Genomic DNA, 115,780 nt, shown 5'->3' with positions numbered 1-115,780 from the left:
AAAGACAGATAACAGCACTGCTATCAAGCAGTCGGGGGTTCAAACTGAACACGTTAACTATTAACCCTTTGAAACCTGACAACATTGGCTCGATTTCTCTCAAAAACATGGAAAGAATGCCTTCTCACGGGCAACGAAAGAAGAAATGACCCAGAATTAGCAAGAAATTATTACAATTACCAACAAATTACCTGGAAATAAGCTTATAATAATAATAATAATAATAATAAACCAAAAAAAAGAAAAAAAAGGAAATTACATGGGAAAAAATTCCCTTCTTTTTTAAAAATTATTTTCCAAATATACAAATGTTTTTGTCATTTGTGCAACATGCCTTACCAAGTTGCCCATAGCCTTTTTTCCATGTTTTTGAAAGAAAATAAAACCACTGTGCTCAGGTTTCTAAGGGTTAAATACTTGTGAAGTGTCTGAAAGTTGCACAAGGAAAGTGATGTCTCCACATTTCAAAGGGCTTATTAAAAAATCGATATGGTATTGATGCTCAAAAACACAGAATCACAATACATAAAATCACAATACTTAACAGTATCAACAGTTCACGCTGCTACTTTGCTGTGGCCACGTGTGCAACAGCAGGAAATGCATGTTGTTAAGATTAGTCTTCATTTGCTTGTCTGTTGTCTGTTCTTGAAAACACATTAGTTCAGTCTACATAGTTCCTAGTTGGTGCATGTCTAGAAACTGTGATAGTCCTGCCGTCATGAAGTGAATGGTAAAAATGCAAAGTGATCTGGCTTTATTCACCAATGATGTGTTGGACCACATATATTTTGAAGAACAAGCTGAGGGCCATTTCAAATAGGTCAGAGGGCCCCCGGGCTGGACTTTGGACATGCATGATTGATGTAGTGCGGCAGGCAAATTGTTTATATAAACACTTTTAGGATTAAATCATGTACGGCAAGAACCCCTGCAAGGTAAAACACTACAGGAATATGTTGGTGTGGTACAAAGCTTGAGAGTTGAATTCTATAAAAAGCCTGTGACAGTTTTTTTTTCAAGAGCCCGATAGGTGGGTTCACTGGTTTTATTCTCTGCTCATCCAGCAAAGTCGTGCACACCGTGTTGCACACATTTGCATGTATCAGTCTGTTTGAGACCAGAATTCTTGTTTATTGTGGTGATACTATTAACATATATATGCTATATTTTGAATTCTAATACTATGGTTGGATTTAAATTTGGGTTCAGTTACAGAAGACATACTGTACTTTGCCTGATTGGCAGAAACCCAAGTCCCCGATCGCTCCTCATGTTCACACATGTGCTTCCCTCATGGAGCCAAAGTAGGTGGGTGTGTCGGATCCAAATGTTAACACAGCCCACTATCTGACTCTATAACCTAGAAGTGTCAGTCGCATTAAAAGTCATGGCCACATACAGCCCAATTTGATTTCAAGTGGGTCAGAGCAGTAAAACAATTATATAATAACCTATAAATACGTACACATCCAAATGTTTCCCTTTCTTTAACTGTACATAAGTACACTGTGAAAATGTTCATCCATTTATAACAGATGATGAACAGCTTGAGATATCTTTAAAACTGAGCGTTTTTCCACAATATGTCTCATTTTCTCCACGTTCAGTCTACAGTCTAATCACTGTCATTACATGTGCATTTTTCATACATTTCCACTAATGGTGCATCGTCACACCAAACTAAAGAGGAAGCTGTTGAGAAAGCATGTTAAGTTTTCCCTTGCCTTACAAACCAGCAAATCTTTGGCAGTGCCTTAGTAAAAGGATTCATCCAACATTATTTTGAGATGTAAGTCTGATAAAGATTCTTCTGTACTGAAGCTGAGTATTTTGCACACTGTTAAATATGTGTAAATCTGTTTAAATATGACCACAATAAGTATTCATTGTTTTCTCAGAGAACTGTATTCTGGTGAGTGTGGAAAAGCCTCTGAAGCTGCGTTTTACATGGAGAAGGCTCATCACTAACTTGCTTCTAAAACCTGACACGTCTTGGCCTTTATTAGTATGTAAATATTAGGTGTGCAAAGTCATCCAGTGGGCCAGACTGAGCCCTTTGGTGGGCTGGTTGGACACCTCTTAATAACAAGTAGCTATCTTTTTTCTTTTTTCCCTACCTTTTTAAAAAATCCTAAATCTACTAATTGAAATTTTGCACCAATTTGCTCACCAAGGTTTTAATACTTGAAAGGCATCTGAAAACAACACAAGAAAAGTGATGTTGCTCCAGGTTTCAAAGGGTTAATCCCTCTGGGAAAATTAAATCTAGTTGTGGTGCCATTTAGTAATTTAACTGAACTATTTCAGCCTTCATTTATTGTTTGGATTGCATGTTTAAAGTAACAACAGACTCCAAATGATATTACCAGCACAAGGGCGTGTCCTATTATCCATAAGGGGTCCACTGCGTTAAATGTCATTAACAGGTGACAGCTGAATTTGACTTAAATGCAACACTGCAGTTGTAATGCATTTCATTACTTTATTCAATTCATGCACTACTCCACATGTTTTACAACAGGGTATGGCTTTAACCAACACCATGTATGTCCATTAGTTTGAAAAAAAAAAAAAAATACAGTACATCATGCCGATAACACAGCCAAAAATCAGTATTGTAAAACAAATACTTTAAGTCAACATTTACACATTACCAAAGGTGTCATGTAACATCTTTGTCATCTTTGGACAACATGTGCTCTACGTACTGTAAGACTGAAACCATTAACATGATGGTGAGTGTATTAAGACGTTTGGATCACAGCTGTATGTAACCTGACTCTCTTAGGCACACAATGTTCATGAGTATTCACATATATTTGCTACACACTGCACTAAACTGAACCAGAATATACACGGATTAAACTGTCTAAAGATAGTTCACAGTTTTGAATAAAAAGAAAGCACATTTAAGTCCTTGTTCCTTTTCTTTTGCAGTGAAACAATTCTCCTTACAAGAAAATACATGCTTTGACTATATACCCATTGCTAGTAGGCTACATGTATTTATATTTTTTAGATTATGGTTTTAATGATTGTATAGGTTTCTCATATTATCAAGGTGACATTTAACAAACCCAGAGCAGACATGTTCAAAGGAAATGTTGCTTTAAAGTCTGGAAATATTTTTCTTAAAACATTATGACATGTTAAAAAGATGAATAACTTTTGACTCTGAAAGGAAAATAAGCGTGTAACATAAGTAAAGGATGAGTATAGACTGCTTTCAGGACAGGAACTGTGAGATAAACAGCATTGGGACTGATGATGGGAAATGTGTGAAAAGGAAAAAAAAGGGTGATGTTATAATCACATAGTCTATGTGATTTTCTGACTAATTTTCTTATTGTGAATTTAATAAACATGATGTATTTTAGTTGTGCCACGCTAACTTAAAGGTCTAGTGTGTAGGATTTAGTCAGTGTTTGATTTGTCTGTTCTGGGCTACTGTAGAAACAACACTGCGAACCCATGGAATAGGATCCACGCTTTGTTGATATGAACTGCTCATGTAAAGGGAACAAAAACACAACAGTGCTTATTTTCAGGCAAATATAAGCTAACGAAAATATACTTACATTCAATTTCTGCCAATATATCTCCCTAAATCCTACACCCTGGACCTCTGAGATCCTAATTAACTTTAGCTTGGAAATGAAGGCTCAGTGTGAGTTCACTTGCTCAACTTTTAACAGCATGTTTACTGGATTTTGTTATTGAAATAAAAACATACAACTGGAAGCTAAAAGGCAAATTTCTGGTTAATTTAACATTGTGATTTAGTTGAAACTGCAGTTGTATGCCTTTTCTCATATGGCAAACTTAAAGTTAAGTTGTCAGCACAGTTGGCAGCAAAGGTTAATGCAGTTGAGGCTTGTAAGAGTTAATATACAACAACTGCTACATGCATTATCACCTACTGGTGAGTTGGCTTTTTTCTATAGGGCATTTATTTTGTACATTTATACACGTAGATGCACATAATAATCACTCACACAAACACACATACACAGTGTTCAGTACATCCAATTTCAGTATGAATTAAAAAGTTGAATAAAAATATATATATATTAATTTCCAGATGGGTTTCTAAGCACCCTGCTTCATTATGTAGTGCACAGGAGGATAAAGACACTACAGTATAAACACAAAACGAACCAAGGACAAAGACGAAAAGCAAGTCTTCTGTTAGACTTTCTTGATCGATTAGAGCACAACATGAGGCAAAGTGCAACATCCAGTAACATCAAGTGTTTCTGTCCCGACTTACGCATCTTTCACATCTGGCACCTCGTCCTGCTTTCGGTCAGTCATCCGCGCACATCGTGGGCAAGTTGTGGAGTTGTCATAGTAACAATCTCTAAAAAGAAATAACAAACACCAATAGGTCATATTAGTGGTTTCCATTTGGGTCATTTGTTTTTCATTTTAAAGAAGTAGTTCAGTGTTTGGGTAAGGGGACTCTCTTAAAACTTCACCAACATGTAAATGGTTTTGTAAGACGCGACTGGGCTCAGTGAGCTCTGTAACTGCTTCAGCCCATGTCTGCATGTTTCTGCTTTATATGATAACTTGTATGAACCTTTGTTAGAAAGAAGAACAAACATTTTTTTTGGTATAATGGAAATGTGAAGTTGGACTGAGTGGCAAAGTATAGGCTAGCTTTATTTCTAAAGCTTGGAAAATTAGACTGAATAAAATGCTTTGCAAGTATGAAGGTATACAGCATTATATCATAAAGGTTTTCCCTGCATTTGTACATTTGATCCCACACCAGTATACACTGAAAGTTAAACACTGCCTTGTAAGTCCATTTAGGCATCTACTGATGAAAGATAATATATTGACATTAGAATACAAAACCCTGTCTGTCTGTTTAGTTGTAGGCTAAAGATTTCTAAGAACAACATTATGATGGACAATTTGAGAATTTTGCTGGAAAGTCTAGTCGGTGTCTAGTCGCAGCGGCGCCAGCAATACAAGGAGCAAAAATCTAAGTGTATCTTCATAAATCAATGACCACAAAAAAATCACCTCTGTTTGAAGTTACAGTCAGGCAGTGGGATACCATTTTACTAGTTTACCCAAAAAGATGACAAGACGACCCAGCTCCAGCTGACGAAAACCAACATCATGCACATAATACTCTGATGCAAGGCACTGCCTCCATGTAACATTTTTTAGAGTTTTTAGAGAGTCCAGTTCAGGGTATCTGTATTGTAATGGTAGTTCTACAGTAAATTGAATGGGAACCTAATTCATGCTTTTATTATTTCTCTGTGTACAGCTGGATTGTATTTTAATAAATAATATAATAGACTAGATATAGTCCAACAACTGGATGTCTCTGGGATCAATCCAAAAGTAGGGATTGAAACATTTTTTCAGTGCTGAGCCTTTAATATATTTAGTACCTACATTTTAAATTCCTAACAATCACAGAATTTGCCGCATTTTTCAGTCTGATGGGTTGGTGGTGACTAACCTGTGGAAGACAGCAGAACAGTCATGGCAGACTGAGGTGTGACTGTCAAAAGGGAACAGTATGTCTCCTTCCTTACACAGCTCACACACAAATCCTTTGGCCTGACAACGCTACATATACACACAGTGCACACACAAAATGCAACAGAAAGTCAGAGGTCAGGAAGGTCATATGTTTTCTACTCCTTTAGCAAATAATACAATTGTCAGTAAGTCTGACTTATAGAGGAAACTTCAAGATTAAGATATATACAATGCATTCAAAAGCAATCAGATTACTAAAAACGAGAAGTGAATAGAATTGTTCTTGTTCTGTATGTATGTGCTCACCTCACAGTCTAGTTTGATGTGCTTAGCAAATGTGGTGTGGATCTCAGTGAGGGAACAGCTGAGTCTGCCGCTGGAGATGTCAATTAAATCCTGTAGTGAGTACATGTCATCATTCTCCACAAAGTGCTGCCGATCTTGTAACTGGGGAACACAAATACGAAAAATAACAAGAATTTATGAAAATGTGTTTATTGTCGACTGGAAAACCTTTAAAAATGTCACGGATATTTATGCAAAGGCTGCCAAGTTCTGAAATACTAGGAGGAATATTTATAGAACAAATTTGAGTTGATACTAAACAGAACAGACAAGTCAAGTTTAAAGTATCTGCACAGACTAACATCACATGCATTGTGCCAGTTTTTCAATAGGAATCTTAAGCGATACAACTCAAACTCTCCACTTTCACCACACGGTGGTGCTGTTGTAACATATTACTCATTGGTCACATCAAATCATGCCAGTGTACATATTGTAACAACTGCACCATGCACAGTCACTTTAGTAAAGAGATGCTGACCTGTAGTAATAGCCGAGCCTCCATGGCCTCCTTACAGGTGATAAAATAGGGTTTCATCAACAGAATATCTTGACGTAGTTTCTGTGAAGGTAAACACACACAATACAGTTCATTTCCTATCTCACTGAATGTGCTAGCAGTTTCAGCCGCAAAAACCCTGAGGTTGTTTGAACATTTTTTTCGATATATTTGTGTATTTATTCTCTGTACATGTATTGTGGATCCCTCCCTCTCTCCTCTGCTCTGCTGTGGTGCCTGAATGTGATAAGCTGCAGGTGAGCTTGGCTGATTTGGCCGAGTGGATAACTGATCAAGTGAATCTGTGGGTTGTTCCAGGGAGCTGACTACTTCCGGTCTCAAGGCTTGCGGTGTAAAAGCTGGCTTTGCCCCGATGCTACGAGAACACAGGTGTGAAGATATTTTGAAAAGTGGATTTTGTTTTTTGTCTACACTGAAAACATCTTCAAACTCAACAGATTTCTGTGGGGTCTTTAATCTGCCTGAGGATTTCAGGCAGGCAAATTCAGTATCTTCTTTGAAATCTCTTCTTAAAACTCACTTTTGTCATTTAGCTTTTACGTTACTGTGGGCTTTTAATTGTTTTATGATGTATGGGGATCGCTTTTAATTATTCATTTTATTCAGTTGATTGTACTAATTGTCATTTTTATTTTTATTATTTTAAACTATACAGCACTTTGTTACTTGTTTTTGAAAAGTGCTATATAAATAAAGTTTTATTATTAGTATTATTTACTAGCGCTCATGATGACCCAACTGACGATTAGTTTCCCATTTACAACTGGAATCTAATGATGATGGTTTAGCGATGGCGTACTCCAGGGTTCCTGTTGTCACTTGATATGTTCATGTAATCATGTATCGTGGTTTTGTTTTTTTTCAGTTTGTGTGCCTACATTTGTGTGTGCTGTCATTTCTCTGGGGGACAATAGAGCTGAAAAAGTGAAGCTACCCACCCTGATCTCCACCAGTTCCTCCACAAAGTTGAATAGCAGCGGGTTGATTTCTTTTAGCTTCAGCACAGGTCGTGACATCATCAGGGCCAGGTAGCGCATTGAGGAGCGACAAACCTGAAAAGAGACGCGCTGTCAGAACGCTCACTGGCTGAATAAGGCTACTTGACCATACTACCATTCCTGTCATACCAACACACAGGTATTAAACCTGTATCTGATTCTGCAACCCTCCAGCTGACCTGGGATAAACTTTAAAGTGGGTCAGATGCTGACTGGCAGGCATTCCTATTAGAAATGTAAATGTAAGTTGCTGTTATTAATGTGAAAACAACATCAAGCCAATGCCCTTGAGTAATTCTTCTTGACTTGACAATACCAGAAAAGACATAGTGAGACTGTTTTATCAGGCTGCGCAGCATTCCTTGTAACTCGCAAATTGACTTTGACATGTAAAATTGATGGAGTGCCCCCTTAAGTTTATTTGATGCTTCTGTAATAAAATTCTGTGTAATTCATGTGTTTAGAAGTAACATTTAACAGAGTACAGCTGCAGATTTGGGTCTCTTTCAACACTGACAGACAGAAAATAACATACAGTATGTAACTAAAACATCTTAAAAAGACCCACGTCATACACTCATCACCTGTCTGAAGGAGGTATGACCTAGAGTAAGTTATTCTTTAATAGATTCATACACTGAAATATAAAAGAAGGGATACTTTTACATGTGGAGTGTATTTTGTTGTGGCTGGTATGGGTACCTTGCGTGATTCAAACTCCCAGTTATGGATGACACGAGCTGGGACGATGGCGGTGTCATTCCAGTGGCATGTGCTGCAGTAATACTGTCCAGTGTAGTCACACTGTCTGGCTTCAGTTGGCACACCCCCTACAAGATATTGATATTACACAGTGCAGTCAAACTATGACAAAAGAAAACAAGCTATACTCAAATATTTTTAAAGCACCTTGATTAAATATGTTGCATTCATATATGTAAAAGAGAGTAAAGATTTCCTTAAAATTATGTTCCATGTTAAATCCATTTTTGCAGCTCAGTAATTTCTAGTCAGCAATTACTTGATAGCTATAAAATAACCTTGTTTACAACTGTACGCACATGTCTATCAAGCAATTTTAAGTTGCATTATCCAACATATTGCTTTCAGATCCTCTGTTTAACTTTAGCAAAATATAAATCAACACAGTCAATTTGTACTCACTCAGTGAAATAGGAGTGCGACATTCTGCACAGCGGTAGTCTTGTCGGTCTAGTCCTATCTCAGGGCAAATGCTGAGCTCATACTCAGACTGGTGGCTGACCTTTGACCTGACACAGGGCTTGGTGATCAGGTTCATACACTTACTATGGCAACGATAATAGCAACCTGAAACAAGACGGGATAATCACATGACATGTACAGACATTACCACTATACCTGATGTGTTTAGTATGAATGGCTGGTTAACAAATTTAAAGAGCTGTACGAAAATGCTCCCACTGAATCCACCATTCATGAAATAAATTCTGAGAAAATGAAATAGAAACCTGACAATATAGAATGAAAATGTAAAAATATTTAATAAAGCTAAGAAAAAAATCAGTCTCAGAATTTGTTTTCTACTGGCAATCTTAGGACAGTCCTTTAAAATGACTTTCCCTATCTCTGATTGGTTGAGATAGTAGCACATTTCAGTATGACAGTACGCATGTCGAGCCTTGAGAGAACACATGAGACAGTGAGATGAGACATACATTTTTGAGGAAATACCATACTGGAAGACCAGAATCTTTGAGAAAATAAATACAAATTATATTCAGAGAGAGCTAGTATGATCTTGCATGGAGTTTTCGATGATCTGTGTGCCCTTAAAACATCCTGCTCCATGCTACATCAGACTGATGCACTGATGTGTCTCACCTGTGCAGGTATACCAAGTTTGGATAAGGCCCCAGATGATAGTGCTACACTTGTCACAGGTCTGTTTCACACTCTTGCTCTTTTCCTTGGAAAAGCGATGCTCCAGTAGGACTCTTAGATTAGGCTCATCCTCCTCAGGGTCCTTCAGCAAACAAAGTGCAAAAACAAACTTCAACACGACCACTGATACAGCAGAACACAGTCAATGTAAGGTTGTAAAAGACAATCGTTACTGCAAAATATGTGAGACATCACTGATATCGTTCAAACAGTGCAGCCTATTTCAACTAATGAAAATGTTCGATTATATTCACAGTAATCAGCCCGCAACATTACCAGCATGCAACCTTGACAGTTTTATCAGTGTACTAGAGGTTAAGGAGTGGAGAAGTGCTCCTGAAAATAAATTGCTCCACGATAGGGCTACAATATAAATCTATATATGATGGAAATCTCTATATGGCCCAATAAATATCGAGGTCACAGGAGCTGCAATTTTTTGATAAAAGTAAAATGTGTCACAACACACCGTCATAAATGAGGCACTGTTGTGCTACAGAGACACCCTCGCTGATGAACCATATTCCAGGTATAAGGGAACACAGTTGTTTGGTACAGACCCCACCAAAAACAACATCATCATCATCATCATCATAAAAACTGCTAAGGCTGGGCCTCGCTTTTGAAAGTATAAATACACAAAAACACAGCTACAACAAGACACAGATGATCATTAGCATTCTCTGATAAAATGCACACAAAATCTAACTGGACTAGTATATGACTGATTTGTTTATCTGAGTGTTGAAACTCAGATAAACTGTGCCACTGACACATGAGAAGTTTTTGCGGGAAGTTGTTGATCTCCACAAACTTGTTTTTCACCTTATCAGTCTCCAAGAATCTCTGCAATGTTTGCTCTCTTTTATCTCATATAGGGCCATGGTTAAAAGGCCAAAATTGACACAAGGAAAGTCAAAGAAAGCCTTTATTTGTTATGTGCCAAACAGGATTTCTTCTGATCTTCCTGTTAAACACTCTGATACTGGTCTCATCCCACAAGCATGAGCTACAGGAAAACCAAAATCCAATTTTTCAAATTCACTTGAAAGCAGAACTAGTTTCTGGAAATGCCTCTCCAGAAATGCAAAAGCTAAATAATACACTTCTACATTTGTGTACACACGTGCCAATGCTCTGAGCAAGAATCAACAATAACAATATTATGTTATCAACTTCTCTATTCATTCCTACATAGCCGTAGGCTACAACCTACATGCAACACAGAATTATAAATCGGCCTTTAGTTCCAACCTTAAGTTCCTGCAGTTTGAGACGAAGGTGGATAAGTTTCACAACAGTGTCTTTCTGTCTCTCCGAGTGTTCTGGCAGCTCCAAGATCAGCTTTTTACACTCCTCTATGGCCATTTTAAGCTGTTCAATATCCGACGCCACAAACGAACCCTAAAACGGCAAAAGCATGTCCAGTAAATACAAAAGGTAGCTCTGTTTATAATATGTTTATAACGTGAAACAGTTTTATTTAGTGCCATACACTATTTGGGGTTGAGGCAGATTGCAAGAACAATACTTTACTTACCATTGGCCTTGAGAAGTGGTCTTCAGCTAGACCAAGGTCCATGGTTCGGTCTGAACTGTGTGTCCTGGTCCCAGAGAACAGCTCAGGCCTTGCTTCTAAAAAAGCAGAGTGGCATAAAGGACTTTTCTTCTCGTCAGCAAACACACTACGGTCTAGTAAGAGCACTCAGTCATGCATTCTAATTTCACGCACATGACTGCAGCGCCACTCAAGACAATCCCCACACTCTGACTCACTACTCAAGAAGTCTAGGAGACGAACAGAAGCTCAAAGTGGACAAATGAAGGAATCCCACATCCTGTAACTGTCTTATCAGTACTGCTAATGTGTAACCAAACAAGGTGACGGGATGGACTCCTCCCGCGTCATTAAAGCTGGATGTACTCTGAAGTGATCCGATTTGCATCTACATGTTTCCAATTACTTTGTTCCATAATCATTCATATGGTGTGTTTTTAAATCATTAAAGTGCTAACATTGTCCTAATACGGCTGCTATCATTGGTATGCCTGAATGTATGTTTTGTGTATCAGTCTGTCAAAGACAAATATGAAATTAGTCTGATGGTTATCAGTCACATGACTTAAACAGCTAAGTGAAAAGACAACATTTCACTAACTGTATTATACATCATTGCTTACATGCAATTTCTTTGCAATGTCTGTAAGTTAAGAGTTAAACTTTCATAATATGAAAGAGTGGCTGCCAAATAACAGTGAGCTCATGCTCTCAGATGTCTGTGACCACATGAGCTGCTTAGAGCTGCATTACTGCATTTTGGCCACTTGGGGACAGCAGAACAACCTGAAACACAACATCTAACTCATGCCTGTGTAAAGTTATTGAGGCAAACTTCTTAACAGACCTACTGACACATGAAGCAGACAAGGAGCAAAATTAATTTAAAATTAATTTAGAGATATGTTTCTCTACCAGTCCAAGTCCTGTATTCATTCTTTTGGCTCTGTTTTCTGGTCTTCATTAACTCCTGAGAAAGATATCTGGCTCTTGAGCTGCTAATCGCTGCAATATGATAAGCAACGGTTTGATAACTTTGTCCATCAGCAGTTTTTTACTAAACAGGCCACATGAATTTATTATCTATTGTAAAAAAAAGCCCTAAAGCCCTGAAGTTCAAGTGATGGAAAAAAATAAAGCTATAATCTAGTAACACATTTCACATAATTTGATCAGCCTCAATCCTTTACTTAATTTGAAATGTAATTCTTGGCAAGTGTGTTTTTGGAGGCTTTGTTTGTCTCCATGAAAATGTGAAAAGGGAAAAATGAGAAAACAAAATGACACAATATATGGTACATGGTCAACCCAAGTCTGTATGTCAAATAAAATCTGTGCAAAATCATCATTGTAAGTGCTGAAATTTTTTTAATTATGATGACTGGCATTTTGTTTTTCAAAAAAAAAAAAAAACAACAACAAACAAACACAAAAATCCCACAAAATCACTATTTTGCTCATCATAAATTCTAACAAATTTACACAAAAAGTGCAAACAAATGCTGTTGTTACCTGCATACACCTCAGAACAAAACATGTTGGGTGAATTCAGTATCTCAGGAACGCAAAGTTAGAGGATAATAAAGCAGAAAAACACGGACGACACCTGTGAAATCAGCTCAGTGTGTTAGGCTTGCCTGTCAAAATTACTGTACTCGAACAAAGACGTCTTTCATTCCCAAATCCTAAAATACAGGAAGCGTTACTAAAATACTGCTTACACTTATGCTTTGGTTTCCTCTGGTTCAGCCAGTGTACATCTCACTTCCTTTCACATAAGCTTTGAGTTACTCAAAACAGTCCAGTGTGTTTATTTTTTAATGTGTGAGGATCTACTTTTAACTAGATGAAAAGTGTTAATGTTGTTAATGTTAATTGTGTTAATATTAGTGGCGAATCATTTGTCAAAATTGATTCACAAGGGAGTCACTGCTCCATACAGATGACACGATTTAAGCTCATAGTAGCCTCACTTTATTTTGCACTGTAAAGGGAGAAAATCTACTTTTGTAATTATGACATTTAGGAAAGCAGAAGCTATGATCTCAGAACATGCCTCCCTCCGCAGCGCCTCCTCAGTTCAGACCACAGGCAGGGAACTTTTGTTTTTGTTTTTTTTACACAATGGCTGATAAGACACCAAATTTATTGCTTCTTTTCACATTCTACCAAGTTAGTCATATTATAAAAGAACAGAACATTGAAAAGACGACTGAATGTCTGCCAAAGTAGAAAAGACATACACACCCTCTGGCCGAAGTCAAAAATCACTGAGAAAAGAGTTGGAAGGGATTCATTTCAAATCTTATCAACAGCTGTCTTTGTGACCAGAGAAAATAAATAAATCCATAAGGTGCAGTGCATTGCAGTATCAGTTAATTCACCAGAATAAAGGTTGTTTTCATTTTTCCATGTGGATCAGAGTAGCGCTAATGACGCAGGATGTCAATCACCAAAACTGTGCCATGAGTGAGGTCCAATAAATGAAGTCCATATCACTACATGTTTACGCCTCTGGTTCATTAGTAATATGTTAGAGTGTACACGCAAACTTGAACCTAAAAAGCTTTTCTTTTTTTTTTCTTGAACTGCACTGCAAACATTAAAGTGACCTTAATGTGAGTTCGTACTCTACACTTGAGATAACTGTGTAATGATTTGCCAGTGATGACCTTTACCGTGCAGTGGGGGCGTCTTGGCTCCTTGGGGACCATTTTCCTCCTCTCGGCGATCAAAGGGATTGAGGCGGGTTTGGCGGAAAAGTGCAAGTCTCTCATCATACTCCATTTCATTGGCTACATCTTAGACAGAAAATACATTACAGTCAAACTGAGAGGTTGGTTAATTTGGGCATGGCTGTCATCATCAGGGTACCTCAGACTTTGTAAAGTCACACCAGAGCCACCGAAGACAATATACAACAGTTTTCACAGGATCAGTGTACCCTTTGATGAGTAAAGTTACTCTTTAGACACTGGTCTACAGCTCTTTTAAAAACAACAATATCATGACGAGGACACTACCCATGGTACCCGTAACTTCAACAAGAAATAGGAGCCTCTTAAAGTGCTATCAATACGTATCAGTCTGCAGTAGATCTGAGGTGGATAAAAGGCAACAGAAAACCTCGAACCTGAAGTGAATATCTCGATGGAGGAATGAACCTAACAAAACCAAAAATAAATAAATGTGTCAATAAATAAATGAAAACTCCACAAATGACAATATTTATTTAATTTCACATTTCATTTTCCATTTTATTAATAAGTTTATTCATTTTCATATTCACCTACTTACTTATTTGTGTATTATTTCCCACTTGGTATATATATTCCCCTATCTATTTAATTTCCCATTCTATTTTCCATTTTACATATTTATTTATTCATTTTTTATTTATTTACTTACTTTTGTACTTATTTATGCATTTATTTATGTATTATTTTCCCTATTTGCCTCCCCTCCATTTATTTCCTCAAACGTATTTACCTCTCTTGTACCTTCTCCACCTGCGGGGGCGAAAAGCTGACACCCCCATGGCACATAGGCCAGCCCCCCTCAGTTGTGTAAGGAGATGGAAATGCATGTGGAGATGTAGATGGAAAAGGAAAAAGGGAGGTAAATATGTTTAAGGAAATAAATGGAGCGGGAGGCAAATAGGGAAAATAATGCATTAATAATTAAATAAATACATTTAAACACGAATAAATAAATGTGGAAAATGGAAAATAAAAGTGGGAAATTAAACAAATTTCTACGCAAAGTGGGAAATAATACGTAAATAAATAAGCAAGTAAATATGAAAATGAATAAAATGGAAAATTAAATGGGAAATTAAATAAATATTGGCATTTTCATTTATTTAATTTTTATCTTGACAGTTTCAGTCCTCCATATATCTCACCATTAACTTTTTCCTGATCCTGTTTCCTGTTCTTTAACCCCAGAAAGCTTTGGTATGTGAAATTAAACAGTATGCTCGTGTTTTGAGGATGCGTGATAATAACAGTGGCATAAAATTAAAATCTCGGTACTGCTATGAAAATCCATGTGCTCTGGACAAACAATAACAACACTGTCACTTACAGGCTGCAGGCAGGAAGTAATTTCTACATAATGACCAATCATTTAATTCACTATGAATAATTTATTTCTATAGTAAATTTTATAATCGAGGTCAGTACATGCGGCCGAAAAAAGAAAGCACTGGAAAGCCTGGGAAACGTTACAGTTTGAAGCCTCAACTCACCGACTGTAACCAATTAGAGCTGTTGCTGACAGTCCTCTCCGATAAAGAGTTAACCTTTTATGAATATTAAGTGTTCAACATGTGGGATATATAACAGAATCAATCAAATCCTGCTACCAACATAAAAATGGTACATAAACATCACTGCACAAATGTCAACACACAGCTAACGTTAGCTAGCTAACTAGCTTTAAAAACAAAACAGCTTGGATGCTAATGCTACCTAATTTAACGGATCGGTCCGGTCAGAAGCTTACCCCGTTGTCGACCTTGTTTATCATTAAGGACTCGACAGCTGTAAAATGTATTAAATAGTCGACGCTTTTGTTTGAAATGAACGGTTCTCCCCGTGTTATTTTGTCACCAGCAACATCACATCACAAGGCTATCAAGCGTCAAGACATATAACGTCAATTTCCGGTTAATATTGTCAAAATAAAAATCTTACTATCTACCACTCGGTAGCATTGTGTGATTGATACACGGAATATATGAATACTTTTAGTCAGTTATCTCTATTTAATAAAACACACGCACACACGCGCACACACAATTCTCTGTCTCTCGTTTAAATGTAGCGTATTAAGCTACGTGGTCTTAAGCTTTTACTTTGAAATAAGACCCATTTCCTTTTCTATGAAATATTGGAGAACTTCCAAGTCATTTCCTCAGAGATGAAAAAGCATCATCTTCAATAAGATACACGTCATGTTGGGCTTTTCTTTTCTTTTAAATCCATTGTAGCTAGCCCCCCGAACAACAAATAATAACATCTGATTTAGGTAAGGTTAGATCAGAGATTGTACTGATGATAAAAATCAAAATTTAACATCATAGTCTACTATCAGGGTACTCAGAGGGTGTTACTCTATCACATTTTCAGACACGCCTTAACAAGAAAATCAATTAAAGAGATGATTTTGTGAGACTTTTGCAAATACTTAACCCTCGTGTTGCCCTTGGGGTCATTCTGACCCCAAATGAAATCCTTTGCTGTCAAAATATACTTGTTAATACTTATGTGGTAAACAAGGTCTGTTGGCCCTTATTTCCAAAAAGAAGGGGAAAGTGTGCGGCAATGAATGTGTGGACTGAAGTAAGACTAAAGGTGTAACACAGAATTGATTGACAATTTATACAATATGCTTTAAATAACAGTCAACCAGGCGGGGTCATTTTGACCCCAGAGGACAAAAGGTGTATGGCAACCGGGAGGATATCGGAGGCCTAAATGCTTGTGAAAACTACACTTCTGTGAATTAAAATCAAATAGTAGCAGACTATACACAAATGTGACTTTTAAAAAAGGTATAGAAGCATCAGTTCCAAACTGGTTCTTGTAAACTGTGAAGTTTCCTGCTGGTTCTTGTAAACTGGAGTTTCCTGCTAGGCACAGACAAGACAGGTTTGACACATGAAAACATGACCCAATAGGAATTATGATTACTAGGGCCTATATTATTGCAAGAATTATCAAAATACTACTGCAGATTACTCCTGTATATTATAATCCACTCCAAAAATTTCAAAGCATAGTTGCTGTACATTCTGCGTATCCCAAGGACTCTATGACATGATAATATAATGCCATGGCCTATTGAATGTCCTCGTAGTGATCAAAAAAGAAAAAGAAAAGAAAAGAAGGCCCTCAAGGAGGTAGGTGTAACTGCACAACTGCATCAAATAGGATGACGTCCCTGACCTAAACACCTAAACATTTATACCAGCTGAATACAGAAAATACAGTATGGTTTGTCCATACATTTACACCAGTCTGTCAATTTGTCTGCCATGCTGTATCTTCAATACAAACACACAGTAAATGACCCCTTGAAATAAACTGAAAATTGTGGTACATAATGGCCTCCATAATTTTATATCCATCCCAGAGTGTCCATCCCTGAGGTCATGGAGACATGCTTTTTGGTCATATGGATGATTTTGATCATCATAGCTTGAGGTCAAGATTCCTCTCTGCTGTGAACAGAGCTGCTTTGTGCAGCTACATAAAGTCATAACCCCACTGTAAACACGCTGCTCTCTGTAGATAATACACTCTTTGGTCATCCTTCAGGATAATTAGCTCAATCCTAATTATAATGTATTGGCCCTTCTATTTCTGTTTCCTCGTGTTTTTTATTTATGCCATTTATTTATTTATTCTGTTATTTTATTCACTTACAGTGAGAGTGTTTGTAATAGATTTCATTATGGTGTAGTTCATGTAACATAAAATAAATGCCTTATACTCAAGGTTCTGTGTTGGGCACTTTTATGATAGAATCAGAGGTTTGTTCAAAGCGGCGTCAGAGAGTGATGGCACTGACAGTGTCCATCATGCATCAAGCAGATCAAATCACAAAACATGTCTGACTTTGGCTTTAACTTTGAACTAACAGTTACTTGTCTTTCCCTGATAATCACCCAGGGTGTCATGGGATCAATTTTTAATTACATAATTAACTAAAAATAGTCAATGTGAGAATAAAATATGTATTCAGTAATTAAAATTTAAAGCTAAACTGCACATAAAGAAAAATGTGCAAAGTATTCATTAAATACTTATAGAGTACTTTCTGCTTCATTTGGAATTCTAATAGTTAATTTAAAATGTATTTATGAATCTCGTTCAATATTACTTTACAATATTTAGGTCTGCTTTGGTGACTTTGGCAAGTCAGCACAATTCTCAAGTACATGGACTGGATCTTTTACATTTTCTTAATTAAATATCTATCATATATTTATCGCAAATACAAGTAATTTTACCCTAACAATACAAAAAAGATCACACCCACATTAACATTAGAAAAGTAGTACTGTTAAGTGATTTTTTAAAAAACAAATTATTGTATCATGTTTTATTTTGTAAAAGATCAAAGGTATTGTGTTACTTGTGTAAATCGTGTGTAGTATTTTGACAAAATGAGTCTTGTTCTTAAAACCGTACTTAAACAGTCTTGAAAAACTATAAACAGCTAGAGAGAACTGGGCACTGGCTCCATCACTGAGAGCTGAACAAGCATCGCAATATTTTTCCTGCAGCCTGACTCATAAGATTATGTCGTATCCTTATGTGCACAAAATTAAATATTTGACTGTCCATCATAAATCATAACCAATTACACGATGCCAAATGGCACGTGCAGTCCTATCGGAGTCTGTAATTTCATTCATTCATTCATTCATTCATTCATTCATTCTGTGTACATTATCCGGTTATGCAGCCATGTTAACCGGGTGTTTTTGGAGCAGCAGCTGGAGCCGAGCCAGACAGCGCCGGTCAGGTCAAAATAGAAACTATTCACCCAAATTAAGGTCACTGCTAACTGCAGCACGGAAGAGGACAGCCTCTGTAGGCTTTCATGCTGCGCCACCGCTCTAGTTTTACGCACAGGGTAGTTTGGTTTTACGCGCAAACGGAGCTGTAAACGGAGCTCAGTATTGTGGTTGCAGCTGGAAACGTGTGATACACAAACACCAACAGTGAAACAAAATTGTCCTAAAGGATTTGATAGGTCTCGTCCTGAGGGCGACTGCTTTATTCCAAAAGATTTGTTTGGATAAACTTGGAATCTCTGTGTTAAGTTTATCTGTCTGGTGTGCGGACAAGTACAGAATAACGCCAGGAGAACCTGATCTGTTATTTCGCCTCGACACGACAATTAATAATCATAAACAAAGTTGCAGCTCAGCATTCTGAATTTGGAGATGCTCGCATATCCTGCTGCTGCTTGATGCTGACGATATTTAATTAGCTTATATATCTTAGAATTTACATTCAGACTTCACAAAATAGTTACTATGGGCCAATTTCAAATCATGATCACCAATTACTCCGCCTTTGTATGTGACTGTTTTTAATAGTGTTCGGCCTGTTTTTGTTTGTTCTTTGTGTTTTCTGTGCTCTCGACATCATTGAAAATGAGGGATTGTCCTCAATGATTTCTCGAGATTTAATGAAAATTGATGAATTAGTGAAAACTAATTCTATAAAAAAAAACAAAAACAAAAAAAAACAGGTATGGAACAAACTCCATGCAGAGGTATTACTGGGTAAAATCAGTGTAGCTGTTTTTTTTTCCTTCTCGTCTCTTTTTTTCAGGTTAATGCCCTTCATAATCCTATAAAATAATAATAATAATAAAATGCTGTAAGAAAAAGCTTTGCTTGCAAGTAAATTATTGTAAGACAAACAAAAAACAAAACACAAACCATCAGTACAAACATTACAATGAAAAGGAGATTGAGTGAAAAAAAAAAGTAAATGAATTTTGAAAAATGCAGAACTTTTTCGGCCCCAAAATACGCAGACATACTTTTTAATGACAATTTTTAATTTCTTGCTCATTCTTACCTAAAAATGCTAAAACTATGAAATGAAATGTGACCCAATTTTTCTCATGTGGCGAAACTATATATGGAACGATTCAAAACAGTTAAGATTTTTAATTTCTTGCTTGAGGTCCGGATGAGGATGGTGATTTATATTTGTTCTACTTGGAAATCCCCTCCTCTACAATGATGCTATTTATTGCACAGCAACTGAACTTGATCATGAGTTTAAAAAGAGCATTTCAAAAAGTTTTCTGTAGTGTTTTTTTTTTTCTTTCTATCAATGACCCTTCTGTTAGCTGAAAGCAAATATTATATTACAGGGCTTTTTTCCCATGAAGCAAAAAAAGTGTTTATGTTGCTATTGTATGTTTAAGTTCAATGGTGTGTTCAGTTCACACCCTGTCTTTGCTTAACATCTGCTGAAATTAAAGACACACTTTCAAAGGTGTAATGAATTGAGAAACATGAAAAGCAGTCATTGTCACCTTGTTTGGCAACTCTGGCACATCCTGTTGTGCAAACTGCACAGTCAGCTCCTATAAACATACAGTATATTCTTATCTTGTTAGCATGCACAATGAAGCCTTTGGTATGAATATTTAGTCTCTTTGTGATAAGAGCAAAAATCCATGACAATAAGTAGGGGGGATGAACAATAATAATGTTGCTGTTTTAATTTATTTACCAAAGCTTATGTTGTTTTGGCCTCTTTATTTGAGACAAATTGATAACATGTCAACAGTTTGAGGGATTATATAACACATACTCCTTCTGTACAACATAGTCATGTTTAACTGAGTTTCAAGTTCATATGATAGACATTCTCCATGTTTTTGTTACACACCTACAGCATTTATAATGTGTTTTGAATCAGGTTAACTTCAGAGCATATAGGCTGCTGAAGCACTCTGGTGCAACCTGTCTCATTACATTTACAGAGATCTTTAAAGGTGAATACAGCAGTTACGAGACAGCCTGTACATTCACTATCTTCTGTAACAACATACACATCAAGAGAAGAATACCACCAATAATGCTTGAAAAAAAAAGTAAAATTAAAAGTAAACTGAGTTCAAAATCAACTAAACAACGCACTGGATTCAGTGGTAACCAGGATTGTACAGCAGCAAATAATCTGGCATGTCTTATTCAAATAATACAATGACTACAATGTATGGTCTCTATTATTGTCAATATTAACATGCACATTTCACACAGCATGGTAATCGACATCTAATAAGTGAAACTGAAAATAAGTATCAATTATTCTGGCATGTCAGGCAGCCTAATTGCCTGAGCCTTTCATGGAAACAACATTGCCAAATCACCCCAGCACTGTACAGGAAGATTCTACACAGTTTTTATAGAGTCTAAAATGTAGGTCTTATTTACAGCAAATCCTTAGGATCAATAATAAACAGGATATTATAAGTTAAAAGAAAGAATTAAAATATTCACACTTGATGGTAAACTTCTTAATTTTCAGAGCAATATGTTTTTACCTCAAAGTAGTTTCATCCCAACTTAATCTACTGACATGTTTTACATCTGCGCTGTCTTTAGCGGTTTCATACATGTGCTGGACTTAAACATCTGCCTCAGTTACATGGACAAAAATTTGACTTAATCAAATGAGATTGTTTTATTAAATTTGTTTTAATTCCCTGTGGCGCCAGGCCCAAAGTCCCACTTATGTGACCTGCATAGCCAGAAATGAGGCTCCAAATGGTTTGGAAGTTGGAAAACCACAAACACTTCCAGAGATAAAACTTTGATGTGCTTCATCCATAAATCCTGTCATGGGCCTCAGGCCACCGCTAAACGAGGCCGTTCATGTGATTTCGCTTATTATTATTTTTAAATTCAGTCATCCTTATACTTTTTTTGACGGGGGCATTTAATGTCACACAGCGCAGCCAATTAGAGTGCAATGAGCGTTTTTAATATGCTTCAAGACATTTAAAGGCTAACAACAACCCTTTTCTCTTTGGCGGTATTTCATCTGTTTTATTGCCCTTTTTGTAGCACGCTTGGACAAATTATCTGGGTCAGTTAATTTTAACATGAAGCACATTATTTGGTTTAACTAGAGTAAACACTATTCTTTCTGGTATAAAGCGCTTCTCTCTTTCGGATGATAGGCAAAGATGGTAATTACAGCAGAAAGAGGCGGCGTTGAAATGCCTGTCCATGAGCAGCAGCGTCAAACACCAGACCTCACATGGGATTTGTTTCTTTACAACACATCAAACCATCTTTGAAGCTTTGCGTGTGAAAGGTTCTTCAAAGTTAAGTTGACTTGAACAATGAACTCCCTGTAAAACAGACCCAACTTCTGCCATCATGCAGAGACATTTGTTCAGGTTTTTTTTTTTTTTTTTGGAAAAAAATAGCCCATTAATAGGAGCCGCAGTTATGTACATAATATGCCTGGTAGCCATAAAATGTCCGCTACAATACGTTACACTACACTAACACACAGTTTTATTTCAATGGAAAAAGAAATTAAGCTCAGAGATGAATTGTAACATATTTCCAGTGCGGGTTTTCACTTTTTTCCTTGATTTCTTAAAAAGCGTCAGAGTAGATACAGATCACATATTTTGGTAAACCAAGACAGGCACTTAATACAAGAAAATCCAAGATGATTCAGAGAGAAAAAAGACTTGTTTCAACAAAACTCCAGTGCTTGACAGTTACTATAATTTAGTCCAGTGTCTTAACTAAGAGAGTCATTATTGGATCAGATGGTTCACAGTGTGGGGCCCAGTGCACCTGAAAAATAACCATGACATCCATGATGAGATGTCAAGAAGTATTTATCTGTAGCGCACCAGCATCGCCTGCCACCATGCATTACGGCTTACTTCGGCTTCTGACACAAAGTTCATTCAAGAAGATGAGGTAACCGACATTGCCGATAACTTGGTGCTCGTGCTCTTAAATGTGCACGCTGACACTCACACGCCGAAGCAAAATGAACACAGCACGAGCTCCTGCAGGGTTTTACGCAGCTCCTGGCTCCGGTAGGCGTAGATGAGCGGGTCGATGAGTGAGTTGCAGATGATAAGGATGAGGAAAAGGTTAAAGTTTCTGAAGAAACAGTTGCAGAAAGGACTGGTGGGGCAGGTGAGGATGAGGATGAGGTGAAGGAAGAAGGGGCCCCAGCATATAATGAAGACCCCAAGCAGTATGGTGAGGGTAATCGCTCCTTTCATGCTCGTGGATTGACGTCTGCTTTTGTGGAAAGCCACGATGCGCCGCGAGTGCAGGTGAGCCAGGAGGAACATGTGCAGGTACAGCACGGCGTTAAACACCAGAGTGGTGCAGAAGAAGGTAACGAGACACACAATGACGGCGTTGTCGGTGTGGTAAACGATGAAGAGGATGCTGGAGGTGATGCTGGCCAGCCACACCACGGCGATGATGTTGACGGCGCGCTGCGTGGTCATGATGCTGTGGTAGCGCAGCGCGTAAAAGATGGTGATGTAGCGATCCGCGGCGATGGTGCACAGGAAGGAGAGCGAGGACACCACGGAGCTGCAGATCATCACGTCGATGACATTGTCCAGGTGGCGCAGCATACCAGGGTGCATGCCCATCAAGCCATTGTCGTTTAGAAGCAAGAATATGGTCTCCATTACGTTGCTGACGCTGACCAGCATGTCGGACACCGCCAGGCAGCAGATGAAGTAGTACATGGGCGAGTGCAGGTTGCGGTTCTTGTAGATTGCCAGAACCACCAGGATGTTCTCCACCAGACTGATGAGCCCCAGCGCCAGGAAGAGCTCCTGGGGGACGTGGACCTGGACGCATCCAAACGAGTTTCGCTCTCCCATGGTTGAGTTGGTTTCATTCTCCAACATGAAGTCACTTAGCGGGCTGAAGTCCGCGTGGAGGATGGAGGGGTTATGATAGGACCTGTTGGTCGTTTCCGTGTCGGACATGACTTCAATACGATGACTTGGGCAGCAAGTTTCACCAGTTTTCTCTGTGGTTTGGAGAGTGCTTCAGCATCAGCTGTAGCACCACAGTTGGTAAAAATCAAGCGAGATTTTCAGGTGTTGAACTCATTAAACATCCATAAAGCGCCTACCTAAACCCTAATAACAAAACGAATTGATATAACTGTTTATTCCAACTTGGCTGCAGGGGAAAAGTCGCATTAACGCACCGCAGCAGTCCGCAGTTTGCGCGTTCTGGAGAAAGTTGTCTTCTGTCTTATGGGTGCAACTTATTCGACACGAAGATCCATAGGATGTGCGTCTCCATAAAAAAATAAATAAAAAGCGCTCACAATTCAAAGTTTAGTTTCACAGGAAGGCCAGGCATCTGCAAAACTCGTTTAATCCGCTCATACTGCTCCGACATGGTGAGAATGGAGTGTCTTCGATATCACGGGAATTGGAGGATGAGACTTGCTGGAACTTTTCTCACAATGATGCTGGATACTGAAGAACCACAGGCGCCTCCTCCTGCTCTCACGCAAACGTCAGCTGGGCTGTGGTCCTGTATCAGATACTATTGCAACAGTTTGGGGAAAATGGGGAGTAGAGCAGGGTGGTGATGAAAATTGTTTAGAGTGTTATTCAAAACATTTATCCCATATGTTTGAATATATGCTGCTCTATCAGCATGTTAGGAATGTGGTTTAATAATGACAGTAACAGATTTTCACAAAGAACACCTATGTGCACACCAAACACCACTTAACCAGTCAGGCCCCTTCTTGAGCCTTTCTTGTCTGCACTGTAAACTTTTTTATCTGTGCATACAAACTTTAAGGTGCACTTCTCCAAAGCTCTTGAATCTGCAGTTTGCCTATTATAATGGTTAAGTTACGATTAAAGGAGATTTTCACACATTTTCAGGTGTTTCTGACTCTCTTACTGCCCTTACACTTACACTGACATTGTTTTAAGATGGAGTCTCTTTGTGGCCTGTATTAACAGCAGAAAAAATTAAAGCAAACAAAAAATACTTAACTGTGAATATAGGGATGCCAGTATTGTTGTGAAACAGACATGATAAAATATAAATCTGTGCACTGTAAAATCTGACAAGATGATTCTACTTTTAAAAAAATCTAGGAAACCAATTGCCTTGAAAAATGTAAGTAAAAACAACTATTAATCTAAGTATTCGCTACTTTAATTTTTAAAATTAGATAAAATTTGGTTATATTTCCTCAATTTTGTAGAGTTGTTGAAATTTAAAAATTTAATTAAATCAATCTTTTTAAGTTTTTAGCAATTTCAGTAACTCAAGTTTACTGTGATCTCCCAACTTTGGCAAATTCCTTTTTGTCAAGAACGAGGTAAGTCTGAATAAGTTGATTTACTGAAGTTGTTAACACTTAGAAAGAAGGTAATTTCACTTGTCATTTTAAGTGAAACAACTTCACAAAATTAAGTAAATACTGCTAAATTTCAAGTAAACTTAACACTTTGGGAGAAAATTAGCATAAATTAAGATTTTTAGATTAATTTAAAAATTCCACTCATTTGTTGTCCAGTCAGGGTTATATTTAACTTTTGAAGTGTGTTGTGTCATAAAAACTGTAAATAACTGAGCATTTCATCATTGTTGACAAGGATCCTGCGAGCAGAGGAACTCTTCTTCCTCTGTCAATATAGCGTGCACTGAGGAATTTATTGCTTCAATTAACTGTTTGCCATCAACACTGATTGTGCATCCACATAATTACACACAAGGGGACTTACATACACTAACATGAGCAGCAGCACAGTCTACCATTTTAAAGAACAGAGAGGCTCGGATTACACAACGACAGACACACAGAGGGAGTGTGACTCCTTTCTCCGCTCAGGACGCCATTACACCAGTATTTCTTTACATGGAGGTCTAACTGTCAATGAAGCAGTGGTGGCAGTCACATTAGGCAGTCGCTGCTCCACACACACACATTGCTCCCTATGAAGAACTGATATGAAAACCTTTCTATACTGCCCACGATCACATGCAAAGTTTACACAACCTCAAACATAGCTCCAGGTGGACTAGGAACAATGACATCATTTGACAATTAAGCACAGTCACGCCGTGCTATCATGTGGCTTTCGGAGTTACAAAGTTAGTGTATGAACAGCTACTGTACTTGCAGAGGGGCATTTGTTCCATGTCTCTTTGTGACATTGAGGGCTTTAGCATGACTCTAACTTTATGTTATCTATCTTTAATTTAATTCTGCTGTAATCATTTTGGCTAAGAGATGCATACAAATACGAGCTCCAACTGGTGTGCTTATGTGACATATTTTGTCTATAAGAGGTTTGACGGGAAGACAAGATAAATATGTTGTTATGAGACAGATTCTTTCCCCTGCAAGATGAAAACCATGTGAGGGCGGTGCAGGCTGTCAGGCCGAGAGATCTCAGCATTTTACTGCAGTTTAAATTATGATGAAAACCAGGAACAGAGGATTGAAGCCCTGGGGAAATGGTGAAACATAAGTAATGTAGGACAGAAATGCTGAATATTTTGTTGGCGTGCTACCAGAAGTACAGTTATAGCCTCAGGTCTTAACTGCAGTGACTCAGCCAACATGAGTGAGGTCGTGAGTATTCTACTGAGCATGCAAAGGAAGTATTTAAATCAATTTACACATTTATAAAATATCTGCCATACTCATGCACTGAAAATAACTTGATGGACAACAGCAGACTGCTGGAAAAGTTAGGGCCTATCTCTGTGTTGTTTCATTGGGTGGAGGAAGCCACAAGTATCAAATACTGGTAAGTCGACTCAAACTAAAACGTAAGCATCTGTCCCAAACGGAGTGGGACTGAGGGGGCAGAACAGAGCAGGAAAACAGCAGACATCCTGTGGTAATAAGAAGTTGTAGACAAGAATAATAAAAAGGCTAAAAGCCCACGAAAATGTGATGAGATTGTCAGACTGCTGTTTTCTAGTGGAGGGGAGGATGTGTTAAATGATCAGCGGGTACAGCTTCAGAGAAAGCGGCTCTCCTCCACAATTTGAATGTGTCTGACTTCCAAGGAGGCTGATTTTTAGGGCTGTTTTAAAATCTTTTAAATTAATTAAAAAAGAAAAGAAATGTAGGCCCATTCTCCTGGGGATAAATGTTGTACTTTTTAAAAATTTATATTAAATATATACTTTTTCAAAAATCTCGTGCGGTCAGGGAACAGTGAGGACATGAACACAGAGCCTTCACTCTCTGCTAAACAACATTGTCTTGCGTATGAAAAGATGGCCAAACAATTTTGGAATTTCTCAAAAAAGAAGCTTTTAAAGAATATGTGATTGTAGGTATATAATAAAATCCTAAAAAATTCAACAAATATCAGGAAAATTAATCTCTGATGCAAAATTTACAGTTAACAACCTGCTTAATATTCAATATAATTGTTAACCTAACAGAAACTTCCTGCATTATGCATTTGGGTTAGTTGTACAGTTTACCAGTTTTTCTCCACTGTTATTGTTCCAATTTTATTATAATATGAAATATCCCTAAACTATGTCTTCAGTTTACTCAATGATAGTAAAGAAGTCCCTGAAGAAAAAAGGTTGGGAAATACTGTATACACTCCAGCCATATACTAGGTTTTAACCTAGTCTTGTTGATATCTTTGTTTCTTCCTTTTTCGGAGACCTTTGCCATTGCTGAGACAGAAAGACAATCTTCTAAGACCTTTCCCTGTCATCTAAAATAGCTACCATTAGCTAGCCAAGCTAAATAGTCATCTGCAGCTCAGTGCAGCCCTGACTTTAGTTTAAGTCCTGGTCCTGACAACAACCACAGCTATTTTTGGGGATTGTTATCTTACCTTTGCACAACTAAAGACTGACGTTAATTCGACAGCAGGCTGGACTCAGTGAGATGGACGAGTTTAGTCAAGTTCAGTCGAAACACCTGTCCCAGGGTGATCAAGGTGACACCAATTCTCTTGTCCCAAAGACCATACAATGTAAGACCAGGACAATGATGCCACTATTCTTTGGTCCAGAAGTGAAGAGATCCATCCACATGTGGTTCAGCATCTGAACAAAACCTAAAACCCAATGATAAATGATTCCATCCTTCTAAGAGCCTTGGGTCCAAGTTAGGAACATTAAGTCCCGCCGTGGGAAACACCACTTCCAAACCCTTTTCCAGGAGTTTCCCTATCTTGGGAATTAAGTTCAATTTCTGGAAAATCTGACCTCTCTACCCACTGCAGTTCATCCTGATCTGACTGGCTGTCCTCCCTCACCATCGGCTGCTCCCTCTGACCTGCCAGCAAACGGATTTGACATCCTGGACAAGAAAGATTTCCGTCTCGATGACTAGTCCATCCTATCCAAAAGTGAAGCACTCCCCATCAGCTTTTGCCAACCTCCCTAGATCCTGCGAGCAAACCTCGCCCTCACGTCATGGCTTGCTGAAGGGGACTGTGGAGAGACTCCCTGCCAACTCTGAACTGGCAAACAGTAACATCCTTCCTGGTGCTGTGTCTTCTGCAGTGGGTAGGGACCCAAGCTGCCAGTGCATGGTCGTCTAAGTGCTTTTCTACTGGTCACACTCCACAAAAAAATAGTCGTTACTGTGGAACTAATGAGGGACAAATCATTAGTTAATGGTCAGTTTCTGAGTAACTCCTAATCAAACGTCATATAGTAACTAATCACTACTGAACAGGGAGCTAATGAGGAGCGAATGAGGAACCAACCAAAAGAAGGGACACCAAAAAATGTTTCGCTACACAAATGTCATGCACGACTAATCATTAGTTAATCCATTAATCACTAATGACTAAGAGTACTGATTAGGAACGAATAAGGAACTAACTGTTCCTGCATTTCAATTTAATACTTTATCTATGGGAAAAACAACTTATTATTATTAGGTTTAGCCGTGACCAAAGGTGTCTTTGATTTGAACATGATTGTGATATTCGTGATTTAAAATATTTGACAAATGAGTAACATATATAAGATGTGCAAAGAGATTTATTTTAAATTTTGGGTTTTTATTTTGATAACCTCCGGTTAGATGATCCTTTCGGTATAAAGCGAGGGTAGCCATTTTGTTTGTTGCTGAGGGCAGATGAGGTTTGCAGTCCTCAATCATCCTTTCCGTGAATGGACAAGACCATCTCTGCATCCATCTCTGTATCTGAGGAAATGCTGACGTGGACACAGAAGGACTAAACACTGGCTCTTCTACTCTCGGGACACTGGGATCCCGAACAGTATCACTGCCCCTCTCCAACCATGCATATATTGTTGAAATGTTGTGTTTTTGTCACTCTAAACATGAGTGGTACTATTTCTCAACCGAGTAGCACGTCCGAGTGCTAGTAAATAAACTGCAATAATAATATTAGCTCCACATAGACAAGTTTAGCAGGTTTTTTTTTTTTTGATTAAGAAAAACTAAATGAAAAAGAATTTTGCACAGATAGGCCATTATCTCAATTTATATGTTAGATGATAAATAAAACAGTGGCACTGATATTGAAATCCTACATAGGCCTACTATTTTCCACTCTGAAGATTCATCGGAAATCAATAAGAGATTAGAGCCAATAAGCAGAATCAACAATGGCACTGGCATCAACAAAATCTAATCAGTTCTTATCCTTAATGCTTATACTTCCAAACATCTGGACATTAATTAAAGTGTGCTTTCAGGGGGTTTATGGCCTAAATTGACTCTAACCTTCTTAAAACCTATTTGTATAAAGAAGTAATTTCTTAACTTTTAGCTTATTGATTGCTGCAATTATTTTGTCTTGTTTTATTTCACTAATTTTACTTTTTCTTACGTGTCTCCTTTTTTCTCAACGTTGTTTCACTTTTTTTAAAAAATGTTTTTATCATGTTTTTTTCCCCTTTTTTGTCTTATAAAGTATCTTAAAAATTTGTAAAGTGCTATATAAATAAAATGTATCATTATTATCATTATTACTCTTTATTATTAAGATTTTAGCAATTTATTTGGTAGGAAAGCACAGTGCTCAGGGTAAATAGTTTTTTATAACAAGAGCTTCACAAATTTGCTTTACTTAACATATATACATATATATGTATGTATGTGTGTGTATTTTTTTTTTTTTACATCTGAGTAAATCTGTACAAGATGATTATGGTTACAGCATCCCTTCAACTATTAAATGTAGTTTTTTCAAATTGCTTTTATGGGCGTCAATAATCAAATATTAGTCTGTTTCTTTTATATGAAGATGGTTAAAGATCTAAAAGGACGAGTATGACTTAATGAATATTTGCTATTACCAACACAAAATCCCAGAACAAAAGATTTAATATTTAATTTGTAAAAACAGGCTGAACTGATCTAAAATGCTCGTCTGGTTCAAACAAACATAAAATACGTCCATGTTCAAGTAAAGCAACACTTGTGTTCTATAGGCCTTCAGTTCTGCATTATAGATCACTCTGACCTAAGTCATCGAGAATAAAAACGTTCCTTCTGATGCTGTGGCAAAAAATAAATGTTCGAGCGCCGCAATTTGTATTTGTGAAGCAGAACTTCCATTGAACATAAAAAACAGCTTCAACTTTGCTCTTATTTCATTAATCAGTCCACGGTTTGTAAACATGAATAACTCTTTGAGAGCCAGGAAGCAGAGAAAGAAGAGTAGTGCTCTTTCTGTCTTAGTGCTGCTCACTAACAATGATCGGACATGTTGGAACTGCTAAATGTTTATTACAAATAATACTATCAACTTAAGTGACATGTCAAGTCCAATTAATCGATCTGTTTTCTGAATCTGGAAAAACACGTTCATAATCGAGTTAATTTTTTAAATCAATGCCAGTAAAGCAGAGTAGTGGACAGACTTGTTACACCAAGTCATCTCTTAATTTCATTTCATCACCTTAAAATTGTGATAATTCAAAAAAAAAACTATTTAGTTGAGCCACTCCATCTCTCATTATTTCTTATTAACCCCGTTATTTTTTTTCTAATTGGCATGTTTTTTTTCCACCTGTCTCCTTCCTCCTCTCTCAGTCCCACTCCTCCTCATCTCTGTAGGGGTTGTCCTCTCTCGGTGGCTCTTGAAACCGGATATTTGCCAGCATGTCCCTCATTGCCACCATTAAACGATTCACCTCCTGGTTCAGCTCCTGACCAGCTCTGGCCACTTCCATGTCGTCCTCCTGCCTCGGTCCTCCCTAGTTAAGAAAGGAGGGTTCGGTTAATATACAAATATCTAAAATCAAAGCACTTTTTACGTTAGCATTTAGCCTTTTGAAACTGATGAACGGCATCGCGTTCTGATCTCTGTGGAATTCACCGCTGCCACAGCTATCCAATGCAAGACATTAACCGACACGTTTGATCATTTTCTTGTATTTTATGATTTGTTAAGTGTATTTTAAGAAAACTGTTTAATTGTTACCCAGGTTAAACAGTCTCACCTCACTGGAGGCACTTGATATTGCTGAATAAGGGTATCAGACAATGAGGATTTGTCCTACTTTAAAAAATAAAAAAAATAAGTTTTTGATACTAAATGATACCATTTGAATACACAAATAAACACAGAGTAGCAACCGGTGTTCAAAATTAACCTTTGGATTTAACAGCCTAGAGGTATGGTAGCTTAAACATATGCTTGCGGTGGATGTTTTCACCAGACAAATTAATTAATTGGCCTTTTGGGGCCACATATATATTAGTTTCAGCACATTTAATTGAGATAATAAGGTATTATGTTAAATACAAACTTAAAGAGGTCAGGGAAAAATGTGAAGCAAATTGTTTTAATATATTGATCAATTTAAGCCTGAATACAGTTCAACAAGTTTTGAACATTTTACTGAGGTATTTGCAATTAAATATTTAAGGATCAAACATAAAGCTATATTTGAAGGTTTTGTAAAAATTGGGGGATTAATCATTTCACTTTAAATTCAACCTCCTCTTCAGACTCTCATTTTCTACAGCTAGCACAGGTCATGAAATCTGGCCTTCTGCTGCTGATTGGCAGCGAGTGATAGTTTAGCAGAGTAGCTCGCGGTCTTGAGCGGTTAAAAGTGTATTTAGACTGGTGTCTAAACAAACTTAGAAAAAGACAGCCAGCAGAGGAAAGACAAAGCAAGCCTGCTAATTATACCAAAACACAGTGAGGACTTTCAGAATCGATTTTTAAATGATTTCCCGATCTGCCACCTCTGGAGTAAAGGTATGTTTATGTTTTTGAAACTAAACCTATTTGATTAAGGCGGAGGGAAAGATCATTTTCATGGCTGACAGAACATTCACTGTTGGTAGAGGATTAAATGTAAAATAAAGTCTTCTGTCTTGAAGTCACACACTTGATAAACCACAGTGGTCATCCTTCAACAACCAATCTGCCCGCTGTGGTTTTGTAATTCCACATCTCAGTGTCCTGCTCGACAGTAAAATGCGTTTGTCACCATATGGTAAGCCATATGGAACAAGGGATAAGCAAATATTGTATAGAGTGTATGAGCAGAAAGAGCAAACACTCATTTGTTGCTGAGGACAAAAACAGGGGCTAATGGTGACTCAAGAATTGCGGCAGTTTAAGTTGTGTAATACCATTCAAATTAAATTGATCAGTATATTGCTATTTAAAATAATATAAAATCTAATAATAAGACATGTTAACAGAGTGAATTTCAACAATCAAAAATAAAAGATGCCTTTTTAGTCCAATGGACTGAAATGGACAAAGTCACATTCTCTTTGACAAAAACATATGAAATAATACTGTATACTTTCTTTCAAACATGCAGTCTCAAACACAAAGTGCCCAACATGAGCCCCCAAGGTTAGCCATTAGCAAATGGTTAATTGGTGTGAATATTTCTAAAGTTATTTTAACAAGTTCCCATTTCTGCTTACAGTTCAACATCAAAAGATCTCGTTCCTATAAGAAAATGTCCCAAAATAATTAGGGTCAAGTAAATTTGACTTGGCTCTCTAACCTGTCTCTTTGAATTATGTTAAATAAATATATATACACTCGTCTTACTTCATTATTAAAAAAGAGACAGCAAAGCCATGGCCACAAACAACTTTGCACTTCATGAATGTTGTTATTGTTTTGCTCTTAGTGACACTAGAAAATGGTGAATTAACTGTAACAAGGTCATATGCCTTCTTTGACATTTAGCAATTGTCATCCCCTGAGGGTAACTATGATTTAAGAGGGTCATTAAAGATTTCAGCAATTGTCACACTTGAAAATAGTCAGTTCACAAAGAACTACTCCTTCACTGTGGGCTTACAAGAGGGTGAATTCAGTTTAAAGATGTTTTTGCCCTTTTTGTTACTCATGGAAGACAACAGCATTGTGTGTTTGTGACAGCGCGAATAAGACTCTCCCCTGCACCATGCAACCCCTAATCTATTCATTTTCCAGACCTATTTCCAACCAGAGCTATCTTGCCTGATCCATGCAACTCACCTGAAGGTTGAAGTTTGGCAGCAAAGACCGGAAAAACAGCGACAGTGTACTCTCATTGGTTGCACCACTGTGCTGCCTATACGCAGGGACACAAACATACAGAAATCTCATCACAGTGTAAAAGCAAATTGAGAATAGAAAGCCAGTTGGTTTTTAAACACAATGTGTGTCTTCTTTGACTGAACAATAGAATTTCATGTGCACAGATGTACGTTCCTTAATTACCTCTCTGGTCGGGTGTATGACATCACCGAGTCGAGTGGAGGCAGGGGGTCGAAGCCCATCACAGGCTGACTGGTCACCTCCTGAGGGTATCAAACAAATACACCAGTTTAGAAGCACTTCCTCTATGATGTCTGACTGCAGCGACGAATCAATACAAAAGGGCTAATCAGTATTCTATTAATACGATTGTACCAACTTAAAGCCAGGTGAGGAACCAAGTTTCTTTTTTTTTTAATATTTTATTTTTATGGAAATGCCCAAATATACAACAGAACATGTTGAAGCAGTCAGTTGGTCACCTACACATTCATTCTGTTACAGCACTAATGGAAATACATGTCAGATATCATACAATAACAGCTCAGACATCAGCTTGTGAGGTCAAAAACACAATCCATTTTTTCCAGTATTGCAAAAATTTATCCACCCGGAGATTTAGCGAGAAAGTCATTCTCTCCATATTCTGTATAGTATTCACAGTATCTATCCAGTCAGTCACTGCTGGAGGAACTGCCTGCAGCCACTTTCGTGTTACAGCTTTCTTGCTGGCCGCTAGTAGTATCTTTAACAGATACCTGTCTTGCACTAATGGATAAGCTGCAATATTTCCCAGATAGATTGCAGGAAAGGAGAAGTCAATTCCAACACCAAAAATCTTCTGTATCACCCGTGTCACCCCCCGCCAGTATGACTGAATGACTGGGCACCCCCAAAATATATGGAAATGGCATACCAGCTGTTCTCCGTAGTTCCTCCAGCACAGACCCTGGAACCAAGTTTCACCATCTTTGCTGTGCCAACAATCATATTAAATACCCTCATGGGAGACTTTGGGAGAATCTTGTGTATAACAAAGATTATATGATTGTCTGAAGACCTGTGAGTCAGTTTCAGCCATCTTTATGTACATGAAACTTCCTCTTGGTTCCCTTTTTAGTGTTTTCCTTGTATAACAATTATATTTTAGAGATAAAACAATCTTTGTAAAAATAATTCAATATTTGTTGGATATTTCAAATCTTCTAAATTATCTTTAGCTGAGACTTACCTTCTCCAAACTGTTAGTCAGCAGATGCACTATTGACAGAGGGATGGATGACTTTGACTAGTCTCAGGTCAGACGAATCCCACAAGTTAGTCACACTACAAGAAATGTCAAACCTTTCTCCTTAGAAATAAAAAGGCAAGAGTGGCCACAGAGTGGTGTCTCGGATCTCTAACTGGAGTTTTCGAGGCTGATCTGTGGATGGTTACAGTTAAGAAATATATATCTATAAAATACTGACAACTAATATACAAAATCAAGAAAAAAAGCACTTATGAGAGACTATATTTGTGAATGTGCACTATGTATAATGTCCTTTCAAATTTGATCCATATTTCCCAGTTTTAGCACGAAATCTGATTAAAATCAGGAGGCATTGGAGCACGCACTCATGTACACTGTCAATATCAGACAATCTCTGTTTGGGATTTCAGAGAAGACACATGTTTTTGTGCAATCATTAATTTATTTAACTCCCTAACACTGCCTTGTGAGAATACCTGGAAAACCTGCATAAGAAAATATATATGTGATATTAATCCTTCTGAGACCCATAACACCTCTAGCGTCTATTGAGTGGACTGAGAACATTGTGGTTAAGGTGAATTGTGTGAAAGTGTGGTTGCTGATTGTTTCTTACAAAAGGCAGACTTGAGGTGGCTTCTTTGATCTCAGAGAGGAGGACGTGACGATGGATGTTTCTCGGTGCACTCTGGTACCTCTGCTTTCTCCTGAAACAGAGTGGTGAAGTTAATGCTAATGTATGGAGCATATCTGCACAAAAATGTGGCAACAAAGCAGCTCATTGAGATCTTACTTATTCTGGCAGTCCTCCACCAGAGGGTCTTTGGCATCAACCCGACGCAGCACCTCTTTCACAGACTCTTCCAACCACAGCATCACTGCTGCCTCCCTCCATAGGCTGTGAGTCCTACCCACATACAGAGCCATCAGTTCAGCCAGGGCTGGGGGCTGCCTGGAGACAGAGAGGGTAGGATGAGCTTTTAAAGCATAATAGCTATAGCATGAGAATAAAATAATAGCCATTTGTAGCAATAATAAAGTGAATTTGTTATAGTTATAGGCTATTAAGTATTAAATAATGTTGGGGATCTCTAGGGACACACAATTTTAATGAAGTCCAGAGGGCTACTGTGTGATTATATGCAAGTGTTATATATGTTTTTTTTCTCCCTGTGCAGCCTGGCCTCAACCCAGACTGTCTAAATACACTGTTTGTCCCCACCATCACTACAGTGACGCTGGGGGCACCTTTTAACATGTGAGACACATCAAGCTTTCCAACAAATCCAGTGTAAACCCCATACATCATCATTATTTGATGCTCAGTGCAATGGACACAGTTTAAAGAGTGTGAAAGTCAGCTCAGGTTGGGCAGGATGGGAGGTTGGTTAGGTGCAACAAACAATAGATTTTGACCCAGGACAACGGTGTCGAAGAGCAACAATCAATAACATTGGTTGTTTTTCTTGTGACACACACAGCTGTCTTTTAACCACATTTGTCTCAATCAAAGTCAGGTGTTTGAAGTGACGTCTGTGCTCTCTTGCTAACCCGAACCAAGTCGTTTTATTGCCTAAACCTGACAGCTGATCTCCTCTTACCGCTGACCCCTTCTCCAACAAAACACAATGCAAAAGACTGCCCCTAGTGTCATCTTAGTAATGCCCCGGGCTTCTGCTCAAGCTACAAAATATGCTGGGTAAGGATGAGATCACGTTGCACCGTGTGACCATTTGGTACTTTTAAAACATAGCATAGTTAAAATAAATAGATGAATTTACTTCCATTATCTTTTTTTCCTTCAGATCACACTACAACTGGCTTCCTTTCCTTCAACTCTAGATGGAGATGTGAAAAATGGCTTCTCATGTTTGTTGTGCTCCCAAAAATATTTTAGTTCAGTTAGACACAAGTTGCATACAGTGTAGCTTTTGTCCAGGTCCTCTTTCCCTTCAACTCCATAGATGCCAAAATGTTTTTAAGACAGTGGTGGAGCAAGTCAAATTGTATCCATCGTGCTCACACTTTGCCATCCTCAGCGAAACTCAGTAGCCTTGCTTACAACATAAACGCAACGCACACGTTTACATCTGTTTCACCACCAATTGGCTGAGCTGTGAGACAAGCACAGCTCGGTCAGAAAAACTGTTAAAGGCAATCATAACACAGAGAATTGGATTTAGATTTCAGATTGATTTTACAGCACTGTGACACAATCTCTTAAAAAATAATTATCATCTACGAATCAATTTTCCCCACCACCCCTGATATCAAAAGATTAACTGTACCATGCAACATTCATATCATGAGGTTACATGTCATGGAAAAAAATGTGAAACAAAGGGAGAATACATTACCCTATCTGGCTTTTTGGGCCAAAGAAGGCATGTGAGGCGACTACGGCATCTGGCTGCACGGTACACAGATCCAGTAGAGGAATCAAGACTGCGGAAAACACATTTACAGCAACGTAAGACAGTGAAAGGACACATTTACAACTTCCTTGATTTTAATGGCAAGTAATACCCACAACTTTATCGAGATACTTTTAGTCATGCTGTAAACAATGTGAAGAAGTATTAATCATGTGTAAATCTTAGTGATTAATTTAACCTCCCGGGAACATCATGAGAGCGTTCTGCAGCATCTGGTCAGCTTTGTGTCTTTCTTTGTTGCTTTCTTCAGAATCCACATCTTCCTGCTGACTGAGATGGAAATGGGTAAGTGCAGTCGAGAACGCAAAGTTTGGCAGCTGGGACAGATTTCGGTGCTCCTGAAATACCAAAAAAAAAACCCATCTGTATCTGACTGAAACATTAATGCATACACACACACACATATATACACGTACATGCACACATCTGCATGTTACAGCACACTTTACCTCCCAGTCTTGATGTAACTGGAGGAGAGACTGGTATTCTCTAGAGCGCAGAGTCAGGTAATCGATGAGCAGGAGCATGCAAAGTGGGTCAGAGTCTGGATCCAAACTGGAAAGAGTGAGAAACAAATGATTATGGCAGCCACTTGACCTAACATCTGAATCCAGCACAATTACTCCAGGGTGGAACATTAAAAACAGCATGTGGAACACACTGTTCTATCCTGAAAGGCGCCGCTGGTTATGGCTGTCATTGAGCTTAATTTTGAATGGTTGCAAATCAGTGTGAAATACATTAGATGCCAGACACCAGATAGCATCAACAAACCCACAGCTATTTGCTTTTAGGGTGCAATTTTCAATCTTGAGCTGCAGACCAACTTCAGTAACCAAGGAGTGGCTCTGCTACACACATATTGCTACTGACAATTACAGTAAAAAAAAAACAACAACTGGTTTTCTGTTTCTTTCCTTCAAAATCCACCACATTACTTTAATACTATCTGAGCTGGCATTATGTCAGATAAAATAGTTTTTGTTTGAATAACTGGGGTGTAAATATAAAAGTATTGCTTCTTTTCTCTAAAACACAGTAATGGCCGTGTTAATCACATCGTGTATGTCAAACCATCCTTCAAACTGGTTCTGTTACTAATCATGTAGTCGTTTAAGGCTGACGGTGATTTATTTACTGCTGGTTAGAGAGGGACAGCTGTCAGCTTTTATTTCCGCACTGCTGCTTTACAAAAACACCAGAACATAGCTGTCATTAAGTAAGGAAGCCAGAGTTTGATAAAGTCATAGATAAGCACTGACCGTTGTATGGTGGGCTAATGGCCGCAGCGCCTGGAAAAGCCCTCTTCATACACAATAACGACGGCATGTATGAAGCCTAATGGACAGTAAGTGCCATTTGTACCAGCATGATAGCGGAGGGTCTATATTCTGTAATGCAATTGCATTGTTTTGGGGTTTTATATCATATAGACGTTTGTAACTTTGTAAAGTATATCATCTTGGTCAAACATCATACATTAGCATACATTGCACATTTTACGATTTGGAAGGTAACACATTCAGGTGTTTTCCACCATAACTCTGACCCATTGATCAGTAGCCACACTTGTCACAGAATGAAACAGAAAACCACCTATATTACTTTTTAGCCATTTTCCTACTGCACAAAAAACGTACTAACACCTGCTCTCACATTTGGCTTTTTTGTTTAATGGGAAAGGTTACAATCAACATTTATTCCAGGACAAACTAATCTGCAGTAGCCGTGGACATTTATTGGCTCCAGCTCTGGTCAGCTTCCATCGGCAGATTGAAAGACGTGCACATAAATCACCCTGGTACTAAAAATCCAGACTGGATTCATGAATGCCGTGGCAATATTTATGTGCATTCCTTGTTTACACAAGCACTATGAAAACTTCTTTCTGCACTCAATTTAGATAGAAGATATAATTGAAGAGAAGATATAAAAAAGTGACCACTGTAACATTTTCATTGGCCTCCATGCTGCTTTCTACAGTCTACCAACCTGTTTTAAAGCCTGTCCGTGTCAAACCAGTATAAAACAACAAACGCACGCACGCACACATACACATACATACACGCACGCACACATACACACACACACACACACACACTTGTCAGCTGTAGAGGTGTGTACAGATCTCTAGTCTAGTGGCATTGGAAAAGCAGTCAAACGCGAGAGAAAAGAGCTTCTAAACTTCCAATCTCCCTCTTAATGTTGGAATAGAGTGGTAGTCAGAGATAATGGGAACAGAGTAGATGAGGCAGTTATACAGAAACCGGGGAAGTTATGACTGTAAACAAGGTAAAAGCTTGGTTACTGATCACCCTATAGCTGGAGAAGTGTTTATTGTGACATTTACTGCCTTCGGTTATCTCTTAAGCTCGTCTTTCATAGTGCTACATTTATTTCCTTTGTACCTTAGGATCAGTTTGCAGTACTCTAAAGCCGTCCGTGGGCATCCTCTCTTCTCCAGGAACATCATGTGCTTGTAAAGAGCCAAATAAAATGCCCTGCAAACAGAGATGATTGAATCATTGAATTGCTGAGTCCTTCAAATTCAATTTTAGTTACAAATGATAATCTAGAGTACAACAGATGACTCACAATATCAAAACAAAAAAAAAAGTGGAAAAAGAAACAACAAACCTGTTCTCTGGTCGCAAATAATCAAGTCTGCTGCTACCTGAAGTCAGACTGAATAAAGGGTGAAAGGCGCACTCAAAGCTGTACAAGGCCCTCTCTGAAAAAAAAAACAAAATTAAAAAAATTAATTAAAAATCAATTATATCCACAACAAAAAAATAACATTTCTCAGAGGCATCAGCAAGCTGGGTATGACACAATGTACAGAAAGCAGAATTGAACACATACAACGATGCAGGTGCCGAGCTGTGTCAGTTATGCTCTTCTCACAGATAATCACCTCACCAGCAGAGTTTTGCCCCCAAAGACGAGAAGTTATACCTCTAGTCTTTTATATTACGTGGAAAATTTTAGCTTTGAAATTAAGGAGAGGGCCCGTGAAGTATTGTGCTTTGCCTAGAGCTTTCACTTTGTAATGATCATTGTTTTGTGGGTTTACATCTTAAAAAAGCACACTGATGCTGGGCACTAAATTTATCACAATTATTTAATTTGACAATCTCAAAAAATTAGGAATTATCAGGGATTTGACTAAAGCACTTGCATCAACCTGAGAATGCATCTTAAATGAACATATTCACTCATTTTAATGAGTGAATACTGTGCTCTAAAGAGATGGGTACTGTTAAGATTTTAATGGTATGACTACTCTTGCTGGTACTGCTTATCAAAAAGATACTTTAAATGTACTCTTTTACTATTTGTAATAGGAAAAAATGAAACAAATGAGAAAAAGAATTACAATTGCTTTATTTTCTCTGTATGTATGGAGTATATTTTCATTCTTCAACAGGATTGTTTTGAACAAATCACTGTTATAGACTCTATAATGTGATGATGGAAATGTAAAACGAATTAAATAAACAGCTATTTACTGAAACAACAAAAAATACAACACTAGGGCAACACACGTGGTTCGTGCAGGTGGGCTGCAAAGGATGTAACAGTTGTTAGCAGTTCCTCTGGAGAAAAATCCACACATTTGCTATCTTCAGCAGGTATCGGGATGTCTCCTGGCTTATAGTGATCTCTGCAGTAGAAGACACCTTAACGCTCCTTGTAGATATGAAAAAACAAGAGATAGACTACAAGCATTTATCTGCCTTCGTGTGATGCATGTTTCTGCGCTTACATACAAAAGACTCGTAGCACTTGTGGCAACAAGCATTGTCAAAACAACTCTAGTAAACTGTCACCCGACTAAAAGCAGGATTTATCTGTGTGTGTGTGAGTGTGTGACAGAGAGAGAGAGAGAGAGGCAGAACTGGCTCTGCCCTCCTCCTCGCATGTACAGCAGGCTCTGACACAAAGATCTCTTTTCTGGATATGGAATAGTAAAAACGCATCAGAGACAAATATTTCACTCTAGTTGTATATTACAAAGAGAGTTGGTGAGATAAATAGGAGCAAAGATTACCTTTATGTAGCCTAAATAAAAAGAAAATTGTACTTTCTCCAATACCAACACGAGAACCAATAACATAGAAGTACAATTGTCTTTACATTTTAGGCCTGGGGCCCATTTAATTCTTGGCTTTGGTGCTCAACCCTAGCTAGCAATACACTGATGAAACTAATGCACTACAGTGCAGGGTCTACAGCACCAAATATAAGGTGATTAATTAATATTCACAAATACACAGTATTATACATAGTACAGTGCTGAAAAAAACATTCTTGAAAAGCCAAATAATGCCTGAACAGAGGGACTGTGTCACTTATTGCCTATGCCAAAATATTCACTCTATAAAGGCATATTTTGGACAAAAGGAGCTATTCTTGAGCAAAAAAACAACTCTTTAGGTGAAATGTTTTATAATAGCTTAAGAAATCAGAGCGTCAATTTGCCTTTAAACCACATCAATCAATTGATTTTTTTTAACAGTTTCTGCTTAAAAGTCTTTGGTATGGAATGAATGTGATTTACATAAAGAGACAATGATCCTCACCGATGAGGTCCCTGGCCATCTCCTGATCCTCCTGTATACGGCAGACATCAGAGAGCTGCAGCAGAGAATCAATGTGGTAGGGGTTGAGCTGTAGCAAAGCCTGGAGAGAAGAAAGAAAATAGACAATGGTGAAACTGAAAGAGATGGACATTAAGTCAGAACACAGAAAAGGTTTTCTACAGGATTACGAGGCATGGGTTAAAATTGAATAAAGTGCATATAGCTATCTCTATAGTTTTGTCAGTATGTTTACGTGCACAAACATGCACACTGCCATTGCCCTGCAGAATAACCATAAAGCTCAACATCTAAACTTAAACTCATTAGAGATACAGGCAGCATACATTTAAGCTCAGTGAAATGATGTCTGTTTTGTGTTTTTAATCACTGGTACTAGACGATGCTGAAGTCTCTCCTTAGGTTTTAGGTTTTCAGTCTTATGTGACTTAGAAGTATGTTATTCAAGTTACAGTTGTCCACTGATGACAATGATGGTGATTCAACAGAATCGTTTCATGTTGACTCAAGTGTTGAAAAGGCTGGAATAAAAATACATTGTCAGTCAGTGTTATGTGACTGTTCTTGCCCCCTCATATTACTGATTATTTTATGAACAACAGTCTCACTGCCTCACTAAAAACACCAATGCATCATCATTAAACTGACTGCCACCAAAGTGCACAGAAGAGACAAACTTCTTTACCACGATGTTGTTGGGATCCATGGACTCGACGGCATCCAAGAACTTGAACTGTACTTGTTGGTAGTCCCGACTGTGCTCAAAGGTGAAGTACTGAATGCCGTCCTTTGACTGCAGTAAGGTCATTGAGATTCCTGTAGAGACATTGAATCTGATAAGCAACAGTATGTGACAGATGAGCCCTTGCAAATGATATCAATGCGTATAAATGTCTCATCGTTCCAGCTGTCGCTATAAAAGCAAAAGAATAAAAATGACTAATTAAAGCTAACTGTAGCTGATGACTTACATATAGTGAGTCTGTCTATGCTGCTTCACAACCATTGTGTTACCTGCAGTTTAACAATACTCTTAAAAAGAAGATTATTGCTCAGTTATTATTTATAAAAAACTTTTTGATTGTGCTAAAATAATTCTAATAATGGCATCTGATGGTCAAATGAGAATTCTCACAGAGCTTTAAAGCAAGCTGCAAGACATCCTAGATTTTTGTGGTGATAGAACAATGTTATAGCATTATGGAGCTGTTGGATGTCACAGTCTGAATCTCTGATCATGCTGTTGCTGCTGGGCAATTCTGGTAATGTATTTTGATCTTGATTATAAGGCCATGTTGGTCATACTTTTATATTCATGGGGATCACAAGATAGTCATCATGTATTATTCTTATTGCTGCTCACTGAGTCTGTGATAATCTGGCTAATGTTATTTCATGTTTGGTCTTCATGTTGCACTCTGTATTGCAAAATGCATTGCTTTTCAGGGACAAATAAAGTTGAAAGTTGAAGTTGAAGGTTGAGAGAGTCAGCAACTATACTGAACAAAGTACTAGTGTACTGATAAGTCTTGGTTTTTCACTTTAATTGCTATCAAAGTATACATTTGTGGGAAAAAGGAATGACTTACAGATTTCATAATGCATCAATAATGACTTTCAGTGTAACAAGGAAACATTCACCCTGTACTTTACACTTTACGCCTCCCATTCATTTGAACGTCGGAAATTTGCTAGGCTGCAGCTGTGGTGCTGCAGGCGGAGGTAAAAAAAATTTAAATTAATGTAGTGGCCTGTGGGGCGAAGTTAAAACTGATTCAAGAAACGAAATCTGACGTCACTGCTGCGGTCTGATTGCTGGTTACATCAGCAATCAGACCGGAAAGGCGCATGCAGTCCACTGGAACAAGTTATAGTCTCTTTCTATTTTAAAAAATGATTATGAGTAACAGAAATTAAGTCTGCTTTAACATATTCTGTGCATCCTCCTATGAAGGAGGTCACGGAGGTGTAATTTAGATGACAGTAAAGAAAAGTCTACCTGGGCGGCTGAAGCGAGGCCAGCTTTCCTTAGGACTGGTCATCCAGGTGCTACGGTGAAACTGTCTGTTTCTCTGTCGAGGTCTTTCAGAAAATAAATAAATTTTTTTAAAAAAGCACAAAAATATACAGTGTAAGTGCAGATATTAAAATCGAAACAATCCAACAAACTTTTTCACTTTTCTTTTTACCTTTGATCTCCCTGAACAGCTCGAGCCCCAAAATATCTCTTCAGCTCTGTCTCTGGGTTGAGGTTCCTAATGAATTGACACAAGAAATGACGTTAAGATCTTGACAGGCTGAAAGGCAATGTGTGCCAGCCGATGAAACACATTCCAAGGAAAACACAGGGGATATCTGATTTGATATTTTCAACATGTTTGCTTTAGACTACTCTACCACATAAATGCAAAAACCCACAATCAAAAACAACAAACAAACAAAGAACAACATAATTCTGATATAATTTTTCTGTGATTTTCAAGCTCTAACATTTACAAGTTGACTGGTAACCATACCGGAGAAATAGTTTACATATGGAAGACGAGATTAAATAAGTAATCACTGGGACACCTAATCCAAGTCTCATAGTTGGTAATAGTGTGTCACTGTACAGAAATGTTTTGAAGTTAGCAGCAAAGCCAACTCTTAAACAAAAACGTCTCATGTAATATATGACAGACACTCCATCAATGACATAATGGCCGTGCAGAGGTTGCACATTTAATTTTGGGCAGCAGCTCATGAAATCACATGTAAACATCTAATTAAAATGGTGAGCTCTGATGTCACTGGTTGTGTGGCCAGATGTTCAACACATCTAAACAATATTCACAATATGATTGATATGAGCTGTGTGTCACTTGGCTGTTTGTTGTACTTTATTTTTGATTGTTGGTGATGTTGTTGCGGAGCACTTTGTCGTGATGTCTGTCTGCTGTTGTAATGCCTTTTTGTTGTGGCTGTATTTTTCTGACAGTTGCCACGGACACAGAGAGTTTCTGAGAGGATAAATGAACTAAGTAACATGTTTTAAACCTTTTGCAATTCTGTGTTGAGTCAGTGCAGTGCATCCTCTGAGCTAGACAGTCTGCAAATCATGTCATTTTTTTGAGTGAGCCAAGCACCATCACATGGTGACAATTAGGAATCACAGAAATATATATTCCTCAATAATAAGTGAGACTACTCAAGTCAACTTAGCTGTGCACTGCAAAAGTGTTATTTTTGTATTACTACTCTAATAAACATCCATGTATGTGTCAGCTTTAGTGTATCGAACACAACAACTACTGGGAGTAATACAGTACACTGGAAACCAGAGTGTTGTGTGCGTGTAAATGTACAGATTAATATTTGTGTCACAAGCCAAGGCGAGCCTGGGAGGTGTAGAAAAAAAGATATCTGATCTGAGTCTATCTACTTTGTCTACATGAGAGATGTTGGTCTCATCACCTGTGCTCCACGTGTAGCACAGATCTTCTGTCGCAGCCTCCACAATCTTCATTTTGCAAACTCACACCATTGGAGTTCTCCAGGTTCTCCAGCAATAAATCAATGTTATCTTCTGGTGCAGCCTCCTAAAATTCATTTTAAAAAAGACAATGTTTACTTGTTGTTCCCTTGCCAAAATAAGCTAGTTTTGTATGGTGTGACTGTATTTTCTGGTTCTGAAGAATTATTGAAAGACAGTGTTATAATCAGCAAAATACTTTAAATTCCAGGTAATGAAAGCTGACGAAAACATAAATAAACTGGTCATTAAATATGTTATAATTTATTGTAATTCTTCTAAAACACATTTACCTGTACATTTTCTGATGTCACTTTTGTCTTTTTCTTTTTCTTCTTCTTTTTAACTTTATCTCCAGACAAAGACTGTTAAAAAAGAGAGATGACAGTTTAATCTACAAAAGATGTACATTTAAATCAGAAGACTATCTAAGTCAAATCAGAGGATCACAGACAGTCATGGTTACCATGTTGCTTCATCTTTACCTTTGTAGACACTTCCTCTTGTAGTTTCTCATCATCTCTGTTCTTATCCTTTTCTGTGCTACTTGTTTTATTTCCATCTGGTTTCTCCGCCTCTTCATCGGGTGAGATGTGCTCTGCCTCATTGTCTGCATCACCTATCTAATAAGATGTAATATTGGCAAGAGGCATGTTAGGTAAAGCAGCGCTATAAGTGCTATAAAAATGCATAGTTAGATGGAACATTGCAAAAAGATTTGACCAATGTTGAGACAACAAAACCACCAGTCATGGATTGGATTTGTGGTTTGTGGCGTGAATAAATAGTAATTTAAAATTCAGTTTAAAGGTCTTTTAACTGGCTGGTGTGAACAGCTCACACATTTTGCTGTGACAAAAAACAAACTTAAAGGCTAGTGGCATTTTGTCATACATTCAGGATCAGCCTTATTGGCAAAGTTTTTGAGCACATAAAAAGGAATCTGACTCTGTTTTTTGTTGCTCTGAATGTACATACACATCTTAAAACAAGTACAACAAATCTGAATAAGGTAAGCACAAATGTTTGACTACTAGCTCCAGGTAGAGTGCAAAAGGTGCTGGAAAATACAATGACAAATGTACCATTACTACCATATCCGCAACTGAAAAAAAATGAACACAAAGTTTTAAAAGTCATGCATTAATTTAGTAAGTCATGCTTTATGATTCTGACAAGGGATACAGTTGCTGCAAAGTAGGTGTGAGCTTAATATAATAATGTAATGTCTGAGTTACAGTGATCCTTTGCTTTATAAAATCAAATGTCTAAATATGTGTTTAGAGCTAAACATTTTGGAAACCTTGCCCTCACTAATCTTGACATGTTTAAAGCCATAAATCAGTCTCTACAGATGACTGATGCCATCATAATTATATTTAGCCCCTGAGTCCAATATGTTTCGCATCTGTCCCCATTTGTACTTTGAAACTTTTAATCTTGGTGCCCATCTTGTACTCTTTAGCATAAGAGAAATTTTATTGCTATGTGACCTTCTAGGTTAAATAAATAATAAATAAATAATAAATAAACTATATACATATTTCATCAAGTTTCTATGTACTTTTTTTTTATATCATCGTTATCTCAGGTAAGGCCTGTACGTATGCATCAACTTGACTTTTTTAGTTTGAACATTCACATCTGTCCAAAATTTGATTACAAATTAATAGATACTTGTCTCTTTACCTCAAAACCGGAGAGGGGCAAGTCGCTTGCGGGGAAGATTTTATTTAACTATAGTTGTGTCTTTATTTTGTGTCATTTTGAGTACAGTTTGAAGCTCGTAAACGTGCGCTTGTACACAGTATTGGACATTTTTTTGTCAGTGTTTTCTTATGTTTGTGTCTGTGCACTTCTTCCCAGTGATCTTCTACAATGACAGTCTGCTAGACAACTTTGCAGTCAAGTATCAGAGTTTAACAGGTTGGCTAGACAAGATGGGAAAAGAGCTAACGTTCACGCCACAAAGCTAGCTTGATTTAGCAAAGTTTACCAACAGAGAGCTCGCTGTAAAACACCAGAAACACGTGACAACGTTGTGTTTAAAGCAGCATGTAGCTGGTTAGGGAGTTACACTATCACCTTACCAATTCATAAATGTTGCTGACGTTTTTCTGCGCCTTGTTTTTCTTTGCCTTTCGGCTGCTAGCTTTGCTATCAGACGGTGGAGAAACATTAGCCGTGTCCAGCTGCTCCTCCGGGCTGTCACCCAAAGTTAGATCCCCGAGGTCCAGGGCCTCCTGACCCCGCTGTTTCCCTCGGAGCCTCCGCAGAGCCCGGGTAGACATTGTCTACTGTTCATGGGACACATACACGTCAATATTCTCGATTAAGTCGTTTCTGTGTTGATGACAGGCAAAGCAAACCAATGCAATGAGGGTCAATTGCATTGGTTTCTTCTTCTTCGTCTTCCTGTGAAGCTTCTGGGCCCGTTACTGCCCTCCACTGGATAAAATTAGAGAAATTTTATTGCTATGTGACCTTCTAGGTTAAATAAATAATAAATAAATAATAAATAAACTATATACATATTTCATCAAGTTTCTATGTACTTTTTTTTATATCATCGTTATCTCAGGTAAGGCCTGTACGTATGCATCAACTTGACTTTTTTAGTTTGAACATTCACATCTGTCCAAAATTTGATTACAAATTAATAGATACTTGTCTCTTTACCTCAAAACCGAGGGGGGGGCAGGCGCTTGCGGGGGAGATTTTTATTTAACTATAGTTGTGTCTTTATTTTGTGTCATTTTGAGTACAGTTTGAAGCTCGTGAACGTGCGCTTGTACACAGTATTGGACATTTTTTTGTCAGTGTTTTCTTATGTTTGTGTCTGTGCACTTCTTCCCAGTGATCTTCTACAATGACAGTCTGCTAGACAACTTTGCAGTCAAGTATCAGAGTTTAACAGCTGGCTAGACAAGATGGGAAAAGAGCTAACGTTCACGCCACAAAGCTAGCTTGATTTAGCAAAGTTTACCAACAGAGAGCTCGCTGTAAACACACCAGAAACACGTGACAACGTTGTGTTTAAAGCAGCATGTAGCTGGTTAGGGAGTTACACTATCACCTTACCAATTCATAAATGTTGCTGACGTTTTTCTGCGCCTTGTTTTTCTTTGCCTTTCGGCTGCTAGCTTTGCTATCAGACGGTGGAGAAACATTAGCCGTGTCCAGCTGCTCCTCCGGGCTGTCACCCAAAGTTAGATCCCCGAGGTCCAGGGCCTCCTGACCCCGCTGTTTCCCTCGGAGCCTCCGCAGAGCCCGGGTAGACATTGTCCACTGTTCATGGGACACATACACGTCAATATTCTCGATTAAAGTCGTTTCTGTGTTGATGACAGGCAAAGCAAACCAATGCAATGAGGGTCAATTGCATTGGTTTCTTCTTCTTCGTCTTCCTGTGAAGCTTCTGGGTCCGTTACTGCCCTCCACTGGATAAAATTTATATGTTTGGACTATTACATAGTCCAAACATGTCAACCAGCATTCAACGTAAATGTGCCAGTATTAGACAAATATATAATTTTCAATCATTTTCTTTTGAATTCGCCATAAATAAAAAGTCATTAGGCAGAGCAGCTAAGTAGAAACACAGGATCAAAACCAGAATCAGAAATACTTTATTAATCCCTGTGGGGAAACTGTGGTTTAGAATAATATAGAATAGGAGACCTTCATTGTCATTGTATTGTGCACACCGAAATTAGGAATGTGACTCCTGGTTGCTGCATAAGGGTTAAAAAAACAAACAAAAAAATAATAAATAATAAATAATACTGTACTGTAATAAATACATAAACACATTGCAACACATAGTTATATGCTACAATATTTACACTAGCATGTAGAATATTTAGAACTATAAATATGTATAATATGCTGGGTATGTGAAGTGTAAAAAATATTAAAATGTGTCCTATGCTACAATAGAATCTATAAACTAGTAGACAGTTAGACATAAAGTATGTGTATGATGCTACAATGTACAACACAATAACTAATAAATAGGAATAAGAATATAGCTTAAACAATATAATATATGTGCAATATATGTTAACTATACATTCAAGGGTGGGAAGAAAATTGCACAGTTGAACAATTGTACCAATTCTAGTTCAGTTAAGTGTGTTATGAATATTGTAAGTTTAAGTCTTTATTGCATAGATGACATGTAATAAAAATATTATAGTAATAACTAAAGATGAGTAAATAAAGTCCAAATACAATGAAGAGCTGTAGAGTGTGGCAAACAACATGCATAGTAGAAAATGCACAATGCAAGCAAGGACTATATGATGTAAATAATTGGTGGAAGACAGCAGTATTTGTACTCACGGTCCTGGCATATATGAAGTTCATTTGCCTGTCAGATGGTGATTCTCAATCATTTAAGTTCTGATAATGTTATAATGTCCCTTTTCTTTGTATTGTTTAGTACTTCTAAATATAGGGACTAAAAATAGGCTATTTCTGTATTGTACTTTGTTTTGTATCTTGTGGAAATTAACATTCAATTAAATTGTATGTCTTTAAAGTTAAACCTTTAAGTGCTTTGAAACAGCTCCAGTGTACGGTGCTGTATAAATCAACTTCTTTGGCTCACTTTGCCTAAAACTCTAATGCAGTTCATACTGCTCCAGATCAACACAATCTGTTTTTAGTTCTCTCATGCAGCAGGAAGTGGCAGTATTAAAACTGCCTGAACAAGAACGGCAAGATTTAAAAAAACAAAAAAAAACAAATCAAACATCCTTTCTTGTCATGAGGTCAGCACTAAAAGCTGGAAAATAAATAAAATTTAGAAAACTACACATTATTATATGAATTCTTGATTACAAAACTAGACTAAACTAAACTAAACAAACACTATGGAAATCTTACTTATTAGAATGAATAAGATAAATCAAAATAATAATTCTGTATATGTAGAGTACTGTACAAAGGTGACTTGGCGGATGTTACAACCCCACAGACTAAAATGAGGAAGTATCATTTAACCCCTGTGGTATCACAACTACAGCTGCTTAACAGGTCAGCTGTGACCAACAAAAGGAAAACTTAGAGACATTGCAATAGAAATGATAATAGCACGCAGAACTTGTCTGACAGCCAGGCATATGTGTAAATCACACATTGTCTCATAATCATAAGCCAACAAAGCACAGAAACATAACAAACAATGAGAGAAAATAAACACTTGAGATGAGAAAGGGAAATTCTAGAGTATTGAAATCCAGTGTGTTTGCGAAAGGGGGAAGTTGCAAATGTCATTACTTAAAATAATCATCCAAAGGAAACTTGTAAAATAAGATGTATGAAAGCCAAACTCAGGAGAGACAATGATTTGGGTGCAAATAGGGATTTATTTACAAGATATCAAAGCACAGACACAAAATAACATTAAGTGCCCAATACTCTGACACAGCCAAAATCCAATACATTGAAATAATCCTAGCAAATAATGCTATGAAATTGTACAGCGCTGTGATGAGTTGACCTCAAGAAATCCAAAAGTATACGGGGTAAAGACAGAGTGTAGGTACGTATTGAATTACATTATAGGATCTGTGCATGGCAACATAAAAAAGTGGGTGAAACACACCATGAAATACACAGTAAGGTTGCTAGCACAGAAAACAGGTATTGGTTTATACTTTTTATAAAAATACCTACATCACCTAGTCTTTTGACAACTTTTGTAGTTGGTTGCCACTTAGCAGTTAGATTTCATTATTTTCAAGCTATTTCTCTGAAAGGTTGAGGTATGAAGGTGTGGACCCAACATGTAGTAACAACCAGTCACAAGCCTCACTAAACTTTTCATTTGCCCAGAATCACAGAATCCGGGGACGTCCCACTGTGACTGGTTTTGAAGGGTTTCATTGTACCAAGATCTCAGGCAGGCAGGGGGATGGATACAGAGAATGGGGCACTGGACTGGTTACTCGCCAACAGGAATGGGGTTGTCATAGGCTGCTCCCTCCAGGTCGTCTACTCGTTTCCTGCGCATGTCAGGAGGAGGTCTTGGTGGTGGATTCTGAGGAGGTTCCTTGATGCTGTCAGGTGGCTTTCGGCTGATGTCCTTCCTTGGGAGAATGGGCTCCCAGTGTTCACCTCGGATGGCTGCCTAGAAAGCAAGATAATACAAGTCAGTAATGGCTGGCAAATTTAAGATCAAGTTAACTCTTTTGAAAACATGAGAAAAAAACAAGCAGCTTAGCCACGGGTTCATTGCTAGTCTGGCAAATTGCAAAAAAAAAAAAAAAAAAAAAAAATAGTATAAGGTGACAAGAAAATGCTGTGAAAATTACCACGGTGAGATGATTAGATATAATTAATCAAAGAGGGAAAATTTTCCAGAAATATATGTTTATAATTTGTATAATTGTATATATTTATAATTCTGTTTATTTTATTTTTAGCACTTTCTGCACGTCATATACTCGTTTCTTTTTATTGTCATCATTATCTATTTATTTGCTTATTTAGAGGTAATTTTCTTGTAACTTTTCATTACTTTCTTGCTCATTTTTTGGGCCATTTCTTGTTTAGTTCCTCATTGCTTTCTTCTAATGTTTTTGAAAGAAATCAAGCCAATTTGCTCAGGTTTCAAATGGTTAAGCATGCCTAAAACCCATGGATGGATTACTGAATGGGTCTACTTGACAAATGCCAAGGGGCCGGGTCAGGGGTGGGAATTTGCAAATCCTTGGAGGGCGAAAGAATGGCCCGTCTTTCTCTGCCTCTGATTGGCCTACCCTGACATTCTGTAACCCTAGCCAGTCCCAGTCGTCTTGCCTAAACCTAACCAATTCAACTAACAAAGGCAACGAGTACTAGCCACTCATAGGGAGAATAGAGCCGGACGTTCTTTTGCTATCCTAGGATTCACAAATTTGTGTCAGAAGGGCTTTATCTGCAAAATGCCACTCAAATCATCAACTACGAGGAGACTCTAAAGTATCACAAACTCACAAAAAGACCAAAAGGAGATGTAAAATAACTGCAAAGCAAAACAAAATAACTACAAAGAGACACAAGACTACAAAGAGACATGAAATGACCCCAAAAATTACCTCAAAGATACAAAACCACACAAACCTGCATAGTAACCATAGAAAGATGAAAAACAAAATAAAAAGAGGCAAACCGCCATAAAATCTGTGTGTTTTGTTCCTGTGTGAGAGAGGTGAGGGGGCCTTTTACATACTGGCGCCCAGGGGCCAATTGCTTAATGATCAGCCCATGCTAAAACCTATTTTTCAAATACCAATTACAGTCATGGGAGGGTATCCTGTACACTCATAGCTGTAAACATAATTGTAAGTGGATAAACTGTGCAGCCTTGAAAGCTTTATAACTTTGGTTTCCACATCTTGTACTGTTCAGTTCAGGGTCACCTCTGACTGGTCAGATTTCATAACAGCAGGGCCATGTCTCAACAGAGGTACCAGTAACGAAACAATCGCTTCCTTGTAGCCATTTCCTTGTTTATGTCACATCCACCACTTCCTGCCTCATTTATCATCTTTATCAAAGTTGACCATATTTAACTTGTGATAACTGGAGATTTGTGTGACAAAAAAGGTACCAACTCACTGCAAGGTAAATGAGGCTGGCAATGCCCAGGCAGACACATCCAAGGACAGTAGCAAGCATAAAACCTCCAGGTACACAGATTCTGCAAAAGAGGGATGAGATATAAAAGACAAATCCTTTGTCCTTTGTTGGAGAGACCGACGGTGAATGAGAGGAATGCTGTCAAGCAAAGGAAAGCGTCAGATAGAATGAACTCACCCAGCATGTAAAAATGCTCTGACATAGTAGTTCCTTGTCAGTGGCCCAAAGGATTTTACACACACGGTCAAGCAGTACTGGCCCCTGAGGGAAAACAAGACAAAAGAATGAGCCTACATTTTGCAAAAATAAAAATAACAATTGCATGAAAATGCCGTGCACTTACGTTCTTGCCACACTTGTACCCTTGGCCCTCTTGCTTCTGGGATACTCAAGTAGACAAACAAACACGCCAGCAGCACTTGCTATCTGTCAAGGCTGATTCATCTTACAGACTTCACCAATAATAAGTCACATAGTAACACTGATGGGACATTGAGGCAATTTTAAATAAATATCTGTGACTGTGAGCAGGTTCAGTAGGTATTGAAAATGATGGATGGACCAATTGTTTCTGATATAAAGGGAATACATACAAAATATTGCAAGAATGTCAGATAACAGGATAACTACTTACTAGTATTTTGTGCTTTCACTGTAGAAAACAATAATGATTCATATATGCAAATAGAAATGCACCAGACTGATTGATTCAAGCTTAAAAATGGCAGAATATAAGACCAGGCTTTAATGTTAACTCGGAAAAAGTAAATATATTTACTTGGGTCACTTAATCACATCTGAACTTTAGGGCTTCTGACTTTTAGGTTATCATATAAAGGCTGAACATGAGCAACAAACAATTTTCTCCGGCACAAACTTTAGTTTTGATAGCATGTACTTAAAATGGGACTTTGGAAAAACGATACGGAACATTTTCAGTCATTTTCATTTAAACAAGAGAGAACTCGGAAATTTCTGGTTTATGCAAAGTATAAAGGATACATCGCATAGGCAGCAAACTGCCAGCCTCTGAACTGTCCAGCCACCCCCACAATGCCTCCTGTGAGCAGAACTGAAAGAAGGAAGCAAGAAGATAAAATTAAAACTTAAAACAAATAACATAAAACACAGTCCCGTGTTAAAATCATACGCTCTAAAATTCAGGTTATTTTATTCTTGTTGTTGGCTTGAATTTACAGCTGTTTTGAAGTATTTGATGATTTTTTTTTTTTTTATTAATATGCAAATGTAAGTTAATTAAACATTCATTTTTTAAAAAAAAAATCTTCAGATAAAGTTTTTATACTCACTGAGTCCCGATGCCAGAGCCTGCTCATTGGCCCACATGGCCCACTCTATTTTCCCCATCGCGTGCACTTTACCAGCCCCGGACTCCGCAAACGGCTGTAAGTCAACAGATAGACTCGCAGCTCTGATTGTTTCTATAAGGAAGCAGCTTTATTTACGAGAGGTGAGGTGTGTAATGTATGAAGGCGGGGAGGCAGGGCGGCAGAGGTTTCAGGCGTCATTTCCGAGTAATGCAGGACTACAGGGCGAGAGGAGGGGCCAGCCAGTCAAACCCACCGGACAGGTAAAACTATTTATAGAACAGGTGCAGTCTGAGCAGGTGCAGTATGAGGATCTCCTCTACATCTTGCTGGCTGTTGTCCCTTTTGAGAATGCAATTCTGTATACATTTTAAAATGTGTCATGTCATGTTTTGAACGTTGACTCATAGGTTTTTTTTTTTTTTTTAAAAAAAAAAAGACATTTACAGTGCTGGGCTGTAAATGTCATTGTGAACATTTTTAAATTTACACTTTTAAAATTTGGCACATTTTTATTCTACCCCCCTTTGCACCTTTCCCTTACAAAAAGTAATCTTACAAAAGCAACCTTGGATGTAGACATGACAAAAGACAAAACAGGAAACAATTATATTGACTAAAATATATTTTATGTCATGATACAGAATGAAATTTACCTGATTTCAGTAGAAATACTTCACCCACAAAGAGACAATTTAAATATTCATTATTCATGCTGTGTTACCTTGAATTCATGAAAATAAACCCGAAAAACTTTTGTGCGCCTTTGCTGAACAAAGAATAAAAAAACGTCAAACATTTTTGACTATTTTAAGTAAACAGGACTGGGACTAAAGGTGAAAGCATATAGATAAGTTGCACTTTTAGTCCTGGTCAGAAAGGGCTGAAGACAAGGCAATGTGTTTTGGATGTGCAGAGCATACGTCCCTGTTTACTTCATTAAAACAACAATATTTGCTATTTCTGGATTCTTTGTTCATTGGCACATGTGAAAAAAGCAAAATTCTCATCATAAATCCGTGTTAACATTGCATGTCTAACTGAAAACCCTCATATTGAGGATATTGTACCCCTTTAAATTGTGTTTTCACAAGATTAAAATGAAAACATAATTAAAGTGACCATAATTATAACACCCTCCTTAAGCATATGGCTACATACTGTACATGAATTCAAATTCAAAAATTCAGATGGAGCAGAGAGCATGCAGTCAGCTGCAGAGGTAAACTGCATTTATGGTTGCATTATGCATCGCTTAAGAGCACACTGACAGTGCCCTTAAGAAACAGCAGAGTGAATTGTTTCACACATCACAGTCGGGCACATGTCCATGTCTGTGACTGAACCAGTTAGTCAAATACAGCTAAGACTGAGCTAAAACAAAACCTCCCTGTGCAGTTTGAAAGAGGAAGGACATGCTAGCATTAAAAATGGTCAGGGAGGTGTCTAGTGTTGCTGTGATCTGTGAAAACTGAATTTCAAATGAATAATGCAGATTTTATCTCTGATGAAACAGCTTCATTATTCCTCAGTGGAACTTTGTCCATTAAGGGCTACAGTGCATCACGCAGTTTCTTTAGGCAGCCCATCAGATCCAAGAAGATGCAGAGTGGGGTCCTCCACAACACGAGGGCCTGGTCCAGCCTTGACGACAAAAGAAGAAATGATCATTACACTAACAAACTCATCCTCTGTAGGTGTGACTGTGTATAACAAAAGGTATTTCAAAACTAGTTCTCATAAAACCTGAATAAAAATTGCTGTTTAATAAAACATTAAACAAGTCAAAGACTGGATTAATTCTTAAGAGTAACATCACTGAAGCAGAGGAACTACTGTACATCACAATATGTGCCACAATTTTCAACTGAAGTACTGCAACACAAGGTTATGTAAGAGCATGTTAAAAGGAAATGTGGACATAAATCGAAATCTGTTTCTAAATTTGACAATTTTTGTATCACATTTTTCTGCTGTATATCGTGGAGCCTGAAGATGGACACCACGACATAAAAAAAATAGATGAAACTAATTTTTAGTTGATAAAACTGATAAAACAATGCAGCAACCAAGTGATACATCTGTGTGTATTTATTTACCTTGGTACTAATAATGTAGCTAATTCCCTTCGGCATGGGCTCTAGGCCAATAGCCCGTTTCAGCTCGTCAGAGAGAGCAGTGTGGTTAACTGGAAGACCCTTAATAAACCTGCAGAGAAGGAAGAAACATTAAGTGACTTAATTCATAGAGGCTGAAATCAAACACACCTTAATAAACAGCTTATCTGAAACTAATACTAACTAACACCCATCTATCACTGTCTGTTTGTGTATACATATCATATTTTTAGATGAATTCATTAGTTTGAATGTCTGTGCGGGACTCCACACTAAAGCTAAGTAAGTCTGGTGTCAACTCACTGTCCTCCGTTGGTCTCTGGGGGAAAGAAATGCCGAACTGTCTGAACAAACTCGGGAACGTGCTGCTGAAGAGTGAAGATAACAGCGTTGGGTCCTGCATCAAATGTGTAGGCCAACTAGAGGGAAACAAGCAGAGTGTGACCATCATGTAAAGGGTTAAAAAAAAACACCCTGCAAGTTTCACATCTCCATTACACCATCTCAGAAATTCAGCTGCATGAACTGAGACTAACATAACACTGATACAAAGCAACCCAAAACACACATGCTGCCACAGACTAATGACCTGCAGAACTTCTACAGCTTGTTTGTAGTTTACATGTTTTAGCTCCGCTATCTGAAAAACACGTAAAGCATAACTGATATTTTACGAGCAATTTAGCAATTTAAAAATTAAGAAATAAATAACTACCTCCAAAGCGGCCAGAATGCAATTCATTATTACATTTATTATACTATATACAAAATTGAACCCATCACAGTTAACACCTATTTGCTTTCTTTTATTATTAGAGTTGTGTTATTGTTGTATAATAGTGCATTATAAAAGTAATTGACTGCTGGAAATATGGTATTTTCATAAAACTTGGCTGTCTATTCAGTGGAAAGACATAATTACCTTTTAAATTGGTGCTACATGACCAGAGAAAATGGAGAAAAGGGACTTTGGCATTCACTTAAATCAAAAAAATAAAAATGAAAATAAAAAACAAACAAGAACAGAAATTATATTAATAGTTATATTATAGCCAAACAGTGCACTGAAATATGTTTCTGAAGACATTTTATGTGGGAAATAGGCAGTGAAGTAACAGAATTTTCTTTTTTTATTTAATCAGCGCTGCTCAGTTGAAGAGTTTGAGCAGAGTTTGGTCTGAGTTTGAGAGAGCGGGAGAGGAGGGGCGGGTCTCTCTCTGGGTCTGCTTCTATTTTGTGTCTGTCTTGGCAGGCATTCAAAAATGTAGAAGTACAATCTGTAGTTTGAGTAGTTCCAGAGAAAATTTGGTGGATAACATGATTTAAACAGGGACATCCAGGCGCTGCCCGTTTGGAGTGAAGTGTACCATTGTTAAGTTACGCATACTAACCACATTATTATGATATAAAGCCTGTTAAAAATGGGCAAAGTATCCCTTCAACAGCAGGTAAAAACACAGCCGCCCAACACTGCAACAAAGTTGAGTACTACATTGATATTTGTCTGCTCCCTCTCAGTAACAGAAGTGTAAAGTTGCTCACCCTCGTCTCCCCGTAGTGTCTGTTATACCGATGCACCAAATTGATGACCTGTTGAGACACACTGTTCAGGTAGAAGATAGGAGGGTACGTGTCGAGGCAAGTTGCATGGAACTGGTTGCTGTCCCTCATGGTTAGTTCAGCAAATGAAGCAAAGTCCTTTTTTCGCACTGCTTCAGTCATCTCGATCATCCGACCCGGGACGACAGACTCGGCCCTGTGCTACACACAGAGAAAAGATCGACAGTCTTGTGAGTAAAAATAAGTTGGCTTTAAACACAGTGGAAGTTAACTTCACCTCCACTCTTGTGAATGAGAGTATATTGAAAAATATAAGCTAATTTAAGTGAACAAAGTACCTTTAGGAGACAGCTTGTTTGCACACTGGTTTGCATCCCAGAGGTGCTGCCAACTGGCTTCCTTTCAGCACTGGCCTGTAAAAAAAAGCACATTAATTACACCTAATATAACTTCACTCTTTTCCATTTAAGTTTGCATTTTGTGCCCTAGTCAAGATGCTTGCTGTACATGATGCACAAGATATTGTCATTTATAAAAGGAAGAAATTTAGTATGTAACTTTCCCAGTAGAGCACAAATGTGCCAAGACATAACTGACTCACATCTTTATTTCAGTCTCTCTCTCAGTCTCACTCAAAATAAAATAAAATGACCTACCACAAGGACAAGGATTCTGAGCTCAGGCCAATGAGTCTCTGGCTCCACCTGCTGGGCTAGACTGTCCTTTCCATCGTCTTTCTGTCCCATGATCCACTGGACAAACCCTCCATACATACTGCGACATGCGCTGCCTGATCCTTGCCGAGCAATCCCGGACAACTCCCCCTCTACGCCAAACACCCGGGCCAGAGTGTAAACTGCAACACAATGACAAAAGAGTGCATAAGAGCGGAGGAGACTGGGTAAAATAGAGATGTAAGAAAGAGCTTTCAATAAAATTTGCACCCACCTAGACAAGCAAATCCAGCAGCTGAGGAGGCGAGCCCGGCAGCAGTGGGGAAGTTGTTTACAGAGCAGATGTGGACTTTGTGAGACAAACCGGTCCAGTCCAAAGCTGGGTCCTCGTCATTACGTCTCTTCCTTGCTAGTCGTCGAACTAAAAAGAAAACATAGAAAGATGACACAATGGCCTCCGACTGCCAGTTTTTTTCTAATCTTTTAGAGGATAAAAACAGACAGGACTCACTCTCTCTCAGACAGGATTGCAGTCTCGGGTGGGTGATGTCCTCCTCTTTGCCGTTGAGCCATATACGATCTTCCTGAAATGATCTGCTGGTTGCAACTGTTGTGGTTGTTTTCAGCTTTAAAAAGATGGGAGAAGGCAAGGCAGATCTGTATCAGATTGTTAACATCTCATCACAATTACATATTTGCCTCAAGATCTGCACAACATATATGACAACATTTATGTTCAGAGCAAACAGAGCATCAGGCAGGCACAATCAAACAGCAAGGTAATTATATTCTATAATCAGAATCATGTATTTGCACTTTGTTGCATTTTTTTTCTTTTAAAGGTCCCACATTGTAAAAGTCAGATTTCCATGTATTTTTGTTAAAAAGCTGGTTAAGGTGCTATATAAATACCGTGAGAGTATGAAAATGCTCAGAAGAAATGCAAACTAACGCTAACACAAAAATGCTATGAGAAGCATAACTGAGTTTTCTCCTTTCGTTGCTTCCTTTTATAGACTTTATTTGATAGTAAAAAAAACACATCCACTGTAGCAGCTCTGAACAAAAGCAACTACACTTTGAAAAGTAGAGATCGACCGATATTGGTTTTTCAGGACCGATAGTGATTATGATTATTAGTAGTTAATGAGACCTATAATAGATAATTGGAACCGATATGCATTTACAACAAACATTTAAATCTTTCTGTCAATATTTAGAGTTTGTGATATAACAAACTCCACTCCTGAATAAATAAAAAAAGCTCCTTTTGGTATTACCAAGTAAAGGTTCCCCCCATGCTGACACCTTCTTTGCACTCTTGAATTAATTAATTTTATGGTCAATCAAGACACAGATAATAGGAAAAACGCCAAATATCGGCCCCAATAATCGGCCAGGTCAATAATCTGTCGACTCCTATTGCAAAGCAGCACACTGGTAAAGCTGAGAACTTGTTTTCTTACAAGCACACAACACACGCACATTTCTAATATCTCTGATGACAATGGTGTTTACTCAAATACCTGGTCTTGATGCAATGTGACGCTTAATGAGGAGTTAATGGGGAGAATTAAGTCTTCATTTCTCTTCCCCCCTGAAAAGAAAGTTGCATACAAGGTGCATAACTGAGGTATCATCAGATAGACACAATAAAACAATATAACTTCAACTTTAACGCCTAGTATTCAGTGAGACATGATACAAAAGTCACCACGTAAGAAACGTGTATTTTCGTTTAGACTGGACTTAGTTAGCTTCCAAAAGCTACAAACCTACTACACAAGGATAAGCCGAGGAGATACTTACAGTATTTAATGACAGCTATATTCACAGGAGCGGTGCATGTAACTAAGTTCGGCTTGTCCATACTATCACCGGGCATAGCTCGTTATATGAATATATGTCTGTATTGATAAATCTGTGTCTGAATACTCCAAAATACACTATTCAACACTGCTCTCGTGTTTAACAGTTACAGTTAGCTAGCAATACAACCTTACTACAGCTTTTCCCCGGGGCCTCCCGATTGGCTGGTGTTGAACATGTGGCTCACCCTGTGACCAATCAGAGCCGAGCTTCTATATTAAAGAGTCGGAACAGCCAATGAGAGATCATCTGACGATAGTCGTGCGAAAGTGGGGCAAGGACAGGGACACATCCCACAGGTGTTCATCTCTGTGTACCTGATGAATGAATGGGGTGTTGAAGTACTTAAACAACGTATTTTAGTAGTATTTGAAGGTAATTATACTTGAGTATTTTCTGTTTGTACTACTTACTAGCGTAATGCCACTAAATGTCAGAGGCAAATTCTACTCACATGTGCTGACCTTATGAACTATGGTCTGCTATACATTAAAATAAGCAATACATGACACTATATTTTTAATACTTTAACCCTTTGAAACCTGGATTGTCATCTGTTTTTTCCACAGATATCCAACCCTTTGAACAGTGAGCAAATTGGTTCAATCACTTTGGAAAACATGGGGGAAAAGGCGATGACATGAAAGGTGAAAGGTGACATGAAAATTACTAAAAAAAAAAAATTAAAATTATCCTAAAGAAAAAACAAACAGGAAAAAATATCAAGAAACCTATATTTAAAATTCTACTATTTTTATATTTAAAATTGTTACAAAAAGTATATACACAATAAATACATATCTTTTTGAGCCTTTTTTGGTTTGTCTGTTATTTCCTTTTTTTCCCCATACTTTCAGGTAATTTTCTTATAGTCGTTTTTCTAATTTTTCTAAAGTTTTGGCCCATGTCTTGTGAAGCTCTGCTGATGTTTTTGAAAGAAATCGAACCAATTTGTTTAGGTTTCAAAGGTTTAAGTACACATTGCAGATGGCACTTTTACTTTTATAAAAGTTTTTAAATGCAGGAATTTTGTTCCTGCATTTAAAGCATCTTTGCACTTTCGTTAAATAAAGGATCTTAAAACACTTTCCAACAATGTTTACGGGATAAATACTTTTCTTGTAGAATTGGATGTCTCTCCTCTCCCACTCGGTAATGCAGGAACACAAAAGTTCAAAGCAATAATTAACGTTATTAAAAGTATCACTAAATTATATTATTTGTTGACTGTTAAGTCTGACTTGACTGTTAAGTAATGCTTCCTCCAGCTGGCTAATTTAAGGCAATGCAACATTTATAAAACGCATTTCCTTCGGTTATGGTCTGTGACTTGTTACTATATACTAATTGTGGAAAAGAAGTTTGCTTATTAGCACCATTGTTTATTGTACTTAATTCAGAGCATTTTCAACTGTTAATTGATAAAATCACATTTATCCTCCATGCTTTTCATTTCAAAAGAAGTTGGGATACATCTGGAAATCTCTCGAAATCCCCCCAAAATAATAAATGGTTGATTTTGCAAAAACAATCAACCATCCATAAAGAACCAGTAAGTCAGCTTTTTCTTGGTGGTGCCGCAGCATTTCTCTGTTATTGTGTGGAGCACATGCACAGCTGTGACAATTGTGTGTCTTGACTCTAGGAATATGATCTTTGTGAAAATCCCAAATAAAAAGCTTTTAAAAGGGGTTGAACACTTGGTCATATAATAACTGATCATTTCAAAAACTGTTAATCAAAAAAGCAAACATATGAATTTAAGGCTTTTTAATTTTTTTTTATGTAAACCTTTGAGATACATGACAGCAAAAAGAAATATGCAGCATCATCCGAAACTAAGGGGAAACTGGCGCTGAGTAAAAAAACAACATATTGTATTCACAGAACAATCTAGATAAAATGCACCCGCAACAATGCATTTTGCCTAGCTTCTTGTGATTAAGGAACAGAAGTCAGAACATGGTCAAAATAAGATGGAAAAAATGTGTAACTACTGAGAGGAATCAGAGGAGTCAAACAGTGCCATGAGCTGTCAGGTGTACAACACAAGCAGAGCAAATCTGTAGCAACTTGACTGTAAAGAGATTGCAAAAGAACACTTTATTTGACACTGTGTGTATTCTACCCCCCACCACCTAATGACACAGCGTCAACTCCACGTTGTTCTTCCTTCTTAGTGATGTAGTTTCCAGAGACACCCGGAAGGATGTTCGGCATCCCAGGATTCAGCTAACAGGTCAGAGATGGTGTCAGAGTCCCAGTAATGCATGTCCTCATCCGATTTTTCGGCTTGTCTCAGGGCTCCAATTTAAAGTTAGTAATCATCCTCATCATCTGAGTCCATCACCCTCCGTCTGTTGAACTGACAAGTACAGAGCACAAACGATTTAAGATGGACAAGCGTCTGATAACGAATCAAACACAGGAGGAATTTCAGTGGAACGTACTTTGACTGTTGTCTTCTTCTCTGTTTGCTGACTGACTTGTTGCAGAATCTCGATCAAGCCCGACTCTGAAATCTGATAAAAGAGACAATTCATTCATTGAATAGCCGACGTCAGGAAGAATATCATCAACATTAGAGCTTAAAGCATCGAGAGGTCATTGTAGGTTTTACTAGGTGGAGCCTGAGCTTGACGCTCCCACGTCTCCTATTGTCCCAATCTAGGTCAATAAAAATTCACAGGACCACTAAGTCCACTTTCACAGTTTACGTGAGGACACAAAAATATACAGAACAATTGTCCAGTTACAAAGTTAAAAGATATCAAACACAAAAAAGGGAAAAAAGAGAAAAGGCAGAGAGGTGAAAAACTGTTCTGCTCTGCACTCTCTTTTCTATGACTGCCCCTCACGTCCAAAAACTCCCCCTCAAAAAATAAAAATACAGGCAATTAACGACACACTGGGCAAACAAACACTAACCGTCTGCATTCAGGCTCCTACAGCTTTGTCTTACCTTTCCTCCACACTTTCCCATACGAGCCATTTGAATGAGATAGTTTTCAACTGCGTTGGCCTTCTCAGGCTTTACCAAAGCAAGATTGCTCACTGAAAAAGAAAACAATGTTACCACCTCGTGTGCTCATTTGATTGGCATACCAAAATATATTAATCACACAATATAATTCAAACTTGGAGATAGAGGCCTCTCTTAAATGGACGGCTGTGTGACACTTTAATTAGACTGAAGAAAAACCAAAGACTTAATAAAAGCGTTGCAACTTTTGTTATGGATCTAATTTCATAAATGTTTGTATTACAGGTATTCACCCATTTTTAAAGTATCCAGTAAAATATTTTTGAAACTAATACCGTTTGGTTCTACAGAAGCACGATTTATTTCCAAACAGATTCCTTTCAACAGGCTGAACAGTAAATCTGAGGATACACTTACATCTGGCACGGGCAGACTGATCGAGAACTTGAGCCAATATAGAGTTCCTCATATCTTTTTCTCTGTGAATAAAAAGTAAGAATATTAGCACATCAGCACCACCTGCAACTATATGGATAGAAAAATATATTTATTAAATTGTAAAGCCACCAGAACACTGATGGGTCTCACAGCTACACTGACAGGTTTAATATCATATTAACGGTTTGTAACTTTGTTTCCAAATGAACTGTGGCTTTGTGACCTCAATCATCCCATCACAGTTTGGATATCACGCAGTGCACAGGTTAATGTTTATTTACTTGAGTAATAAAGAAAGTGTGTATGCTTAAAATGAATCAACACATGTCACCTTTGCTTGGCCTCCTCTCCTTGCTGATTATTTGAAGCATCCTGAAAGAAAAAGTGAGACAGCACCATCACATGTAGGTTATATTTCTGCATTCAGCTAACTGGAGGATGTATAACCTAATAAAGAGAAGTATTTCATACCAGACCAATATTGTTTAAAGTTTAAATCAAACATGTCAAAGTAAAACATGATGTTTGATTAAAGATCTGTTGACATTCAACGAAAGACCAGTATCAAGGCAACAGGTAAAGGTGTTTAAGTAGGACACTTATCTGTACAGTTTAATACAATGAGAAAAGCTGGAGTCAAATGGCATCTCTGGACTTATGTTGTCATGTTTAACTATACTTTAGTTTAAAAAAATAACTGCCAACTTCCTTACGCTTTGTGCCTGGAAGTACATTAACAACATGTTAAATACATATAAACCTGTATCTTAGTTTTGCTGGATATCATAAAGTGCTGGATTGTTTTTCTTTTTGTTTTACATTTTAAGTAATCTATGTATACCCTGAACAACGTTGAACAACTTTTAATTTTATGTTGCCATTTATCTAATTTGCTTTCTGAAAAAGTTGAACGATTGTTAATATTATTATAATTCTAAGTTTTTACTTCCTATTTTCTAATACTACTTTAGTCAGCCACTGAATGTGGCAGGACAGAGCAGAGAGGTCAAGCCAGGAAACTGATAATGGAGATAAATTAATGGAGGAAGAGTTAAAAACTTTGGTAATATGATTATTGTTAAGCACTGTTTTTTTTTTATGTTTTCAGACATTAATTTTATTATATGTTATATATATAAGTTTTCATGTATAGTTTTGTCCCTTCTTTACAAATAAAATCATATTGCTCAGTTCTGCATCTAACTAACAAACATCTATTTTATGTGACTGAAGCATTTAAGAAATTGTAGGTATGCACGATACTGGATTTATTTAGCCGATATTCGATATGAAAAGAGCAAATTTTGCCAATATCGATATATCCACACACACACACACACACACACACACACACACTTTGATATATGTCTATATAAACCTATATATATATATAGATACGGATACGGTCGGTCCAGGAACACAGATTTACAGACCACGACACAAACACAAAGGGAGGTTAAATTATGTTCATTCACGTCTTTGTTAAATGCTGTGTAGCTAACGCTGTCACTGTCAGAGGCTGTGCGCTCTCCCATCGACACAAAGCTAGCAGTGACAGTGACAGGATGTTGTTACTGTGATTTATCGCGGTCTTCTGATTTATTCACAGTTGGTTTACATTGAGCACGGGTCTCGTGTGTTGGCTGTGTACCTGCTTTAAGTGACAGTTAAGTTATTTGAGGTGTAATGGCTGGTTTAGCCTCACTAGCTAACTTTAGCTGCATAACTGTTACTGAACTCGGCATCTCCTTATAAGGCGGCCGCAAACACGCTCCCGAGCTCATGCACAGTCCTTACCCCGCGTTGTGCCTGAAGCTCCGCCATTCTTTGCCGCCTAATTGCTTCTAATTCGTCGTCTGCCATGGTGGACTACAGTAATATGGACCTAAAAGACTGAAAATTGATGCAGTTCCGTCATAAAAGCGCCCTATACTCCCATCAGAAGCAAGGCCCTGTTCAGTTCAGGGAAGAGTAATCAAAATCCGATCCATCACTCAGGGTGAAGCAATCGAGCACAGAGTAAGGATACGAAAAAGAATTCAGAATATTTTTTTTTAATTTAATTTAATTTATTTTTATGTTTATGTTTATGTTTATGTTTATGTTTATGTTCTTTGTCCATTGTTCTGTAACTGTTTTTGATTTTATTTATGTATGTATTTACATTGTTTATCAGTGTCTGTAGTTTAGTACTTTTGTAACTTTGTTTTGAAAAGTGCTATAAATATAAAGTTGATAATGACGACGACGATGATGATAATTAGCAGCAGTAGTAGTATTTTTATTATTACTGTTATCATTATAGACCATTTTTTCCCGATATTTTTACGAATAATTGACAATTTTTAAGAGTCCTCGTTTTGAGAAGGGAAATTGCAATAGATTTTATTGGTGGGGTGCTCACACATAATGTGATTTTTAGTCAGTAACATTTAGTATAAAGTACAGACAGTGCTGATATTTTGAAAAAAAAAAAAGACTCGCAGACAGGCTCATAGCCTATTGATGTTGACAAAAGAACAAAAAGACATACTTGACAGTACACACTTTATTTTATAGGTTAATTAATACATTGTATGTCTTATAAACTGCAGATTGGTTAAATTAGAGTTGGGCACTTTGGAGAAAATCAAATATCAATGACATTCTTGATAAATAATCATTAGTAATGTGGATATAATAAGAAAGTGTGTTAAGCAAGGTAAGTTCAGAAAATGACATCAGTCTATTGTAATGCAGCCTTTAAAACCAGAAAAAAAGAAAAAACTTACAATGTTATGATATCCAAAATATAAGACAATATCTATTCTCATATAACAACATCCATATAATATCAATGTATTATCCAGCCTGAGGTTAAAGATAATGTATGATTAATGTGGTTTGTTTAATTGCAAAAAAAGTTGTATTGATCATAACGTCCTTGCCCATGGTGGAATCATTCAGATGGACCGTAATGTTAACAGTTGTGACAGTCATGGTGGTGCTGGGATGAACGCTCTTGGCGGGGTTGCCTCTGCCTGTGATGTGTCTGTCAGCTGATAGATGGAGGTAGTCTCAGCATGTTCGTCATGTTGATCCTTAGCTCCCTCTGTATGTACTATAAGAGAAACGACTTAGGAGCAGAGGGACATGGTACTTTTGGCCAGGGTTGTTTATAGTGAAGATAATCTGCAACAAAACACCAAACATGAAACAGAGCAAAATTAAAAGTGTGCATCCCTTGCATATGAAAGTTTAAATGAGGGTACAAATTTGCTGATCTGTTGAAAAATATTTTAACACCTAAAGCAAGTTAAGCAACGATTTGGATGGAAGCTGAGGATGTTTGCAAGTCGACACATAACATTTCCTCACCTCAACATACGGGTAAAAGCAGGCCTCTCCCAAACTCTCCCAGTATTGACCAGTCTCAAAACGCATTCTGTACACACCAGATGTAAACATTTGTCTTGTGATGAGTCCTGGGCAGCGTCCATCAGCATTCGTGGTCCTGTTGAGACAAAATAAGATTGGAAACCAATGAAATATATTGTTCCATGATCATACTGTGTGACTCTGTGTGTGGTATTTTACTCATGTCTGTTGTCCTCAGCGTTTTACCCAGTGGTTATCAAACTCCAGCCATTAGTGGAGGGGTCTTGTCGATGGAGACTGAGGGCCATGTTTGAACCCGGGACACCCATCGCAGTGTTCAGCACATGGGTGGTCAGAGGACTAGGTGAGCCTGCCATTGCTGTGATCTACAGAATAAGGAAATAAGATGCACCTGTTTACATCTGAATAAATCACATTAGAGCACAATATTAATGACTTTCACAAATCATTTTCTGACAGCTGGTAAATACGTATTCATACAGGCCAGTATTTCTCGGTGTGCATGACTTTCAAAGTTGTGCTTTCTGCTTCCTTCACCAATAATGAAAATTTAGATGTTTTTAAAGAGAACCAAACATATATGTAAAGATCTGGAGTTCATTAATTTTCCATAACTACTTATCCTGTTAGGGGCTGGAGGCTTTCCCAGCTGACATTGGGTGAGAGGCAGGGATACAGCCTGGACAGGTGAGACAGACAAGCACTCATGCTCAAATTCACACCTGCAGCCAATTTAGATCTGCCAATAAGCCTAACCTGTATGTGTTTGGACTCTGAGAGGAAACCAGAGAAAGCCATGTGGACACAGGGAGAAAATGCTCCACACAGAAGAGACCCCCCACCACCCAGGTTTGAACCAGGGACCTCTTGCTGTAAGACAACATTGCTAACCACTGCACCATTGTCTCACCCTTATCTGGCACTGTAGAGTGAAACTCCTACTCCAGAACACCACAGATTAAAATGCAGATTCCTTTTTTATGCAGATTCATAAGTTTGTCATGTATTGAAATTGGAAATACTGACAAATTTTGCAATGGGATCACTCCGGCCGAGGTACAGGTCTATGATTCAGAGCTTCCTTACCTCTGGCACCCTTACTTGTACCGCACCCATCTTCGAACTCGCCTGTTATTGTGATTTTAGATACAAACTTGCAATGTTTCATGAGACAGGGACATGACAGGTGGTCAGTACTTCACTACTTTGTTCCCCTCTACCTCAGATAACGCCCATCTTCTAATTCAACCTCTGTTTCGATCTGAACTACACATCTGTAGTTCTGTGACTCCATTTTGCACCATTGCAATATTATCACGTTGACAAAATTTTTCCACAGACAGCCGGCACTTTATTGAAAATGGTTTCTGTGATAGTTGTTAATACAAGTGGTGTCACTAGGACCCCATTTTGCCATGATCTCACTCACACACACACACACACACACACACACACACACACACACACACACACACACACAGACTAACAAGGTGAAAACAATAGCAGCTGTCTCAATGTTGTCATGGCAGGTAAATATCAAAATAAACATGCAGGTTGTGATTTACCATGTATAACTCCCTAAAATAATTGCAAAACAGGTAAATTACTTCTACTTGCTACAGTACAAGGTAGTTCTTGATACTGATATTAAAATCGTAAAGAAACCCTTCTGATAATGTTTTTACATTTCAAAATAATTAATTATTCCAATTAAATCAAAGGTTTTTTTCAGTTTATTTTAGTGACCTTACTATTGCTTGCTCCTGTTGAAGCCTCTCTAGTCACACACAAAATATCTCTTCAGCTGGAGTTCATGTTGTTGCCATAAAATATGTTACAACATATTCAAAATATGATGCTACGTCAATTAACATTTAGAATGATTTAAAATCCTCAATTTTCTTTTAAGTTTTGTGCTTACCTTGTCTTCGGGCAGAATATGACCCTTGAGTTGCTGCACCCTGTACGCACTCATGTGCACCGATGAATGAAATCCAAACTGGGCTAGCAGTTATAACCCCAAAAATTTTATCAGTTATTAAACATCTTCAGATGGCATTATCTTCATGCAGTTCTGCACACTGCCCTATTCAGCATGACATTAAGTACACATGTGCTTATCTTTTTGTCAACAGAAGACTGGTTGTGCAAGAGCCCCTTTTATCATACTTTGCTTTCAGCACTTTGAACTTGGTGGGAATGGATGATGATTTAACTGGAAGGAGTGTAATCTGTCTCTGTGCTCCTCCAATAGTAGCGTCTCCCAAATGAGAAGGATGTATGAGATTTTATGTGTATTGCAGGTTCTGGGTGTCATCCACCACCACTGTGTTATTTGTTTTTTTAAATAGTGAATATATTGCATGCAGATGAGCACAATTACTGGAATTAAAAGCTACAAACTCTTTTTATTTTCTGATATTGTTAGACTGCTGGGTTAATGAACCCTGAATACAAAACCCACAACTTCCTGCTCAAATTCCAGAGATGAATATGAGACCTCCTCTCACCTCCCCAATCTCTAACTTAAATGAAATTCAAACCTGAGAGCTCAATGTAATATTTTATGAATATGGAGCTTAATGTTGACAACAAGTCACAGCTGTGTAAACAAATTAAAACATGATGACAATTCCAACAGATAATCTAGTGGATATTTTCTTTGAAAACACTGCTGTCATTTCCTGTAATTCAAATACTGACCTGTGATATCAGGCACGCTTTTGAAGACAACATGTGTTTTAAGTAGCGTGACGAAAATGATCTGCATTTAATGCACAGGGATAACCTCACACTGAGACTGTAGTGATTTATTGTGTTTTCTTAGATAAAAAAATGTCATGAACTGAAGGGCTGTTCTGTGGTAAATACTCCAGACAGAGGGTGTATTTACAAAATTATCCCCAGAGCTTTCTACCATAACCCATGGACTTCATCAGCAAATGCTACTTGCTCAAGATAGTGCAGTTTCTATCACATCCTATTTTTACTTTTAATTTAATATTAACCACACCATTTAGCCACATAAACATCTTAAACTCTGCACTCAGTCTGCATTCATTTTATGCTACACCAGAATAATTTTGTGCAAAGGGTAATATGTAAACAACCATTAGTTATCGGAGTGACCATTTTCTCACTGTGACCTTAGTATCATAGTAATTTACTTTGTTAACGTGTCTCTTTCACTCATTTGTCTTTCTCATGCTAAGATGGCATGTTACAAAAACAGCTGCAGGTGGATTTTTTTTTGTAAAATATGGCTAATTTTGTTTTATTGTAGTCAGCAGGATAGCATGTATTGTTGAAGAGAGAGTTACGTATCGGTAAGATTGTTCTAAAATCTTTTCTAAAAACACAAGACTGTCTAAAGAAAATGTATTTCTTGATCTGTTTTTGACCGGGCTGCCATGTTGTCTCAATAATTTGGAGTCCCATCAGCACTGGACAACTTGCTCTGGTTGGAAACTGCTGCAGTCTGTCTGGACGGTGTTGATGGTAGCATGCTAAAGCAGACACACAGCAGCCCTCAGAGCAAGACACACAGCATGAATGATAACATGCAGAATTTTGCCTGGGGGTCAGACTGTCCTTTGGTCAAACCACCTATGCACCAAGAGGAAGAAATGTTGTGGGTTCAAAGAGATTTGTGATAGGTCCTCTCAGCAAGCAAAGGGACATTTACCCTGAATGTTCAGTATGGACTCAATTATTGTATAAGTTATACACTTACAGTAGTTGCGCACTGTTTTGGAGCAGTACTTTTTGACATTTCACGATGTCCTAATTGATCACTTAAAGATAATCAATTGATACTCAACATTATTTCCGCATGTCTCCCAAATGTTTGTTTCTCTTTCATTCTTTGTCTCTCTCAGTCTGTCAGAATAAAAACACACTCCCATTTGCTGTATTTATACTCAATATGAAAATACTTTTACTACTGTGACAATGAGTATTTCCACTTGGCTTATTTTAAGAATGCAAACAAAAACATGTAACACCATAAGAATTGTTTTCTTAAAAAACAAAACAAACAAAAAAACATGATAATCCCTAAAGCAAGATTAAAATCAGACAGTGTAACAATTACAGTAAAGTTTACAATAATACACAATATTACACACTGACCTGGGCCTTTCATGTCTTAACAGTGCCAAATACATGGTGGAAGAGAGTTGTAACATTCCACTAATACATTTAAAGAAGAGAGCAGATATTTGCATCAGAGTCAAACTCAGAGAGGCATCATACTGAAACTTACAAGCAGAACGCGCCCGGTTTCTCTCCTAAATGATCAGTGTGACTTTTAAATCTCTCAAGGATTACTGTGATTTACTTTGACTAGCAAAACTCTGATTAGAAGTAAACAATAAGGATAGAAAGTCAAGCATCAGCAAAAAGCCCTCTTACAAGATCGAATTTGAGAGTGTAGAGATTTCTTTGTTTTCACAAGTCACATAGTTTGAGATCCAAAGACGGGATTTTCATTTCACAGTACATGTACACAATATTCCATTAAAACCCTTATTCTGAAAATAACAATATTTAAATAAGCTGTTTGCTTGGTTAATAACTGTCAAGGCTTCAGTAATATTATTGGCTCTGTTTTGTTTGTACATTATCTCATTAAAGATATAAAAGGTTTTTTTTTTTTCTTGGGAGAAACTGGTGAAACAGCAGAAACATTATGCAGAATCCACTGACTACACACAGATTATTACTGTATGTGCAGTCTGATACTGGCACGCACTGCCTGCTTTAGAAAGAAGTTTTAATGTGGACATGATAAATTGGTAAGCTGCTTACACTGTGTTTTAATCAGAGAACCCCATTGTCTCATTTGGATTAATACTGAAATATTAGTGTTGGTGCAAACCCTGTCATACAATATAATAGGTACGCCTACTTAGGCCGGATTATAAAAAGTTAAATTCACCTCCATGCTTCCAGTTGTCCTTTATAATTATTTTCTCTCTTTTATTCTTTCAGTTTGACAAATTCTTCTCAATCAGATGTGTATATACTTGACGTGATTAAGTCATGTGTTTCAGTGATTTATATTTACTTAAAAGTACGGCCACAGAAACCAAGCTGCTGTGATACAATTAAATGTATTATGTTATCTGATATGTACACCCTGTTGGAAGGGAGGTGAGCCACTGATATGAGTGTTGGCTTGACGTCTGTTGTTCTCTTCCTCCATGTTTGGCACTTAATCCATGTCTTCTACGTCTTCTCATTTTCCTCCCTCATATTTCCTCTTCGGGGTCAGAGCTATGATTGCTCATCTGTGACAGACAGATAGACAAAGATAGGACAGTTAGAGACGAAACAAAGAGGCACTTCATTGAAATGCAAGCTCGTGATGACTAAGCAAAATTTAATGGTGCAAGTATAAATGGATTTCACAGTAGTGGAGTCTCTACCTGCTATACGCCTACTCACCTCACAGGACATAATCTGAGTATCTCGTCTGTGTAATTTTAAACCCAAAGCAAAATTTACTTAAAATAATGTAATTTTAATTAAAAAATATTTTTTTGAATTTCTGCGTGAATTTTCCTGTGCATTATTGTTCTAAATTAATACATTTTTTATTCACTAAATGGGGCTCTGACACACATATAGCTTGGAGGTCCAGTGTTTAAGAATTAGGGGCATCTAATGGTGAGGATTGCAGATTGCATCCAGATGAAACTTCTCCTGGTGAGAATTAATTTAAAAATCATCGTTGAGGAGGTTTTTACTGAAAGCCAAATTGTCCGCAGAGGTCTGTTACTCTCCAAAACAAACAAACCAAGTGATCTAAACCAATAAAACACTGAAAAATGCAGTGCTAAGTTACAAATCAGTGTTACTCCACTCTTCTGTCGGAGATGCTGCTAGCCCAGCACCTGCTTATGTGTGCTCACCTTTTTTTCTGATCTGGTGGTTCAGGGTTCTTAATAATGAGATGAATTATCTGCAGAGGTGTCCCCCTTTGCAAAACAAATGCTAAACACACTGAATAAAGCGATTTCATGTTTAAAAAAATCATTGTTTTTCCGACCCTCTTGTTGCGGAAGAGTTGTTACTGCAGTTGCCTACAAAAAAGCAAATGGCCCGATGTTCAGCCAGCCTTTGTTTTGTTTGTTCGGGGCTACAGTAGAAACATAGCAGTGCAATCTCCATTGACAAGGATCCGCCCAAATAGAATCTACACCCTGTACCTTTAAGTCAAATTATCAAAAAGTACAGCATTTTGACTTTTGCCATGAATCTCAGTGCACACAAACTTCAGATGTATTTACTGTGTGGTTGTCATCATCAGGCTCCCTCAGGTCCGTGTCCTCCCTGTGGATTCGATGGCGGGAGCTGGGTGGAGAGAGGGAGGAGAGGGAGTGCTCGGGGCTGCTGGCAGACAGAGCGTATGGTGAGCCAGCTGGACTGTCCTCTCTCAGGGGAGACCCTACAAAACAGGAATAAACAGATACACTCATGGAGTTTAGGTGTGGAGTTTACTGGAAGTCCTGCTTCTTTAGGAGTGTTAAGAAAATACATGTTTTCTGTGGGTCAAAGACAAAAACGTCTGCATGCACCTCACTGACTTTGTAGTAGATGACAGGCAGAAAGCAAGAGTGGGAGTGACAGGATGAAGGACAGATGGGGAGATAGTGAGAGGGAAGTGAGAGACAGCAGAGCTACACAGTGAGGGACAGGGGAATCAAGTAGAGCCAGAGATAAATTAATACGAAGATGAGAGCTATCAATCGCCCAAGGTCATTCAAAGTAGACAGAACACACACACGCACACGCACACTTTCCTGAAGGTGTGCAGCTAGAACTGCAGCTGTGGGACACATTCTCCTTTTAGTACAGTCTATTTGTATATTCAGCCCAATGTTATAATAATGCTTCTAGATTCAAGGTTAAAGTTTTTTTTACAAGATGCTAGCGATGGAGAGGTCAGAGGAGGATGGACTAAATTGAATAAGTGACGTAAATTGTGTTTCAGTTTGTAATCAGTTTAATCAAGATTCCAGTAAAAAAACATTTCCTCAGGAAGGATAATAAGGCTTTGTCCTGTTCCGTCTCGGGGCGGCTGCACTTGCTGGCAGGTGCAATAACTGTATTGTGATTAAATGTCCACATGAGGGCAGCAGCAGCTCTTCCCTCCAAACGCACTGATCTGCTGTTGTTTTCAGTCCCTGATACTCGTCTGTTTTCTGAAGCTTCATCAGTCAGTTCCTTCAACCACACTGTTTGTCCAGCATGTTTCCATAATTTGCTCACAGCCATAAATCCAGACACCCGCACTCCAACTGATATCAGCCTTGATTCAACTTTTTTTTTTAAATTCCTGACTGAAGGGAAATAATTGATTCGTCAGGTAAAATAGGAGTGGCTCTGGTGGTGCAGTCAGTGCGTTCCCATCCCCCAGTGTCCCCCTGCGGCACTGATCCTGAATCATTTTGATTGGGGTTGTGACTGGTGGAGCTAATCAAGCAAAAATCTGAAAGTGGCATATCACCAGAGTCTGCCTGAAGATGTTTTTGATGAGCGAATAGATTATCTATCATTCGATCTCGCACCTACCTGCCTCCACTGTCTTTGTGAATGAGTGTCTCACCTTTGTGGTCATTCCTCTGTGTGTCCATCCTGTCAAGACTGTCAAGCAGCCCATCGATCTGTGTCTTTATCAGAGTCAGCTCCTTTTTAATCACCTGCAACTCCTCCATGCCCACTGCGGGAATGAACAAAATGAGAACGAAAAGGACATTAGGAATTTAAACAACCTGAAAATCTCTTTAAGGAAAGCTTTAAAGGAATAGTTAGATAAATTGGAAAATGCACTTACTGGCTTTCTTGCAGAGAGTTACATGAGAAGCTTGATACCACTTTCAAATATTGAGGGCGTTATCAATCTTCTCATCTAACTCCCTGCAAGAAAGAGGATAAGCTTCTCAAAATGTCTCAAACTTAAAAAAATGGTATTACTGTCTCATGGTTGTATGCTTTTATGCGCCAGTCAAGTTGCAAGTACAAATTATATCAAGGTCTCTCTTTCTGTTCCTCACTTATGACATTGAATAAAGGCCAGAGAAATGTTTTTTGTGGAATATTTTGAAGTATCTTTTGAATATCAAATACAAATACTTCTATTAAACAAAACAACAACAGCAAACCACATGTTTTGTGCTGTCACAGCGACCTTGACCTTTGACCACCAAATTCTGATCAGTCTATTCAGTGGATGTTTGTCCCAAATTTGAGGAAATTCCCTCAACATATTCATTGAGGCCCAGTGAAGGTTCGTGCCAAATTTGAAGAAATTCCCTGCAAACGTTCTTGACATATCGCATTCATGAGAACAGGACAGATGTAGGCGCATATGAATTGATGGAGAACCCAAAAATATAATGCCTATTGCAACTACTATCAGTAGAAAAACTGCAGAGAGGCTAAGTAAGTTTGTAACCCCCCATGTGCCAATTACAACTGCCAGAGGTAAAAGTAACCAAAATAACAAGTGCAGCCTAAACAAATAACAACCAACAGAGGCATAACACCAATCATAGCTCCTACATTACATGGCCGTGACTAACGCTGGCGCAGAGGTGTAGAAAGTGCCTAAAAAAAGTGCATGCAAAGTATTTTGGTGTATTTTATATTATAACAGTGCATGTTGGCATTGTCTATGTTGTTTTGAACTACTAGGGCAGCATATGCAGAATTTATTTCGTGTTTCTGATTTTCCATTCAGCCGTGGTTTGAATGCAACTAATTTTCTCTTTTCTGTTTTAGACCAACAGTAAATCTGCAGCATCCATTGCAACCTCTTCTTTGAGTCCATTCATATTACTCACACTTGGCTGTGGTTGAACTAGTGGAGTGGGCTCTGGAGCTTTTGGAGTGGGTTCTGTCTCGACTGCGTCTGTGCCCAGAGGAGTAGGAGGAGGAACGGGGTCGCTTGGCCAGACTGGGTCCCAGAGGCGGAGGAGAGAGTGAAGCCGGCACACGCTGGTAGTCATACACCCTGGAAATTCAGTAGAAACAATTTTAAAATGACTCATCTTTAAGTGTGTGCATGTTGTAAGTTGTTGCATTTGTGGTATAGTTTGTGGGGATTTCATGCAGTCCAAGTGTTTGTCTGAAGTTATAAGAAATGCTCACAAGCAAGACATGGTTGTGCATGAAAATGGAGTTTCTCATTTAAATCAACATCTTGCTAATTTAGACTTTATTTTATTGAGGTGCAGCTGCTTGTGTTTTTAGGCAACACTTGCATTTGGGAACTTTGGATTTAGTTCAATGACAAAGAAAGGGCACGGTAACATATTTCTTCAAATAAGGCATTGAGAAAAGAATTGTTTTGGTATCCGCATTGAGACTCAGGTATTGCATTGGCCCTAATGTTGAATAAATTCAAACCCAGCCCCAGCTCAAACAAAGAGCTAACAGAAGCTGAAAAAAAGACATTAAAGGAAAGATGTGACAATGAAGAAAAGCAAGGATTTCATAGATAAATATGGATATTTATATTCTATGTTCCTTTGTATTTGACTTTCTATCTCTGTTTCTGTCTCTCTCACGCCGGCGTTGCCTCCTCCCTGTGGACAGCTTCATGTCTCTATCTGTCACTAAATGTAATTGGTTCTGTCAGGGCCAATCAATAGCTCTCTGCCAGGCCAGTAGTGCTGGTGACGGGGGGTGTATCACAGTCAAACTCTTTAGTGCTTACCGAAAGCACACTGTGTGTTTGTGCATATGTGCTTGTGTATGTTTCAACAGAAATAGAGGGGATGTTGTGACTGGAGCAGAAAGTGACCTCACATTTGATGTCAACACTCATAGAATCAATGTCCAGGTTAAACACAGCTACAGGCTCAAAAGAAACCAATTACCAAGAAGCAAAGCTTCGGGAAACATGGGAACAAGGCCAATCAGATCTATGAATGCTTATACTAATGTTTCTATTTAATTGTAGAAACTGTAAAGGCAGCACAAGACTGAGAGAGATTAAGCTAAATGAAAATAAAGTATAGCCAGGTGTCATTATCATCAAACTAAACTTAAGACTTTCTTAGACCTTTAAATATTACTAGCAAAAACTGTAACCAGCATGCATGCAATTAGAAGCTGCGAAAATCACAAGACACGGTGTCAAAAAAAAAGAAAAGAAAAATATAGGGAGGGGAAGTGACTTTCACTTTCGCTGGTGTTACTGTCTGCAAACAGTAACCGACCACTCCTGCATCGTATAGCTTAAAACATTAACTGATTGACAATTATGTAATGCTGCCTTCAAGCGAGTGTGCCTGTGGTTACAAGATGTGATGTTGCACACACAATATACATGACATTTGAATTTTTCTAGACAGCTGCAAAGCATCAGCATCTAGAAGCCACTGAAGTTAACAATTTATGGAGCGAGCTGGTGACGTACTGCAGGGAACACAAAGGCAAAATGACAGAGTAAAAGATGCGGCCACTGGGAATATTAATATTTTCCTTGGACAAATTATGAAATTACAAAGAAAAACTTTATTTGAATCAAAATGACACTATATTATATTAATATCCTCCAAACATGAACATCCCTTGTCTCCACCATTTGTGAAAATATGAGTGAACAGTTGAACTCTGAGCTTTCAAAAATATTACCAGGTCATAAATACCACAACAGGAGAGCCTTTATGTGGACTCCTCTTATAAACATGGTATAAATGCCCCATTTGAAGGCAGCATAAAATATTTTTCAGTACTTCTCAGCTGTTTATAACAATAATTCTTGGTATAATTAATCAATTAATGTGGCCCTTAGGCTATATAAGTGGCAGAAAATTGATGGATGGATTAACCAATTTTAAAAGGAAGAATTAATTTAACTTTTTTTTTTGCTAAAATTGCTCTTCATGACACAATGAGCTTCTGTAGCTAACAGTAATGACTGTTTGCTTTAGGTTCAGTGTTGCTGACTGAAATGCTACAAAAAATGAATTGCCTCCTGTATGCACAATGTTTAAAGTCTCCTGACAGCCACAATTTTAAAAGTTATGACTAATAGTGTTAAAGACCTTTGCAAATTGAATCTTTGAGTGCTTCTCAGACCAGCAGATAACAAAATCTTCACATTTCTGATCAGCTCAATCTAGTCACTATGTGAATATGTCTGGATGCAGGACAGTGTGAGCACAGGCTGAATGGTTTCTGCAGAACCCTGAGAGTGAAAAGCTCTCCTGCTGTATGTCACCAGCCAACAACAGGGAGGTAAACTGTCAGCTCCAAGGACTTGGAGTTGGACGGTAATGTAGATTTACTGATTGAGCTGTTCGCCAGTCAGGTGCTGCCAGGCTTCCTGAAAAGTTTTGTTTTCTGTTCTGTTATTTTCTCTGAAGCTCAACCTTGCTTGTGCACATTGAGCGCACATCCACAGTACACACATTGACACACACACACATCACAATGTCACATAAGGATGAAGTGTATTAGGCCACCATAAGTGTGCAAGATTAGAGGCTTTGAGCATTGTCCGTGTGGAGAGACACAGAGACCAAAGACTTTAAGTCCTTTAGAGCAGTTTGCAGGGGCAGATAGACAATGTGTTGTTACACCGGCTTTGAAGTGTCATCTCAGAGAATGGAAGCTCAGACAATGAAAGACTGTAGACGAGTGAGGATTACAGAAGAGTGTGTGAGTGTATGTGAGAGGGAGTGTTTGTCTCTATGGATTAGACCCCACACGGAAAGCAGCTTTGTCAGCTCGAGCTGTTATCTGTGTGTTAAAAGACACTTTTCTATCGTGTTCCCACAAGAGGACAGTGGACAAAAACAGTCATTTCTGTCTTTCCCACATATTGATAGTGCACAAAACAACAAACACAGACACAAACACACACACACACACACACACACACACACACACACACACACACACACAGTCCCCACGCACTCACACCCAGAGGCAAACACATGTGCGCATGCATAAATATGCACACATATGCTTCTATCCCCCCCCACACACAGCTGTCAGCAGTGCTGGCCAGCAGCATGGGGAATAATCATGCACTGTGTTAAAAACAAATTGAAAATCAGTGGTGAGTGTTCCCCCTTGAGCAAAGATGGAAAAATGCAGAGGCAAACCAAATGCAAATAATAATAATAATAAAAAAACCCAAAACAACAACAACAACAAAAAGATGACAGTTAATACTCAGAGCAACAGAGCATTGATATGTGTGAGAAAGGCACTGGGATGAGGTGTATATTCTGTGTATGTGCATGTACACTTTGTGACTGCCTGCTTTTATTCAGATCTGCTGAGAGGAGTGTTTATGAGTGAGGCCTGGGGGACATAGGAGGGTCCCTGCACAATTTCAGTGGAGGACAAATAATACAGAGCCACTCTGAGCGGAGCTCAGTCTGACTAACTACTGCTCATAACTGTACATGGCACAAGAGTTTTTTATTCTGCAGCAACATGGAAAAGGTAAACATCAGTGTACGTAGTAGTACTTGAGACCGGTCTCAAGAACACTTTTTGAACAACTCGGCAGCACTTGACTGCATTTACACTCAGTGTTGTGTTTGTCTCAGACAAAGACAGGGTTCCTACAGAGCCTTATAAAGTCCTTATAAGGATTTGATTTATCCTTAATTGGTATCAAAATATCTTAAATACATCTTTCAAAAGTCTTAAAAATAATGTTTTTTTTCTGACACTTTGTTGTGAAATCTCTAAATATCTGGTAATAACCTTTTAATATAATTCCGTTTTTATGATGATATATCATTTCCACGTTCCACTTTTGAACTTATTTTCACATTTTATGTTAAAATCAACATTTGGACAACATTGTACCCAACCATGAGTAACTGATGTCAGTTCCACATTCTAATATAACTGTGTTATGCAGAATGGGTCTCTTACTGGTCATGTAGTCACAGCTAATTTCATGATAAGTGCCAAACAATATACTTAGTTTCAAGGTTTAAAGGTGCATTATGCAACCAAAATGTTCAGTTTTGAGTGTTAGTTCAAGTTCCCGTGAAACGATATATGGATTGACGTTTAAAGTGTGCAGACACATAGTAACAGGAAGTGAGTTTTGAGCGAGATTGCAGGGGGGGCTCTTATGATTGGTAAAGCTGGCTGGAAACTACAATGATTGGTGAAAGTTGTGGAAACGTTGTGGTGATTGGATTAAATTGCAAGGCCACACAGAATTCACAGGAATTGGTTGATTTTGCGTGAATTGTTGCAATTGCTACATCGCAAAACCTTGAAGGACGGATTTACACAATGTGGGCATTGTCCATGAAAATGACATCTATGTTGGTCTGAAACTAGCAATGACAGTTGAACGGTGCTCTATGCTGCTTCTACAGAGTGTAAGATAGAGCCAGAGTGATATGAGCTTGAGTGTACTGAAATGGGACTATACTTTACAAATACACAATCTTGTTGTCTTTACAGAAAGTTTGCATTTTTTTGTCTGTGTGTGACAAGTGAGCTCCTGGCCGCTGAGTAGTAACAGACAACACTGTAAGCCGAGACAGGATGACTGACAGCTGTGCGACAGCAAAGATGAAGAATCCACTTTAGCCTCTTCCTTAGCCTTCTGTGACACACAGACAAGCAATAAGGTGTGTGAGCTGCCATGCGTAGCTTTCCGACAGTACCTGTCATAGTAGTCCTCGTGGTAGCTGTCATAGTCCAGGTCGAACTCAGATCTGCAGGAGAGGTGGAGAAAGAGACAGAAGGAGGTGGTTAGTGAAATATTTGCCACCTTTACACGATGCCCTTTTACTGGGGCAATTGCACATTTCACTTAACAAACAGTAAGCTTGGTTGGTGCGTCAGTGTGTAAATGTGCGTGAGCCTCAACAGCATAACATGGCACAATCACTTCATCTGGAAAGAATGCAGCGTTCATGATCTCCAGCCAGCTAGAAAAAGACATCGGATTTGTTTTGCCGCAGCATCCAAGGTGGAAAATCCATAGAAATTGCTTTGTGCGCCAACTGTACCACCCACTGAACATCTCCGTATGAGAGCTTTGTGTACGGCAAGCGGTGAAGCAGGTGAGTGATGTGACAGGAGTGAACTAATATGGGCTGGTAGCTCAAGTGTACCTGCAGAAAAGACCAGAGGAAGCAGAGGACAGAAAAGTGACACTAAGCCAGAGAAAGATCACACTCTGGTGTGTCAGACCTCAGCATTCCTCTCTAATCCGCACACAGAGTGGCTAAAAATCCCTCTATGTTTCTCACCCTCCCTCTGTCTCTCTTTGTCCCTCCCGCTGACTCACCCCCTCAATCCGTCGTTGTCATTCTTTGATTTATCTGTCATGCTTCCTTTTTGTTTAAACTGACCTCACTCTCTCCATTTCTCTCTTAATCAGTCTCACACTTCAACTCAAGAGCTCCACTCGCAAGATAAGTGTTTATTTGCAATGTAGAACTAATCAAATTTATGATAAAAAAAATAATATTTCTGCATACTGTGTTCTAACATTTAAGATGTATGGAATCAGTAACCTACATTGTAATGAGTGTGACTTAAACCTGCAAGATGTTTTTGGCCTCTTGGGGTAGTGGAAACAAGTTATGAAAACAATGTTGCCATATCATCACAATTTAAAGGAGCAGTGTGTAGGCTTGAGTGGCATCTTGCAGTGAGGCTGCAGATTGCAACCAAGGGAATACCCCTCTGCTCGACTCTCCTTTTCAAGCCTACATCGGCCTTAAAGCTACAGTTGTTAATTTTTATGATAATAACTTTTGTGTCATATTTGCTGAAACTGTCACTAAGAAGTACATGAGACACAACTCCCTTTGTAGATATGAACAATTGATGTATAAAGAGAACTGGGTATAGTATTGGAGGCCTGGCCCTGTTCACTCCTATAAAAGTTGCTTATCATGGAGCCAAAAAAGGTTGATAAAGTCAGTATGAAATTAACCCAATCTTACGTATCATGGTGCGCATAGTGGTAAAGACTTACAGCAGCCAAATGACTAACTTACAGCAGCTGGGCGTCTAACTTCTGGTTTTTCCCTTCGCTAATTTAAATGATTATATGGATCCAATCCTAAAATTAAAACGAACGATTTTGTGGGGGTTGTGATGCTCCAAACAATTTTCACTGATTTCCAAATGTCTCTTTGTGTAAGCTTATGGGAGAAAGTCTTGTCATGTCATGTCATTATGTCAGCCCACATTCAGACAATATAATTCTAAAAAATATGTGACTTTTTAGCTCACTTTTGGGAAAAAAAAAAAACATCCACAGTCCTTGCCATCTTGCTTATCTGTCACTCGGGGAGAAAGAAATTCTCCTGGTTGTAGTCACACAGCTCTTCTCAAAGAAGAGATGAATTTTTTTTTTTTTTTGTCAAATGTCAGGATAAACAGCAGGGGGCTAAGCCAAATACAGAATTATGTGCTTGTACACATACCTGGGCAAACATCGCCTGGCTGTGAGAAGCTAGTGTGCTAGTGTCTCTGGATCTTAAGTGTAGACTTTATTCAGACTTATCACGGCTCCTTCAGCATAACTCTCACGAACTCTTCTCTATTGTCAGAGCTTAGTGAGCAGGAAACCACAAAATAATTCAGTGGTAATGTCTAATGTCTGAGCTCAACACTTGCCAAAAATGCAAAGCAGAATGTGTTGTTTTATCTCATTGTGTGTCTTGATTCTTCTGCTTTTGGGGACACAAAAGTAAAATCTTTAATGAATTGTCCCTTTTACAGTACATCCTGTTCCTGTTAAGGACAAACTGAGAGGTAGAAGGACACGAGACTGAGTAACTCCACAGCTGAGTTGAGCCTGCTACTCTCCAAGTGAATTCAGCCAGAAGAGAGACAGAAAATAATAGCTATTCACCAAAATCCTCACTGAGGGGGAACTAAGCTGCTGTTCAATCCCTGTTTGTTTCTTTCACATCGGCATCCACAAGTTTACCTTCTTCACTGAAGTTGAAAAGTCTTATAATCTTTAATATAAATTTTCCTTTCGTTTTGTTGCCTTGTCTGTTTTTATTACATACATGTGGCAACACATTTTTCTAGTTTTTTTAATATCTAAATTCTACTTCACATTTTTTTCATTGCCTATTGTATCACTTAAAATGCAGCAATTATAAAATAACAATAAATGCTTATATTTCTTGTATTAATGCCCAGTGTGTAGGATTCAGTGACATCTAGCAGGGGGTTGCAGACCTGAAACTTCTCCTAATTGTCAAGTCTGCAGGAGAGTGATGGTGGTCGATGCAAAAATGTGTAAATGTGGCCAAATCTAGAGAAACAACATGGTGGACTCCCTGGGTGAGGACCCCCTCTGTACGTAGATCAAAATGGCTCAATTTAAGGTAACGAAAACACAAGCTTATTTTTGGGTCATTATACACTAATGGAAAAAAAATATATCTACATTATTTGGCAGATTTGACTAAAGACTTCAACATAAACAGTACAGATAATATATGTTCATCATTTAGTTGTTATTTCAACACTGAATCTTGAATAATAAATATTTCATTACTCATTTTGTAATGATGGTCAGGTCATTCAAAATGTTACGGTGTTGTGATGATTTGACACAAATAGGTATTTTCATAAATTTAGTGACGCAAATCTATGACAGATTAGCACAACCCATTTAGAGCGTAATTACATCCAAAATGAGCAGCCAAGTGCCTGGGTCACTGTGTGTGTGTTTTAAGCTTTGTGTGTGCATGTGTGTGCGTGTGTGTGTGCGTGTGTGTGCGTGTGTGTGTGTGTGTGTGTGTGTGTGTGCGTGTGTGTGTGTGTGTGTGAGAGAGAAAGTTAAAGAGAGAGAGAGAGAGGCAGATGGACAGCAGGGTCACTAAAGGCTAATTAATTTCTTTTCATAATTTCTCAAGTGCCAAAGCAATCCATTAGACATGGCTGGCTATAAATCATCTCAGCCTCAGCATGCCTGTCTGCCTGCGTGTGTGTGTGCAAGCATGCGTGTGTGTGTATTAGCCAAAGACGTGGTGCTTCTTGTGAACAAAGCATCCCTGAGATTTCCTCCAACATGCACACTCAACACCCGCCAAAGGCAGAAAACCATCAGTTTCACTGCAGCTAAATCTATGAGAGAACCTCGAAGGTGTGTGTGTGTGTGTGTGTGTGTGTGAGTGTGTGTGTGTGCAATGAATTATTAGAGATGCAGTTCAATTGGCTTAGAGCCTTGACAGATGCAATTTAAATCTCACTGACAATGAATCAAAGTGACATTTCATGTGAGTTTCTTGTTTTCTCGATTGTGGTGACATCTTTGGTGATAAATACTCACCACTTTTAGCCTGCGCTTATTTTACAATCAATTCCCAACATTCCCAACACCTTTTGTTTAGTTAACAGACTGGACAGTTAAAACAATGTTGAGTCAACATAATATATACAAATTATGGTAGAAATAACCACAGAACTTCACCTCCATCCTGAAAGTTACCATATTTATATGGTGAAACTCTACAAACATGCCACTGATGATAAGGTTGTCTCAACACAATATGATCATAATGTCTGTAACATAAATAAAGAGCACATCAATGCCACAGAAAAAATTAGACCTGCAGCTGGACATTAGATCTAAAAAGTAGCAGCTGAGTTTAGGCCCAACCTGAAAAAGTAGATTGCAGCTAAAAACGAAAAAAAAAAAAAAAAAATCTTGTGAGGAGCCACACCTGGATCAATCTTAGGTACCTTTTCTTCTTCTAAGTTTTTTTTAAGGTAAAAGGTGAGTTTTGACCTAGCCACTGTCCCATTCTCCTTTCCAGTAGCTGAGCAAATAATTTTTTATCAAATACATGGGGACATAATATGCATGTAGTACATTATGTCCCTACACACACGACTGCATGAAATTAGGTGTGCACACACACGTACACACACTCAGATATACTGTAGTCTCACAATCCATGAAGCAACGCGTGCAATGAACTAATTTTCCCCTGAATTAATGAAATGGAATAACAATTGGATATCAGTCGTCATGCATAGTACAAAGATTTGTAAAGCGCACTTGTCACAGGAAAAGGAGGAATTAGTTCCAGTTACTGAATTTCAACACCTTTTATGAGCTCTCGCTCCTCTACCTCTGAACAAGGTAATGGTCATTAACTTACATTTCAATTTAGAATCAGGGGATGGACAGACATGTTTCAGGACTGTTTTGTGTAAGAATATTACTTAATCCACCAATGACTGATGTAGCAACGTCCCAATGAAATTTCAGTGAAAAAAACATTATAGTTACCCCAAGACAAATACGTTTTTATAACCTCATTTTTGCTGTCATCCTACTCCTGATTTGAAATCGAACAATCTATAGTGGCTGTTTCAATGTACCACAGTTCCTGGGCCACCACGTCTGCAAGGTGCATCAGTTTTGACTCGTGTCCCAGCTCCTCTGTGTAAATCTTCAACAAGGTTTACTTAGAAAGCAGAAAAAAAACACAAAAAGCACAGCAGGCTAAGTCCATCCAAAGTCACATCTAGTTCAGTCCACTACTGACTTGATGTCCTAAAGTCACGTTCCACACTATAAAGTAAAATAGTGTACGGTGACGCATGGTCAAAAACTTATTTCAAACCACACCCATGCAGACTTCTTGCTCTTTCTAAGCATGACGTCATCCTATCCGCATTTGTCATGCGCACTAAACCATAACTGTGGTACACAGGTTAGCCTTCAATATAATAGAAACATTATTGGTAATATAAATATAAACATGTCTACCACTCAAACCACACAGAAACTGTTATATAAATCTAAATAAATCAGAACCTCTATCATATGTAATAAACCAACCCAAACACTTTAACCAAGCATAAAATATGTTATCAAGTGGCTCTTACACAATCAATCAATTAATCATCCCACAAAACATAAGCCCTCTGTGGCTGTGAAGGATGGCTGTGGCTTTCCAATGGCCAAATAACTGAAACTGTCTTTCAGTCTTGGACAACTGCAGGCTACAAGCGACAAAGAACTAGTGATGCCTGTTGGCAGGATATGTGGTGGATCACATGTTGTCCAGCTCTGCAACTCTCCATCTTTCAAATGGATCCTTTGAAAAATTGTGGTTGCAGGCAGGGTTTTTTACTTAAGTGACAATGCATAAAAGCAAAACATAGGCTGCTATTTCTTGTTAACAACAATTGTATGACAGGGTAGCAGACTCAGTGCTTCAACCTATATGAACTGTGTTGGTTCAGGTCAGGTCGGACATAACACACAGAATAACTGGGTCAGGCTTGGTTACTACAAAAATATGCTCTCTATGAAGCTGACAGAGTTTATTCCTTTGTTACTATTTTTTAACATAGAGCCACCTTCTACCTCTCTTATTGTTGCACCACAGGAGCGTAACTATGTTGGGAAGCCTCCCAGCATACACTGTAAAAAAGGATTAATGGACATAAGTCTCATGTTATGTGTGTGCTTCCATTATTAATAGTGTTAATGTGCTCCTCACTGTGTTCCATAATAAAGCCATTGTTTTCACATTGGCCCTGTTGTTACACAATTAATCATACCAACAAATCCAGTCAGATTAGAGTGATGTTGTGTGACAGTTGGTGACATTCTCAATGTGAAAACAAAGGTGGGTTCATTGCTGAGCTTATGATGTGCCTGTCAGTAAAGCTGCAGTTCAAGTTGAAATCTGTCACTACGTTCTTTCGCCCTGTGAACCTCAGCTCATCATACTACTGTCTTAGCGCTCAAAGCATATTTCCATGTTTTTTTCTCCACTGTAAATGGTGCAAAAGGACAGTTGCCAAAAATAATGCAATAAAATGGAGAAACATAACATCAGACCTGGCAGACTTTTTCCTGCTTTCCCTTTTACTTCTTGTTGTAACTCCTGTCTGACTTCTTTCTCACATATTAACAAACTTGTTTAGCCATGCTTTTTCCTGTTAAGAAATAATTCCAGGATGAGACATATCCCCTCCTTTAAAGTGTTGAGAAATTAATCCACGCTTTTGTGTCTTCACTCTTAGATTACTGTAATTCTCTGTATGCTTGCCTGTGCCAAGGAGCTGCAGCTCGCCTTCAGCTGGTTCAAAACACTGCAGCTCATCCTCTAACAAAGAGAAAAGCACAGGGGGCACATTACCTCAATTTTGGCCTCTCTCCATTATCTACTAGTGGAGTCTAGAGTTAAGAATAAAACTTTGGTAATTACCTTTCAAGTAGTGCTAAAAGGTTAAGTGTCTGGGTATATTTCTGGATTGTACAGTACAGCAACTAACAGGGGAGTGGCTGTTTTTTGCACCTGTTATTTGGAATACTTTACGTTATATACAAGGTCATCCAACTTAACGGACTTTAAAAAACATTTAGAGTTTTAGTCCTTCACCTTTTTAGATTGATGTAGTTTCTGTCATACTTATATAATTCCTACATTAAATCTTTTTCTATTCTATGCAGGGGGCGTGTCCGCTGGAGGAGCGGAGGCCATGTCCAATGGCGGGACTATGATAATGATGCTTCTCGTTTTTATACTGCTACATCGTCAGGGGCTACATTGCTGAGTATAGCTCCAGTGTGTCATCCAGCTATGGTTTAAGGCCCACTCAAAAAATCTTAAAACAGGTAAATGGTGAAAAACTGTTAACCATCTAACTTCACAATTCAGTACTATATAGTAAAGGGTCTTTGTAACATGTTTTCAACAATCAGCTTCCAACATTTTTAATGTGTTTTGAAACAAATCTCTGAATTCACTTTGACTTTACAGACAGATTTTTCTGCTAGAAAGATGGTCCTTTGATAAAATTAGGCTGTCCATGCAGTAGATAGATGCAAATACTTGGTGCTGTATGACCATAGAGAAATTGGCTGTGGTATTTGCTTTTGTTCAAGAGGTAGGAAACTGACAACTACCAGCATGCACTGTACCAGACCAATAAATGCTCCCACTGGTAGGTGACATAATGCAAGCTTGTCGGTTTTAACACAGGAAACAATATGGTGGCCAGCTGGTTACAAACAATCTCGAATTACAGTTAAATGGTAAGCTAACATATGTAAGGCAAGAAACAGGCAATGCAGCAACAGAATTTCGGTTGTTCTTCGGTCAGTGTTGCTTAGTTTTACTGTTTGATCTCAGTTTTCTTTTTTTAAACAAATTCAAACATAATACCAACATTGTGGTGATTTATTGCTGGTTGAAATTGGCAAAGTATCTTGAATGGTTTTAGTCAGCACTGTGCAAAATGTTTTATAATGCACTACATTAATGAATCATTCTCACTTACTTGTAGCTCAGAGCAAATGGCTCTTAATTTATTTTCTTTTGATAAGATAGGAGCAACAGAATCTTGCATCCTTTGTAAACAAATAATATTCAGATCAAGGTCTAGCACTGAATCTTTGTCCTTTGATAACAGTCACTATGAGTAGTTTAGACTGTGCAGAAAGCTCCCAGTTTTTCTTCGACAAACATAATGTGGTTTAACTCACCAAGGTCCATGAAACTGTGTTTCTGGAATGAAGATATGTGTGCGGATGGCTTGACCTTTTTTCATTGCACATTGCTTACTTGTGGTAATGTAGCTCTGGTATTTCTTTTTCATTCAGCACAAACAGATAAATAGGCAGCAGGTGGATAAATGGAAGAGATGCTGGTGGGTTGAAAAGTAAAAAAAATTTTGGTCAAGTCACGATTTAACTGAAAAAGAGGCAAAGAAACTCGCTGGATATGAGCCTTTTCATGTTCCCTTTAAGTTTCAGTGGCCCTTAAAGTCTCAGCAGTGACTCCCAGAGCTCCATATCTTTTGAGAAAAACACAAAGGTCATAAAAAGGTTGTTACATTGCATATGTCAAAGTGAAGTGTGATGAGACATGATGAAAATCCAGATGATGAAACCTTAGGACAGACAGCCAGGCTGTAAAGTAGAAAATGTGTCAAGTGCAGTTAACAGTTAGTCTTTGCCATGATAAAACCAGGATGTTTTTCGATACGGTACAACTTTATAACACATACCTGCCAGCCAATCAGAAGAGACAAGGAAAATGTTGTTGGTTTCAGCCTCTGTTAATTTTGTCTTTGTTAATGTCCTTTTATTTCATGTCTAAATTGTAATGACAAAGCAAATGAAAAAATGTTGACATCAATAATTACGGCAAAATCTCTGCTCATTATGTCGTGGTGAGTAAAGACAAGACAAAATAGTTGGCTCTGATCCAGCAAAATACCCAAGGTAGATTGCAGTAGCCAGCTCAAAGCGTAGATTGTTTTCCTATTTAAACGGAGTAGAGCTAAATTATGGTTTACTCTTCTGATCGTTTACAGACACTAACTCATTTGGCAAACATTTTACATAATTTGGCATTACAGTTTTTTTATCCCCATGTAAAATGAAAAAAATATATATAATGTTTCCTAGATAATGCTCATCTGCCTTAACAGTTTACACTTTTTTAAAAACACAGATTTATTTAACCAGAATTTTACTGAGTCAAATATAAAAAAAAGACCATGTGGTTATTTATATAATCACAACAGTGATGATCCCAAAACTTTAACAATGTGGTCATTTTTTGATCTTTCCTCTGAGTTGTTTTAGTGCCTATATGGCTAACCAAACTTTAGTAACAATTTTGGGAGACACTGACATACTAAGTCATCCTGTCTTTAGTGGCATCAGATCAGTCTGGATGGTATGCACAAACAACACATTTTGTTGTAGATTTGTTTAATGACAAATATGCATTTTCCATCATGGCCTTATTGGAAAAAAAAGTATCTTCACTAAGACCTGCAAACTCTGCTACAACCACAGGGTATGTTTTTTTAGTCAACATGGCCTCCTATTCAGAGTCATCCAGTAAAATATGAGAAAAACATAACAAAGCCGAACAATCAAGAGACAACACATTGGAATACAACCCACATCGACACAGAGAGACTGTCAACAGCATGCAGTCAAAAAGAAATGAGATTAGTGTGTGTAAAAACTGTGCAGTGGGATTTTGCCTCTTGCCATAAAAAAAGGGAAAACTACATTTGTGTCCATGGACTGACAATAAGTGGAGAGACAGAAAGAGAAAGAGAGGGAGGGAAAGAGAAGAAAGAAAAACCATGGGATTTTAAGGGTGAGTATGATCAAGATGAGAGCAGAGAAGCTTTGATGGGAGAGGAGGGGAAGATGAAGGGAGAGCTGGCAGCTCCTCTCTCTCTCAGACACTCTCTAAGGACAGACTGAGCTAATCTACTCCCTCTTTTCCTTTCATTTAATCACTGTCGCAGTTATTCTCTCCATTTTGCTCACATTCACAATTTCTTCTACTGAGTCTCTTTTTTTGTGAAGAGAGAGCAATGCTCCAGATATGGCTACCTGCATTCAAAACACCCATGCATATATGCATATATACCTATAAGAATACGCACACGGACAAAGATGATTATAACAACAAAAGTCTCTCTGATGGATTCATATCAATTATACGTTATTTTAATGCCACAATAACTGCATACACCTGCTCATTCTGCACACACAAAAACATACTGTCAATCATATGTGTCAACTGTCAGAGACCTTTCTATACTGTTTACACTGTGATGATAACCAGCGGCAACCTCCGGGGCTAAAAAATTAAGCCAACGCTGACGTGCCAAAAACTCACTTCTCTGAATGGCCCCTTAAGGCTGACTTCAGAGGTGAATCAATCCCCATAGACCCCCAGGTTAAAATCCCCAGCGTTACAGCAGAAATAAACATGTTTACAGCCTGTTACAAAAATGGTTTTGTTCTCTAGGGCTAATTTCAACATTCATGACAACTGTATGGGGGTGAATTTTTATATAACTGACCTGTTGATGATTAATTAAGACTAAAAGTTATACAAATTTAAAGGCGGGGCCACTTGAGTGACAGGCTGTCTGTGAGGCATCGCTACAAGCAGTGAGTCAGAGTCAAGCCTCTCTTCTCCACAGCTCTCAATATGCTGTACAAGACTTCAAAATGGTAGTTCACAAACCAAAGAGTGAGTAGCTACATCCATTATTTTATACAATCGATAGGTATAGCACTACACTATCCCTTAAATATCTCTGGCTCCACTGGAGGAACTTTTGCAAATTCCAACCCATTCGCCTGAATAAATCTTGGCATTGTACGTTTCTGCAAACCAGCAATGGGTCACATTGGCACATCTTATAAGGCAGGAAATGTCCGAATTGTTGTTAAAAAAAAAAATCCTGCTTTTGTGGCCTCTGACTGTCTGCTGCTTGGCAGCCATTTTGCCTCAGTGTCACGCCATCCACCATCCCTTCCTGTTCAGAAACTCAGCTCATATACATGTAATCTGAACTATGTCATATGTGTGAAATGTACAAATAAGCAAGACATCCAAAATGAATGAATGAAAATGAATTTCAAAAACAACAAATAAATATGTATCTATATTCACTGTGCAAAACACACAATGCCAACATTTTATTTTTTCAAATCAGTGAGCAAGACTGCTTTATAGTAATTTTGGATTAACATGATGTTTGTAATATACTGCCTTGAATTTTCCATCTGATATTATTTGTTATTCCCATTTGGTTATTTTATATATAATAAATCATTATTGCTGTATAAAACTACCTACACCCTTATAGGCAATTAAATACACAACCCCTACACACACACACGCACGCACGCACTCTTTTACACTTGTCCTGAGGGAAAATTAACATTTGACAAAGAGCATCTTTATTATTTCCTGAGCTCCTGCTTAAACATGCAGCGATCACACACTCCACTGCTTTAATCAATGACGTGTGTAAGAAAGTAGCTGATCAATAACACATTACCATGTAATCTGCTCCTTGACATCCATTACTGCTTGGCCCACTGGTCTGCATCATTTGGATATACTGTATGTGCTGCAGGATGGTGATGTACAGCTGTAGGCCAGAGCATGAGAGGTACTAGAGTAATGGCAACTCCAGGAGCTCATAAATTTATATCCTACATACATCAAGGTTAAATTATAGCCCAAGAGCAATTTATTCAGTCAGAGAAATAGAGGCACATAGATAAGGGTTATGTGTCAGATTGCACTCATCCTTCCTCACTTTAGTTTAAGTAGCCCTGAATGGCCGACAGGCCCTTAGGTTTGATTGCAGCCACATCGTCAGAAAGAGGAGCGGAAGAGCAGAGCACTGATAGAGCGGAGCTGGGGAGTGCTGCTGCATCAATAAGGTACTGAACAGGAGCCAGGACTCGAACCGGAGCATAACAGGCAGTACATGATATCAGATGAATCATGGGGCAGGACACTCAATAAAGAGTCTCCCATAGGAGGGAGATTTGTTTTTTCTTTTTGTTTTTTTTTGGTCCATTTGTCCATCAGGGTACACCCCACATGTCCCCTCATATCTGTACTCATCACATGGCAGGAGGCAGAGCCACCTTGCCAAAGCTCTCAAGCCAGAGTGGATAAAGTGGAGCGGGAGAGCGCGAAAGGATGGAGTGGTGCATTTGTTAAAGAGACAAGGATGGGGACAGAGAAAGGAATGAGTCACATTCCCCTTCAGCTGTCGGGGTGTGGACATTCCTGACTGATGCAGCGGGCTTGTAGGATCAGCCGTGGCAGGGAGGAGGCGGGGTGTTGCATGGTATGGTTACCGTTTGATTAGCCAAAGAATGTCAGAGTTGGAAATAATGAGTGAGTGCCATGAATCAGCATGCACTGTTAGCATCAGAACCAGCAAACAGTGATGTTTCGTTGTAGCTTGATGGATGAAAATGCCTATCTGACATAACTAAGCCATAAAAGAGACAGTGTTTTCAACTGTTTTCTCATGAGGGACGGAATACCATGTGCTTACGGTCTGTAACCATTAAACCTTAATGTCACTATTTGCAGCAGGCCTTTGATCACACGGCAGCTGAAGAGCTTCAAAAGACTGAACAGAAGCTCTACAACGCTAAAAACTAGGGCTGTCAAATGAATTAATTTGATAAATCGCAATTAACTGCAAAAACAGTCAATATTTAATCCTGATTAATCACATTTTTGAATCACACATTTTAATTCGATTATTTTGTATTTCAAATGATTTTGAAGTCCATAGTGACAAGGTAAAACATTCTTACCAGATTGTCTTGTGTAGGACAACAAAAAAAATAATAAAAACAGCAAAAATACTCAGTAGGACTAGCACTAAGTGGGCATGTCTGGAAAAGAGACTCATGGGTACCTACAGAACCCATTTTTATTCAGATATCTTGAGGTCAGAGGTCAAGGAACCCCATGAAATAGGCATTCTGTTTTTCCATCACCAATACCATGATACCAGTACCATCACTGTAGCTTTAAAACTCAGTACAGCCTCTTAAAGATGGGACTGTCCGAAAGTGATTAAAGTGATTGAACAAAAATTAACATTTTATGTATGGACCTTAATCACATTGCAGTTAATGCGTTAACCCTGACAGCTCTACTAAAAACATAAAAATTTGAGTAAACACAGTGATGTTGAAGATACAGCAAGAGGAGAGGAGAGGAGAGGAGAGGAGAGGACAGGAGAGGACAGGACAGGACAGGAAAGGAGAGGAGCCCACTGTAAATAACCCTGGACTGTCTAAACAAAGATTAACATAATCTACCTTTTAAATCAGATGCTCTTACAGGTGTTTACTGTGATTAAAAGCCCAAAGAGCTTTTATATTAATTGCTCGTTTTGCACTGTGGATATGAATAAATGAATAACACTGTGTACATGTTTTGTTGTCACAGTAAAAACACTTCCTATTATCCAGTCTGATTGGGTGCTGCATTTGGCCTTTGTTTGATACCGAAATACAAAGCAAGTCTAAAAATAAGATCACAGAGCCAAAAACTCCAACCTATGAATTCAAATCCCTGGTAGACGTACACTATAATTTATGTCTGTGTGTGTGTGTGTGTGTGTGCTGCAGTGATTTCTACACGGGTGCTCACCAACAGCATGTGGGTGTAGGTATGTCTGCACACCATAAATATGTGCATATGTAGATAAGTGTGGGTTTAGCTCGATGAAGAAACATGCACCCCTCAGTAGCGTCGAAAATGTGGCCTAATCCTCCTGGAGGCAGAGTGTTTGGAGTGGGATAAGTCCAATTCTTCTGCATGACTTGAGACCATCTGCACACAACTTGACAAAATGAGCAAACAACGCTACGTTTTTTAAAGCTTCTTTTGAATTAAAGCTTGTTGTTGGAGCTCCCCAGGGAGTGAGAGGTTGTCAGGAACGAAAGTTAACATGTCGTCTGCCTGTTAGTGATGCAGTGCATGTGCTTCTTTGTACGTGGATATGTGTGGTTTCTCTGCAGGAGGGCCAACTGCTTTAGCTCCGTTCCATTCATCAAAAACCCAGGGTCTCGCTGGGAGCAGTAATTGGAAATTTCAGAGTTCAGGTTATTTAGTGCTAATTAGCTGCATTACACAGCAGTAAGGTGACAAGTGACATCCAGGGCACCGACAGCGACCCCTCCCCTCCACCCATTACTCGAAAGGAGCTTGAGGAGCACAGATATCAAGACACTTCCTCTAACCAGGGTGACTATCCCCGTCAGAACCGACTTAGAGCACAAAGTTAAAAGGTTACCCGAGGCTGCCTGGAGTAATTAATCGTTTCAGCCTTTTCAAATCTGTCAAGCCCCTGCATCGTTTCATTGTCCTGAGCTACACTGTTGTCCTGAAATTATCAAAGAATTAAAAGCTAAAAGTCACTTCAGCTCAACTGCATGAAGGGCAAAGCAGTATGGTTGAGATGAACTAAAATTAACTTCTGTGCTCGCTACCAAAAGGAAAGTAAAAAGGACAAGACACTGTCACAAAAATACCAAAGCACTGAGTGTGTGTGTGTGCTTGTGTGTAGCTGTGTCTAGTTAGACTTTGTCATCCAGCCACGGAGCAAACAAAATGTCTCCTCGGACAGCAAGAGAGGGTCTGAACATTTGGGGGATATCTAGGGCAAATAATAAGCTGCCATTCAGAAAGGCCCTTTGAAGAGCTGTCTGTGGTTTTAACTGTGATCGACAGGACTGACATTTACCGAGTCAACCTCAGACTGCAGTCTGCCATCCTCACGAGACAAAACTTTAACCTCAGCCAACATTTGCTACGTTAAGTCAACAACCTGCCTCTATATTCCTGGCTTTTGTATAGATGAAATTGGAAGAGGCAGAGAAATCAAGAGTGACGAGACAGGGATGTGTTAAAGGAGGGAGACAAGTGTACAACATTAAGACATTGTGTTTGTACATCTCAAACAAAAACTAAGTGGTTTGGTGCTGCAGAAAGGAGCAATAAACAGAAGTTTAAGGACATCCAAGAGCAATGCAGCAGAACTAAATACTCAGATAGACTCTGCTTTTAAGGTTTTTCAGGATATTATAAAAAAAATGTAATTATTACATACCTTTACAGGTGGTGAATGTGATCAAGTGTACACATTTGAAATAAAAACAGCAAGTTTCTTTGTGTTTCTTTCAGTGTTTATATGAGCTAGCTATCCCTTAATTTTCTCTAGGTGTATTAGGTCAATGGTTCTTATGAAAGTACTTAACTTATCAGAACACTGAAATGGATTTAAAATAAGTTTTGCCTTTTCTGTCATATTTTTTCTTTATAATATTAGCCTGCTATGCATTGACATTTATGAGATAGCACATGCATTCATCCATGAGTTACGAGCTAAATTATGACAGCTAGATAGTCAGCAGAGGTAAAATAAATGGTTTAAAAGGACTGCAAACGTGGCTCCAAGAGGGAACTTTTAGGAAGAGAAGTGCAGATAAAGAGGAGAATATTTCAAGCTGCCCAGTTGAAGCTGAAGTGGAAGTGTATCGAGTGCAAGTGCTGGTGCTACTTAAGAAGAGTCAGTGAAGTCTCCACAGCACCTGACGAGGGGCTGGCCCTTACGGTGTAAGAGAGTTATGAGGTAGAGCTTACCAGTTTTAGTGCTTCCTCTTTTAACAGTGCAGCTGACAACAGTCAACAATAAATAATCTTAAGAGTAGGAATAAACCTGCCTCTGCAGTGATCTGTCCAGACCTTAAAAGGGTAAGCCTACACTACTGTATTTAAATGTCGGCTATAATGGTGATACTTTGAGAGTCTAATTTATTCTGAGGTGCTACGCTGTGTTAAAAGTTTGAGAATCGCTGTCATAATGGGCAATCGATTTAATCAATAATATTAATGGAAATATTGGATTTTTATGCATCAGTGTGATTCAGCATTGCACTTCTGTAACACTGTCAGATTTGCAATGTGTTAAAAAAAGAAAACTAAATTGATGCAGCAGAACCAAAGACAGTCTTTTTTTATTTAACAGGGTGTTTTTTCCTTGTCAAAACTGGACACCCACTACATTACCCACAGAAGTCTGGTCCGTTCACTTATTAATAATTCAACACCTCCAGATTTTTAAATTTTCTAACTTGTAGTCTTCAGCCCCGACTGGTGCTGACGTCACTTGAGGACATTTATCAGATGTCACACAGCTCCCTCTGGAGCCACACAGGACTTAAACAACTATTTTTCACACAAGACTCATGAACAGACTCTGACGTACATAAACTGAGGGGTACTGCTTTAACAGTTTCTCAACAAATATGGATATCATGATGTAAATTGACATACAGTATATATCATGACAGATGTAATTCATATTGGCTATCTCCACAGTGATGGTTTTTGAGGTTAGGAGTATAGGAATAGATCATTTTTACAGCACAGACATTTTGGCTTGTCATAGCAGGGAAATCACAGTTGTTGTTCATAATTCATGGCTTAACAACTGCTGTGTTCTATTCAAGTGCCCCAGTAAGCCATGACAATGTGACAGTGAGCCAGCATGCACAACAAACCATTGCCATGACAGCAGACATTTTGACAAAATAACAACTGCATTCTATGTATGTGAGCCTGTCACACTGTTACTGGGATACGTGATGTAAACGAGCCATCGTTAGTGAAATTTGTTTCACCTGTGCTTTTCCTGTTAAAAGTCAAAATGTCTGCTGTGACGAAAAGGTCTATGAATGTCGTCACAGAGGAAGGTCTAAGAAATGATAAAACAAAAGAGTGTGAGTGTGTGAGTAGAGTTTCAAGGGCGTTCGTTAGAGGGTATCACTAGACTGAAAGAATAAATGGAGTGTACAACAAAGCTGCAGGCAGGTGACTTTCAGGTGTGTGTGTATGTTGTGTGTGTGTGTGTGTGTGTGTGTGTGTGTGTGTGTGTGTGTGTCCCTCATGGAGGCCTAGGGTCAAACACAGGTCTGGCTGTTTTTTGCTGAAGTATTCATTGGCTTAAGTTGGTGCTTGTGCACTGGACTCTGTGGTGAAGGGAGACTGAGCCACAACAGGATTTCCACTTAATGATCTGTCTTTAAAATCAGCATCTGTCTTTGTATCGTGGCAGTTAATTCTGCAGAGTTGCTTGTTTCCCCGTCCTATGGGATGTTTTGTTTTATTCACAGTGTCAGTTGAAGCTACTTAAGTCCATCCTTTCAACATGTTATTATGGATCCCACAGCATGCTGTGATGGCTCGTACTCATCACGCTAACACATTGAAGTTGGAAGCACTTAGGCATACAGTCTGCTAATAATTCATTAAATGTAAGTTATTAAGAGTCAAAGTATTGAAATGGGCCGCAAATTATTAAAATCTAAAGTTTACATTTCATTTCATGCTCAAGGGCGGCACAGCATTTTTCTGAGGGCTGACATTGGCCTGTGGGCCGCAATTTGAGCAAGAATGTTGCTGTCACCATTATTTGGCATAATCTCTATAAACAGATTCTGCATGTATCCAGAGTCTGCAGGCTACAAGACTAGATTTTGCTATCAGAGGCATTATGGTTTCCATTTGTAGTCCTATGAGTATTGACCAATCACATTTGACGGAGGGTAAAGAGTCTGTGCAGAGAGTCAGTACACACTGCAAAGTCGGAACCCACTGGCTATTGTATGACGACGAGTTAGCTTTATGCTGGCTTTTTTAAATGTATCTGCATTCTTTTGGCAGATATCTGCTTATAGAGATTAGCCATAATGACTGGCACACGAGAAGAGGGAGTCTTCACTCAGATAGCCACTGGCTATACTGGTTCAGCCTGAAATATTTGCCCTCGCCCTCAGAGGCTTATTGTCATCAGACCAAAAAAACAATGGGTTCCAAGATCGTATTTGGCATTTCGAGTGCATACATACATGCTCGTGTCCTGAGGGTCACTGGGGTCACTAATATTCTGCAGTACCCCTTGGGACATTCAAACGCTTGTACTCACACACTCACACATTTTATATACTCACACACTCATCTTCACTCCCTCTATTCACCCTGCTAACCCCCATTACCCCTCTGTGCTGACAGAGAGCTTTTCCAGTCCAGGCCACAGAAAAGGCTCTCCTGCTGCCTCCCAATCGCTGACATGCTCAAAGACACCCTTCCCCTCCTCCTCACTCTTTTTCCCTGCACTCCCACAGTCTCTTATTGCCTGTATCACTCCCATCGCCCTATCTCTGTGTCATTCTGCAGCTCTCTCTGTCATCAAAATGAACTTTGAGTTAGTTTTTTGTGTGTTCTGGTTTCTGGTTGTGCTCTGTAAAGTTGCTGTCAGCTCCAATCTGGTGACCCAAGCAGCTGTGAGAGAAAAAACACTCCATAAACCCTTAGAAACATGAGAGGGAACACTGGCCAACAAACACTGGAGTCCCCAAAAGTTGCTAAATATCAGCAGCCAGTTGATTTTTCATTTGGTCATAATGTTACTCAAGCTCAGTGTGCTGTGGAAGATATGGCACTGATGTGAAGTTCCTGTGCTCCTGGAATGGATTTTTTAAGTGTTTTAAGAGATACTGGGAGGTAAAAGTCACTTTTGAACAATTGTTTATTTGGTTTTATTTTTCATTGAGCCTCGAGAGGCAGGTTGCTCCCTTAAGCTGACTGACCGTCTAAATGCAAGCCGGTATTGATTGTCCTTCCTCCGGCCTTTCACACAGCCTTGCTGAGGACACATTAAATGTGTTATAAGCCATTAAGCGCTCCAGGCCTCGAATCTCACCTGTCTAACTTAAAATATATTGACATATTGTGCTCTGACAAACTTTTTAGCTTTTGACGTAGCCTCTAGGTTTGTTCTGATGCCTGAGCAGTGTGCCTGTGTGTGTGTGTGTGTGTGTATGTGTGTGTGTGTGTGTGTTTGAGCTTGTGCCTGTGTCTATGCAATATACACTCTCAGTACTGTGCTGAACACTGGGGAGCATGTGTCAGTGTATGGTTGTGTTGGGTACACGCAGAGACATTGAATCTGTGTGTGCTGGCGAGTGTGTGGTTTGTGTGTGTGTGTGTGTGTGTGTGTGTGTGTGTGTGTGTGTGTGTCTGTGTGTGTGCGTGCGTGTGTGTGTGTACAGGGAGCAGGCTCGTCCTCTTGCTGCCCCGGGGGCTCAGAGCCCATTTCCTGTTGTGCAGTGTGATAAGTTTCCCTGTCAGATCCTCCCAGCACCACTATATTTCTGATAAGCTCCACTGCTAGTTTTCCCGACCTCTGGCACTGAGATCAATTTGAGATTGATTCAGAATGCCCTGCTGGGCCGAGCTGGAAGATCAATTTGAGATGGATTGTTCACGCCAGGGGGCCAATGACACGCAGTGCAGTGCTCACTTGCTTCCCCTCCTTTGCTTTCTTCACCCCTCACTCTCTCCGACTGTTGTTATTTCTTTTTCTCGCTGCATTTTTCTGTCCTATCTACTTCTCTCTCTTTCACTTGTTTCACACTGTACTGTTGTTGCTCTATATTACACCCTGTGTGTCTTTTGCATCAATCCTTATTCATGCCCCCTTTTCTCCCTCTCGAACCTGCTTCCCTCAAATTGGCATTAGGGACAGAGATGACTTCATTAGCAGAGGGACCAACCCCTGTAGAGTGATAAGTCTGCAGGACAGGAGCGATAACTTATCTGGCGTGGTAATGCAAATAGGTAAATGATATAGATACAAACACACACGCACCAAAATGGCTAGAAAAACATTTTCATTTTTCCAGTTATGCGATCATGGCCATTCTTGCCATCATGCCCTAAGCTATTGGTGTCACCACCACTGACTCAAGACCTTTCTCCACAGAGCAACATGTCTACAACCTCCATATCACTCTCTGCATCCACCTGTCTCCTATCTTCAGTTGAGACCAGCAGATGCACCCTCCCCCTTTCTCTGCACAGAGTGACCTTTTCCACAGCAGTACATCCACCTCTGACTGCACTGACCTTTACCTACAGTAAACCCTCTTCCCCCATTATCTCTCCGAGGAACCGACTGCAGACAGCACATCGTCTGTGCATCCACACAGAGAGAAAGCCGACAAGGAACAGATGGAAAAGCTGGACAGAGAAATGAAAATAGCATTGACACTGTAAAATTGAACTTGAAGAGGAAGGGGAAGGTACACAGGACTTTAATAAATAGTTAGTGGGCTGTTTTTGCCACAGTAAAAGCAAAAGCTTTCCTTAATTCGACATGGTGGGTACTCAATTGTTCAATCAGGGATGGTGTGAGGATGTTGGCTTTGGTCTGCTTCAAAAGAACTAGTGCGCACCAGTTGTTGTCCCAGCATGTTTAATGGCAAGTGTTTATAGCTGTTCAAAATGACCCCACTTGAAGTCAGGGGGGAGAGGCAATAAATTAGCGGTAAAGGCACACACTGACGGACAGCAGCTGCTTAAAGGCACTCGATTGTACACACAACAGAAGACGTTGTGAAAATAAAAAAAGACTGCTTAAGACACAAGTTTAAATCCTGCCTAATTCCTCACATCCACACATCTGGTCAGTAACTGTGTAAAGGGCCCTGACACACCAAGCTGACAGTTGACCATCGATGAGTATCTGTAATCATTGTTTTTGTGTACTGCACCATTTGCACTAGTCAGCCCTTGTTGACTTTATGCTGAACAAAACATGTGTTATAAGAATTTGTTTGCCACAACGCTTATTTTCTACAGTAATCCAAAATCCACTGAAAAAAAATCCCATTGGCTGTCTGACAAGGGAACTACGGTGAGGTTTCTGTGTCAGCCTACAGAAAAATGTCATCCCTTTGGCGATCTATTGGTGTAGGAGAAGAAAACACAGATGTTAGGAAGGCAAACAAACAGATTAGGTCAAGTTAGGTGTGAGATTTAAAAAATAAAGTTAGATAGAAGTGGTTCATAATTGTTTGTGTTATTGTTCGTTAGTGCACAGTAAACATCTTTTGTTCTTTCTATATATGATTATGTTGTTAATCTGCTACCTGATTAACTAGCGTCTTGAATATGCCCTTACGATCTTCAGGTTTCCCTTTTTGAATGACAAATATAACTGCCACCTGCTTTTATGGAGAGTTATTTCCTTTCAAGCAGGCACATAACATATGCACTCGTTGGTCATTGGCTGTAGTCTTTGTGGGGTATTCAGCGCAACCTTAGATGATGCAGCCTGTCTTTATTCGGATGCTAGTTTTTTGATGTCAGTTTGGTGTGTGTGGGCCACGATGGACGCGTCAATTGGATTGTCAGTTATGGAAAAATACAACAAATTATTATAATCTCACTAAATTCTAATGTTAGAAAGATGTGTGCGGGCTAAAGTAGTAGATTTATGTGATACAACAGATAAACTCTTGCTGTATTGATCTGGAAGTGAGGGTGTTAAACATGTACCAATCAACAGATTTCATGCTCGTTCTACAGTCAGTCACCAACCTGACAGGCCACATTGTGTCTGGCATGGCCAGAATATCATAGCTACTCCAAACAAAATCACTAACAAACATGAACTCTCTCTGCACCTCATTTAACTTCATTTCACCGAAGACATAGGCAGAATGGTCTTGCTATTTGCGAGGAGAAACTAAATGGTGAGAGATGCATCACTGTGAACTGGAGTGCTTTTCAATATATGACACAAATGAACATCCAGAACCAAGGTCATGCTGCAGTAGGTGCCTCCTTTTCCTTAAGTAGTTGATTTTCTAAATATATTTAAAAAGAAGAAAATATGTGCCACAGTGACTAGAGAAGTCAGTAAACGCGGGACAGTTATGTGCTGTGAGGAAATGAGTACAGCAGCCTGCAGGATGGTTATAGTACCCTTTGCACTGCTCCAATCACACACAGTTCATAATAACCCGACATCCACACTTGAAAAAGTGTAGAGAGTAGGGGGGGTATAAAACAGTGTATTGCATCTATTTCCATATTTATATTCATGTGTTTTGAACAGGCTATTTTCACTTATTAACAACACTTAACAACACTTTTTAAAAGAGATGATCGCAATGTTATGTGTACAGATGAAGCTGTGGGTGGGTGTCATAACAGCTGGCAGTCAACTCTGTTGTGACAATCAGAGTGATGTCACAGAAATATGTCCGGCAGAAAATGGTTGCTCATAAAAATGAGGGAACTTAGACATTGTTTTCTTAACAGCAGATTGCCTCCATTTGCCCTTTGCTTTTTCACTGCTTGTGGTGGTTTTCACAGATGTCAACCAGCTGAGCCCCAGGCGAGATACACGTATACAAAGTGACAAAATAAGTGACAAGTCATGCAGAAAGACGTGAAAAAAATAAAAATACACCCACTTTAAAAAAAGCTGCATCCTGTAGCTTTACAGATCTAATACCAGTTAGGGTTTGGCAATCTGCAGAAAATCAAACATTACGAGATTTTAGACCAAATACCACAATATTGATATTGCAACAATATTGCAGGGTTGACTATTGGTGCATTTTTAATTAATGAGATTTTTAATAAATAATCATCAGTAATGTGAATATAAAGACTAAGTGGGTAAAGGCAAAAAACAACTACAATAGTCTGTACATTTGGGAAATGTCATCACCTACTATAATGCAGCCTTTGAAACTAGGAAAAGTCAGATTAGAATATTAAAAATACAGATATATAGTATATAGTCTCATAGTACGATATCATTGTAATAAACTTATTTCCCATCCCTATTCCCAATGCCACACCTTTCATCAAACACACTGGACCCTTAAAGAAGAGTTTACCTTTATTACAACCTCTGACCTAATTGTATAGTTTTGGTCATAACATCTGACAGTTTACCAAAATAATGGTTAAGATGGCAACATCACTATGAGTCTGATGGGGTAAGAAGGATGATTGCTTCACCAGATAAAAAAACCATGCACAATAACGCAAGTATGTGAGGTCAGATTTAAATTATAAAGTCAGTCTGTGAAATGTAATGGATTTCTATGCCCTTTACAGAATGAATTTTAAAGTTCACTTTAGTCTTTTCTTGTGAATATGTTTAATTTACTTGTTTCTGTTAAAAACAAAACAAAACTGTAAGATAGAGAGATAGTTATTGTAGCAATATATGTAGCATGTACAAAATTATCACCAAAAAAAATGATGGGAAAACCATAAAAATAAGACCCAAGTTGTAATAAACCAAACATATTGTTTTAGTTGCCCTGGTCCACTTATGTGACCCATTTCTTGTCATTCTCCTAAGCATTTTAGTATTATCTGCCACCAGATTAGCCTTTAAGTTGCAGCACACAGAACAGAGAGGACACCATTACCCACTGCCCCTGGTAACTGCGGACTTTACACCCTGATGCCTCCACCTTTCCTGCCCCTGTTCTTTTTTCTAAACCTATATGACAGATGGGCCCGCTGGATTGTTTCCATCCTAACTTTAACTCCTCTATGACCAGCCCTTCTGATAATCAGAACAGATGAGAGAATATTAAAAGAGTGAAGCGCCGACAAAAATACCAGAGACCAGATGCTCAACACGCACTTGGTGTCCAAGCAAGTCCCCTCTTCACTGAGATGCAAAGTGGAGCAGATAATAAAATGTAATGACCCTAACACAGGCTGGACATTTCTGCAGAGGAAGTTATGGCCTCACAGACACAAACTAAGGATCAGTGCTATAGAGGACTGCAGAGAAACATTAGTGTCTGTCTCATCTATAACAGGGAAACTGCTAACTACAACAACCTTTTATTCTGGTTAACCACTTCTTTAGATAATCATATGCACACACGCGTGCAAGTGCACACGCGCACGCACGCCCTTGGGGCCCTTCCTCTGGCACCTGACCTTCCTTATACAGGCCACACAGTACAGTGAGCTTTTATAGTGGTGCACTGGAGCACACAGAGGCCATGGCAGCAGCAGCAGCAGCAGCATCTGGGTTGTGAAACGCTTGCCACTCTCTCTACCCCACCGCTCCATCCACAGCTGGGGCTCCCTAAGCTAGAGGGGACCTGTGACACTCAGAAAGTATGGACGATAAATGATGACAAAACCCTTATGTTGTCAGGGTTGCTCTGGAGCAAATGGCCTGAGGGGAGACATATGTGAGAGTGGGAGGAAAGGAAAAGGGGGGAAAAAATAAGTGCCGGCTAACAAGAGAAAAAACTTGGACTACATTACGACTTGTGAAATAAAACACAAACTTTTATTGAGTTTATTTAAGAAAGAAGGGGAAAAATATTTTTGAGCTAAATAATGCAACTTTTGAGCAATAATAAAATGCTGGCAACTACCATGGTATTTCATGAAGAGATTACACTGCTTTAGCGTCTTAGACATGAGTTGGAAAGTTTGTTTGCAAAGTAATCTAGGCCACGGGCAGCAGTGTTTGTTGGCCGGCTCTGTGAGAACAGTGGGAGGAGGGAGGAGACGGGGCACGCTGCTGCCAGCAGCATGGAGCAGGATTATTGGAGTCTGGACAGAGAAATTTTTGGTGGCTGTCTCACCGTGATTTACATTTGTGACTCTAGCTGTGTTCTAGTTTGTTTTTCTGGGAAACAATCATGTAGATTGGTTTGTCTTATAATTTATTTACCTCTTTTCTAGAACACCAAATCTATAGAGTGCTGTGCAGGGAAATGAATAAACACATTTAGATACTGCCTTCCTCTGAACATGAAAGCAAAACTATTTTAATCATGTTTTCTGTTTCACATCATGTGCATATGAATGTTTTTAGTCACGATATCTACAGATGGCAATGTGTATGTGTCGGCCCACTTTGGCGGAGACTGAAATATCTCAACCACTATTGGATGGAGCGTATTGATATTTTATACAGACGTTCATGTTGCCTAGAAGATGAACCCTTGTGACTTAGGTGATCCTCCTTTTTTTCTAATACCTCCATGAGGTTGTTTATCAATTTTTATTAAATCTTTTGCAGTGTCAGCTCAGAATAGGCCGATAGATTGTACTCTGGTATTGCTGCCGGCAGCTTTCTTGAGAACCACTCATCCAAAAAAAGTAACACTCAACTTTACTCTTCCTTGGGTCCTGGAACAAAGGCATTCAGTCTGAACGTTATATCGCTGATGCTGGAAACGTTCGCCTTTGCTACAATGTAACATCTCCAGTCTCTCTTTAATCATCTGCTGCTGAAGGTACTGTAGCGAATGATGGAGAACGAGCTGTATCCAGCCTGCTGTTTGGCAGTGCAACAGTTAACAGGGGTTCCCTTTCAATACACCACACAGTGAGTACATACCACACTACTAAAAAAATATGTCTTGTAGGTCTCAAGAGTTCACTATTCACACTGTGCTTCCTTGTTTCAACAAACCCGTACAAAACACCCGCCAAGTATGAAGTCGATCAAGTGAAAAAAAAAAACCAAAACTACAGACAGACAGACAGACAAGACTCCATGCATTTTAGTTAGTTAAATGAGTAAAAAACTACTGTAGCCTCTACTGTACATTGTATTTGTGCTAATTAGTAAATGGTAACAAGTTAGACTAATGGCTAATTTACGCTCAATTCAATGTTAGATACATATACAGACAGGAATGGAGCTTTCTGTCTGTTCAATAAGTCTGTACTTGCACCCATTTTCTGAAAGCTTACAGATATGGACAAAACAGAGCAGTACCAGCAGAGATCGTGGGGGCATTGAAGCGTAGTCAGAGGAAGATACGACCATAGGACACAACAAATTTTAAAAATGGCATAATGAAACAAATTGCAAATATAGTAAACATACCATTGATGATGATTCTCCCTTTAAAGGGTACATTATTGCAGCCTCATGCAGTGTCACTATGTTTATAGTTGTGTGAAACTTTTGACTCTGCTCCAGTGCCAGTAGTAAATGTATCTATGCCAACATAAAGGATCGATTGAGCGGCAGTGACGGTTACAATGTTTCAAATAAATGAATTGATATTTGTACGTAAAGGGAGTATAAATTAGTCTTAAGATGGTGATCATGGTCAGTACTGTCACTGTTTAACATCGACATTGTCACTGTGAGCATGTTGCTGATTCTCAGCTTGGTTCAGTCGACTGGACGTTTCCATTAACCTGAAATGGTCACAGAGAGCCTACTTTAGGTCCATGCAATCTGAGGCTATATCAGGACTGCTACCTCAGGTGTGTTCCATTTGTGGTTAGTCATTGCGTGCGAGCGTGTGTGTGTGTGTGTGTGTGTGTGTGTGTGTGTGTGTGTGTTGTATGACTAACCTCATTAATGCGTGGCTGCACGCTGTTGAATAACTACATGGTGGAGTGGGCAAATAACGTTTGGGGGGGTTTAAGGTTTAGGCAGAGATGGTTATAGGGAGTGGAGGAGGGAGCACATGCCGAGCTGGATTAACAGTTATGAAGGACACGCTGGGGACATAATATATAATGTCCTATATTGCAATATTATTACCTCAACATACCACTGTATGCAATGACAAAACCAGCACAGAGACAGGAACTGGAGCTTAAAAAATATCAGTATTTATAGCGAAGCTGGAAACATATGTTGAGTCCCAGTTATGCAGAATAGTAATGAGATTTGCTGATTTTGCCTAGCATCAACATTGTTACATCTGTTAATATTCATTTCCTGTTCTTGTTTGTATTTTTAATGTATTTTGCATTCTGGTGTCCTAGGGTGGATAGTATTGCAAAGTATTTCAGTATCATTCATTATGTCTACCACAGTTGCTTTAATATGAGTATCTCTGCTGTCACTATCTCCATTGTCAGCAAAAAGTCTTGTGTGCCTGTATTGGTGCAGCTACTCACAGTGATTTCATTATAAATTTTTTTGTTGAATCTGTTGAATTAAAACTATTGACATTTTTGCAATAACGGTGTCTCCCTTTTCTGATTATGTGATATTTTCTAGGGGCCTTTTTCTATTGTTTCCATGTTCATCGCTGCATGAAGGACAATAAATGGTCTTCCAGAGGACATATAGGAGAGTGAGTCAGGTGAGAGCTCAAACTTCAGACAGAGTACTTCCTGTGGGTTATGCTCATTAGAAGAGCTCAAGTCTACAGAGTTGCAGTCAGAGTACGAGATGCAGTTCAAGGAGAGAGTTGGAGGTAAGAGTAATGAAGGCATGAATGAATTTAAACAAGCCCGCACACAGTCATCTCTCCCACTGCCCCTCGTTCCCCTTGCCAGCTATCTGAGCACACAATTAATATTAGTATAGCTCTGCAGCACTGTATTGAACCACCAGCAATAATCAGTAATCAGCTGCACTCATATGTGAGCACTACATCAACAGAGAGATTAAAACATTGACGGATGGAGACAGCACCTCTGGCTAAAATCAATAGCAGCTTACATACGCAGCTAGTATGAAGCTAATAACGAATAATGTTGCATTGATTGCAACGCTGAGGTGCACCCATTCAGTTACAGATAAAGGTTTGCATCAAAGAATAGAGTACATGCAGGGAGTGAAGGTGGACAGGGGTTGTACTCACCCATAAGTGGTGTTGCTGGCCCTCTTACTTGCAGCCCTGGAGCGGCTGGACTTCAACTCTCCACTCATGCTCATGTCTGCATGGAAGAGCAACCAATTAACTTTATACTGATACAGCAAAGAGCATCATGACAAAACACAGCAGGGGTACGAAGCACAGAGAAGATTATTCAGATGATTAACTGACCTGAAACACCTCTGGATTGCCATGTTTGTCCCACACCTAAGATTACTCTTTATTTGAGAAAAATGAGTCTAAACTGTTGTAGCTGTTGTCATGATTTGACATGATAATGACTGAAGGGCCGGCAAAGACTGACAGAGGCTGTTTTTCACGTAATTCTATCATCTATCACTCTGTTGATTGCCTCTGCCGCTCCAAGCCAGCTGTTCACCTCCATTTTTGTCTCCCGTCTGCAAGCGTACATGAGAAGCCTGGTGCAGCTTGTCTCATGAGCCAAAGCCCATCTCTCTCTGTGTTTCTGCATCACTCCTGCAAACACCTCTGTACACATGTACAAATGGGCTATTTAACCACGAGCCATCTTGATTACAGGATGTGCCAACAGCTCGCTGCTCATGTTGGTCGTGGCTCAGCAGTGATTTACCAAAGGTGAGTGTAAAAGAGAGAGAAAAGTGGCAGAGTGAAAAGACGAGGAGAGGAGTGGAGGCCAGCCTGACATGGACAGATGGGTGGTGAATGGAGTGTGACTAGGCCAGCTGCACATACACTCACACAGCGTGACTGTCAAATGGCTGGAAGCTACAATTAATTAAGTATGGGGTTTGAATGTGTGAAAAGAAATTTAGACACGTGTATGTGCCTTTACCTCCCACAGCAGTGATAATTTCCTGACAGTTTTAGTCAAACAGTGACCTGCTGGCTATAGCTTCTCTGCAGCCAACTCTGCTGGTGAGGAACCGGCCCCTGCTGCTGAAAGCTTAACTATTATTTGCATGAGCTATGCATACATTCACGGAAGGCATACAAGATATGCATATATATATATATATATACACACACACACACACACACACGCACACATATACACACATATATATATACATATATATAAACATATATAGTGATTATATTGACAGATAATGTGATACGAGTTATGTTAAGATTTTAGCGGCAATGGTAATTTCTGCATTTCATTTTCACTAAGAAAAATATAAAAAAATAATGATGTAATGTTTGCTCGGTTCGGATCTAAACAAGCATGATCCTTTCTAAATCAAATTTAATTGGAATTTAATTTCTTTGTAGCACCACAATACTTAATTTAATATGGCGTATTGTGACACATTTTACAATTTGGATATTGCATTTGGCTATATTGCAATGTTGATATTAATTTAACTTATTGTTCAGCTCCAATCCACACCCCAGAAAAAACGACTGTGTTTTTCATATGAGAAATATAGACAAATTAAATGTAAAGCATGTTTTAAATACCTCAAAGGCAGAGAAGTTGCAATATTTTGGGGAAAATAAATGCATTGTAAAATATATGTGAACAATAATGTTTGAGTAGAGGCACTGAACCCCAAAAGGAGGCATCAATTGGTAATTTTACTCAGATAAAATAAAGTCATTTAAACAATTTCAGAAGTTGTAATGCAGCCTCTAGGTAAGACCAGAAAATGACTCAATATATTATAAGGTATATATAAAAATATTACTGCAAAATCATTTTGATAACTAGTTTCATATCAAATTGACCACCTCTCCCAGACAGGCCAACTTTTTAGATTTCCAGTTTAATATTTTCATGTGACAGTTTCTTCCTCGACTGAGATGCCCCAAAGATATCTTTAAAAATATGCTGGACAGTTTGTCATCTACACAGATTGGGGCAGAAGTGATTGCATGGCAGACGAAAACAAAACTGAGGTTTTATGAAGTGTTTTCTGAGCAACATGACAACTGTATGATTGACTGTATGAAGAAGCCATTACACAGGGAGAGGGGAGGATGCTGCTGAGCACAGTTGTCTCGCTCTACGGGTGCAAAACCTCAGGAGGTAATCAGACTGTTATTTGGTAAACAAAATCCTATGTGCTACAATTAACTTCTCCAGTGCAGACTTCTCTCTCTGTCTCGCGCTTTCTCTCACAGACACACCCCTAAAGAAAATACTAACTTTAGTTAAATATATTAATTAGGCTTGATATTGTCAAATGCAATTTTTGTGGGGGTTTGCTGGCTACTTAAATACAGTGGCCTATATAATTACCACTTGTGGCCTTGATAACCCATATTACACTCAGTAATAGTGCTGGCTGTGGCAATGATGAATGTGATGATCATCCTTGTTGTGATGTAATTATACATTTTTCTCTCACCAACCATTTTGCCTTTTATTGACAGGACAGCTGTAGACTGACAGTGGAGGTGGGAGAGAGAGAAAGAGGGATGACACACAGCAAATGGCCACAGGTTGGAATCGAACCCAGGCCGCAGCAGAGGCCTCAGCCTATATGTGGCGCACACTCTAGCAGATGAGAGGTCGCCCCTTCAGCATTCGTAAGCACAATATTAACACTTAAAACGGTTTAGAACACAATGTAATGTAGCTGCATGGAAATAAAAGGACACTGAGTGCTTATTGATGTGCGGTATTTGTCAAAAAATATAACTTTTTCTATGAAGACATATTTTATCATATTGCAGCGGTGTTTTACAATACTGTCATACATTTATACACAAGCTTCCACTTATGGAGGCATTATAGTTGTTGAAAAATACATTAATACACATATCTTTTTACCATTAAAATATAGTGTTATTAAAAATGTATTAACAGTTTTTTAGTATTACCAATTACTACTGTATTCTTCATATTCCTTTCATTATTTCAGGATGCTTTTTAACATAAGGCAAAGGGATAGTTTCGGTTAGGTGAAAGGTTTAAAAGGGGAGAAAAATATTGGACTCTAACAAAAATATATCATTAAAAATGAACAATAATGCAATGTATAAATAAAAAAATAGTACATGTGGAGAATTAATTGCTGATTTTTGAAAGATTATTTTGTTATTCCAGTTGTATGTCAATACTGATGCTGACATGCATCAGAGACAATTAATGTGCAGTATATTGCATTTCATAAAACTGCCTGTGTGGTGATAGTATCATTATTATGGGTGGCATGTCGTAATATAACACTCTGTGGGGAGCCATTAATCTCGCTACAGATCAGCTGAATCAGGGACGAGCCCAACAGACATTAGTACAGGTAGATCATACAGAAATCAAACAGCAATATAACAGACAGCACATATCTGAGACAAGGGTAAAGTACACCAGAGGACACATCAAGGTCACACATGATAAGACATAACGAGTTAGAAAGCCTCTGCCTCTGCCACAATCCCTGGTCTATCAGTGAGCTTTGTATCAATGGATGTCAGGCTGAGTGCCACACCGTCGCTTCATACTGAGCCAAAGTGAGGGAAAGCTTCATCACACAACCTGGGAACAAAGTAACACATCACAAAGTGTGGGAAAGCTTTTCCTATTCTGATTTATTCTGAATCTCCAGAGGAAGCAGGAGACTTGTTGGCCTTTACACACAACAGTCAGCCAGTCAACATCCTGAAGTGGCCTTTCTACCAGCTCCAAGAAAGCTCCTTCTGAACCTGTGATCTCACTTCCTGGCAAATACTCTACTCTACAATTAGTCTTTATGTGATTCATGAATGCAATCCTAAAACTCAAGAAAAAAAACATCAAGACAGTCATGGATTCTGTTGAAACATGAATTGGGATTTGTGCTTGTGCATGCACTTAATGTTCACAGACGTTTCTGGCATGCGGCCTCATCTTCTTGTGCAAATAAACATGGAAACACTACAATCTTTTTCCTGAGACTTCCATTCTTGCCATTTTGAAAAAGGCCACCATAATTTGCTTTGAGACATGTACTGACACACACACACACACACACACAAGAAAATAGTTATCATATAGTACTGTGCATAAAAAAATATAATTCACTGCAGTAAGTCTGTTAATCTGAGCACTTTAAAGTAGCTGATGTGTGGGAGATGGGATAATAACACAGATAAAAGCATCAACAAATTTTCTGTTTTCTATCATCATTTTCTTTCTTCCTGATTCTTCAATTTTTCATGCAATGGGTTGAACCGCATCCTTCATGTTTTTTTTAAATATGTTTTTCAGCTAATCTCACAATCACACAGCTGATTTTTGAACAGAACACAAACGCACAAGCCAATGAGCGACACAAATATCTTCAGTGGTATTTCAATTTAGGAGGAAAAAAAACAATGTTTTGTACTACTGCTACTCACACATCTTTCCTCTCCCCAACATAACACCAAAAAAGACAAAAAAATCAAAGTCACTGAACACCAACAATAATTGAAACTATGGCAACTGGGAGTGCAAAACTGATTTCACTCTATTTTCCTTTTTTGTAGTGCACATTCCAATTTATTACTGTCACGTCTTTCAATTCCATGAAAACCTATACATTTTTGCTCTGAACAAAATTGAAAAGAAAAACAATATATGCGACAAAGCATCAGAAAGATGCATAAGAACAAAATTGATTTCTCCACCTGAGTTTGTTCCATTTTTCACACAAAGTTTATTTCACTTGTGCTTACTTTAGAATTCCAACTGATTAGATTATTAATTGTTTGAAAATCTGCTGTTGTCACACTTTCAATTTGCATCCATTTGCAAACATTTAATGGATCAAAAAAGAGTTACTTTCACTTAAACACACACACAGCTTTTTAGCCACCTTTATTAATCAGGCCACCGTCTGGCACCCCACATATGAAGAGAAGGTAGTTTGTCAAAAGTGGATGTTAAAGCGCAGCATGCATGCTTCTTGCTGCCAGGCTTTGCACTCTGTCATGCTGCATCCTCTCCATCTTTTGCACTGCAAATGACCTCAGGTCATACTTAGAGCCAAGCAGCAACCGAGAAGCTTTAGCTGCCACTCTGAAGGATAAGTGTGAGTAATCACAGGTGTTACTGTCAAATAAAACATGGATTATGATGGATAAATAAAGTGAAGCAGATAGTAAAGGTTGATATGAATAGATGGCATGTTGAGAGGCGTGCTAGAGTGAGCCAGAAATAAACAGATCTATACATAACAGCAGCAAAAGAGGAGGGGAATGAACGCAAACCACACTGAGAGTAGTTTGACTGTAGTTTCTGAGCCTGTATTGAACTCTGCTGATGACTTCATGTTCCCAACAGACATTGGGAGTAGAGTGCATTTTCTGAACTACACTGAAGTTGTGATGCAGCAGCTCAGATTAGAAACTGTTCACAAAAGAGATGCACCACTCAATCAACAGCTGAAAATATAAAACATGCTTTAGTCAGACAGACTTAATTAAGCCTTTTCTGTTTCTGTTTCTGCTTTCTAAGCCTTTGTGTCCAGAGAGCGAATGCTGACCTTGCCAGTGTGAGAGATGCTATTTGATGATATGCACCTGCACGATATTTGATGAAGTTGTCAGCTGTTCATGCATCACAGTATTTACATCATAACCTTAAACATCCCGGCACAAATCCTTTTCAAAACCACCAATTGATTCAACCAATGTGTGGGTACAGAGAAAGCCAGAACAAAAACAGTTCTGAGGCAAAAGTGAGGAGAAATATGGGATTCAATTTATCAAACACAGGCTGAGTCTACGAGCAGAGAGGCAGGAGATGGGAGGGGAGGGCAAAATACTGTCTTTCAGAAACACAGTGCTGCATGCAAACATCTACTAACAAATGCATAAACACACACACACATGAGGATAAACCCCTATATACTCACATCTTGGGCTGAACAGGGTCATATCAGGGATGCAAAACAACCAGGAGAGAATTTCTTCCCTTCTCTCTCGTAACTCTCTCTTTTTACGTCCTCACTCTTGCAGTGTGCGTGTGTGTTCAGGCTGCCGTTTGGCTAACTGCTTTGATACTACTGAGTCAGTGACAAACCAGCTAGAGAAGCACCAATGGGATGTACCAAATGTTTTCCTATGGCAGGGGTGGACAGGGGTGCACTGGGCTGTTCCATTAGCAGGAGGGCTGGCAGGAGGATTGGATGAGTGTGCAGCTGGTTTCCCCTCAGCAACAGGAGCTCGGCTGGAGCTCAGGACCCACAGATTTCAGCCAGGCGAACAGGAAGCTTATGGAGAGTGTGTGTGTGGAACGAGTGTGTGTGTGTGTGTGTGTGTGTGCGTGTGTGTGTGTGTGTGTGTGCGTCTTTACACATATCAAGGAGCAAGAATGTGAAGACGCCACTGTAAACTTTACACTGACAATGTATAACAGCAGACAGAATACATGCACACACTCAAAAGAGGGATTCAGAGGAATAAAAGACTTGACATGTTTTAGGAGGATCATTTATGTGTTAATGATTGTTTTAAGTAGAGGCATTCATGAAATAATATACACTAAGGACATGCACACATGTCTCCTGTGCGATTATGTAATACAGAAGACAAAGGGATTAACAACGAGTACAATCGCTGTCTCATAACGGTAAATTTGCTGAACTAATAAGCAATTAAAAATTGAAATTGCTCATACAAACAGTGACTGCACACTGGACCAAGCTGAATAGATGAGCTACATGTAAACAAACTGAAGCTTTTAATAAATCTCCAGCAGCATCATTATTATTACAACATTATTTCCGTCACTGAGATCTTGATTATGATTAATACTGCATCTGAAAACACACCAGCTAAATCACTTTTTACACATTGCATGCTGTTTAATCGTTCCATTTTTGTTGTGCAGTAGTTGGAGAGAGAGAGACTACACCTGAGGGTGTTTAATCTTTCTGGCTCCCAAGGAGAGGCTTTCATGTGGGTTTAATTAGCTTCTTTAACAACCAACACAGAGTAAGACTGGCTGTGAGCCAAACTTTAATCTTGGTCAACTCTAAAATGATTATTACCTCTTTTCACACTACACTTAACCCAGCCACAATTGCAGTATTAAACGGTTAACCCTTTAACTGTGCTCTCAGCTGTGTGGCAGGGGACTAAATTAGCACTGGGCTGTGATCTATAGGGTACAATAGTACTGAGTTAGAAATACGTAATGTGAAGACTAGTGCCTCTATTTTATTATGAAATATCACAGGTGAGGTAGTGCTGTTGTACTGTATATCATCACTGCTGTAATTTGGTCATAGATAATCACGCCATGATGAAATACAGTACAACAGCACGACCTGGAGTGTGATACTGCTTTCATACAACAGTTCAACAAGCGTCACTTATTAGTTAACAGTACTATGAGACAACATTGTATGATTTGTTTGTTCATCTAATGATGTTTTTGGCTCCATTTACACAAAAAGTTCCCCAGCCGCTGGAAGTGACAGCTGTTGCCTAGCAACACAGAACTTTCTCCTGCAAACTAGCTTGCCAATTTGTGTTGGTAAAAAAACAAAAAACAAATAAACAACCTTTGTGTTTGTTAAGTCTACATGTTATGTGAAGGACAGATGTGTAGTATCCTGTGCAATTATCTGTGTGTTTCCAGTGAAATAAGAGTCTGTTGACTGTAGCAGACTGTTGTATGTTGTGTGTCTCTCTTAACTTATGGAGGCTAGTAGAAAGAGTCCTTACCGGCTCATAACAGCAGTCTCCGCCGCCTCCAGCTGAGGAAACTCTAGTTTCTGTCACCAGTGAAGGGAGAAGGCAGGTCGACCTCGGAGTCCCCCACTGTCAAACATCCCGTGTCGGGTTTAAAAGGCTCCTCGTCTCCACATCTTCATAACGTTGTTGCCCGCAGTCTTGAAGCACCATGCGGCGGTTAGCCAGCTAGCTATACTGAGGCAGCTAAGCTAAAAACAATAGCACGGCTAACGGCTGCACACGTCCACAGAAAAGTCCTCACAGCAGCTTGTTGAAGGACACCGCCGCCACCACTTTAACCGAGAGTCCTGGGTTTCGCCTAACTGGATAACTTATAAAACAATAAACCGGACAGAAGACGGTGTGACAGCTCCAACAGCAACTGCCGCCGGTTTATTTTCCTTAACCAAAACTCCCACACATGCATGAGCCCCATAATGAGTGGAGGTTCCTCTCATTACATTTTTTCCTGCTACAGGGGGACTCCAGAGGGACACACAGCAGGCCTCCAGAGTAGTCTGTTACACTTCAATCTACATTAACATTAGAAAACTACCGACTGTTGATGTTTGCATAATTAACAGTTTAGAAAGGGCTGTAAATCAGAGTGATTCATAAAGAGTTAGAAGTCCTGGTGATGTTGTACTGTGTA

The 115,780-nt window shown here is 38.7% G+C and overlaps 8 protein-coding genes across 12 annotated transcripts; all 8 read right to left on the bottom strand.

Moving 5' to 3' along the window:
• Positions 1-2,471: 2,471 nt before the first annotated feature.
• On the bottom strand, positions 2,472-15,489 carry def8 (differentially expressed in FDCP 8 homolog). 3 transcript variants are annotated; one of them, XM_042500772.1, is made up of 12 exons: positions 15,362-15,489; positions 13,534-13,656; positions 10,838-10,932; positions 10,552-10,701; positions 9,238-9,379; positions 8,539-8,703; positions 8,077-8,204; positions 7,315-7,428; positions 6,338-6,418; positions 5,818-5,958; positions 5,489-5,598; positions 2,472-4,363 (listed from the first exon to the last, which is right to left on the bottom strand). In XM_042500772.1, exons 2-12 carry the CDS (start codon positions 13,640-13,642, stop codon positions 4,270-4,272), a joined length of 1,329 nt encoding a protein of 442 aa, XP_042356706.1. In that variant the 5' UTR covers positions 13,643-13,656; positions 15,362-15,489; the 3' UTR covers positions 2,472-4,269. The 3 variants fall into 3 exon arrangements, with proteins under 3 accessions (XP_042356706.1, XP_042356782.1, XP_042356860.1); XM_042500848.1 differs by lacking the exons at positions 13,534-13,656; positions 15,362-15,489 and adding an exon at positions 12,368-12,611; XM_042500926.1 differs by lacking the exon at positions 5,489-5,598 and having other exon boundaries at positions 4,260-4,363.
• Positions 15,490-22,402: 6,913 nt separating this feature from the next.
• mc1r (melanocortin 1 receptor) lies at positions 22,403-24,172 on the bottom strand. The gene has a single exon (XM_042485859.1). The coding sequence runs from the start codon at positions 23,387-23,389 to the stop codon at positions 22,403-22,405; it is 987 nt and encodes a 328-aa protein (XP_042341793.1). The 5' UTR covers positions 23,390-24,172.
• Positions 24,173-29,715: 5,543 nt separating this feature from the next.
• tcf25 (transcription factor 25 (basic helix-loop-helix)) lies at positions 29,716-47,036 on the bottom strand. Its single transcript, XM_042500660.1, has 18 exons — positions 46,804-47,036; positions 45,199-45,336; positions 45,007-45,078; positions 44,656-44,780; positions 43,392-43,457; positions 43,202-43,284; positions 41,888-42,018; positions 41,185-41,284; positions 39,239-39,332; positions 39,010-39,102; positions 37,051-37,156; positions 36,780-36,939; positions 36,524-36,611; positions 34,960-35,118; positions 34,783-34,873; positions 33,098-33,177; positions 32,873-32,948; positions 29,716-30,608 (listed from the first exon to the last, which is right to left on the bottom strand). The coding sequence occupies exons 1-18, from the start codon at positions 47,002-47,004 to the stop codon at positions 30,441-30,443; spliced, it is 2,031 nt and encodes a 676-aa protein (XP_042356594.1). The 5' UTR covers positions 47,005-47,036; the 3' UTR covers positions 29,716-30,440.
• Positions 47,037-50,065: 3,029 nt separating this feature from the next.
• LOC121942736 (cytochrome b-245 light chain) lies at positions 50,066-53,786 on the bottom strand. Its single transcript, XM_042485989.1, has 6 exons — positions 53,653-53,786; positions 53,345-53,414; positions 52,686-52,760; positions 52,520-52,603; positions 52,322-52,403; positions 50,066-50,849 (listed from the first exon to the last, which is right to left on the bottom strand). The coding sequence occupies exons 1-6, from the start codon at positions 53,708-53,710 to the stop codon at positions 50,664-50,666; spliced, it is 555 nt and encodes a 184-aa protein (XP_042341923.1). The 5' UTR covers positions 53,711-53,786; the 3' UTR covers positions 50,066-50,663.
• A 491-nt stretch (positions 53,787-54,277) lies between these two features.
• On the bottom strand, positions 54,278-60,027 carry mvda (mevalonate (diphospho) decarboxylase a). The gene is made up of 10 exons (XM_042488189.1): positions 59,831-60,027; positions 59,548-59,618; positions 58,533-58,647; positions 58,296-58,442; positions 58,004-58,203; positions 57,686-57,760; positions 57,330-57,548; positions 56,091-56,206; positions 55,770-55,878; positions 54,278-55,314 (listed from the first exon to the last, which is right to left on the bottom strand). The coding sequence occupies exons 1-10, from the start codon at positions 59,904-59,906 to the stop codon at positions 55,234-55,236; spliced, it is 1,209 nt and encodes a 402-aa protein (XP_042344123.1). The 5' UTR covers positions 59,907-60,027; the 3' UTR covers positions 54,278-55,233.
• Positions 60,028-61,645: 1,618 nt separating this feature from the next.
• pdcd5 (programmed cell death 5) lies at positions 61,646-65,290 on the bottom strand. Its single transcript, XM_042487244.1, has 6 exons — positions 65,109-65,290; positions 63,643-63,683; positions 63,291-63,352; positions 62,853-62,944; positions 62,341-62,412; positions 61,646-62,255 (listed from the first exon to the last, which is right to left on the bottom strand). The coding sequence occupies exons 1-6, from the start codon at positions 65,172-65,174 to the stop codon at positions 62,208-62,210; spliced, it is 381 nt and encodes a 126-aa protein (XP_042343178.1). The 5' UTR covers positions 65,175-65,290; the 3' UTR covers positions 61,646-62,207.
• Positions 65,291-65,709: 419 nt separating this feature from the next.
• LOC121945490 (5-hydroxyisourate hydrolase-like) lies at positions 65,710-68,801 on the bottom strand. Of its 3 annotated transcripts, none has more exons than XM_042489693.1 (4): positions 68,611-68,801; positions 66,915-67,054; positions 66,669-66,804; positions 65,710-66,482 (listed from the first exon to the last, which is right to left on the bottom strand). In XM_042489693.1, the coding sequence occupies exons 1-4, from the start codon at positions 68,662-68,664 to the stop codon at positions 66,393-66,395; spliced, it is 420 nt and encodes a 139-aa protein (XP_042345627.1). In that variant the 5' UTR covers positions 68,665-68,801; the 3' UTR covers positions 65,710-66,392. The 3 variants fall into 3 exon arrangements, with proteins under 3 accessions (XP_042345627.1, XP_042345635.1, XP_042345643.1); XM_042489701.1 differs by having other exon boundaries at positions 65,710-66,411; XM_042489709.1 differs by lacking the exon at positions 68,611-68,801 and adding an exon at positions 67,305-67,362.
• Positions 68,802-70,652: 1,851 nt separating this feature from the next.
• On the bottom strand, positions 70,653-113,423 carry si:dkey-234i14.2 (RNA-binding Raly-like protein). Its single transcript, XM_042489493.1, has 7 exons — positions 113,304-113,423; positions 107,485-107,560; positions 80,354-80,404; positions 75,539-75,708; positions 74,302-74,415; positions 72,983-73,140; positions 70,653-71,980 (listed from the first exon to the last, which is right to left on the bottom strand). The coding sequence occupies exons 1-7, from the start codon at positions 113,323-113,325 to the stop codon at positions 71,942-71,944; spliced, it is 630 nt and encodes a 209-aa protein (XP_042345427.1). The 5' UTR covers positions 113,326-113,423; the 3' UTR covers positions 70,653-71,941.
• Positions 113,424-115,780: the final 2,357 nt, after the last annotated feature.

Source organism: Plectropomus leopardus, chromosome 1 (genome assembly GCF_008729295.1).
Source record: "Plectropomus leopardus isolate mb chromosome 1, YSFRI_Pleo_2.0, whole genome shotgun sequence".
NCBI classification, from domain to species: Eukaryota; Metazoa; Chordata; class Actinopteri; order Perciformes; family Serranidae; genus Plectropomus; species Plectropomus leopardus.
The sequence above is the reverse complement of the archived record's forward strand: the minus strand, read 5'-3'. Positions and strand labels throughout refer to the sequence as shown.

Bases quoted from the DNA above. Each gene is read 5' to 3' on its own strand.
- def8 (XM_042500772.1), bottom strand. From the start codon at position 13,642: ATGGAGTATGATGAGAGACTTGCACTTTTCCGCCAAACCCGCCTCAAT. The intron at 7,429-8,076 runs GTACCCATACCA...GTCTCTTTTCAG, and splicing joins GGGAGTTTGAATCACGCAAG to GTTTGTCGCTCCTCAATGCG. The intron at 6,419-7,314 runs GTGGGTAGCTTC...TTACCTTCACAG, and splicing joins AGGAACTGGTGGAGATCAGG to AAACTACGTCAAGATATTCT.
- mc1r (XM_042485859.1), bottom strand. From the start codon at position 23,389: ATGTCCGACACGGAAACGACCAACAGGTCCTATCATAACCCCTCCATC.
- tcf25 (XM_042500660.1), bottom strand. From the start codon at position 47,004: ATGTCTACCCGGGCTCTGCGGAGGCTCCGAGGGAAACAGCGGGGTCAG. The intron at 42,019-43,201 runs GTAGACTTTTCT...ATGTCTCTACAG, and splicing joins GCCTCGCTTCAGCCGCCCAG to GAATCTCAATGACCTTACTG. The intron at 36,612-36,779 runs GTTAAATTAATC...TGTTTTCCGCAG, and splicing joins TCTCATGATGTTCCCGGGAG to TCTTGATTCCTCTACTGGAT.
- LOC121942736 (XM_042485989.1), bottom strand. From the start codon at position 53,710: ATGGGGAAAATAGAGTGGGCCATGTGGGCCAATGAGCAGGCTCTGGCA. The intron at 53,415-53,652 runs GTGAGTATAAAA...TCCTTCTTTCAG, and splicing joins GGCTCTGGCATCGGGACTCA to TTCTGCTCACAGGAGGCATT. The intron at 52,404-52,519 runs GTGAGTTCATTC...CCTCTTTTGCAG, and splicing joins AGAGCATTTTTACATGCTGG to AATCTGTGTACCTGGAGGTT.
- mvda (XM_042488189.1), bottom strand. From the start codon at position 59,906: ATGCCCGGTGATAGTATGGACAAGCCGAACTTAGTTACATGCACCGCT. The intron at 55,879-56,090 runs GTGAGTTGACAC...CCTTCTCTGCAG, and splicing joins CCAGAGACCAACGGAGGACA to GTTTATTAAGGGTCTTCCAG. The intron at 55,315-55,769 runs GTAAATAAATAC...TTTGTCGTCAAG, and splicing joins GCTACATTATTAGTACCAAG to GCTGGACCAGGCCCTCGTGT.
- pdcd5 (XM_042487244.1), bottom strand. From the start codon at position 65,174: ATGGCAGACGACGAATTAGAAGCAATTAGGCGGCAAAGAATGGCGGAG. The intron at 63,684-65,108 runs GTAAGGACTGTG...TTTTTCTTTCAG, and splicing joins AGCTTCAGGCACAACGCGGG to GATGCTTCAAATAATCAGCA. The intron at 63,353-63,642 runs GTGACATGTGTT...TTTTATTCACAG, and splicing joins GGAGAGGAGGCCAAGCAAAG to AGAAAAAGATATGAGGAACT.
- LOC121945490 (XM_042489693.1), bottom strand. From the start codon at position 68,664: ATGAGTGCGTACAGGGTGCAGCAACTCAAGGGTCATATTCTGCCCGAA. The intron at 67,055-68,610 runs GTAAGCACAAAA...CTTATTCTGTAG, and splicing joins ATATTCTGCCCGAAGACAAG to ATCACAGCAATGGCAGGCTC. The intron at 66,805-66,914 runs GTAAAACGCTGA...TTGTCTCAACAG, and splicing joins TGGAGTTTGATAACCACTGG to GACCACGAATGCTGATGGAC.
- si:dkey-234i14.2 (XM_042489493.1), bottom strand. From the start codon at position 113,325: ATGACCCTGTTCAGCCCAAGAT. The intron at 75,709-80,353 runs GTACTGTCGGAA...CTGAATTTCCAG, and splicing joins CACGAGGACTACTATGACAG to GGTGTATGACTACCAGCGTG. The intron at 74,416-75,538 runs GTGAGTAATATG...TCATTCCCGCAG, and splicing joins TAGTTCAACCACAGCCAAGT to TGGGCATGGAGGAGTTGCAG.